This window comes from Dipodomys merriami, unplaced genomic scaffold, assembly GCF_024711535.1.
Source record: "Dipodomys merriami isolate MVZ:Mamm:240054 unplaced genomic scaffold, mDipMer1.0.p SCAF_99, whole genome shotgun sequence".
NCBI classification, from domain to species: domain Eukaryota; kingdom Metazoa; phylum Chordata; class Mammalia; order Rodentia; family Heteromyidae; genus Dipodomys; species Dipodomys merriami.
In genome coordinates, this window is record NW_027206612.1 from 1,538,437 (window position 1) to 1,682,615 (window position 144,179).

General features: G+C 44.4%; 1 long non-coding RNA gene across 4 annotated transcripts; it reads right to left on the reverse strand.

Annotated features, from left to right (window-relative positions):
• Nucleotides 1-12,899: 12,899 nt before the first annotated feature.
• LOC138822104 (uncharacterized) lies at nt 12,900-113,674 on the reverse strand. Of its 4 annotated transcripts, none has more exons than XR_011370350.1 (6): nt 113,244-113,674; nt 102,782-102,863; nt 47,168-47,264; nt 20,705-20,781; nt 14,261-14,415; nt 12,900-13,447 (listed from the first exon to the last, which is right to left on the reverse strand). It is a non-coding gene; the product is annotated as an uncharacterized lncRNA (long non-coding RNA). The 4 variants fall into 4 exon arrangements; XR_011370351.1 differs by lacking the exon at nt 113,244-113,674 and adding an exon at nt 110,973-111,055 and having other exon boundaries at nt 14,273-14,415; XR_011370349.1 differs by lacking the exon at nt 113,244-113,674 and adding an exon at nt 110,973-111,055.
• Between the last annotated feature and the right edge of the window lie 30,505 nt (nt 113,675-144,179).

A 144,179-nucleotide genomic window follows, 5' to 3' on the forward strand; every position in this document is an offset into this window, starting at 1 on the left:
TCTTCCAAATCTATTGTTCTTTTGTGGCCTTTCCTAAGTTGTTTTACTGGACAGTTCTTTTGCCTATATTATGTTATCTTTTTGTATATGTTCATCTTGATGTTTTACTTGATGCTATATATGAACTTTTAGTTGGATCATATCCACCCCTTCTGTTATTCCTTTTCTGTTCCCCTTCCCCTCCTTTCTTTCCGACTTCTCTCCATGATCCCTAATAATTCCCAATTTATTGCCATGTCTTTCCATCCCCTGTCCTGAGAAAAAACATAATTTCACCATCTCTAACATCATACATTTTCTACAAACAATATAATTTCATTATCCCTCAAGATTGAGTAAAACTATATTGTGTATGAATACCATATTTTTTAAGCTGTTTGTCCATGGACAGGCTCCTGGGTTGATTTAGTAATTTGACTATTGTAAATCATGTGGCAGTAAACATGAATGTATAGATCAAATGAAAGTTCTTATTTGAATTTTTAAACATGGGATGTCTTTGCTTATTCTGATATTTTCTACAATTTCTTTCTTCAATGTTTTATGATTCTCATTTGGTCATCTTCATCTTTTGTTAAGTGTATGCATAGGTATGTTATTTAGTCATTTTCAATTTCAATTAAGTTATTTGAGGCTATTGAGAATTGAATGGTTTATTGAATTTCTTTTTCAAAATATTCATTCTAGTGCATAAAATTTTTGGCATGTTAATATTGTGGAAAGTGCTGATGACAGCTAAGAGTCTTCTGGTAGACTCTTTGAGGTCTACAGAGACTATTTGATTCTTTCCTTTTCTATCAGTATCTTATTTATTTATTTGCTTTATTGTTATGGCCCAAATTATAATGCATTGAATATGAAAGAACAGTGGAACTGAACAGTTTTTTCTAGTTACTAATTTTTTAAGTCCTTTCAAATTTTCTCTATTCAATCTAACTTTCATTATAGATCATTTGTAGCCTTATGTGGAGTTATAGTCCTTCTGGACTTACTGTCTTAACAGCTTTATAATACAGTATCACTGAATTTTGTCAAACATTTTTCATTATCTATTAAGACAATTAATTATTTGTCTGTTGTTCTTGATTTTGTTTTGTGTCATATCGTATTTATTCGTTTGTGTTGTTAAATCTTTCTTGCATTCCTGGAATAAATCCAACTTGATGATGGTGTGTGATCTTTTCAATGGACTATTGAATTAATTTTCAAGTATTTTATCAAGGATTTTCACATCTATGTTCATGAAAGACATTATCCTATGTTCTTTCTCTCTCCTTTCTTCCTTTCTTTTTTCTTTCTTCCCTTCCCTCCCTCCCTTCTTTCCTTCCTTCCTTCCTTCTTTCCTTCCTTCCTTCCTTCTTTCCTTCCTTCCTTCTGCTCTCTCTCTTTCTCTCTCTCGCTCTCTCTCGTTCTCTCTCGCTCTCTCTCTCCTTCGTTATTCCTTTGTATTGTGTCTTTATTTGATACTGGTAGCAGAGTAATACTGATTTCATCAAATGAATTGGAAAGTAACCTTTCCTTCGTGTTTTGTAAAACAGTGTGTGGAACATCGACACTCGCTCTTCTTTAAAGTTTTGGCAGAATTTAACACTAAATTCATCCAGCCTTTGAGAAGTGGTTTTTTTCTTATTACTATTTTAATCTCAATGCTCATTATTGGTGAGTTTAGGTTTTGTATAATTTCTTCACTCAGTTATGGTAGGTCATATGTATCTAGATTTTCTTCTAGATTTTCTAACTTACTGGAATATAGTTTTCCAAATTATTCAATGATAATCCTCAAGATTTCAGTAATATCTTTGGTAGCATCACTTTTTCCTCCAGTTTTACTAATTTCAGTCTTGTCTTTCCTTTGGTAATTTGGGTAAGGGTTGGTAAATCTTGTTTATTAAAGAGCAAACTTTTTAGGTCATTGATCTTTTGCATTTTAAAAAATTTAGTTTCCATTTTATCAATTTAAGCTGATCATTATTACTTCTATTTTGTGCTTAAATTGTCTTTCTTTAAGACTAGAGGTGAATTATTAGGTTATTTGAGATCTCTCTGAATCATAATGGAGGCATTTTGTAGTGATAAACTTCCTTTTAGAAGGACCACTTTTTTTATTGGTTCAGATTTTCTTTCTTGTTATATTGGAAAGATGATGTGCAGAGGGATTGAAATTATGTAAGTCAGGTAATGAGTACATTTCTTTCTGAACAGTGTTGCTTTTATCCCAAATGTTTTCATAAGTTGTGTTCTAATCTTATTCTAGGAATCTTTTGAAATTTACCCTTTGATTTTTTTTTGCCATTTTTTAATTGTGAAAATACTGTACAGAGGGGTTACAATGACATGGGCCAGATAATGAGTACATTTCTTATCAAGCATTGTAGCCTCCTCCTTTGTTTCCCCTTCCCATCCCTCCTTCCCCCCAACCCTCCTCCCCCCCACCAAAGTTGCAAAGTTCGTTTTCCACATAATGACGTACGTCTCCTTTTGATTTTTTTGGGGGGGGGAACCCACTGAATTTTCAAATATGTGTGCTTAAGTATTTGATGTAGTTACCATTGTTTTTTATTTCTAGTTTTGCTCCACTGTGATCTGCTGAAATCAAACAAGTCATTTCAATTTTCTTGCATTTGTTATGGATTGCTTTATCTCCAATTATATGGCCTGTTTGGGAGAAAATTTCATCAGCTACTGAGAGTAATGAATATCCTGTGACTATTAGGTTTCTTGGTTGAACTTTTGTTTGGATATCCCATTTATTAGTGATAATAAGATTTTGAAATTACCAAATGTTGTTGTGTTAGGGACTATCTGCACCTTTATGCACAGTTGTGTTTGTTGCATAAAGTCTGATGTGCTGATAATTGGTGTGCATCTGGTCCAATGTGTTATATCTTTTTGATGTAATGCTCTCTATATTGTTACTAAGTGACCTTCTTCGTCTCTTCTCACTAATTTTGTCTTAAAATATGCTTTATGGGCTGTAAGTATAGCTCTTCCTGCTTGCTTTAGGTCTCCTTTGCTTAGAATATGATTTTCTTTTGTTTTAATTGAATTTAATTTTACACGAAGGTGATATACAGAGGGGTTACAGTTACTCAAGTAAGGTAATGAATACATTTCTTGTCAAACAGTTTATGATTTTCTATCTTTTCACGTTCACACTGTATCTTTCCTAGTATGGGGGGTGTCTTGTAGACAACAACCAGTTGCCTTCATTGGAAAATTTAGACCATTCACATGCAGAATCATTATTGAAATGTACAAATTAATTCCTGTCATTTTGCTATTTTTAAGGTATTTGGTTCTTTTCTATTCTGAATCTACTTATAGTGAGATTTATTCTTTATTCTGATAGTTTTATTTATCATGATTTTTCAGTGTGAAGGACTTGCTTTAGTAGTTTTTGCAATGGTAATGTAGTAGTCATGGGTTTCTTTAGTTTGTGTTTATCCTAGCAGGTTATATTTTTCCTCTTATTATGAAGGATAACTTTACTACATACATAAACTAGGTTGACTTTTTTTTCATGGCTTGATATACATCATTTCATCTACCCTTGGCTTTTAGAGTTTCTGATAGTGAATCTGCTATTCTAATGAATTTTTCTTCATATGTGATTTGATGCTTCTTTTAGCTCTCAGTATTTTTTGTATGTTTTATAAAATTGATATATTAGCTATAATGTGATGTGTGGAGTTTCCTTTCTGGTATTGTCTATTTTGAATCATAAAAATCTTGTATACTTGGATGTCCATTTCTTTTTCAAAATTTAGAAAATGTTTTGTAATCTTTTATTGACTATATTTTTTAAAAATGACTTGTACCTCTTTTTCTTCTATGCTCCTAACTCATAACATTCATATTTCCTGATGTCTTGGGTGTCTTTTCTGTTACATTCTTATATTTTCATATTTTTTTATTATCTCCTGAAAGATAATGCCACCTTACTTGTTTTCACTTCTATTCTTTCTTTTGATCCAATCTATTGATAATGCTTTCAATGGGTTATTTTTTTCCATTGAGCTTTTCATTTCCATAATTTTCATTTTATTGTTTTTCAGAATTTCCATTGTTTTATGAAATGCCTTTCATGTCCAAATGTCCAATATTGTTTTCCTTATTTTAGTTGTATGGTTTGTTATCATTTTCCTTGAATTCTTTCTATTTTTTCATATTCACTTCTATTTGTCCAGCATTCACTTTCTTCTGAATCATGTTGCCTTGTTTTCTTATATTTCTTGGGTTTATACATTGTGATTTGTGTATCTGGAGCCAAGTCTTTGGCGATGTTTTGATCTCCTGTATTCTTTAGCTGAATATTTATGGGATTAGCTTCTGTAAGAATTGAGGTATATTTCTCACCACTGGACTGGGGGTGTAGTACAATCACCAAGTACTCATCCATTATCTTCTAGCAGGCCTGATCTGTAGTGATAATCAGAGAGAAAGCTCATGCAATACTGACCCCAACTAATACAATAGTATTAGGAAATACAATAGGAAATACAATAGTAGTCATCTAAATACAATTAAATTCACAACTCTAATAGCAAAGACATGATCTAAGAAGATATTAGTTAGTATAGTTAGGAATGGAAAAATTAAGAAAAATCTCCCTAGAGAATTATGTCAGAAAAAAAGAAAACTGAGAAGGTAAACAGATAAAAGTAGTATAATAAGAAAGAAATGAAGGATAGAAAAGATTCAAGTAATGGTAAAATAAGGATGGGAAAAACAAACAAATAGCCAAAACAATTAAAAACAAAGAATTATGAAAGGAGGAATATGAGAACGAAGATTAAATAAAAATGAGATAACCCAGTAATACAAAATAAAGAGAATTAAAAAGGGGGAAAGTAAAAAAGAAGAGAGAGAAGACATTATTAAAAGTTATTATTGTTATTATTATTTTGATGACAGTACTAGAGCTTAAATTCTCACTTTGCTTTTTCACTCAGGGCTGATACTCTACCACTTGAGCCATATCTCTACTTCCAACTTTTGCTGGCCAATTAGAGGTAAGGGTCTCATGGAATTTTCTACCTGGACTAGTGTCAAACCACGATCCTCAGATGGCAGCCTTCTCACTAGCTAGGGCTGCAGGCATGGGCTGCCAGCATCTGGACTAAAAGTTAAATACTAAAACCTAGGTGTAGTGGCTCACATCTAAAAATCCACATTCTCTGAATGATGAAGCAGGCAGAACACCACCACCCTGAGACAACACTGTATTTACTGGTGTGCTTGGTCTTTCCTCCTTTTTCTTCAGACCCTGTCTTCTGCAGCTGCATAATCTATTGCTGCACAGTATATAGCTGAATACTCTGAACACATTCTCTGTGCTCAGCATTCCACATTTCTTGACTAGTAAGAAGTTTTATCATCTTGTTCCATGTTTATCTGTATGTTTATCTGCTGCCAATCTTTTCTCCTCTGTAACATTCCCATTAGTATCTGCCCATTGTTCTGGGAGTTTTATGCTTTTCCTACTTGTTTTCAGGATTCTATAAAAAATTTTAATTACTGTTTCTCAGTTACAAGTAGAAATATCTTCTACTTTTAAACTTATGTTTTTATTTCTGGAGAACAGATTACTAGAAAGGTGTCATAAGCAATCAGTATACTGTGTTCTATGTCGTTGTTGCTTTTCTCTTCTTTCTTTCTTTCTTTCTTTCTTTCTTTCTTACTTACTTACTTTCTTTTTCTTCCTTCCTTCCTTCATTTCTTTCTTTCTCTTTCTCCTTCCTTCCTTCCTTCCTTTATTTCTTTTTCTCTTTCTTTGTGCTAATCCTGGGACTTGAACTCAGTGCCTGAGAATTGTTCCTGAGCTTTTGTGCTCAAGGCTAGCACTCTACCATTTGTGAGAGAGCTCCACTACTGGCTTTTTGGGGGTAACTAATTGGAGATAAGAATATTATGGACTTTTCTTCCCATATTGGCTTTGAACCTCAATCCTCAAATCTCAGCCTCCTGAGTAGCTAGGATTACAGGCATGAGCAAATAATACCAGCTTGAATTTTTTCATTTGTTTGTTTAACTTAATTTTTATTAGGGTAGACTTGCAAAGACATAGTAAAAATAAATAAATAAATAGGTAACAGTAAAAGAAGAAAACCCAGCCTTTAAGCACAAAATGTAGGGAAAGTCAAAGAAAATAATGACTTGCCCTAATTACAACAGCTAATTATAGGGGCACAAAACCAATAGGATCACTATCTTTCTCTTTCTCCTCCCACCCCCCTTCTCTGTATGTGTATATGTGTGATTTACTATAAGGATTTGGCTCACAGGATTATGAAATCTGAGGAGATCATTGTGCACAGGCAGGAGGTCCCACACAGCCAGTGAGCCATTCCAAGGCCAAAGGGCTGGAGGGCTGGTGGGATCAGACATGATTGGATGCTCCAGTCCTAAAGATATCAAGGGTAGACAGATCCCTCCAATCCAGCTGTCAGGGAGACAACCAGAAAAATCTCCTCTCTTCCAACTTAGGGTTCTATTTACACCCTCAACAAATTGGGTTGTGGGTAGTTTAGTGATCCACTTCATTCTGTGACTACAATGGAATAGTGCTTTCTTCTAGAAACACCTCATGGTTGCACCCAGAGGTACAGCTACCCGAGGTCCCAGTGCCCCATGACCTAGTCAAGTTAGCACATTAACTTAACTCTCATAGTCAATGGTGTTATATCATTACTTTTAAACATAAGTACTATGTTGGTACTGGTTCCAACTATAGCTAGCTTTAAGTTGAACAGAACAATACCACCTTAGCTAAGAGACTATAGTGGGTACATGGGAGATACCAAGGTTCAGGAAGATTCTGAATCAGGACTTTCCCCTGCCAGAAGACAACTAAATCTACAAAAGGCTTTGATCAGTGGACATCACCCAGCCTCCATCATCTTCTGCCTAACACTTGTACTTGGGCACAGGCCCACAGCAGCTGTGTATTGGCGGGGTTTTCTGTGGCTGGGTAAGGGATCAACAACACAGCTGTGGCACAGACCAGGGGAAGACAGAAGGAAGCACATTCCTCACATGTAGTGGGGGCCTCCCTGGTGCTCAGGGTAGAGGACCTCACACAGAGAGACAAGCAGCTGTGCTACCTTGGTGCTTCCTGAAGCCACCAAAGCCATCCCAGGTCCCTGCTCTCTGGACCTCGTCTAGCCTTCCCTATTGCCCTGCAACCCCTGCTGGCATCCAGTGTTCACTCAGCACATGCACTTTGTGGGGAGACACCTTCCAACCCTAGAATCACCTTTTTCTTCTGCCTTTATAGACTCCCTGACACACACTCACTCCCAACTCTATTTGAAGGTGATTTCTCTTCTAATGAGAATAATACACTTAATGAAGCTGAATCTTCTACTGATGTCAGTAGGCATGTTCATGCTTAGGCAGGAGGAGATGGAAGCATGGCCAGCAATCTCATTCCTGAGCCAGGCCTTGCTGTGGAGGGTACTCAGCAAATGCTGCTGCTGCAGGAGGGATGCATAACAGACAAGGAAGCTCAGGGTTTTTATTTTGGTTTCATGTTTCATTTGACTTCCCCAGCTGGTCTGAACACATTTTGAATGTGAACTTCACCTGGAAGGAAACAGAGTTTAGCACAGAGCAATTCTCATTCACCTCAGCCCTCCCCATGGCTGTTCCCCAAGCTGTGATCCCTCTGTGGGCAATTTCAGTTCGTGTTGATACATATGCAGCAGGGAAGTGCAGCGCAGGGGAAGGGAGCACAGAGCCCCTCCCCTAAGGAAGCAGGCTCCATGGTGGGCTCAGAAACAGCCTACTGTTTATGATTTTCTATTGCTATTTGAGGAAAGCACACCTATGTATTTCAGTTCCTTTAGATTATTTCTTTGAAATTTTTTGTGTTCTAGCTCTGCCTTTTCCTCTCTTAAGTCATTTACTTTTATTATTTTATCCCCGTTTTATACATTGGAGATCAGATTGTAGCAATAATAAGGAAATCTATTTATTTGGAGCTGGAGGCAAAATTCTGAATATATATTCTTCTCTAGTAGACCCTAACCATACAGGCTTTTCCTAGAACTGGTTTTATTAGATTTCTTGGAAGCAAGCAAAAAAGATTTGCTAAATTACATCTCTAACTCACGATCAGACAGAGAACAGCCACATGCTTTCAGATGATGTGTGCAGGCAAAGACCACATTCACAATATCCTCCCTGAGCCTGATATGCGCATTCCGTGTGCTTTTAACCGGTATCTGAAATGATGAGTCTCTTTCTCAAGCAGAGACCCTTTGAATAGCTTGACATTTTTTTTAATCTGTAAAAGAACAACACATATCAATCTAATATATGAAGACACAGATTTCACTCCAGTGTATAAACACACCCATCTTTTGGTACAAAGTCTGTCAGTAGCGCCTCACTACATTATTTTCCTTGATTTACAAATGTTCAGCAGTGTTCCTGACTTTGTCCAAATTATGGCCACGGATAAGTGCATGAATGGAATCAGGGTCAATAGTTCTTTTTGTTCCATGGTCTAAAAATTAGCTATACGGGGAATCAGAGAAAAAATATCTAGCTTTAATAAAGAGAGAGGAAGGAGGAAGTGCAGGGGAGGGCAAAAGGGAGGAGAAAAAAGAAGGGAACAAGGAAAAGAGGGGGAGGGAGGAGAAAGGGAGGAGGAGGGAAGAGGGGAGAGGGAGAATTCTGCTGTGACTTATCAACTATGTATGGATGTCTTTTAAGTCTTGATTGAACTGTGGTTTGTTTAAAATGTACTGTTACAAATGTGATGGCCCTACCTAGATTTTCAGATGTGTTTTCTCCAATATCAAGGAGCTAAAAATTTTACCTTTATCTAGTGGGGTTGGTAACCACACCCAGCTTTTTTTCTATTGGCTGACCTTTTTCCAGGAGATACACAATAACTTTGGAGAAATGTGAGGAGATAGAGGACCCAGCGCTCCACAGTACAGAGGACCCAGAGGCCCAGGCTCCTGTGAGCTGTCAGGAGCGGGGCGGGATCTTCTTCCTTCCTTTTCCTTTCCTGTCTTAAGAGGCAATCGTCTAGAAAGGGCAGCAGCAAGTGTAATGGCACTTAAGAAGCCCTAGGGAAGTGAGTGCATTTCTATGCACTGGTTCATCCATATGCTTCCCTTGGAATAATCTGTGCCTTTCCCCTGGGTGCCTCTCCCCTGAGATGCCGAGGGGTGTGTGCAGCATCCCTAGAAATCACAAGTAGAGGTTTACTCAGGGATGCTGACAGGGCCTTGGGCTCTGGGGAGGGAATGGGACAAGGCAGCACACACAGCCAGCACTTACCTGTCACCTACAACAAAGTAAAGGGAGGGAGGCCTTCCTGTCCTACCACCATCCTTTACTGCATTGTTGCTTTCCATTTCTGTCCTCCCAAGCAGCCACATTCAAATTTCTATGCCAGGTGACCCAAGGAATTAGTCCAAGTCTATGTACAGTAAGTGTTCAATTAAAGAGCTTAAGTAAGCACTGTATACATGTTGAATTGATACATAATTAGGAACAAAGATTTACATAATACAGTTGCATACTTGGAAGGTATTGGAGAATACAGACAAAAAAAAAACAAGACCTATGATTCAGTCTGATGGAAGATCCAAGCACTGAACAAAGGAAAAAAAGATGAAGAAATGTGAAGCTCAATAGGTGAACATTAATAATGGCACCACTACTCACAATAAATCAAGGTACAAATAACCTTGTGTCCATCCACAAATAAATGGTTACCAAAGCCATGTTGTATTTTGAACAACCAAATATTATTCAACTTTTTAAAGGATGGGAACACATCCGCAACAATGTGTGTGAATCTGAATCATGTGACTGCAAGTGGACACACACTGACTATGTGATTCTGTAGATATGTCCATTTGTATGCTCATTGTAATCAAAACAAGTTATATAACAAGTTATATAACTCTCATATAAATAAATAAATATAAATTCATAAGTTAGATGAGTGGGGGAAGAAATTGAGACTTGGTTTCATTTTTTGATTTTTTTGTTTTTTTTTTCAGGACAAACATACAACTAGACATTGGTGGCTCATACCTATAATCCTAGCTACTTGGGAGGCTAAGATCAGGAACATTCTAAGATAGTCTGGGCAGAAAAGCCTATAAATTTTTGTATCTGACGAGAAAAGCCACGTGTGGCAGTAGGGAGGGCCTGTGATCCTAGTAACAATAGGAAAGTTTAAAATAGGCAGATCACAGCTCAGACATGTGCCTCAGGAAACTGAGATCTGAGGATCTTGAGTCAAAGACAACTCAGGTAGAAAAGACTGTGAGATTCTTATCTCCAATTAACCAGCAAAATGCTGGAAGTGAAAGTGTGGCAGAGCACCAACCTTGGGTGAAAAAGCCAAGGAAGTGAGCCTAGGCCTTGATTTCAAGCCCCAGTCCTGGCACAAACAAATAAAACACGCTGAGCAGATTGATCAGTTGGGGCAAGATGCAAAACCAAAGCATTTATTCCAGTAGACAGCCTGAGCACTGGTGTCACGGGTAATCAAACCAGGAGACTATTAGAACCCAGGGATTACTTACACTTTCCTCTTGGGTTGAAAATCAGGATTTTTGTGGGCTCCAGTTCCTCCTTGTAAGTCAGAAACATTACTGAAAGCCTGCTGTGTGGGGACACTCTATTAGCTGCTGCAAATTGGCTCATTTACATATTTACCAGAAAGTGAGAGTGCTGTGCCTTTTTCTATTAGCAAGACAAATTATTTAATTCACAGCCGCATAAAGCCTCTACTTGAAGCTCCTGCATGCGACGTCAGTTTGTGCTTATGAAGTAAATACTTGGTATTGGTACAGAGTGAGAAAGAAGAAGAAAAGTGTTCTGTCCAAACGAGCCATTTGGTGAATTTCCACAAAACATCTGGAGGAAATTCAGTGCAGTAGAGTCAGGCCACTGAACGGCGGGACCAGAGTGTGACCTGCAGCACAGAGACCACAGGAATTGCTTCAGCCAGGCAGAGGCCCTCTAGGTGGGGAATGGTGCTGGGTGTTGTGCATGAGCAAATTAAATATTTCTCCTAATAATACAAATATCTACTGAGATGGATGCATCACTTGATGGGAAGCAAGCTGGAGTCGTGGAGATTGGAACAGATCTCCTGTTGTTACTGAGGCAGAATCGGAGTGAGGATGTACCCTTGGATCTGCAGCAGCCTCCTGGTGTCGGTGGGTGCATTGTCCAAGGGGACTACCACCAAGGAAGGCCCATCCCTGCTCTGTGTTGCTCACTTTTGCCACCACCCCACCCCACCACTGCTGGAGATATGTTGCCTTTCAACAAATCCGAAAATAACACTTTATCTCTTCAGCTGAGCCTCTACCTTGCTCCTGGGGCATATTTTCACAAAACTAAGGTCAGGGAAACACTGGGCAAACCCCACACTGTGTCTACAAGGGGGTGGGGGCATGCAAGGGGAAAGTCTGCGGGCCTCTGCACGTCAGCAGAGCCACACCAGGCATGCAGGAGGATTTATTTGTTCTTGAGATGTCTTTTGCTTTTTATTTTTCCTGACAGTACTTGGTCCAGACAGTGTGAAACGAATCCATTGCTTTTCAGTTTGCTGACTAAATAGCAGTTGGAATGAATGAACACTGGGACCACTTATTTGAGTGTGCATGGCGAAAAAAAGTAAGTAGACAAAAGTTAATGAGGACATAAGATGTAGCACTGTGAGGAGAGGTATGGATGACCTGGGAAAAACGGTGTCTGTCCACAAAGGATCTGTCCATCCAGAGCGACAAACCCCAGTGCTTTTCCTAGGCAATAAGAAACTGGAAGTGCTTAGCCCAGGGAAATAGCAGCCTGACCTTGTGAAGGCCTCAGCCGGAGCTGAGTCAGCACCCGGGAGTGACGGGTGATGGGTTGCCTGTCCGCATGGTGGAGGGGAAATAAAGCCGCTGCAGCCATCAGCTTAAGTGGTCGCTGCCTGCGTCACAGGGGCCTAATGGGGAAAGATCACCACAGTCACCGGTTTATGGTTTCCTGATACTGTAATAGGAGTTTCGAGTTCCTTTTCCTGAAAGGGGGGGATTAATATCTGATGGAAAAGATGACACGGACCTCTGACTCCCTATTCACAGTCTCCCAGCATGGGAGTGCTCGTGGCTCAGCGGGCAGCAGCCAGCCTCTTACCCCAGCTGTCCCGGGGAGGCCCGGGGCTGGGCACCAGGTATGCGTCTCCAGTGCGTCTCCAGTGCATCTCAGAGCACGTGCCAGGGGATGGACACCAGTGCTTTTCCTGTGATTCTCCAGTGTGTCTCCAGTGCGTCTCGGAACACGTGCCTGGGGCTGGGCACCAGTGCGTCTCCAAGCACGCCGTCTCCATTGGCCAGATGGAGCTTCAAGCTGTCGGCTGGCGCACGCTGGCTTCAGCTTCCACGGTGAGACGCTGAGTGGCTGCCAGATGAGGGTAGGTGGGCGGGTGGACAGGTGGCCCTTCGGCCTGGCCTCGGGGCCCAGCAGACCACTCTGGGGCCAAGGTTGTGGCTCCGCTCCGTCCTCCAGGGGAAGGAAACTTCCAGCAAACGGCTGGCTCGCGAAGACCCTGCTGCCCCCATCCCCTCATGTCGGGCCTCCCTCACTTTCCTCAGCACCACTGTGAGTGGGTGGCAGGGCGGATTCCACGGAGGAGGCCGGGGGGGCGCTGGCACGGGCGCGTGGGCCACAGGAGCGGCTGGGGCGGCTGGTGGCTGGAGCACAGCAGCAGGCGCCAGGGCAGGGAGGGCGGGAAGAGGCCCGCTGCCTCTGGGGGCAGAAGGAGAGGCGGGTGGGCGCCTCCAGGGAGGGTCTGCCCAGAGCGGAAGCCCCCCTGCTCTGCCCCCCACCCCAGCCTCCACCCGCTCCTGTGCGCGTCCCCGGCCCGTTGAAGCACCAGGCCCCCTGGAGCAATAGTTTGCACATCCTGGTGTGGAGTCGCCCCGTGTTCCTGCTGCATGGGGGTGAACCCCAAGTTTCAGCTTTCTGTAGCCCTGGGCTGTACCTGAAACTCCCCGGATTTTTTTTCTGTACAAATAACCTTTCGTCCCCTCACTCTGCCTTGGTGTCGTTGGTCACGGGGCTCGTCCTCCGCTGGGACGAGTGGCCCCGGTTCATCCGCTCCTCCCTCTACAGCCACACAGCCTCACCCTGGCCTCGAACCCCTCGCCCTGCCAACTCTGGGCCCCGCGCAGTATCCACGTTCTCCTGTTCTCCCAGTTGCCTGCAGGATCATGTCTTGTTTAGTGGCCTGCAAAGTTCACTCACTTTACGAATGATCGTGGAAACGTGGCTTCCTCGGGGAAGTCGCCCTGAACTCCACAGGGAGGGAGAGTTCCCTTCATCTGTAACCCCGGAATGGCCTAATCACACGCTGCTGCTGCTGCTGAGCCGGGTATCTCCTGAAGTCCTTACGGTCAGGGCTATGGTGTGTGTCCAACTCCTGGCAAAACAGAATGGAAAATAGCCTTTCTCCTCCCTCTCCCTCTCCCCATCTCTCTCCCTCCATAAAGCCAAGGACTGACTGAAGTTTTGATGGCCTGAAAGGTCTGCCTCCATTTCCCCACCTCAGCACTTCCTGGCACAATATCTGCCTTGCTGGTCTGAAACTCTACAGGAAATTCCAATAATGTCTCCAATAGTCACTTCCCTTAGTCCAATATTCACAGTATTCCACTAGTCACTTCTTTGGCATAAGGTTTCAAAAATGGCCCCTGAGCCATTTTTAGTTGTTGTTAATTTTAATGCAGCTTTCATTTTTGAGAGCTATTTATGTTGTGATAAGGCGCTAATGGATTGAATAGCACATGTGTGTTTAGCTGGAGACTAAATGCCTTTACCCAGAACAGAACTCATGTGGGACATTTCAGAGGAAAGAAAGAAGAAAATTCAAGAAATACAGTGCATTCAGCCTCTGATTTAATTCAGGAGTATATTATATCTATGTTCTATTCGCTCAAATTTTGTTAATGATTAAGATCTACAATGAAGTGAAATTAAAAGGGGGGGAATAGCAGAAGTGCTCTGTACCCTACTGGGCTGTGAGCTCCTGGCTCAGGACTGTCCGTTCCTCCTCCCCACAGACAGCACAGCAGGCCGCAGCTTGCCTTCAACATTGTACCACCTGGAAGACCCTGGAAAAGCACTGGCATGACATGGGTGTGGCAAGAGGATGGGTCAGCTGGTGAGCCAGGCCTCCTTCGATGTCCACCCCAGTGTGGCCCAGGTCTGCTGCTGGTCTAAGCAGCATGCTCACCGGACAGCGTACATTTTCTGAGGTCATGTTCATGGAAACAGTTCTTTGCTTGGGACCGCCTCCTCCACAGATCCTGTAGCCACTGCAGTCTCATTTTGCTTCTGTTTTTTTTTTTTTTTTTCTGTAGGTTTGTTGTTTCCTGTAGGCTGAGGACCCTGTTTCTCATACCATATGAGAGAAGGAAAAGAATGGAATGTGCTCATGACTATTTAAATACAATCATACTCAGTGTACATGTATGAAACAGAACACAGGGACTTGAGGGGTTGGGTGGAAGAATGGTGGAACAGGTGACACTGTCCAAGGTGCATTGTATTCATGAGTTGACTTGGGGAATCGAAACCCCTTTGTACAGCTATTTAAAGATGACAAGATATAAATTTAATTTTTAAAAGTGCACAAGCTATTAGAATGTTTAAATAGTCTCTGTCAGGTACAGAAACAAAAGGGAGGTATGAACCGTGTTACGCACAACTAAGAGGCCACACAGGTATCTTGTTTACCTTCTTTTTCAAAAAAATAGAGAAGTTTGAACAATGATCCTTAACTCAGTGTGACTTCCAGGTGCTGGCTGTCTCATCTGGGGACAAAGTGCAGCCTTCAAGCATGTTTTGATGATTAAAAAGTCTGTTATCTCTTGCTGGTTTATTAGAGCTGGAGTGAGCTGAACACCAGCTCCCCTAATCCCATCAAACATTCTGCAGAAGGGTCAGAGGTCAGCAACCGCTTCTAAAAAAAAATGCTCTGCCATTGAATTCCAGCCAGCCATCATCTAGTGAGCAGCTGTTCACGGACGACCTGGGTCTTGTCCTCCTGAGACCCTGAGACCCTGAGGCCCTAAGGGGTGTTTTCCTGGGGAGCCCGCCTTCTGACAGAAACCCCCTCATCTACCCAGCTCATCGCAGAACTGGGAGCAGGAATCAACCCTTTACTCAGAAACAAAAGGGCAAAGAAATATTTTCAAAGAGATTTTAAATTAGTTGGAGGTGAAGGGAAATTTCATTTGATTTAAAGGCAAATTGAATTTGCAACTGACATAAATGAATTGTGGTTTGTGAGAAAATAATGCATGAAGATTTTAACTGTATAAAAAATTAGTGAAATGAACTCCAAGAAATGGAAATAAGAGGATATTTGATTTTTGATTGTACTGTTTTCAGTTCTCTCTCTTCCTTTGGTTTATTCTCTTCTGTTGTTTTTTATTTCTGTATCCTTTGTCTTGTATATAAGGTGTATGGCTTGGGGAAGGGCAGGGGGAATCACAGAAACGGTGGGACAAGGGTTGACCCAATGCAACTGCGCTGCTAATCAGGTACTACATTGGAAATGAACTTTACAGCTTGGGGAAGGGAAGTCAGGAGGGAAAGTGAGAGCAAATGATGGAGGGAGGGAAAAGAAATGTACCCATTGCCTGACTTACATCACTGTACCCCTCTATACATCACCTTTACAAGACAAAAATCAAGAAAAAACAATTGTATGGCAATAGCAAAGCACACATGGAATGAAAGGTAGGACCAGATACTTGCTGTGACCAACATGGGAGGGGAAGCTGGGCGAGGCTACATAGAACTCTGACCGTCCCCGTCACGTACCAGTGACAATGACAGAGAACTTGTGTCACAGGTTTTATATCCATCTGTGATGCCCTCTGAAGACTGCTGTGTTCGTGTCCCATTTGGGGAAAGTTAGACTTTCAAATAGGAAGTTGCAGGAAAAGCACCAGCCCTGAAAACACAGGCATTGCGCGTGTGCACACAGTTGTGCCAGGCCATCCCCGGCTGACAGGGCAGGAGAGGAACAGGAGCTCCCAGACCTCCATTTCCCATGGCCAGAGGAGCGAGAGAGGGTTTATAACAGCAAGAGCAAGAGGATTCCATCTTGGAAAATAATATTCATAAGAATAAAAGTGGCCAAAACAACTTAAATTTTATTTATTTTGAGACAAGATCTCAATATGTAGCACAGGCTGGTGTCAACCACAAAATGCTAGAAGCCCAGGCGTGAATTACCAGCTCTGCTGCTCACAGTTTAGTTTATTTTTTTTAAATAAATTTCCTTGTTTTCTTCACATGATCTTCTTTCTGTGTATCTAGCTTAATCCTCTTCCAGTTCCTTTGTTCTCTCTCTCACTCCAAGTTTCTCTCCCTTTTCCATTTCCCTCTCTACTATGATAGAGGATTCCTGAACACCAAGGAATGAAGCCTACACCAAAGAAGCTCCTAGAGATAGATACATTCATTCCTACAAATATTTTATCATGAATGGCATATCCCATTGTTTATTCTATTCATATCATATTTTTCTTGCAAAATATTTATTAAATTGGCATTATTGATTTCATTCTAGGTTATAAATGAAAATAAAGTTTTTCTTGGGGGTGTGTCAAGATTTATGTCATGAATAGAAGAATATTCCCCACTCAGACCCAGACTCTCAGTGGGGGTACTTCTTTCTCCAAATTTTTAATAATAAAACAAATCAAAGCTTAATACCATCTTGCAACATTAAACTAGTAACTTCTCTAAGCCTTTGTTAGTAAAATAAATGTGAATGCCCCCTAGAAAACGAAATGCCATGTGCGATCATGAGATTTGCCAGGAAAACACTAGAAATAAAGAATGCTGTTGGGACCATTGACAAAATTTGATTACAGGCTGTGAATTAGATGGTAGTTTGCATCGATGCTAAATTTCCTGCTTTCAGTAATTGTAGAGTGATGATGTAACAGACTGTTGTTGGTTTAAGAAAGAGATAAAGAGGCCTGTTATCTTCAGTATGACCATGCTGTTCAGGAGGAAAATATACTACAAATGCACACCTACAAGGAGAAAGTTGACAACGCAAATGAGAAAATTAAACCACTGATGGTCCAGTGTGAACCTTTGTGAGAAACATGTCCTTTTCGCATAATTCTTCTCTAAAACTGAAATTATTTCCAAATAAAAGTCTTATTTTTTAAAGAAAGGAAATACTAAGACGAAGTCTTCCAGTAGATGTAAAGATATGTGATAACAAGAGAGGGGGGGAATTAAAAAAAAGAAGTCTTTGGTGATATTAACTTTTATTATCCCACCATTGGTTTTATACTTTCTTTTCCAATCATATGTATAATTTGAATAAAATATGTGATTCAAGCAGGGCCCTGATGGCTCAGGCCTGTAATCCTAGCTACTCAGGAGGCTGAGATCTGAGGACTGCAGTTCAAAGACTGACTGCACAGGAAAATCTCTGACAGTCTTATCTCCAATGAACCACCGGAAAACTAGAAGTGGTGCTGTGGCTCAAAGTGGTACAGTGCTAGAGTTAAACAGAAAAGCTCAAGGACAGCACCCAGACTCTGAGTTCAAGCCCCATAATTGACCCCCCCAAAAAATGTGATTAAAACTCTGTGAAGATGTTTTCATGTTTATAAAAGAAATAACATTGGCCTTTACAAATAGATTTGCTCTGTGAGATTTTCAATAACAAATTCAGCTAGTAAGTAGAAAGAAAATCACATCATATTGAATGTACTCATTACCTTATTCATGTAACTGTAACCCCTTTGTACAGTATTTTTACAATAAAAAAATATAAATCATATCACCTCCAGTTCAATAATATGGTGTGATTTGGGCCTTTGGGGCTTAGCCAGTATCCCTCATCTCGCTTGAGGATACCAGAAGTTGGACTGATGAAGACAGCCTGCCACTCTTGTGATTTGCAGGTATTTCTCTGACTTAAGTTCCCCCCATCCTACTCAAGGCCAACACAAACCCTCAGCAATGGGAAGAAGAAATATCTTCATTTCTATTATTATAACCTTTAATAAAATTATATATTTCTGATTTAAAATGTGTTTGTTAAGCAGAAAAATCTCTCAGTGAAGCACTTTGTCAATGGGAAGAAAAGCTGTGTCTAGGAAAGAAATGGCTGTGATCTCTCCCTAGAAGCCCATCCCCCAGCCCCAGGCTTGTGGGGTCTATACACAGATACTTGCTTCTTCTCCCACAAGCTATGTTGTATTATTTAGGATAAGAAAACCATGAGCCAACACGTTTGTAAGACCAGACATGCAAGAATACCTACTTTTTCTGGCCAGCTGATCTCTTCCTTTGTGGACTTGTTGCTTAGACTTCCTGCCTGCAAGCCTGTCCTGACAGTGTACACGGGGTTAGCACTGAATGCACAGGCTGGACACTGGATTTTCTTCTCTCTCTCTCTCTCTCTTTTTTTGTCTCTTCCTGTACAGAACCCCCCCATCCCCTCCCCCAAATCCACCTTCCCTGCTCAAATTTCAAATCATTTCAAAAATCAGAGACAGCTTCTTCTCCTGTAGAATACCCTTATTATTTCAAAATGAGGCCATCCTAACTGAAGGAGAAAGTTTATTCAGGTGGCCTGAATCAGACAAGGGCTCAAGGATGCAAACTGCAGGAGAAACAGCAGCCCCACGGTGCTGAGCCCCTCCCTTGAAGAAGCCTAATAAACCCCAGGAAAACAGGCTTCCAGTGATCATTCTGCCTTAGCCTTCTAGAAGCAGGGGTGACAGAAAGGGGCTCTCTCATTCTGGTCCCGGTCTCAAGGTTAGAATGAGACCCTCAGGGTAAGGAGCTGTCAATTAGAGATAACTCCAGCCAGCCCAGTCTGCTGAGGGGGCTTATCTCCTAGCAACTCTCCTCATTCAGGCCACAGCCCTTGGCTCTGCGGACAGCTCAAGAGCCATCTTGGAGGCCATGAAATAACCTTTTCAATTGGAACAGATGCATAAAGAATTCTGCTTCCCCAGTCCTCGGTGGAGCTTGGATGACATTTGACTAGGAATGGGCTGAAATCTGGAAAGAATTACGATCTTTCGCTTCCCAGCTGCAGATGTTTCCATTGGAGGATTTAATAGAAGGATCTGGCCAAACAATCAGAAAATCTAAATTCAATCTGATGCTGGATACACCCTCCTTGCTGAGAGGAGGCTGTCATGTTTATGTATAAGCTGACATCTTCTCCCTTAGTGTTGCCCGCTGTATGCTTAGGAGGAATTTGCCAGGAGTTGGGAGTGGAGTGGTTCTGGTTGCCAGGGAACTCTGCCTCTCGCTTTATCTACAATGGCAGGGTATACAGGAAGCGGACAAGCATAAATCCTATTAAGAAAAGCGGAGGGTCGTGCACCATTGGTGTAAGGAACATACAGCATTTACTACTGGACTATGTACTTGATGCAAAAAATAAAATCACATCCCTTAGGGATGTATATTCATTAGCTTAGAAATCATGCTATGGATTTTTCTAATCTCAAGCAGAATGAGGTTGGCAAAACACCGAGGGGCTACTAGGGTGTGAGGAAGAATCAAGACGTTGATTATCCTAAGGCCACAAACGGCGACTTAGAAATGTAGTAAAAAAAAAAAATATATGTAATGCGAAATATTTAGGGTGTTGCAGGGTGTAAATGAGGCTTGGCTCTTGGAATTCAAGGTTTGGATCTGCGGAGTTCTTTGGCAGGAGGACAGCCTTCTGCCCGTACTGGCCAGCTCAACAGGGGCCAGGCCATTCTTCCAGCTATCTCTTTGCAGTGGCCCTGCCCCATTGCTTCCCACAGCAGCAAGATCCTGCTGCCAACACGCTGTGGCACCATTTTTGACACCAGCCACACCGAGTTTTATGTCCACACCTACGCGTATTTGCTCCTCCCTTTATCAATGAAGTAATTATTATTTTTGTTCATTTGCTTTTGCATTTATAGATCCTTACCATGTACTCGGGAACAGCAAGGAGTCAAGAAATAAACATAATTTATGTCTGGCTAGCAAACTGATTTGTGTTGGGTCAGAGCACAGAACTGAGCTCTGAAGAAGGCACATCTTAATGCCCAGAAATGCTAAGAGCTATCATGCTGGCGGCTGTGCGTTTCTGGGCCAGGAGAGCCGGTCTGATTGTGCAGTGTGTTTAATGAGGACTTCCCTTCTCTAACCTGAGCAGCTTTGTAATGCTTGCACCTTCCCTAGGTCTCAGTGTGCAGGTGGACTGCTCACCAGCTTTACACGTGACCATCCACACAGGACAGTGATTTTGCAAGAGAAGAAAGCTTGAGCAACTTTGAATGAATCTTTTTGAGGGGGGGTGCACCCAGATGGGACACATATACAATTCTGTTTGAGCTTATTTTTTTTAATCAAGATTTCCTTGAAGGAAGAATCATAATATTTGATAGGCATATCTGAACATGGAAGCAGGTAACTTGAGGGGAAAATGGGGGTAGAATGATGAAAGGGAATGATATTAATCAAGAGTCATTGAACTCAAAAGCTGACTTATGCTGAAACCCTGGTAGACCTTCTTAAAGATCATTTTTAAAGTTAATAAAGATAATCAAGAATTCAATGTATGGATTTTTAAAACCCCTCACAAATATACCCCCAATACATTTAAATCAAGTTATGTGCAATTTTCAGAAATGAAACTTACCTCATTAATGAAGAAGAAAGTGGACATAGCATTATAAACTGATTTCAGAAGGCAGACACATCTTAGGTGTTTTTCACCTAAAGAAATAAATCAAAACCACAGCCTTATATAGCAAGGTGTATGTTATACTGTTAGAACATTTTTAAACAAATATTCTTATTAATAGTAATAAGTTCTTTGTAGTGTGGGAGTCCATTCTGCATAGTAAGGTACTGATTGACATTAAATTTGAATGGACTAGCAAAGAAATATTCAGAGCAATTTGAGTCTACTTTATTAAACAGCAGATAGGTAATGTCCCCAGGATTCTTCTGAGGACTATCACACTGCTGGTTGCCTAGGAGATCAGAGGACTTAACTGCTTCACTGCCATAAGAGCTAAATAAATTCAGAGAGCATCATTTGGAAGCTCCCAGGTCAGCCCCCGGCTCTGATCTGCAGCCAAAAGCCTAGGGTTCAAAGGGCTTTTGAGTTGTAAAAAGGGTCAAAGATCAGTCTATGTCTTGATGCAAATTCGGGTACCTTGTTTTACTAATTTTTATTATTTTGTTTTGCATATATCACAGGTGTCTTTGCCTCCTGATAGACAGCTTTTGGTGGTTCTTTGATACCAAGGCTTGGGAACAGAAGTCTCTTTATTTCTTCCCGAACTGGATCTGAGACACGCAGTATGTAATATTGGTATATTATTGTTTTCAAAATGATGCCTTGACATAATCTGAATTGCTAATCACACATGCCTCCTTTGGCTTTTTTATACCATTATTCATGAGAATATTTTTCAAGCACTCAATCTACACTTCTACAATAACTATGTGTCCATGTTTGGACACAGCTGTTGGTGTAGAGATACCAAGTTCCTGTCTAACTGCATTTACTACGTGGCCTTGAATAAGTGATGTATTGTATGAGCGCTGGTTTGTTCAGTGGTAAGAGAGAGTTCAGCTTAGTTGAAGTGGTTGGAAGGATTGCCATTTGTAAACTCTTACGCAAAAATATCCATCATTATTTTTACCTTTTCATGTCACTTTTGTAAGATGTTAAAATATTGTATCCGGATAGTATGTATTCAGCCAAAGGTGCAACCTTCAAGAAGCGCAACATTGACTATTTGTTTTTTCATGTTGTTTATTTTTATATCTAGCTAAATTTCCTTTCTCCAATGAATCATACTTTATTGACTGCACTTAGATAAACTAGTTTTTTAATTTTGCAAACATATTCTATACTCCCTAGAGTTTTCTTATACAAGAAAGGTGTCTAAGATAAAGAACGTTATCTCATGTTTTTAAAATAAGCTACTCTGTATATGTTGCTCATTTGTACCCAGACCCTGGGCTTCTTCCACTTTTTCTCATCCTGTTTGGACATGGTTATTCACAACTATGTTAGCAACTTTTTCTTAATCATGATAGGCTGTTCCAAATGTGAAAAGTTATTTTCACAACCAGAAGCAGGAGTTGGGGTTGAAAAATCTCTAACAAACCAGGAAAATATGACAAAAGGAAATGTTCTCCAAAGAATATGTCTAAGATAAGAAACTAACGCTTCCACACAGCTTTCATCTTGAGTGCATCTGAAGTAAATGATTCTATTTTATAATTTTTTGCGGGGGGAAGAATTCTACTCTGGAAAACATTCCCACTATTCAAAGTGATGGGACAATGCATGCGAAGAATCAGACTGGGTAAAATGACTCTCTCGGCTTGGAAATGTATAAATACTGAGTTATCAAGATAAACCTATATAAAAAGGTATTTTAACAACACAGGCACCGTATTTTAATTTTCCTTTTCACCACGACTCCCAACAATCAGCACTGGCTAAGCATGATCCAAGCTAGTGCTGATGTGAGCAATAAGCATTCTCCACCGGAGGATAGGAAAAGACACCGGAAAATGGCAGCTGGGTGAATCCGCCGTTACTTATCCAGTAGCTCATCTGACAAGTACAATCCTCTGAAGGAAGCCCGCGCTGGACATAGATCACCCGTGCATGAGGTAGTCACAGGTTTATTTATGAAGATCAATCCTGGTGGAGGAGTGGGTGTGGGTGTGGGGCTGCTGACTCAGCGGGCCCAGGAAGCTGTGGTCTGGCTGTTAAACAACAGCCCTGCCCCAGCGGTGGCCACTCCACAGGCAGGATGAATGGATTCATCTACAGACCAGCTATTTGATATGCAGATCGGACCGGGGCCTCTTTAACCAGGCCACACTTCCCCAGGCAGCAGGTGCAGCCAGGGGTGAGTGACTTCTCCCCCGCCTAGAAGCTGCCTTGCCTCCTCTCTTCTCCTGGTCTTTCATCATTCCTCAGGCTCTATTATCTTTATTTTTGATGTGTTGATGGTCTTTTCACAGGATGGGTGTGCGGCAGGGGGAGGGGGAGGCAGCCCCTCCAGTTGCTCTTCTATCTGTGCCCATAAATGCAGACACAAAGCTACATGAGACACCCAGGAAAACTATCTTCCAGGCTCCAATGAATTGATCATTCAGCCAAGCAAAAGTTTCTGGAGGTCACGATACAGAGCAGTTCCGGGCATCCTACCACCCCACACTCCCAATAGCAATGCCTCCTTGAAGATGATTATTGATGCTTGGAGCAGAAATGGAGTCGCTCTTCCATTTGTATTAGAAGTAGCAACCTAAGCTGAAGATGAGACAAAAATAGCCACTAGCTCTTTATGGTTAGGCTATCATTCCCCAGAGGAGGTGGGTGTCCTGGAGCTTGAATGTGGCTCATTGGGCCACAGAATGAAGGTGTTTTTTCAGCCTCCAAGTAAAAAATAAATAAACAGCTCATCCCATGACCCATCCACTCCCTGGACTCCACCCCAGTGGAGAGATTCTTCCTGTGGGCCCCCAGGCTGTAAAGTGTACTGCGGTGTAATTTATACCGTCTGTGGTTGCAGGTTATGTCCTGAAAGTCATAAAGCATTACAGTTTTATGGCTCTGCTGCAGCTATTAACTAAATGAAAGAGTTATTCATTCGAAATCTGAAATCTGTACAATGCCTGAGTTTAAATTCATCAAGATCGACTCACATAAAATGGGAGAAAATATTAAGGGTATGAGATGCTACACAGTGAGGATGGGGGTGTGGGAAGAAACCTGCAGGGAAAGGGGTGAGTCTGCCACACAGTGTGGTCAGTGCCCTGTGACATTCCCACCCCACACTTGGGAACTGAAGGCCTGGAGTTGCTTGGGGTTGTTTTCTATGTGTGTTGTGAACCATGGAAAGGGCGTGTTTGTAGGTTTATTTTGATACATCCCTGCAAATTGTCTACACATGCAAAGAGACAGGCAGACAGAGGAAAGGAGAGAAGGGGACAGCAGAATAATATTCAGTTTTAGCATGAAGCTTTGCATTGCTTTGCCAAAGGAAGCATTTCCTTTTCATGTATTTTTGCGTTGATCTGTTTTCAGGGCATATGATTTTTGCCCTTTTAGCATTAAATAGAAACCTGTCCACAAAATATGCCCACTGTGTGAGTCACACTTCCAGTGTGGAGAAAATAAACGCATTCTACTCAACACTGACACGAGAGAGACTTTCAAATCTGCATTAGCTCTGGAGAAACTTTTGCCACTGATCAAACAGATAACTGCCACACACACAAACAAAATGTGTGACACTTGGGGTGGTGAGTGAAGACAGATCCTGTGGGTAGTGCTGTAATAGCCATCAACCCAAGAGGTAAAGAAATCACCTGGACACCCTACTGAATTTACAAGCACGTGAAGCATTTCCAGGTGACAATTATTTCTCTGCTATACATCAAGTATGCAATATCTATATTTCACCATTCCGGTGTCCAAGCCCTAATAATCTCCAGGGTGGCTATATTTAGAGATGGAGCCTCCAAGGAAGAAATTAATATATCATGAGGATGTGGTGCTGACCACAAGAATCACTTTCCTTTAGCAAGAGACAAGACCTCATCCCCTCCCAGCCCCCACCTCTCCTTCCACCAAGCCACGCCCTGAGAGGCTCAGGGATCAGATGGTCTACAAGCCAGAAGAGGAGCCCTTAACAGAAACGATTCAGTGAACACTTGCTGGGTTCTGGCCTCCAGCACTGGAGAAATAAGTAGTTCATATTTCAGTCATCGTGTTTTGGTATTGCATCATGGCAGCCCAAATGAACTAACAGATTCTCCTCTGTGGGAATGTTTTGCCCATAATATATGAGAAACAAAATCTTAATGTTTACACCTGGTGTACAGCATGCTGGCATTTTGGGGCAGTTGGAAAACCAACAAATGACCTAAATTAAACTTGTGTTTTGTAGGTTTTCTTTTTTAAAGGTAATGAAAAACATACTGAAATGTGTGTCATGGGTACACATTTAAGTGTAACAAATCCACTTGAAAGCATCACTAGAGCCAGGTGTGATCAACCTAAGTACTTGGGAGGTGGAAACAGAGTAACGCTTGAACCCAGGAACTGAGACCAGCCTGGGCAACATAATAGAATTCTCCAGAATGGAAGGATTCACAATTGTGATTATCTGTAATATATATATATATGTATATATATATACATATATATATACATATATATACACACACACATATATACATACATATATACATATATATACACATATATACACACACATATATACATATATATACATATATACACATATATATACACATATTTATGTACATATGGAGAGAGAGAGAGAGAGAGAGAGAGAGAGAGAGAGAGAGAGTTACCTTTCCTTTTAAGTAAACTCTTGAGAATCTTTTTAAGGTATGTACAGAGTTTTTGAGATCTAGGGGTTGACCATTGAGTTGAGTGTTATAAAACAAAAATAACTAAGTATGAGAGAGAAGGAAACAAAGCTAGAGTAGACCAGGAATTTCCTTGGTATTTTATTTAACCTAACATTATAATAACTGTCAGACATGAGCCTTAATCTTTCCCATTGTACAGATGAATATACTTGAGGACTTATTCACCCATGTAAAAAGTACTAAATAAAAATCCATCACTTTCTTGCTTTACCATTCTGCAGAGCACCTGTTGGCTACTTCAGTTACCAAGAAGTTGAACAGATGTTTTCTGATGACACTGCCCAGGACTTGAGACAGATGGCCAGGCATTAAGGCGCTCTATGACAGACGAAATGAACAAAGCTCCTGACTGGGAGAAGCAGGGAGGGTCCTGATTGGTTGGGGACTAGTTGATCCTGGTTCTTATTGCTCTTGTTTCTTCCAGGTGCTAGATCACCAAAAGCAGACAGAGAGCACGTATCCACAAACGGTGAAGAATTCAAGGACTCAAGTCATGAAGCTTGCACTCCAAAGGTTGGTGGGTTTTTAGAAACTTCTGGAAGTAAAGCAAGCTGGTAGGACCATATTGGAATTGCATACTGGCAAAATTTATATTTCTAAAGGAGACATACTCTGTGATTGTTTTCTATCGTTTCCCAAGAAAATCCCAGGTGAGAGGACATGTTGGCCATGGTAGAATATTTTTCCCTCGTTCATTTTACCTCTAATGAGGTCTTACAGTCCCTGTCGGAAGTCCACTTACAGCACACATATTTGCTTCCTCTGTATCCTTAATGCCACCTTGAACACCCTGGACCAGGTAAGGAATATAGTCCAAGAACAAGGTAACAGCTCATCAGGGCCGAGGTCTGCACTCCTCTGTGGACCCTGCATGTGAGCCCTGGTGCCTGGCATTTCTTATGGTGGGTTCTCAGGACAGATCTGATGGGGAAGGTCTGGTCCTGGAGCCGCCACAGGGGCAGATGCGTTCTTACTGTAGAAAAAGATTCCAAACATGTAAATCTCCAGTGTGGATGTGATGAAGAAAATTAGAGCTAGATGGGTATAGATGGGAGGTAGATGTGGGGTAGGAGAGTATAGAGAGGGTTTGCATATGTTTTCTTTCCCTAGGGAAGGAAAACAAAATTGACCTCATTAAGCCAAAAATTGCATTCACCATAGACAGCATGGGGCAAAGGATGGTTGAAAATGTGTTCCAATTGGAATGGCTATACATATTTAACATAAAAAGAAGTCGCAATGTATGGGACTTATTTAAAATAGTTCCATGAGCCCCAAATAAAAATATTCTAGTGAATTATTTTTATTTGAACAATATCTTTCATTGTCCTGGTTAAAACCAATAAAAGGAAAGTGTATTCTTCCATTCAGCATGTTGAACCAAAAAGACAATGGATCAGACCCCAAATGACATCCCCAGAATCCATATTGTAGGAACATTTTGAAGTCCTTTTTTTTTTTCTTCAGAATCCAACATTACAAGCTTTTCCTCCACACTTATGTGATATTTGCTCCCATTTACTTGTCCATTGGTGAAGTTCAAATTGGAATAAAGTAAAAAGTATGTACCAGTGACAGACACATAAGACCGTTGTGATCTATCAAGAGTCTCCTGAGCAAAGGGGCCTCATTTTAGAGTGAAATCAGTGGCTCCTCTGAAGTCCCTGTGTGTTCCTGGTGAGTTGTGAGTATCTGCAGAAACATTCTCTTCCTTCAGCCCAGAGGGGACAAGGACTCTTTCTCCACTTTTCCTAAACCCAGATCTTTTACACAAGGGTTTGCAAATTAGGCACAATCCCAAGCATATTTTTTCTTTCATTTTTATTTTTTGCCAACGATCTCTTTTTTTTTTTTTCTGTAAGCCCATGTGTACTTAAAGCAAATTCTCATCCATACACCCTTGTATTCTGGTTTCCTAATCTCTCTATGATACCTTTTGGTGTAGGAACATATTAAAGTTTGCAGGGGTATTGAGGGGGAGTTTCATATTAAGGTTTGTGCATGTGTTTATTTCTTTTTTTATAGAAAGAATCCCTAAGCCAGGGTTTGTGGTACATACTGTAATCAAGGCCAGCCTGAGCCACATAGCAAGACTTTCTCCAAAAATAAAAAAGGAAAAGGAGAAAAATAGGAGAAGAAAAGAAAAGAAAGTCCTTTTGGGGGTCTCATAAAACCTCCCACATAAATAATCTGAAAAGAATGTTGGTCAGCAGTACATAGCATGAGATTAACAAAGCAATCATGAAAAGTATGGGTCAGAGGTGACCTGTGGGCTAGAAAGTGTGCTGAGGTCTCAGATCGGCGTGCTAAGAATTCCTCCAGCACTAGTGAGAGGACACAGCACCCCGTGTGGAGGGGAACACGAAGAGGACAGAGTGGAGGGGCCCCTGGGCCCAGGGGGAAGCCAGCCTGATGCAGCTTCCTTCTATCTGGTTGCTATGACTCCTGCAGCTTCAGGAATGAGAACTGGAGTCAGGAACAGAGCATTTATGTCATAGCTAAGTATCATAGAAATTCATGAATTGCCGAAGCCACTGCTTCCACTGAATATTCCAATTACACATGTGAGGTATTTCAAACATGAAAATGATTTGTGTAGGTTGGTTTACACAGGAGTGACATTCAATAAAGGAAATATATTCCTTGATCTTTGATTTGCTTAACAAGCAGCTTTCAACTTTGAGTCTTATTAATTGCTCCGAAAACCTACAATTTAAGTAAAAAACTAATTACATTTGATTTTACTCAGTTGGTTAGCTCTCTTTTAATATAAATGGGACTGAAAGCAGTCACTCTTATCTATATCCGCCATATATGACATGACAGTGAAGATGCCAGAAGATATCTATCCACTCCTTCAAAATTAGAACTCACTTGATTTCTAATGAAGGGTTTGCTCTTGCAAGAAATTGCCTTGACAAGGCTTTTCTTTCAGGAATCAATATTTTTTTCCCTTCATTCTTTTTAAAAACGAATTTCTTAACCTCCTGTCGCCTTTTATATCTTCTACAATAAGAAATGACCCACGTTAATTATGCTATGGATATGGACTTTGTAATTCACACTTTGATCATTCGGGTATTTGTTCCCCCATGGGGTGACAAGGTTTGGCAGAGAATGAATTACTTTGGAGCCAGTGGTCTGCCTTTAAAATAAGGAGTCATTTTAGGGTTAGTTCAATGCTTTGACTGAGATTTGGGGGACAATGATAGACACAGTACTCAGCACCCATCCCAACTGCTCTTGGAAGAAAAAAATCAGGAACAGGAATTTAAGAGTTCAGACAACTCCTTAGATAGAAAGAAGCCAGACGTCACATGTAAAATCAGAGCTCAGGTGCAGGCCAGCTCTCTGCATGCTGAGCCGGTCAGCCTTTGTTGGCCTGGATACATCACAGCTACTCCAGCCCTGGGATCTCTGAAAGGCCCACATGTGGCCAATGAGTCTCCCTGGCCACTGATCAATGCCTCTGAATACTCATGAAAGGACCGGGCAATTCCTGACATAAATGTAAGACAGCCCCCATGCGAAAGCTGTCTGAGAGTAAAACTGAACTGATTCATAAGGGGGAGGAAGGGGATGCCCAAATTGTGAGAACCCAGCCTCACTGAAGACCACCAGTGGCCTCCAGGCATAGGCTGTCAGTGTCATGGTTCCTTCCTGCTCCTTTCTAGGTGGTGCCCTAATCATGGGTTAGTAGGGTAATCTTCCCATTGGTTGTTAGGATATTCATCTGTCCTTTATTTAAGTAGTGGAGAACACGTCCCCTACAAGGCTTAAAGAGAATAGAAGTAGAGTATGACATAATCGAAGGGCGGGGCACACAGCAGCGACATAAACACCCATGCTTCCTGTTCCTTTTTCTTTTGTTGAACTCTATTCTGAAAGGAAGTTTGAACCCTGGAGACCCTGGGAAGGTTATTTCCTCAATGCCTACCTTCTCCCAGGAGTGGAAAACTTGCTCACACAGTATCTAATTTGTTGTAAGCTCTGCCTTCACTGTTTCCAGCTTTTGAAGCCCCAGCAAACCACAGGGAAGACTGGAAGTGAACTGTGAACTGCAACACAGAAGGGAACTTTCCCTCCCTCACCCTGGCTGTTGGAGAGTCAGAGAGGAGCCCTCCATAGGGTCAAGGCTGAAATCCAATTGCACAAGACCAGGTGACTTAACCTTGTGTCTAATCCTTTCTCTACAGAGAAAAACTGGGTTTTCATTCTCAGAGAGGACTGTGTTCATTCTTTCCTTTCTTCCCTCCTTTTCTCTTTCAAGTCACAAGGTGAACCCCTGTGTGGCCCTGAGCTCCTGTCCCAGTGTACGTCAGTGCCTACATGGACTGGCTTGCATGGGTAGTGAGGTCAGATGAGATGGCTTGTCACCTTTGATTACTGAAACAAGATGTGTAGAACACGCTCTCACGTATGTGTGGTTGAGAGGGAAGATGGCGGCTCTTGCAGTCCTTCCCGGCTAGAAATCTGGGCCTGGCTGCCACCTCATCCGCAGTGGAGTGCCTCCTTCCGTGTGAGGCCTGCATGAGATGCTTGAGCATTTTGGAGTCCACAGGAAAATCGCCTTCCCTTACTGGCAGACAGATCATGGCCAGAACAACCTTCATAACGCCTTCCTCTGGCAATATCTGGTAGTTGAGCTTCGGGCAGCAGGAAACCTGCTGAAGACTTGGCTAATGTGGCCCTGGGACATCAAGTATATCATTCTTCAATGAAGAAGTTGGGTAAGATTGGAACTCAGAGCTCACGCAGCTCGAATATCCCATACGTGAGATCTACACAAAGACCTGGAGCTGAACAAGGCACAGTTCCACATGTATCTCAGCCCCGCCACTTGATGGCAAGTTATCAGTTATTCTTCTCAGTTTATAAGCAAAGTATGAATAAGAAATGGGCCTAATACATAGGACTGTCTGGGTGATTAAATTGCAAAGTTTAATCATAGTAGTTCACTCAGAGGTTGGTCTTTACAAAGAACTTAACAAAACATGATTCTACTGATGACTGCAAGTAGGATCTGTTTAGTCACCGATCACTGCTACGAAAATGAAAGGTTGGTGGTTGAATGAAGACACTGAACTTGTTGAAAAAGATCTGAAGAATTTCATTTCCACAAGCATCTTTGCAACGCTGTGAGAGAATGTATTGGGGGAAAAAAGTCAACAATATAATTAAAACAAATAAGCAAGGAGTGTACAGAGGCCCTGCAGGCTCGGGAACGGTGGGCCCTGCGTCTCCAGGGAGTTCCTCCTTGCTATACCAGTCCCTCCATCATTGTCATCTCCCACACGTCGGCACGAACCACGGAAAGGACCCCCCAAGACCCATTTACAGTCAACCTGCATAGAAAAGCCAAAGCAGAGAGTCAATGCAATTAACCCAGAGTGAAATCCTGCTTCTACAAAATTCTCCCTCTCTATTCTTGGATTTATAGTACAAGGTTTTCACTGTAATGGCTCTTGTAAATTAATTGCAGACACAATTGTCTACGGGCACTCTCAGAATAAGTGGCAACTAGTTAATTGCACCCCAAATTAGCCAATTCTGCCCATAATTAACCATTTGAAGACAATTAATTGCATGCATAATATTTGCACCTGCAGCTAATTGGAGACCCTTATATTGTTCCTGGAAGAAATAAATAAATAAAGAGTAACAATAACAACAACAACAAAAGAACCAGGGGCTACTCTGAAAATGGAGTCTTTTATCATCTAAGAATCTAGAGACCTAGGAAAGCAAGAAAGCTTTACAATGAATCAGCTGAGTTGCAGTCAGCCATGTGAAAAGGTGATTTTTACATTGAAAAAAATAAAAGTAGTGTATACTTTTGGTAGACAACATGTTTCCTTGATATCTATGAGTACGACATTAAGGCATGGCTAAATTAAGCTAATTATAATATGAATTACCTCATGTTCTTGCCACATTTATGTGCTTGGACAGGCAATTTTAAGTCATCAAGGCCAGCAAGGTTTGCAGAATATTATTCTTTTGATTGTTTTCTATTTTCCCCTTTCTTGTTTACTAATGTAAACTACCTCTATTTAAATCTAATTTCTTCAACTAATAAAAAAGTTAATATATCCAAGTTTTAGAAGTAATAATACCATCATGAATACTGAAATAGAATTGCTCTTTCTAAAAAAAGCTAAATACTCTTATATTTGCTCATAGGAGACTAAATAGACTTGACATATTTTTAAAAAAAGCTTTCTATACTTATGTAGCATTAGAATAATCACCTACATAGCACTCTTTCAGCAGGTATAGCACTATAGATTAGTACAAAATCTTTCACTTTTAAGAAATCTAATAACAATGATAGTATCAACAAAAATAGTAACTACTCATCATATAGCAACATATATAATATCACTTAGATTCACATGGTAGTTCAAAGGCATTTGTGCCCATTTTATAGATGAGGAAATTACTCAATTTAGACAACAAATAGCATTGTGGATAGCTTAATCTGTATTATATGCTTAGCAGTTCCCGGTACATAGTGAGTCCCCTGAAAAACCAACCAAACTATTTGTGTCTTTGCCAGCTTCTCTGGGATAGCTACTGTGCTGATGAAGAGCCATCCTGGCAATTAAGATGTAGGAAGTGTATTGCTTGTTGTTCTCCTAAATTTCTCACATGAATTAAATCTTTCAACCCCTACCATGGACATGAGAAAGGAAGCATTAGTAGTAGCTTCACTTTGCAGAAGATACAGCTAAAATGAGGAGATGTAAGTGGGTTTACTAAAGAATGTTTAAATGATGAGGCCAAAATGAAGTATCTAAATGTTGACATTACAGAAAGCCTAGAAGTATACCTCTGCATACGTGATAATATACCTCTGAAAAGAGTAACAAGAATATAGAATAGGGAAAGGATCAAGTTTTCCATGTTGGGAAAAGAAGGTATCTATGAACAAAAAAAGATAGCACACACATACGATTAAATACAAACACACCACACATACACACATATCATCATCATCATCATGAACTCAAAGATGATTAATAACCAAAGGTAAGAACTGAGATGGTAAAACTCCCTGAAGAAACCACAGGGAGATAGATTTCTGTTGTCACATCCAAGAGGTTATATATGAATTTACTGAATAAAACTTTCTGTGGACAGTGTAGATAGTATAATTGACTAGAAAGATTAAGTCAAAGCCCAACTAAAATAAGTACCAAGAAATGTATACTTGCAAAAGTACCTGGGGGGAGAGTGTAGAAGGCAAGGGGAGAGAGGTAGAAGAATGAAGGGAGAAAGGAGCAGAATGCAGGTGAGAACACACTGTACATACCATGGAATTGAGAAAATAAGGGAAGGGGTGGGTGAAAGGGAGGAGGGGGAAGGTGTTCAAGGGATGACACAAACCAAGGTGCCTTGTATCCAGACACTACTTTGCTAAACGCAAACATTCAGCTCATAACCTAAACGTGACGGAGGGCTAGGATGGAAGGGGTGAGGGGAAGGTTGAAAGGGGTGACACTGATCAAGAGGCACTGTATTCATAGTCTGCTCTGTTGAGTGGCAACTCCTTGGTACAACTACTTAAAGAAAATAAAAATATTCACAAAAGAAAAAAAGACAAGAAAGAAAAAAGAAAGAAAGAAAAAAGACAGACAAGAAAGAAAGAAAGAAAGAAAGAAAGAAAGAAAGAAAGAAAGAAAGAAAGAAAGAAAGAAAGAAAGAAAGAAAGAAAGAAAGAAAGAAGAAGCCACCCTGGGGAGAAGCCCCATCATGGCTTTGGTCTTGGTGAAGATTGTTTGAATAGGACACCAAAGCAGGTGGCGCTCTCATGCAAGCCTCTCACCGGAGCCCTTTGCCCTGTTGCACATTATGAAGGGAGAAGCCAGCCACTGAGATCTAGGGGGGCAGAGGGCCCGTTCAGCTCCTGCACAGGACCTGGTGTAGCTTCCCGGGAAGGCCACACCTTGAAGCCACAGAACTGAAGTCAAACTGTCTGGCAGTCAGGGAAAAACAAAGAAATCAAACGAATAAAAACATGTGTGGAAGAAGGGAAATACAGGCATTGCTAAGCGTTAAAAACACCAAACAACGTACAGATGTTTCTCTTCCTAGAAATAACCCTAAAAGATGGCACAGGTGACTACGTCACTGATGCATTTTGCTGGAAGAACTCTCTGGGCTGGGTGGGGCAGGCCGCCTGTCCACAGCTGTGCAGTGAGGCACAGGTCCACGGTGAGGCCAGGCTGGCCTTCACAGACAAACCACGCTTTCTGCACTGAGCTGGGTGCCCCCCAGCTCAGGCCTTGCTGAAGCAAGTGACAGCCATACATGTGATACTGCCTGTGTCTCCATGAGGTGGAGGCAGGGCGGGGCGGGGGGGGCGGGGAGGTCATGGCGTTAGCTTGGAGAGAGCTCCTAGCAAAACTGCTTCCAGTAACAATCCTTCCATCTTTCTAAGTTGTCTGCTTCCTTAACCACAGTGTAGTTGTTTTGTTTTGTCAAATACCCAAGTCTCAGCTTTACCTTTCTTTCTCTCTGAAACATAAGGAGTGCAGCTAGCATTGTACTATCTGATATTTGCTTGGAAACTAATAAAAGGAGGCATTGTAAGTGGTCTTTGCATCCTAAAATGGGGTGTGGAGGGGGTTTTGTGGGTAACACTTCCTGTCCTGTGCTCTCATCTGTGAACATCTAGAGCTTGCCTGGTAGAAAAGACTTCTCACTGGCTCCTAGTGCTGACCTTCTCCTACCCTCCTTACAGAAGATATGTGTGTATGTATATATATATCTTTATGCATACATACATCTGTATGTACACACACACATACACACCTGTACACACATACACACATACATCTGTAGATGTGCCTGTAACAGGAAAAATAGGCTTTGGAGGGAGTGAAATCCCTCTCATTTCTTTCCTTTAGCATCACCTCTCTTTGCAGCTCCTTCAACATGATGGAATGATGTGGCAGAGCCCTAGTTCTCCAGCAAGAACACTTGAAAGAACTAGTATCTTTAGGTCCCCGGTGGAACTTTTGGAAAGTTTCCAGCACTTTCATTCCACTGGCAAAGATGAAGTTTGAGGAGGGGCACCCCACCTGGTCCTGGGGCATTTGCTGTCCAAGGTCTTCCGTAGCTTGAGGGTATCTGGAAAATCACAGGGGCGTACACGCTCGGTGTTGGGCGTGGAAAAGCTACCCTTCATTTTCCAAGGCTTGTCTCAGTAAAGCCAGCAAATGTTTCCTGTGGACGGCCAGGTGAAATGAAACAGGTTTGCAGCTTTCTGCTGGCTTTACAAGCAGAAGAGGTGCTGGTCCTCGAAAGGCAAAGAGGTAGAAATCACACGTTGGATTTCACAATCCCTCGCCCCAACACCACCCCCAACACACACACACACACACACACACACACACACACACACACACATTGTGCCCTGAGAAATCACACGCTGGATTTCACAATCCCTTCCCCCCAACACACACACACACACACACACACACACACACACACACACACACACACACACACACACACATTGTGCCCTGAGAAATCACACACTGGATTTCACAATCCCTTCCCCCCAACACACACACACACACACACACACACACACACACACACATTGTGCCCTGAGAAATCACACGCTGGATTTCACAATCCCTCCCCCCAACACACACACACGCATATTGTGCCCTGAGCAGGATTTTAGTACACTACAGTCACCAAATCAAATGTTCTCAGCCCAAACTACTGCCCAAACTACTTGCTTGACAATGACTTTAACCCATGCTGTAGGCATTTTATAGATACAATATTGCCAAAGACACATGAGCTTATAAAATATGGAGATATTTTCCAAGCCATATATGGAACAAAATCATCATAAGCTATTTTTATGAGAAAGTTGAAAAAAATGTGTATTTTCTCAGGGCATAATTTATTTTAAAATTAGAAATGTCTGTATCTTTCCTTTAACTAGTGATCACTTATTCTCTACACTTGGCCTGTGAGACCATTCACATCATTAGATTCACTGGTATTTGCCCATAAAAAGCATTTAACCTAGCTTAATGAACCTATGTGATTCTGCGCTAGTTACAATTTATCTGAGGCCAGGCTGAAGATGTCTACTGACTCTGTCTTTATCTTTTGCGGAATGTTATTTCCCTTTATTATTTTACAATTCAAATGGAGGACTCCAGACACCTATACGAACAGCAGTTTGTCCCCCATCCTTCACAGAGAAGATGAGAAACAAAATACTAAACCCACTCAGTAGTGGGTTTATCTTCCTTTATATCTCCTCCCTTTTCCATTAATATTTCATCTCTAAAGCCTGGCGGACAGGAACCTTGGTCAAGGAAGAGTATAATTTTGATTAAATATGTCTTCAGTGTTTGACTCACTTCAAAGCCCAGCCTTAATGTGGAAAGTGGCAGAGGTAATGTGATGGACTCAGATGCTGAAAAATAATAATAATTTTAGACTAACCTGAGATGAGAAAGGCCTCTGGTTATGAGATTCATTTGTCATTGACTAATGGGCCTTTGAATTTTTGTGCCCTTCCATTCAAAAAGTTTAAAAAAAACCTGCCTTGTTTTGTTTTGTTTTCAAATATGAGCATGATGGGGCTAAGGTACCTGCTAACTAAATGAGAAAGGAGACTTGAATTCCTCCCTGACCCCTTCCCTTCCCCACCACCTCACTTCTACCTGCTCTTCTCTGGCTGTGCTTGGATGGGAGGCACGTGAGGATCACACCATCTTCGACATAATAGGACAGCATTTTCCACCCGGCCTCTGCGTGGCAGGTGGCAATGAGGTCACGTTTGCAGAGTGGGCGAGGTGAGCAACGGGCAGATAATGTGAGAACTCGACTGACTTGTACTCTGCAGAGATGTGCAGCTTGAGGGGCAGGCAGGCGGCTGAGAGATGTCAACGTTAGCAGAGTACATGTCGCACGATTCCACCAGGGCCACAGCCTTCGGAGGTGTGCCCTCCTATTCCAGGACTCCTCTCATTGTTCTGGCAGGACTTGGAAAAGAGTGGCATCACTCCAAGGAATGCATGCCTGTATAAATTATGCATCTGTGAGTTCCTGCTCACGTGGTGTGCAAGCAGCAACATGTGTCTTTGTGGGGGAGGAGGAAAAAGAAAGGGGGAGTAGCCCAGGGAGGGCTGGGATGCAGTGGTCTCTGGCACCAATGAGCCCATGTGAGGATGCTGCTGGAGCTCTTCCAAACAGCAAGACTCTCCCAAGATTAAGAGCAGAGCAGATTCATGTTCTCATACCTTCCTGTCTCCACTCTGCTCCCATCCTGCCTGCTTGCTCTTGTTTTGTGCCCAGCCCATCACAATGCGTCTCCCTGTGGCCGATGGGTGAGAGAGAGCCCAAGTGCATTTATCACAGCTCACACCCATCTTATTACAGAGGGTGTAAATCCGGGTTGTGATGGATGATGTGGAAATGTTGCCAGCAAAACAAGGGTTCCAGTGAGCTATCATCTGCCCTTCAAGGTCCCCTGTCCACTGGAGACAAAACAGGGGCTTAATCCAGGGAGGAAGGAGGCTCTACTGGACATAGGAGAACAGTTGTGTGAGTCTAAAATAAACCACTGTGCAGGAGGCAGCTGAGGATAGAGTTAAGTCCACAGCTCGGTCACCCACACACTTTTCTAACTGGTACCATTTCCAAAATGGGTACAATCAATAGGGAACTGCAGCCACTTCTAAACTTGTATTGGAATAACCAGAAGAAGGGCCAAATTCTCTCCCTCCCTCCCTCCCCCCCTCTCTGTCTCCTCTCTTTCTTTCTCTCTCTCTCCTCTCTCTCTTTGCCCCCCTCTCTCTCCTCTCTCTCTCTCCCCTCTCTCTCTCTCTTTCTCTCTCTCTTCCCCCCAACCCCACCATATATATATATATATATATATATATATATATATATATATGTAAATTCCAGGCTCATTTTACACTTGAAAGAAAAACTACCTGACAGAAAAGAAGAAACCAGCTGACTAATGCTACCAGGCAGATACTTATTGGCTTCAACTAAAAATCACCTTTGTTTTCCCAATGTGATGCTGACAATAAACGAATCAGGGACTTTAGAGGCAAACCCACATTAGCATACCTTCACAATGTGAGTTGAACATTTTACAAAGGAAAGCTAGCTGGGGAGGCCTCCAGACATTCCTGTAGGACATCTTTATGACCAAAGCTGAGCATTTGCAGAAATGTTCTTGTCCTTTTTACTTTTCAGATATGTCCCCCCAGAATGTGTCTGCCAGCCGTCTTCCCTTCTTGAACTCTATCTTAAACTGAGCATGTGCAGGAATATTCACCTTAATTGAACATGTGAAGGAATGTGCATGCCCCTACATGCTTTCCTCTTGGCGTATGGATAGGGTCTCTGAATAACATCTCTGTACCCCTCCTCCCCACTGCAGATGAAGGGGGACCCAAGAGCTCTCTCCAGTGGATTTCGAACCCTGTTGCAGAATACAGCCATTTCTGGCGGTTGGTCCCTCTGTGAGCCTTCAGCCTCACCTGTTGCTGTGCACTGTCAGGCCGAGGTTTCCAATCTCCGCCCCATGAGTCACTGCTGGCATGCATCGTGTCTCTTCCAATAAAAGCATCCTTCTTTTCACAGTAAAGTCTTTCACCAATGTCCTTTCTTTTGCCTGTTTATTCTCCTTTGTTGTTGTTGTCCTGCCACCCGAATGGGGCTATAATTTTATACATTATACCCAAAGAACCAGCCCTTGCAGTGCCCTGTGCCCGCAGACCATGATAACATGTCTTTCTCCTCCCTTTCATCCATCTCTTCACCAAGAAGGGAATCCCCTGATTCTGTCAGGAGCTTTGGATCCTTGGAGATTTTTTAGCAGGCCCATGTCCAGTCAATCTCACAAGCTGTCATTTTATTGTCACTGTGTTTTGTTTGTTTGCTTTTCCTGGGGGTGACTGAGGCAGGTGTAGGGAACCCTGTGCAAACGAGGCTGAGGACCTGTGTGATTGAGGCTGCTGGGAAGGCCAGCTGTGCCACATTGACAAAAACTTATCTGATCTAACATAGGAGCCCAAGAACTGGAAGAGATGGAGGAGCGCTCTGTGGAGATGAACTCTCTGGAGGAAGGCACGGAGGAAATCCAGGGCTTCTCTTGATCTTCCAGATCATGAGTGCACATGTGCAGCACACCAGAGGCGGGTCAGTGTGGTCTGGCAGCTTGTGCAGCTTCAGGCGTGCAGTCCTGCCTGCTGGGCACATACGGACTGCCTTCCCCAAACACTATCGAGTTGAAGGCTGTAACCAAGACCTTGGAACTTGCAAAAGCAAAAATGTTTAGACTCCCTCTTATAGAACATACTTGTAAAACCTGTTTATAGGCAGTGTTCATCATCACATAGCAAGGAACAAATTGGGACAGAGAGAAACAGTGAAATTTCAAGATCACTCAAGTTCTTTCATGTCAATGCATTGGTGATCTCTGGCTTATTTGAAGAAGGTATGAACTCCCTGAGCATAGTAGCATACACTTATAGACTCAACACTTGGCAGGCTGAAGCAGGAGAATCTAGAGGTCCAGGCAGCCTGGGCTGCTTGAGCCTGTCTAAATAAATAAGTGATAAAGGTGATGGAGGGAAGAAATTGTTTAGTTAATTAACATTTAACCACATAGTAGGTAATCATTGAAGCTTTTTTTGGTCTATGTGGTGACTTCTTTATAATTATTTGCCACTTTTTATTCTTTAAAGAATTGTGCCCCAAGGAAGATGAAACTAAAATGTGTCTACTGAGGTACGTTTATACTGGGGGTAATTCTTGTGCCAAGGTGGCCAGCAGCAGGTCCCACATACCTACTAAGAGCCAAGATTTTGTGTTTCCTGAGCAGGGCCTTTCTGCATCTATCCAAAATAATGAGCAAGTGAGAGTTCCTGCAACTTGACAGTAAGCCAGATACTATCTATCTCACTTCATGAGTCAGTATGCTTGCTGAATGCCCAAGCAATGTGACTAGGTTATACAGAGGGCCAGAGTGATTGCTTAAACAGCAAGTTTGTTCATGCACAAGAGAGTTCAAAGACAAGCTTTAAAGATAGTTCCTTCTTTGAGAAAAAGAACTGGAACTGGGGCTCAAGTGATGAGCAAAGAAAACTGAAAGAGAGCCTGAGGCCCTCAGTTCAAGCCTTAGTTTTGATGAGGAAGAAGAAGAAGAAGAAGAAGAAGAAGAAGAAGAAGAAGAAGAAGAAGAAGAAGAAGAAGAAGAAGAAGGAGGAGGAGGAGGAGGAGGAGGAGGAGGAGGAGGAGGAGGAGGAGGAGGAGGAGGAGGAGGAGGAGGAGGAGGAGGAGGAGGAGGAGGAGGAGGAGGAAGAGGAAGAAAGAAGAAGGGAGGAGGAAGAGGAGGAGGATGAAGAGGGGGAGGAGGAGGGCCTGGGAAGATAAAACTGAGAAACTACTTATCTCCAACTCAACAGCAAAAAATAACAATGACAAAAAACAGAAGTGGAGATGTGACCAAAGTGGTAAAGCACCAGCCTTGAGCAAAAAAGCTGAGACAGCACCAAGGCCTTGAGTTCTAGCCCCAACACACTCTCTCTCTCTCTCTCTCTCTCTCTCTCTCTCTCTCTCTCTCTCTCTCTCTCTCTCTCTCTCTCTCTCTCTCTCTCTCTCTCTCTTTCTCTCTCTTACACACACACACACACACACACACACACACACACACACGTTAAAATGGTCTCATTAGATTGTGTATTACGTATTACTAACAAATGTCTGAATAATGTCTTTGCCCTTGTGTCTGGAGAGGTGTTCTGATTCAAGTCTAAGGACTCCATTGCTGTAAACCCATGAAGGGCAAAGAACTGACTCACTTGTACCCAATCTCTGCTTCCAGCATGCAGCCTTATTTTGGTTTTAACTTTGCTTAGCTTCTCCCAGGTAAGCTATCTATCAACCACAGCAGAAGGTAGACATTGTAGTGGGTGAGCTAGAACTCAGTGTTTTAGGAGGAGGGCTTCCCTTGTATAGATTCTAGAGCAATATTCTGGATTCAGCTCAATTCCATACACAGTCATCACAGGAATTCAGTGCTTTGTCTCCACTTCCAGTTGTAAACAACACTGCTTCTCAATAAATGTCTCCATTTCACCAGTTCCATTGTGACTTATTCATTTGCTTTGCAACTTCCATGACTGTCTCTTCTCTGCTGTCATCTGCTGCTTTCTTCTTTGCATTTATACAGAGTAAGTAACAACAGGTCTTACTCTTATTTTAGCATGGCATTAAAGGAGTAGAACCAATACATCTACTACCATGCACAGGATCAAGTGAATACCTGATTTCTTGCTTTGATTTTGTGGATGTATCCTGGATCCTGTCACCATGGAAACTTGCTTTCCTTCTGATCTCCTGTCTCCTGCCAGTCTGTTCACCACCATCTCTAATTCACCAGCCTGTGTCTCTCAAGACATGTAACTGGCCCACAGAGAGGATGGAAATGATGAGTTGCAGGAACAGCCATTACCTGAAACCATGCCCACAATGCTAGCAGGGGAGGACTGAAGTGTTCTCTTTCAAAGTAATGAATGAATTCAAAGGTGAGAAAAGATTAAAGAAGAAAAACAAGTCTTTATAGATGTTAAGCCTAGATTAAAATGCAAACTTTGGCAAATGCTCAGTATGTTTCTTCCTTAGAATCTGAAACTTCCATATTTTCACTGATGAAATGAGGATCTCACAATGATCATTTTAATTTGCACATGTGTATTACTTTGTCTATCAGGTAGGTGTTTCTCAAAGATATTAGGATTTCGTTACATTCTCCCTTCCCCAGCTTCCCCCAAAGGAAATAATTTAAACAATTACAATTGATGAATTTCACTATAAATACACTTCAAATCATTGTATCTGCTCTCCACATATCCCCTCTTTCAAATCTTATTTTCATTTCATGATGGAGTTTGAACTCATGGCTTCATGTTTTTAGGTGGAGTTCTCTACTATCTGATCTACACTGATTTCTTTTTGTGTTAGTTATATTAGAGGCAAGGTCTTTCTTTCTGCCTGTGTCAGCTTGACCTGCAGTCCCCCTGCTCGTGCATCTCTTTGTGGCTGGGATGGCAGGTACCACCTGTGGTGTCCAGCCATTGTGCTTCTTCTGCAGCTGGGATAACAGACAGCATTCACCACACCTGGCCATTGGCTGAGATGAAATCTCATTATCTTTGATGGTGGGGCTGGTATTGAACAGTGATCCTAAGATTTTCACCTTCCAAGGAACTAGGATTTATGAGCATAAGCTACTTTCGCCAGTGTTGAAATCATTGCTGTTGTTGCTGCTGCTTTATTTTTACTTACTGTACTGACCAAAACTTTACAAATTTAAGATATGACCAGATGCTTAATGGGATAATAGAGATATGCATTGACTTAGAGGACACCATTGCAGAGAGTTTACACCTGATTTTTTTCCCCCTTCAAAATGAAAATAAAAAAATTCTCCAAACTTGGTCCTGAATCTAAGGTTCCTGCCTGGCATGGTGAAGGTATCCTTGGTATTAGAGTTGTGGGAAAACAAATGGGTTTAGTGCTTTAGAAGCATCTTCATTTTGTGGCTTGTCTTGGTTGAGTACAGCAGTTGCCTCCTAGGCTTGGAACATGTTTCCATATCGAAGAGCAGGTCTTTCAAATAAAGATATGGATGCTTAGCAGAGAACTAGGTGCTAGCCTGTAGGAGGTCTCACTGGAAAAAAATCCAGAAAGATTTCTGGGAGAACTTGAGAATACAAACAATTAAACACTAATAATGATAAATCTGTAAATTCATGCCAGTAATAAATAACTAGCAGAGCGAGTGGAAGGTTCTTGCTCAAAGTAGAGTTTGGGCAAACCAGAGCAAAGTGATGGATGGAAAATTCATGGCTTCAGGAAAGAACCATGAACAGATTGCATTTGAAGAGGTTATAGATTCATTTATTGTTGCTAGGCAAGTTTGTATGTGTGTATATGTGTGTGCACACACACGTGCATACATGTGTGTGTATGTGCCTGTACTGGGACTTGAACTAGGGCCTGGTCCTTAGCTTTTTGCCCTTAGCTTTTTCACTCAGGCTGGCACTACACCACTTGAGCTACCCTTCCACTTCTGGACTTTTAGTGTTAATTGGAGACCAAAATCTCATGTATTTTTCCTTCCCAGGCTAGCTTCAAACCCCAGATTCTCAGATCTCAGACTGCTGAGTAGCTATGAGTACAATAGTAAGCCACTGGTGCCCAGCTTGCAAAACAAAATTATGAACTATGCTCCTGGAGGAATCAAATACCCCATTGATTTAATAAAGGTGCTTCTAGATTTCACATCTTGGCAAAGATCACCATTGTCATATTACCACTTGAGCCCTACATTAACCCTTATTGCTTTTGTGATTGTTTCAAATAGGGCCATGTCTTTCTATCCGGGCTGGCTTGAATAGTGATCTTCCTATTTATGATTCTTGAAATGTAGGTAGAATAAAAGATGTGGATCATGATAGCTAGCTTTTCCTTAGTTGAAATGTACTCTCATGAACTTTTTGCCCAGACTGGTCTCGAACTTCAGTCTTCCCAGTCTCTACCTTCAAAGTAACTGGAATTATAGGCATGAGCCACCACAGCCACTAAAAACCACAGTTTTTAATCCTTCATCCAACCTGCTCCAAATAAATATTGTTTTATCCTCTCGGCAGTAATAAAGATTTAGAACCAGCCTGATAACTAACAGACTGATTATAATGATTATAGGCATCTAGTAACATATGTCAGAAGAGAGCCCACTCCAGAATTACATTAAAATATTCACACCTCATAAAAAAACATTAAAAGTAAACTAAATGTAGCACACACAAAAAATTTTACCATGAGTTGCATTCAGGAAAACAAAAAGAGTTTTCATTCATTTTTCATTCAAATCTGTTGAGCATCTGCCACTCTGCTTGTTTGATGCTGGGTGCTGAGGACTTGGCTGGACAAATCCAGTCTCTGCCTTCAATTCATTCAGAATCAAAGCAAAAAAGAAACAAGAAATTGAAATGTCCCTTTGCTATAAATAGCTTCCTTTCCAAATTAACTTTCTTCACCATTCACTGCTCCCACAGACATCTACCCAGCAAGCCTCTTGTTTACAGAGCCATAATTGCCTGTGCGTCCATTCTGAATAATTTGGAGTAATCTTGTAATCCAGCCTTGTCCTTCAGAGATGCATGCAAGGAACTCCTCTAGGCTCCTTTGAGGCGCAGGATAATGTGTGTTTTGAGAGTCTCAGTCTGCATGTGCTTTGCTGGGATACTCCCTCCCAGGCCGCTCTGTCCCGTGCAGGGGGCCGAGGAGGCTGAGTGCAGACCAAGCCTTTGCTTTGGGCTGCCTGTCAGGCTCTGTTCACAGTTTTAAAGAATAGAGAGAGTAGACCTAATTAAATACTGTATTTCTCAGATAACTGGACTGAGTAAATCTGACAAAGATGGGAGCAGTGGGTCTCCACAAATCTACAAGTCCTCCCACAAAGCCTGCCGGGGTGGTGAGCATGGAAATCTTTGCATGGGACTCTTGGTCTTCTCTGGAATCTGTGGGGAGAGTGAAGGTGGGGAGCTTGGTGTCTGGGGGACTCATGTGAACTCACACAGAGCGATTCTCAAAGGGTTGGTTTGTCTATGTTGCTCTGAAGTCCTACTCAGGGCAGAAGGAGCGTGTTTCGCTTGTTATATACTGCAACACGCAAGACCCTGGGTAGGCACGTGTTCAAGCTGAAATGTCTCCAGTGTCTCCTCCTGCGCAGGTCCAGAGCCCAGTGTGCTGCAGGGTTTGCCTTCCTGGCTGCCGAACCCCTGCAGCTCCCTGGTTCTGTCTTGGAGGTCAGGAAATGGAAGGCTCCAGATGCTCAGAGAGGCGGAGACCTCAGAGGAGACGGTGGCAGCTCCCTGCTCTGCCACGCAGCTGTGTGCCCAGCACCCCGTCCAGACCCCGTGCTGATGAACATGGGGTCCTCGGGTGAAACACATCCCAAGCAGGGGGAAAGTTGGTGGACAATGAGACAAATCGCCAACATCAGGGTGGGTGGTGGCTGAGCTCTTAGCATTTCCCAAGTCTGAGGCGGGGAAGGGACACGCACAGACCACTGCAAGGAGAGTGGGCAAGTGGGGAACCAGAAGCTCCAGGAACTTGCCTCAGAGAAATGGCCGCCCTGAGGGCCTCAGGGACACACAGCCAAAGCTTGCCACTCGGTCCAGCCACAGGCCCAGCTGCCCAAGAGCTGGGCTCAGCCGCTGTGTTCAGGTCTGCCCTGCAGCTGAATGTCAGTGTCCCTGCCATCTGGAGGTGGTGGTGCTGCTCCCCTCCACTCACAGGGGCCTCCTGCACTCTCAAACCTGCCCGGTGACTTTCAGCTGCTCCAGGCTCTGCCTCCTCCCCACAGACTCCTCTTCTTTTTATTTTTCATGATTACTAGTCCAGGTGATGGCGGGCAGGAGGCTGATCACATTCACTTATTTATGCCCCCTCCTCCGTATTATTTCTTCATTTACTCGTTGATCTGTTAGCGTGCTGAGCAGGTATTAATTGTCTGCGCAGGGATGACAGAGACGGCACCATCTGTCTGAAAAGCATTTGGATGCTGCCTGGGAGAGCTCAAAGTCTCACAAATAATCCTAACTCACTTTAGAGAGGAACAAACCCCAGGAAGAGGGGAGCGCAGACAAAAAGGTATTCACTGGACAAGTTGAGGTTATTTTAAGCCCTTGCAGCAGAAGCTCAAGATAGTCTCTCTCTCTTCCTCTCTGTTGGTGTCTGTCTCTGTCTGTTTCTCTGTTTCTTTCTCTGTCTCTGTCTCCACCTCACAGCTCTGCTTTCAGCTTTTAGGTGGTTAATTGCAGATAAGTGTCTCACAAACCTACCTTCCCTAGGGCTGGTTTCAAATTCTGATCCTCGGATCTTAACCTCTTAGTAGCAGGGATTGCAGGCATGAGCAACCAGCACCTGCCTGGTTTTCTCTCTCTTGGGAAACTGTCTAGAATAACCTTTCTAGAAACTTGTAATAACTGTAATCAAGACATGGCCTGTCCAGCCTGAAGACCCTGACCAGAGCTGTCCCAAGTAGATACTGGGTTCATGCATGCTGGAACTTGTGGGTACACTTTCAAGTCTGTACTCCTCAATAAATTAGTCAACCACCCACTGGCTCTGTGTGCTCAGGCTGCGGCCGAGCCCCCGGGCCTCTGTTGGGGATAGTTCTACCTACTGAGGAGTAAGGAATACCTCATTCACAAGGTGAGTGATGTGCCTGTATGGACACAGAGCCGAAGCTAAAAAAAGGTCTCTCAGTCTCTGGAGTACATTCCATCACACCATCCTGGCACAAAGTAGATAAGATGAGGCTGGGTAGAGAGAAGCCCATCTTCCCTTTTATTAAGTTGGATAAGTTCATAATGAAAATTGATGCTGGGTAGCTTGCAGGCACATGCTCTCTCCAAACCTCCAACAAGAAGCCCCTGGCTTGTGATCAGTGCATCTCAGCATGTCTGTGGTCCTCCTGCCTTCTGAGCCCTGGGGACTGGAATCTGCTCTTGTTTTTCTTTGTGTGTCCTGTATAACGCCAGTGCTTGACATGCGAGAGCCATCATTCAGGGCTGACAGAAGATGGCTGGACCTTTCTCTTTCTCCACAGTGTGACATACCTGAAGTGAGCAGACCTGCGGTAAATACTTGGAGGCTGTATTGATTTTTACCTAACTTCCTGGAAAACCTCAGATCTGATCCTTAGGAAACTTCCAGGAGACCTTATATCCACTCTCACTTTATAGTCAAGGGACAAGGTAGTCTCAACTTCCTGTCCTGAGTCTGTCCTAGGCACTATCCCAAGTGCCTTCTCTATATCGTCTTGCCTTTAATTCTCATGATACATCTACAAGATGGGGGAGGGTCACATGGTGAGCCCGGCACACAGAGTTGTTAGGTAAACCTTTAAGTTATAACACTATAACATGTCATTCTTTTTGATAATGACAAATCCCGAGAAGGTCTCCATCTCCCAATGTCTGCTTTCTTTGACGTCCCTGATAGAGCTCTGACTTTCCCTTCTGTCACTTTATAAGTTGTTTCATGCATCTTTTGGAGAAAACAGAAATGTATACATCATTATTCCAATTCTCCAATTGTCATTTCCTGGATTGAATTCTTTTCTTCTTGACCCTTTTCTTTCTTTTCTCTTTTCTTCCTTCTTTCTTTTTGATTTCTTTCTTTTTCTTTCCTGTCCTTTTTTCTTCTTCTTTAGTTTTCTTTCCTCTCCTTTCTCTTCCTTTCCTCTGTTCTCCTTTCTTACCTGTTCCTATTCTACTTTGTGGTATTGGGCATGGAATCCAGTGTTCTACCATCAAGCTACATTCCCAATCTAGTTTTCAGCCATTTTAAATTCAGCAGTAAACTAAGTCTACCATTCATTTAGCCTTGTGCTCAAGACACATTCTCAAGGATTGAATTCAGCATCATGCTAAAAAGACCTTAAGTTTTCTTTTGCCACTTAAAGTCTGTGTAACCGCTAGTGACTCACATCAGTTTTTTACCTTGTTCTGAAGATGCTGAAGAACAGAGTAAGCAGGCTTCAGAAGTGGCTGTGGGAACTAAGTTCTGACACACTAGAAACCAAACTCACCTGTGAGGACTCACACCAAACTCACTGCTTCAGAAGGTTGTCCAGGTAGCAGGTAAAGCCTTGGTGGGCCTGGCTGGTCATTGGTCCAGTGACAGACCTGGGTAAAAGTGATGTAAGATGAAGGTCACATGATCTGGAAAGAAAGACAGGATCTTGGAAAAGCTGTTTAATATGGTAAAGTATCTCCTTGGATATCTACACTTACACGATAAAGGTTATCAATAGAAGATAATAAGGGTTGTCAATAGAAGATCTATCTAGCTCAGGCCATAGTTGAAGAAATATGTATTCTTTCTTCCTTTGTATAGATATGGTTTTGTGAATTGAGAACTCACAGTAACTTTTAAGATTTCAAGTTCAATCTAGTGATATTAGCAAATAAACTTGTTGGAAGTTTCTTCTTCCTTTGCCAATGCTTCGATCATGTTATTGATTTTAGACTCCATTTATGAAGAAGAAGGCCCCTGGAGAAACACCCTGACAAGAATTCTTAGGTTCTCAGAAAGTAGAGACAATGGCTCCTTGATTAAAGAGAGAGTATTCTTGCTAGCTTCTTGGTAGATGCTGGATTGTGTCCCTGATTATAAGGAGTAGCAATATAATTGTAGATTTCTTTTCATAGAAAAAGTAGTTTTCATGTAAAATAGGGTTAGAATAGTTTGGGGGAACAGGAAGCTCTGGATTACTTCTTTTGATGATTTATATTTATGATACAATATGAAAACCGTTACATGTCTATGAGTTTCAGTCTTTGAATCTACAAAATGAGGATTAAGTGAGTCACAACATCTAAGAGCTTATAGACCATAAGACTATAATACCTCATACATAGTAAGAGGTTTATTAAAATCATTTGTGCTTATTTGAATTTAGCAGAGCTATGTATATCCCATAATAATTATAGACACACCTTGCATAAAATTACCCTTGTGTCATGCTAAATGCTTAGGGAATTAAACTGAATTTAGAAAATATAGATAATACAAAAGTTTAAGAATAAATTATTTTATGTTATAAGTAGATAAGCTTAGTTACTAATATAGATGTATTTTAAATGTATGAACTATAGCTGTAACAAAATCTACAGTGCTCAAACTCTTTTTGGTTACTGGTTTTTTTTCCCACAGATCTTAAATGAGGCTACAAATATGCATGGAGACGGTATGTAATTTAGGTTGAGAGTTTAACTAAAATGTATTGTATTTCATTGACCCCGAAACACCAAGGATCACAAGTTTTGTACATGCAGCGGACATGAGGATGATTCCTTGCATCGAGGATGACTGGCAGGCATGGGCTGTGACAGGAGCTCACAGGTGTTTAGATGGGATGGGTAGGAGCCAGTGGCATACATGACTGAATATAACTTGCAGTGTTTCCACCAGAAAAAGTAAGTCTGACAACAAAACCTAAGAGGATATTGGAAGAATCACACATGGAACCATCTGAATGTCCTTTGGGAATTCTAAAACATTCTGGAAATATTATTTGTAAACAAATATTTCATCTGATAACAAAGTAGGTTTGGAGGGACAAAATAATCTTCTGCCCATCTACTCTTTTTATACTAAATGTTGATTCTTGATTATTTTCCTCTGCTGAATATTCTGTTTACTTAATGTCATAGCTAGAAAATAATATGTTTTATGTTTAGTTCACTGTAAATATAACAACTTCTGATAATAATAAAACACTTGAATTTTTTTACTTTATTGTAGAAATGGGTTTTTTAAAAGGTTTTTATTGCTTTAACTTTGAATAGTTTGGCAATTATTAGATTACAAAAATAGTAGCTTAATCATCAGTCAAGGAAAAATTATATCCCATTTAGAGCTTAAATAAGTGACAACAGATTTCAACAAAATTGAGAACAAGTGAGAAAACAAAAAACACAAAGGAAAATAAATCAAGAAAATTATCCAAGCCAGACACTGATGGCCCATGTCTGTAATCCCAAGAGGTGGAGACATGAAGATCACAGTTTGAAGCCAACTTAGAAAAGTCCTTGAGACTCTTACCTCCAACTATCTAACACAAAGCTCATTAATTGAACACAGGATCCTGTGTTCAAGCTCTAGTTCCAGCACACAATGGAGCAATGACAACACAAACCCAAACAAACAGAGAAAATTCTCCAGGCCAAGGAGAGAAAGAACTGGGCACTATTGTGTTGGCAGAGCATTCTCAGACGTTCTTAGTGTGAGTCTTGGATGTCTGAGATGAATGATCTGGATTTTTCAGTAAATACCTTTGGCCCATATTTGGGGGGCCAAAGAGAGACATGTGCTCTCCAAATCTCGTTACTTGGGCATCAGTTACTCTAGAGTGAAGGGTCACAGGTCACATAAATGAAGCAGCTCAATAGTGGATGTTTGTTGCCTTGTAGTCTTTTGCCAGGCATTGCCTCTGAGACAGCAAGCACCTGTGTCTGATTTTGCGACTTCATTCCTGCACTTCTGGGAAAGCCATTAACCGCTGGCTAAACTTGATGGTGTGCTGAAAATGGTCAGACAGCTAACAGAATTTAAGCCTGTTCCAAGCTACAAAGACATGCAACACTGTGTTTTTGTTTTGTTTTTTTGTTGGTCGTGGGGCTTGAACTCTGGGCCTGGGCACTGTCCCTTAGCTCTTCAGCGCTCTACCACTTGAGCCACAGCGTCACTTCCAGTTTTCTGGTGGTTTATTGGAGATAAGAGTTTCACAGCTTTTCCTGCCCAGGCTGGCTTTGAGCTGCAATCCTCAGATCTACATTGTGGATTTTTTATGATGAAGGCATTGACAATGGCTTTGTGAAATCTTAAGATGATTTTTCTTTTTTTTATTTTTATTTTTTATTTTTTTATTTTTTTAAATTTAATTTTATTTGTGAACATACTGTACAGAGGGGTTACAATTACATGGGCAGGATAATGCGTACATTTCTTACCAAGCATTGCATCCTCCTCCTTTGGTTTACCCTTCACATCCCTTCCCAGCCACCCCCCTCCCCCCCAATCCCAATCCTTCTCCTTCCCCCCTCACCACCACCCCCCCCCCCGCACCGATGTTGTAAAGCTGGTTTTGGACATGACAACTTGTACTTCTCATTGTTGCAACAGGTCCACCTGTATCCTTAAACAACTGGTTTTTCCCCATCTCCTCCACAAGTTATACTGACATCAAATATAGTGAAAGCAGGGGTTATACTGTGGGGGAGGGACATACAAAGCAACAAAGAGATAATCTTATAAATGCATTAGAAACACATGCATGAAAGAAAAAAACATTAAAATACATATCTAAGGGTTCATTTTCCTGATATCACATTATCTGACCTTTTCCGTTTGACTCATACATATACTAGATATTGCAAATAAGGGAAACCATGGGACCTATGTTTCTTTGGGCCTGGCTTACTTCACTTAATATAATTTTTTCCAAGTTTTTCCATTTCCTAACAAATGGGGCAAGGTCATTCTTTCTGATGGAGGCATAGAATTCCATTGTGCATATATACCACATTTTCTTGATCCATTCATCTACTGAGGGGCATCTGGATTGGTTCCATATCTTAGCTATGGTAAATAATGCTGCAATAAACATTGTTGTGCTGGTAGCTTTAGTGTGGTCTTGTTTGTAAACATTTGGGTAAATGCCCAAAAGTGGGATTGCTGGGTCATAGGGGAGCTCTATGTGAAGTCTTTTGAGGAACCTCCATACTGCTTTCCAAAGTGGTTGAACAAGTTTACATTCCCACCAACAATGAAGTAAGGTTCCTTTCTGTCCACATCCCCTCCAGCATCTGTTGTTGTTAGATTCTTGATTTTTGCCATTCTAACTGGGGTGAGGTGATATCTCAATGTTGTTTTGATTTGCATTTTTTTATGGCTAGGCATGTTGAACATTTCTTCATGTGTCTATTGGCCATCCTTCTTTCTTCTTCAGAGAAGTTTCTCTTTAAGTCTTTCGCCCACTTATTTATGCCCACTCTCTCCACTTCTCTTCAATCTAGTATTAGAATGCCTAGCTACAGCAATAAGACAAGATGCAGACATAAAGGGGATCCAAATAGGGAAAGAAGAAATAAAACTCTCCCTCTTTGCAGATGACATGATCTTGTATTTAAAGAATCCCATAGACTCCACTCCCAAATTACTCAAGCTGACTCAAAACTTTGGCAAAGTAGCAGGTTATAAAATTAACCCCCCCAAATCAATGGTTTTTCTGTATGCCAACAATGAGAAAAGTGAGGCTGAAATTAGGAAAACAACTCCATTTGTAATAGCCCCACAAAAATAAAATACCTAGGAATTAACTTAACTAAAGAAGTGAAGGACCTCTATGATGAAAACTTTAAAATCTTAAAAAAGGAAATCAACACAGAACTGAAAAAATGGCAAAACATCCCATGCTCCTGGACTGGAAAGATTAACATCGTGAAAATGGCAATACTTCCCAAGGCTATCTACAAATTCAACGCAATACCTATCAAAATTCCAACCTCATTCTTCAAGGAAATAGAAGAGGCAATCCAAAAATTCATATGGAACAATAAAAGACCCCGAATAGCAAAAACGCTCCTCAAGGGAAAGAACACTGCTGGAGGAATATCAATACCAAATTTCAAACTCTACAATAAAGCCATAGTAATCAAAACAGCTTGGTATTGGCATAAGAACAGACCTCAGGACCAATGGAATAGAATTGAAAACCCAGAAATGAACCTACAGACCTATAGCCATCTAATCTTCGATAAGGGAGCTAAAACAATAGAATGGAAGAAAGACAGCCTCTTCAGTAAATGGTGCTGGCAAAATTGGTTAACTACATGTAGAAAACTAGAGCTAGATCCTTATATATCACCCTGCACCAGAATCAACTCCAAATGGATCAAAGACCTTGAACTCAAAGCAGACACTCTGAAAACATTACAGGATGGAATAGGAGAAACCCTAGGTCTCCTTGGCTCAGGCCGAAATTTTTTGAATAGAGACCCGGAAACACAACAAATCAAAGAAAGGTTGGACAAATGGGATTGCATAAAGTTGCAGAGCTTCTGCAGGGCAAATGACATAGCTAGCAAGATCAATAGAAAGCCCACGGATTGGGAGAAGATCTTTACTAGCCATACAACGGACAAGGGTCTCATATCTAAAATATACTTGGAACTCAAAAAATTAAACCCCCCAACAAGATGATTTTTCTTTAATTTAGAAATCAGCAATCTGCTCTTCACGTTCTATCCTGGGCCCTGGGAGCATTTATCTCCTAGATAGCTTAGATAACTTATATACCATATTCAGACTAGCCCTTGCCAATTTCAAAGTTTGTTTAGGGAATTTCAGTCATTTACATTACCTTCTTCCCAACCTCTACCCTGTTACGGCCCTAAACACACCTCAAATTTTAACTCCATTTCTCCTCATTCCATAAAAATATTCTCAGCTCTGTACAGTCTCTCCCACTAAGCATCTGACTTAAAGCATCCTTGATACATTCTTAGTAGTTCTTATTCTAGTCACCCAGGGATTTACAGATGTCTGCCTCACTTATGGGTTTGAAATTCTATGTTTTATTCATAGCTCTAATCCCAGAGCTTATGCACAGAGTTATTCAATATTTGTTGGTTAATTTTGATTTTGAATAATACATAAAAATCATCTTTGTAAATGGGATGGAAAAAGAGGCAGTAAAATGTCACAAGAAAATAGTTAGGACACAGTGTCCACCTGCTTACCCAAGTGCAGCCCCATTAAGAACAACCTCACTCCTTCCTTCCCATTATAGGAGATCCAAGCCCAGTGCAGAGAACATTCTAAGAGATGGGCCACTATCGGCCCTCCTGGCATTGCCACTGATGGACTGCGTGTGTCCTGCAGGATGTTTGGTCAGTATCACCAACCCTACCTACCAGATACAGCAATCGCCACATCATGGTAACCTAAAACGTCTCCAGACATTGCCATATCTCCTGGTTTCAGAAAGACTAAGCTAAGTTTCTTCAGCTCAGATAAGTTTCTTCAGCTCAGATAACTGAAAGCTACAGTAACAGAGAGGGCAAAGTGCTGAGACCACCGGGAGCAGCCGTGACGTAAAGATCAGCCCAGAGCATTTAAGGTTGTCTCCAAATCAGGTGGACAGATGGAGTATGCTTCTCCAATATGACTATGACCCTGTCACTCTCACGTTAATGCCCCAGTAATGCCCCAGTACTCACCAGAGATGGCTGTAAGTCCTCCAGCAGGCCTTTGAATAGCCTGTCCTCCTCTCTCTCTCTCTCTTTCTCCCTTTCTCCCTTTCTCCCTCCCCTCTCTCCCTCTCTCTCTCTCTCTCTCTCTCTCTCTCTCTCTCTCTCTCTCTCTCTCTCTCTCTCTCTCTCTCTCTCTCTCTCTCTCTCTCTCTCTCTCTCTCTCTCCAGCTGCCTAGCTGCATGGAGCTACCTCCACTTGGGATGTTCCTGGAAAACACCGCTGCTTTGAATATCATGTTCACGTTTCTCTGCCTGTTTACCTACTTTCCAGCACATGGATCTTAGCTGGGCAAGAAAACGTTTGGTCTCTCTCACCAGTTTTTCCTGCACAGCCTACTCAATACAGCGGGGAGATACGTGGACAGTAGTCTTAACACGCTGGCTGCCTTGAATCCTCTTCTCGTCATTTTACTCATTCTTAGAACTTAGGTCTGCCTCCGTCAAAGATATAAGTGCTTCTCTTCTCTGATTGCATGGTCGTGTGTGTTCATCACACCAGGTTGAATCTCATTTCCGTGAGACCCTTGCACTCTACACAGTCGACTTCTGACAGCAAAGACCAAATGGTATCACACGTATAACCTTTGCATTCAGTGCTAGGACTGGGCTCTAGCAAATGTTTCATGAATATACAGATATCTCGCCAATTACTCTTTCCTCATCTTTTGGAGCAAGGCATACATACTGTCTTACACTTTTGCACATGTTCCCTAGTGCACATCAGAATATCTGGCAAAGCGGGTACAACCCACCCACGCACCATATCTGTGGGACTTTGTCTACTGGGAGACTGGCACACTGCAATCTTTGCATTGTCAGGAAGGGCCAACCTTGCTTGTTTATGGGTTTGGCTATGACTGACCACTGACAGTAGTGGCCAGCACTCTGCACTCAGCCTTGTAGATTTTCTTTACAGCTTTTTTAGTGTCTGGTGAAACGCCCCGGGAGCTTCTGCTTGTGAAGACATGGGCCCGCACTCTTTGTAGACCATTGAGGATTGCCTCAGCTCCATAGGTCACTTTGGCTGCTTACAGACAGCTATAAAGTCTTGCCCCTTCCCTCTGGATGCCTGCCCCCCCCAAAAAAAAGGGTTTGGGGGGCGGGGCATGCAGAAGCTAGAAGGCCTGAGTCAGGTCTAAACATTGTGAGCTCGGCAAATCTCTGGGCCAGCTGAAACAATCCTCTAGATCTTAGCCTAGAATTACAACCTCCATTTGCTTCTTCCCTTTTCCTGTCATGTTTTCCAAACTCCTCATCCGTTTCCCCCGGGGATGCTCCCTTAACAAGTTGCTGGCTCACACGCTGTTGCTTGTGGGAAGTACCTCAGAGTCACCTTTTCCTCTCTTCTGTGAGCTGGCACAAAGGAAGGACTCACAAAAAGGTGTCTTGGGAGGATACCGCTGGCTGCCTTAGTCCCTTTCGGCTGCTACCACAACCATTTAATGGCCACAAAGTGGCCATTATTTGCTTACAAGTAATAGAAACATATCATACAGCTCTGAAGGCTGCAAAGTTAGAGATCAAGGAGCCAGCCAGTTGTACAGGTTCGGGCACCTGGTCACTGGGAGTACACACCAGGATCGGGTGATGGACTCTCCTCATGACCGAGTGGATTCCCGGAGGCCTCACTCTCTAACAGTATTGTGGAGACTAAAACTTGGCAAAGACTCAAGCATTCAGAGCACGAAGTGGAAGCTGAGTAATTGTAAGTCAGAATATGGGTATAGTGTTAAGAAATTAAAAGGAATTTCAGGATTAGCAGCCAATGTAGTGGCGTACCTTAGAACCTTATCAGCTGGAGAGATAGAGATCTGGAGGATTGTGATTGGAATGGGAGGCTTGTCGAGTCAAAAGTTAATGAGGCCTCCGTCTTAACCGGAGAACCACAGTTGGTAGCAGGCATCTTCAAAGTCAACCCTATGCCAAAAAGCACAAGACAGTATTGAAAAATGAAGATACAGATAACAAGGCTGGGGGCTTGGCTGACATGGTAGAGCAAGCATAAGGTTCAGAGTTCACCCCCAGTACTGCAAAAGAGAGGCAGGGGAGAGAGAGGTGGGGAAGAAAGGAAGGAAGGGAGGAAGGGAGGAAGGAAGGAAGGAAGGAAGGAAGGAAGGAAGGAAGGAAGGAAGGAAGGGAGGGAGGGAGGGAGGGAGGGAGGGAGGGAGGGAGGGAAGGAAAGAAAGAAAGAAAGAAAGAAGGAAAGAAGGATAGAAAGAAAAAGAAAAAGAAAGAGAAAGAAGAAAGAAGAAAGAAAGAAAGAAAGAAAGAAAGAAAGAAAGAAAGAAAGAAAGAAAGAAAGAGGAAGGAAGGAAGGAAGGAAGGAAGGAAGGAAGGGAGGGAGGGAGGGAGGGAGGGAGGGAGGGGAAGGGAGAAGGAGGGAGGGGGGGAAGGGGAAGGGAGGGAAGGGAAGGGAAGGGAAAGGAAGGAAAGGAAAGGAAAGGACTTTCAGGATTAAATAGTGGAACTTGAAGCACACGTGAGTCTGCTTCAGGTCCACAGCCCTGCCGCCACTCCGCCTGAGCCTCCCTCAAATCCCCTTGTCCAGCCCCCGCTGCCAACAACCACCCAAAAACTCGCTCATCACGCAGATGCACAGCATTTGGATGAACGTGTTCTTTTCCTCCAAGTAGCTTTTATTTAAAGTATTATCACCATAAAAATAGCTGCAGAAATGGAAGGCATATGGGGAAGATTTTAAAAGTCAATAGCTTCCGTAAAATTATCTATAGCACACAGAAGGGAGTTTTGTAATTCATTGCTCCTGGCAAGGTTCTGGATACACAGTAGTCACTCAATAAATGTTCACCGATTAATTATAACTGAAAGTACTCCTATTTTGATTGGTTTCCTTTGCACTTGGCCCTGTAAGGAACTCCTACATAGCGCTGAATCATACAAATGTTAAAAAAAAAAAAAAAAAAGGAGAAAGGAGGGAGGGAAGGAAAGGCGTTGTGCCCTAGTGGCTCAGGTACAAAATCCTAGCTACTCAGGAGGCTGAGATGCTAGGATTGCCACTCCAATCCAGCTTGGGCAGACAAACCTTTGAGACTCTTTTCTCCAATTAACCAACAAAAAGCAAAAGTGGCTGAATGGCTTAAGTAGTGGTCCTTGAAAGAAAGAATGTGAAAACCTGAGTTCAAGTTCCACTACTGGCATAAACAGTAAAGCAAGTACCAGGGCCTCGAGGCCGGTCTCCTGTCTATGGCATGATTTAATATAGGTTAACAGAATTGCTTTGCCCATGGCATCCCAGGAGCAAGAAAATGTGATTTTAGTTAATTGTGCAAAATTTACTCTTTGAGTAGAGTGGTCGGAGGAACACTAGATCTTATGTGAAGACAAACCTGCATAAGTTTTTCATATCCATAGACTTACAATTACAAGTCTACACAAAATTACAGTGTGAGATAACACATACTTGGTCTGACTGGAGACCAGGGCGCAGAGAGACGGATGGCTCTCATTTGGAAAGGGAAAGGTCTACAGATGAAGATAAACCCCTGTGAAGCACCAATCTACTTTCTCAGTGGAAAAAGCAGGGCATTCACCCTCAGGTCATTTGGAGCTATTTGTCTATGAAAGTAACCCGGTCCCTGCACTCCCTTTGGGGGGTAAGTGTCAGCTCTGCATGAGGAAGTAAGGCAGTGGAGAGGATGGTGGATGAGGATGGCGTGATGGCAAGAGGAGTGAATGCGATGATGGCAGGGAGGACAGACATGAGACAAAGTGTTCTCGGAATTGGTCTGACTTGGCTGTGGGCAGTAAGCTATTCAGGAAGAAAGGATATGAGAATGCTCTGGAGATGACACCCCGGAAGGGAAGCATATCAATTTTTGCTGTCAGAATGTGAGGCCCATTCTTTGTCTCACAAAACCCCTTAGAGATTCTTGGACTTCTTCCAAACAGAGCATGTGACAAGTGAAGGGAGAGGTTGCTCCCAGAAGGCACAGCCAATACATGCAGAGCCGCCCAGGGTTTGGAATCAGTCCCTCTGATGCCAGTGAGAATACCAGTCAGGAGGTGGATTCTGCCCATGGTTTCCAGACCAGGGACAAGGCTGAGTCCATGAGCCCAGGTGAGAGCCATGCCACCTGGAGATGGAGAAGCTGCATGAGAGGGGCGGAGAGAGATGATGCAACACAAATCACCCCCACTTACAGCTCAAAAAGTCATGCTCTGACTAGGGTCAAGAGCCGACTGGAAGAGGGGGGAGAAGATGGGAGGGTGACATTGATCAAGACGCATTGTGCTGATAATCTGCCTTACAGAAAGAACTGTAACCTCGTTGCATACCCCATGATAATAATAACAACATGTGCATGCACACACGCATGCACATACGCACACACACACAATCAGGAATTGGTGCTGCATGTCTCATGAGATTCCAACAGTATAAGCAACTGTAATACTGAATTCAGTGGCTGGGGGCTGAAAACCTCAGTCACAGTCATACAAGCCCCTTCATAGGACAGAAATCATCTTGAAAATCAAGAGAGGGGGGGATGAGAGAGAGAGGGAGAGAAATAGGAAAAAGAATAAAAAGAGGAGGAGAAGGAGGTGGTGAGAGGAGGAAGAGGGACAGAGACAAATAGACAGACAGAGACAGAGAGGTACAGAAAATAAGCAACAAACCTTACTGAGGTTCTCATGACCTGCTCTCCACATGTCTTCTCTTGTTTGTTAGAAGCAAGTCCATCCCACACCAGGGAGAAGGCATTGAACTCCCCATTTGAAAGGGAGGATGAGAAATGTTAGACCAGTTGGATGCAGTTGGCAAAGGCAGGCAGAGGAGGGGGTCAACCCCCCTCCACACATGTCACCGGGACCATCGTGGGATTCCTGACTTCTGGCCAGCAGGATAAGGCAGGCATCGCCATGCCAGCATGGCTGTGATAAGAATGTCAGCCAAGAACCAGCTGCTTCCTCTGCAAGCTTAAGAGGTATGTCAGTGGCCTGGACTTCCATTCTCCCTCTTCCAAATTGTCCCAGAACCAATCAGATAAGAACCATTGGATAAAAAATAAGAAAATAGTTCTGGGGTTGCTTTTTCAAATCTCTTTAAATGGACAGTCAGTAACATGGGCATTTGTGGGAGACCTGGAGCTCTCAGGACCTGTCAGGTCCATGAAGACCATTGTCCCTCCTTGTGCACCTGAGCTAGTCTACCCTGCCCTTGGGGGACGGCTCTGTCTGCATCTGTGGAAGCATGTGGTCTTGGCTTCTCTGGGCCAAGGTGATCTCACCATAACCTACTTAAACATCTTCCCTTTGGAGACTGAGCCAAGAAAGCAGGGTCTTAGTCTTCCTCCCTCTCCAGCTACATAAAGGTTCCTAAGTTAGTCATGATTGCAAAGCATTTGTAGCAATCTCATCAGACACTCTGGTCTCTAGGGTTAAGGATTGGAGAAGTGAGAACACAAGGTGACATAGTAGAGAAAGCCCTAGATCCATTTCCAATGCGAGAACTGTTTGGGGAGTCACCTAAAAACAAACTCGAAGCCATTGATCCTTAGAGAAGATAGCTCCTTACTGATTTCCCACTTGTGGGCTTTGATTCATGCTCACCAATTCCGTGGCTCCCTCCCTGTGTGAGCCACTGCCAGGGCCGTGGCATCCACTGCTTTCTGCTTATCTCAGGGTGTGGAGAGACGTTTCCCCACCCAAACCTGCAGGGACAAGTGAGAGGCTTCTTGGTTTGGGTCTCTCTATATTAATATGACTCTGCATCTTCATTCTCTTCTGCCAAGCTTCCCAGGACTAGAAGACGAGCATTTGCGTTTGAATCAGATGTGGACGCAGCTACTTTTGTGTCTCCAGAAGATGCCTTAGCACCTTCTCTCAGCCCCTCCCTACTCCCCTGTTTCTAACCAACATGTTGCCTGCAGAGTTGTCTACAGCTAAGTGGGTGCCCACAAACAGGGTGCGCAGAATTCTGTTCCAATATCCTGGTCACTGCTGGCTTGTGCTGTCCCCCGCCCCCTGGCACCCTTCCGCTGGTGTCCCTGACAGGGGCGAGGAGAGATCCCAGAAGACTGTATTTGGCTACTCTCTATTCCACAATACAAATGTTAAAAAAAATAACCACAATGCTCAGTGTCCAAGTTGCCTCCTACATCCTGACAAATTTCGCTCTGCTGCCAGAGGTTTCTTCGAGTGTAGAAAAACGTGTTTCAGCAAAGGGAGGCCAATTTTCAAAACCACTCATTTGGCAAATACATGATCTCGCGAGCTGGAAAGACCTGCTTCTGTTTCCTCACAGCTACATAATCCAAAAACAGTGATAATGGTGGGGTTTTTAAATGATCATCCGTGCCAATAGCCTTGGGCCTTCCTTGCTGCCTCCGTGCCGCCACACACAGGGAGAAATCCGATAAAAGGTCGCTAATGAAATGCAGATGCATTGCCAAATGGCTAGGGCTGCCTGAAGAGCTCCTGGTACAAAATTTACAGCACCCTGCATTTCATCACTGCACGGCTGGCGCTATCATTACTTCTATGGAATCAACCACTTTATTCCTTGAGAATCATCTGTCCGCTCAAATGAGAATTCCCTAGCAAATTATTCTCTCTTGATTCTTTTAAGAGATGCAATATTTGATTAAACAGACCATAACCAACAGATTCCACTTTACTAACACCAGGTCAACCTATATGGTAAGTTACTCATTGGTGTCAGGACCAGATTCTCCAAAGAAGGAACTTAGAAACACATTAGCTAAAAACAGGCTATAAGATGACAGGAATCATTACAAGTCTCCATTGCAGCAATGCAGAATGATCCATGCACAGCTTACTCCTTGAAGTCGAATTGCATGTGCTTACTGGAGCAGAATCTGTGAGGAATAAACATGCTACAAAGATACCTCACTCCAGAGCCATTCTCTTCTAAACCAGCCATTTGCAAGAGACTGACTAATTAAATCATGCCGTGGGTCGCTCTTCTTCAGCAGGAAAACGCAGTTTGCTCATCTGAGCTCATCTACTAATACTGCAACAAGGCATTTTTGCGCTGAAAGTATCCCACAAAATAGTCTTACCTGTTTGCATTGAGCAAGTAAGCATTCAAAGAGCAGTGAAGCACTTCCTTTTTCTAACCTCATGTAAAACAGTGTTCAGCCTAAGATAGCCCCTTCGGATAATGGGTGTCGGTCTAGCCTCTGTGGATATGGCTGTGGAGCAGGGTGACTTGTGCGTTTTCTAGAATAACCATAACAAAAGACCGTCCACCGGGTGACAGTGCATTTCCTCACAGCTCCAGAGGCTGGAAGGACGGTGTGAACGTGGTGTGAGCATGGCTGAGCTTCCTCTGAATTTGGTCAGGGAGAATCTCATGCTGCCTCTTACATACCCGGGCTGCCATGGCAGACGTCAGTCTCTCCAATCTCTGCCCTCCTTGTATCTGTATGCCTTGGTGATGGCCCCTGTATCTCTCTACTCTTCTTCTAATGACCCCAGTTATTCAGGATGATCCTCTGTGTCTCTCTATTCTTCTTCTAATGACCCCAGTCATTCAGGATGCTCCTCTGTGTCTCTCTATTCTTCTTCTAATGACCCCAGTCATTCAGGATGCTCCTCTGTGTCTCTTTTCTCTTTTTCTAGTGACCCAGTCATGCAGGATTAAGGAGCAGCCTCTCCACTATGACATCATCTCAACTAATTACATCTTCAGTGACCTCTATTTCTACATGAGGTCACCTGAGATGGGGGTCAAGACTTGCACACCTTTTGGGAGTCACAATGTTGCACAGATTACGTACTCTCTGTGCCAGCTGTTTTGGGGCTCCTGTCTGATTGCTAGAGCCCAGATGTGTACATTGGTCAAAGGGATATTCTCAGAACAAGGAAGAACAAGGAACAGAAATGTCTGTGTCTGGCCAAGTAAGGACTGACAGGTCACAAGAGCAAAGCGTGATGCCGGGCCTGTCCCCTCAGCCAGATGTGCATGGGACACACCTGGAGCCCCACACGCCTGAGGCACACGCAGGATGCTCCCAGAGCGGCTGCATGGGTGGATTGGGCACACACCCCGCTGACCACACCATGGCTGACCACACCTGGTCACCTTGGTGAGCCCATATCACTCGGGACCCAGCACCTTTGTTTCATCTTTAAACCCAGAATTGATGTGCTCCTGGCAGATTAAATGTTGCTGACTCAATTCTTAATGGTTGAACCATAATGTCAGTATGCTAATTTTTAATGGGAAATCTGTGTCAGACAGACTGGAATGTTCATTTTAGTTTAAATGTGAATCTGTGTCTGTCGACTGAGCTATGTAGGAAGAAAAAAATACCAGAAAGTGCTGCAATGAGAAAAAAAACTGAGCAAGAGGAGTTAGGGATTCAAATATTCTATTATCTGGGTCTGAGCTGCCATGTTAGTCTTGCTACATGTTAAAAATGCATAATAAAATAATGATTATAGCTGACATTCATTGCAAAGTTCCTTTGTGCTCGGCATTATCCTAAGTATTTTTGTATATGAGCTTTTATCTTCTCCACAATGCTGTGAAGTAGGTGGTATTATTATTCTCATTTCATAGATTAGGACACAGACAGACTGAGTACTCTGCCAATATCGTGCAGTTAATGAATAGCAGACACACAATGAAACATCTCATTGGCTGGGTTCCAAAAACCAAGCTCTTCATCAGTGTTTTTCTGTCCACAGGAATCCTTGCCCTGCCAGTGGAGGCCGTGCGGCTTGCTGTGCCCCTCTGTCAACCTGCTCCGTTTCCACCATGTCGGCAGAGCCCTCCTTGACAAATGCCGTTGGTTAAGCCTCCACAATGGGCCAGAGAAGGCCTGCTATTCTTCTTTCTGGCTTGAAAGGCATTTTGTATTGAATGTTGATAGATTGCCTAAAATAGACTGCTTTGCTCAGTAACTGGTTTTAATAAAGCTTAGCAGAAAAAGTGAAATGCATCAGAGGTCACACTGGGGAGGGGATGGTATCTGAACAAACCCTAGAAAAGTGAGGGAGACCTACAGGAACTGCAGGGGTAAAGGCATCCTCTGGCACCAAGAACAGGAGCACATGTGACGGGAGGCCGGGCTGAGGGAGGCTGGGGCAGGATCTGCACCTGGAACCCTGGTAAGGACTCCCACTCATCCTACCTGGGATGGGAATGGAAGGGGGGGGCTTACAAAAAGACTGGGCCTCTGACTTAGGTGAAAAAGCAGCAGTTTATCAGTAAAGAGGATCGTATGCCACGGCTGGAGGCAGCGAGAAGGGGAAAAAGCTCTTTGCTAACCAAGGCTTTCTGAGTCTCCCAATGCCTTAGGACGCACACTGCCCCTGGGCCAGGCCCTGACCAGAAGCCCTGCCCCTCTTCCCCTGAGCACAGTCCAGCTCAGGTTCTTGAGGACCCACTGCCTTTCCATCCCGAGAGCAAACACACTCCCCCTTCTGCCAGCAACAGACTCAACTCAGTCTGACATCTTCCATGGAACCATTCCTGTCCTTGAGAGACTGCCCTGGAGGCAGTGGCCAACTGATAGCTAGGTAAGTAAGCTTGGTGTGTTGAATGTGTATTCTATTCTGCCCACAGACATCGGCACAAAGGGAAGTGCACCACAGGCCCTCACCTTCACACACCCTCAGTCTTTTGAGGACAGACATTCTGGTTATCTCTAAGGATGACCCTGGACTGTGACAGCTTCAAATCCTTCTTCCAGCTTTGAACAATCTCAGTGTTTACCTTAGCGTCAATTGCATGTGTAATGCAGATGTCCAAGTACTTTACAGGCCCTGGAGATACGAGCATTGTTCACCTAACTCATTGTTCATCTAACTTACTTTTCTAACAAGAAAATAGTTACTATTTATTGGGTACCTACTCTGTGCCAGATACTCTTTTAGTTGCTTCATGTATATTAGCTAAATTAATGCTCACATCAAAAGTGTGGGGTTGGTCTAATGGTGCCCACAGATTTTTAGGAAGAAAGAACTGAGTTGTATAAAGACTCTACGCTTGACATGATACAGCCATTCTATTTCCTCATCTGCTCTTCCATCAAGACACCTGGATTTTGGGGCTTAGAGGCACAAAATACCCAGGTTTTAGTGATAACAATGAGGGTAGCACTCAAAGCAAGTTTTGCACTTGGGTATCTGTTATCAAATTCTATAGCATTACATCCATGATGATATGGGAAGAACCAGACAGGATAGGAGAGAGGAGAGTGAAGCAAATCACATTCTGAAGGTATAAACACAAGGCTCAGCCCCTGCAAAGATGCTGCCTGCACATGTGCCTCCAAGAAGTGGGCTGCTGATCAGCCATGCTCTTTGTAGTCTGCTATTGGGTTACACCTGCTGGTCATCATCTTGACCAAATCCACTAATCTACTGGGTAGGTATTTATCTCGTAAGTGATGGACTCCAGGCAGCACTGCTGTCACTGATTTCCTCTGGTCTGAACTCCATCCTGCTCCCTGTTTGGCCTTCTTCATTTCACATTTTGCTTTCCATCTCAACTACAATGGACTAACTTACCCTTGGGCTGTGTTCTTTGAATCTGGACACTACCTTTCCAAGAAGGTCAATGTGGTGACAAGTGCAGTCATTAAAACCTAAAGAACACTGCAGGTTCCAGTGCAGGAGCTTCCTGAGTCTCTGTAGTTGGCAATGGTGGCTGGAGGACTTTGTACCCACAAGTGCCTAATTCTCCCACTGCTGCTCGGCACAACTCAGAGTGATACCTGCTCAGATGCTCTTCTCTCCCTCTTTATCAAATGTGAAGATAGCATGTTCTCCTTCCAATAGTCCTTGAAATAAAGTTGTAAAAGCAGCAACCCAGGAGATAGCCATATAATATCAAAATGCTAGAGAGAAAGAGCTACAAGATACAGGAGAAAACAAGTTCTCCCATTGTCTCAGTGACATTCAACAATACCCCCACTCTTCACTGAGGCTCTGCAGTGTTGGCAATACATTTCATTAGGCAACAAGAGAGTCAAAATGGTGACAAAAACTTCCTGCTGTGTGCAACCTTTCCAATGAACTCTAATATTAATATGACAGTAGCAAAGAAAGTAGACAAGGTAAGAGAATGAAGAGAAAAATAAGAGTATTTATTTCCACAAAGATTTCTCTAAGTTCAGCAGATAAGAAATTTGTCACATGACTGTCTGGAAGAAATAGACTAGATACAGAACTGTAGATATACAAGTCTAGACTGAGATACTGGTGACAGGACAGAGAAAAGATTTGGTGTGGCAGCCTTGGAAAAGGGGGAGAAAGGTAGAAATGGTGTAAAGGAACCAAGTGCTCTGCAAAGCCCTATAAATCAGGATAAGGTATTTGTATATTGTTCTTACTACATAGCAAATCTAGACATGGCATTAATCGGGTTGCTCTGGGTATTGTATGAGAAGAGTTGTAGGGTGATGACATGTAGCAGTAAGCAATCCTGCAAGTGGAGACATCTGCTAGATTCATGCAAGGAAAGAACATCTGTAAGGTTCATTCCTGGGTAAGCAAGAGTTATGCAAATAGGTTTATGCTTATAACTCTCCCTTATTTGATTGAAAAGAAACTGCCTAAAGAAGTAACTATACGTAAAATTGTGTTCAGGGGCCAGGTTCTGATGGTTCATGTCTATAATCCTAGCGACTCAAGAGACTAAGATCTGAGAATCATGATTTGAAGCTATCCTGGGCAGAAAAATCTGCAAGACTTTTATCTCTAAACACCCAAAAAGCCAGAAGTAGAGCTGTGGCTCAAGTGGTAGAGCACTAGTCTTGAGTACAAAGCTCAAGGACAGTGCCCAGGCCCAGAATTCAAACCCCAAGACCCCCCCCATACACACACACACATACACACACACACATTGGGCTTATAGCTTATAGATGTATGATATACATGATAGCAATAACTCATAGAAAAGTATGGAAATGGAGCTTTTTAGGGATATTTTCCTTACCGGGGGATTGAATTCAGGCCCTGGGTACTGTCGCTGAGCCTTTTTGTGCTCAAGGCTAGTACTCTACCACTTGAGCCACAGCACCACTTCTGGCTTTTTCTGTGTATTTGGTACTGAGGAATCAAACCCAGAGCTTCATGCACACTAGGCAAGCTCTCTATCACTAAGCCACATTCCCAGCCCCAGTATGTTGTTTTAATAGTTCTGTTTTGTTATCTTTTAATCACTTACACTGGTAATTTTTTATTGTAGCTTTGTGTATAGAAAAATAAGTCATAGTATAGAGGTCTTGATGAGTACCCATTATTTTTTAGACATTTACTGGGAGTTTGGGGAGATACTTCCTGTCAGTATATATACCCATCTATATTTGTGTGCAGTGGACATAGTATGTATGTTTTATACTGAAATACTTGAAAAAGCTAAAGAAAAATGATTTTTAAAAATACAGCAATTATCATCACTAGAAAAGGGGGAATAAGAGAGGTGATACTATTTTTAAATAAAATAGACTTTAAGACATAAGTTAGTAAAGACAAAGGAAGAATTTTTATAAAAATAAAATAATCCAACCACATAAAACATGCAATTATAAGCATAATTGCACTTTATAATGACACCCCAAATACAAGAGCCAAGGCAAGACAGAAATGAAAAGAATAAATAGATAAATGAAATAAATACAAAAACAAATAAGTAAAAATATTTGTAATTGTACTACCCTCATTTTAATAATGGCTAGGATTAGGGAATAGACAGAAAAAAGGAAGTAGGTAACATCACTATACAGCATCTAGACATGTCAGTGTCTTTAGGGCCCTTACACTAGCATAAGTAGAATGCACAGACTATTTTCCATGATAAATAAGAAATTTAACAAATCATTGTTAGCAGATGATTGAGATCACACAAATTATTATTCTTTGCCTACATTGAAATAAAATTGGAACATAGTAAGAAAAAGAAATTTGGGTAAAATGTGCAAATCTATGGAAACTGACACATTCCTCAGTGAAAGACAGGGGAACAAAAAAAACCAAAAAAACAAAAATAAGGGCAATCCTTCACAAACTATTACAAAACATAACAAGTAGGAGCGATTTTCCCTCTCATCTCTTGAGATCAGTGAATCACTCTGATAAAAAGAATACAAACACATCACAATAAGAAAAACCCTACAAACCAATTTTCTGTAGGTATAGGTTCAATAATTTTCCATAAAGTACCTTTGATCCCGTATTAAAAAATACATGAAAGAACATAGGACAGGCATTCAACACAGGAATGCAGGGTTGGCTCAGATTCATCAATGCAATATACAGCATTGACAGAACAGAGACAATGCCACACAGTGACCCTAACAAATACATACAAAAAGAGCAGCCTTCCATTCTTTTCACCATAGCACTTACTCCACAGGTACCCATGGCACCTTTCTAGCATGGTAAAAACACCTATCAAACCACATGCAAATACTAACATCCTACTTGATGGGGAAAAGAATGAGCTTTTTCCTTCAATCAGGAATGAGATAGGAATGTTTATTCTCACTGCTTTCATCAGGGACTGCAATGAAACTTCCAGCCAGTTCAACCAATAGAGAGAAATAAATAAAATCATCTCTATTGGGAAAGGAAAAGTACAGTCTCTTTTTCACAGATGGTATGATCTTCTATGTAGAACATTCTTTTTTTTTTTTTTTGGTTGGTCATGAGGCTTGAACTCTGGGCTTGGGTGCTGTCCCTCAGCTCTTCAGTTCAAGTGCTCTACCGCTTGAGCCACAGTGCCACTTCTGATTTTCTACAGAATATTAATATACCTTAAGTTAGTAGAAGGTACAAGATAATATGTCCCTTAAATCCCTTAAGTAGGATACTAAAAATTCAGCTTACTAAATCAGAAATAAAGTTCATTCTATCAAAAGTTAAAGCTCTTCTGCTTCAAAATACATCTTCAAAGATTGAAGTCAATCAACTGAATGGGAAAAAATAAATTTAAGTTGTATATTCAATGATTTTTTTTCCTGAACTTACACATACCTATCACACATATATATATATATTATATATATATATTATATATATATATATATCTTATATACAACAGTAAAACACAAAATACCCCTTTTAAAATAAAAGAACAGCTTGAGTAGGCAAGTGCTCCATGAAAACTGGTAACAGTAAATGTAAGGAATGTGGGAAGTTTGAAACTCTTCTATACTTCTAGTATAGAAGTTAGTAGGTAGTCAGCAGCATTACAAACATGTTTACATTATCATCTACACACAAAAATGTTCATCCCAGCATAATTTTTAATAGCTACAAATGGAAAACAAGCCAAACATCCATCAACTAAGGAACAGATAAAATATTTTCCATGCATGCAATGGACAGTTTATCAGCCATGGACAGGGAGTGTAACACATCCTACAGAATAGGTAACTGGCAGGTAGAAAAGGCAGACAGAATGTGGTCATATATCTCCTAATTCCATTTCTCTGAAATGTTGGGATAGCAAATCCATTATAACACAAGCACTTTAATGTTTCCCAATGGGGTTTGTCATGGGCATGAATTTCATTGGGGGGTGGGGTCTTGAAGATGTCCTAATATTAGACAACTCTCTGAATGTAATATAATAATTAAAAATACAGAAATTTTGTGGTTGAACACAACTGTTATGGTGCATAATTTTTATTTTAATATCTTTTTTTTAATTTTTGCATACTGATTAGTCTGTAAATCCATCCAAACTCTGGCTAGGCTCTCTGCTTGGAGTCTCTTTAGACCAAAGTGCTGGCGGAGTGTGTTCCCCGCTGGTGCTTAGCATCCACTTACAACCACCCTCCCACCCTTGGAATAAGGTTGTTCTTGCAGAAGAATAGGGCTGTCAACCCCAATCCTTGGTTTGCAGGCAATGTGGGCTACTTTCAGGTCTAGAATGTTCCTGTCCTCCTTGCTAACTGAGCCCTCCAATGGAGGCTATATGTAAAATCTTCTGCATGGATGGAACTCTCCCAACTCAGGATAAGCCTGGGCTCCAGACAGGGCTCAGATGACCAGGCTAGTGCTATGCTGCAGAGTCTGAATTTCCTAATGCCAAGGAGCTGTGTAACCCAAGTGCATCATGACAATGTGTGCACAGTGGAGCAAGTGTTATCTCTATCTTATCTTTGGCCTAACGCAGTCTACTGACTTTAACCCCATCAAATGTTCCTCTTCAGGAGTGTTCTGAAGACATGTTCTTGATTTATTTGTTTTGATTGCTTTGGCTTTTTAAAGACAGAGTGTTGCATTGTTGCAGGGCTGGCCTGGAACTTAGCATCCTCCAGCCTCAGCCTCCTACATAGGTTTTTTGCATGCTGGGATTACAGGCAAGATCCGAAGAGGATCTTGAGTACCCTCTTACAACATAGCCAAAAACAGAAAATTGATGACTGTTCCAAAACCCAAGGTGAGTGACCCATCCTGCTCAGTCTCACCCAGGACATGGGCTATCAGCGCACCAGGCATTCTTTTGCACACCTGCTCTAAAGCATGGTACACAGATCAGTGGGTTTCAGAAATCTGAGTCTGTTTTCTCATATCTGGGGATGTGAGATGAAGAAGATGCTGCATTTGTGGTATGGAATAAAGCCTGCATGTGGGTGAGGATGAAAGAGGCAGAGATGACTGACAGTAACTTTGCTTGCAGCTATTCCTCTCAAAAGTGGGCTGTAACATGAAAATCAATAGGACGTAATAAAAGTCATCACTGGAGTGAAGAGACTGAGCTTTGAGCTGTGCCTCCTAGATGCTAGGAGGCTCTCTCCTACTTTCTCCCATCTTCTCAGACAGGCTGGATTTATCTACAGTATGCCCAGATTCTGCAAGCCCATGGGGAGGGGGCTTAATTGCAGCCACATGAAGCCTTGGAAGGCTTGGTTTATTGACATGGCCTCCCTGCGAGGAGTGGAGGCCCCAGTGGAATGATGGTAATTGGCCCCGACAGCACCACAGAGCATGTTCGCTCTACAAAGTGACGGTGCTCACCCGCCCTGACTCAAGATACAAAGTTCAACTGTCCTGACTCAAGATACGAAGCTCACCCGCCCTGACTCAACACAAAGTTCAACTCTATGATATTTTTGTGGGAAAATGATCTTACCTATTTGTCAAGAAAATAAATTTGGCTCAGTCTCCCTACTCATAATATAGAGAGATGAAAACTCACCCCAGTTTTTATGAGTTAAATGTAAGAGACACCTATTGTTGAAAACAAATAGGTACTTATGTATGAATCTCACTTAATAATGAGCAAGTGATGCTTTTACGGATTTTAAATGATATCACCATTTTATTTAAGACATTTTATGTGAGTCCTGGAGCTCTTTGATACACATGTTGATACACATTTCAGCACATGCTTTTCCAGATCAAAGGCTGGAGCTGTCACTACATTTAGACACTGGGAGATGAATGAACTAGGAGCCTTCAACTGGCATGGTCTGATCCTTTGCTTTCCTTGGCACTGGAGTTCTCTTTGGTCAAGAACAACCTTTTACCAAGCAGCACTTTTGAGAAATTGACTTGTCTTTCCCATAAACTGCAGTCACACAATGTTCTGTTTTCTCAGAGAAACTCAAAAATTATATTAGTCTAAAAAATTGTATTATATTGCATTGTTTTCGAGATCATTAGGTAAGACATAGTGCCAACTGTGCAGTGTGTGTTCTACTAGCAGAATTAGCCACCTGCGTGGCTTGTACCAGTAACTATATATTTTCTTTCTAAAGTAACGCCTCAAAATGTCTTCAGGTCCCTCTTCTCTTGTCACTGAGGACCCAGGCGACAAGTGTCTCATTTCCTAAACAGGACTACGTCCACCTTCTGCAGGAATTTGAAGGAGTCGAAAGTTGGGTTGAGATATTTGGCCTGCCACCCATCCCCCTCTGACCCTTAACTAGGAAGAGGCTAGAAACTGATCAGAGCTGGATGAGGAAGGGGAAGTAGACTGTCTCCCGGTTTCTCAGCATAGTGAGCGGAGCATCCTCACAACCTCATGGACGAAGTGGGAAGAAACTGAGACCTCCCCGTTTCCCAGGGCAGTTTAGAAATCAGTTAATGCATTAAGAGACCATATGGAAGCACCTCTTCCTCTTCTGCTTCCTGCAGAGCTCTCCAGAGGTCCTGCCACTGTCCCCTGGGGCCGGGGCCTAGGTAACCCCTGCAGTAGAGGAAAGGCGACCCTACCTCTCTTAGAGGGAGTCACCCTTGCCTTGGGAAGTCTACATTTGGTTTCATGGGCTCCTCTAATTCTAGGTCTGGACCCACAAAAGGGCCTATGGGAAAGAGAAGACTCTCAGGGTTAGAGTACGGATTGGGGGAGGGGCACCAGAAATGAATGCATTGTCCAACTTGAGGGAAGAGATGAAGAGAACAGTCAGTAATGCCTTTCGCAAATCCACAGCATGCACACCAAGGTGTGATGGAGGCATCCTTTGGAATCCACACACAGAGGTCCCTAATCCCACTGGACTCACCCTTCCTTCTCTAGAGACACAGCTAATATCTAGAAAAATGAAGCATGAGATGAAAAAGAATTATTACACCCAGCCTTCGCCTGGAAGGCTCAGAGCCAAGACAGACCTGAGCTGGGGGGTGGGAAGGGAGCATTATCTAACAGACGCCCAGGATAAAAGGTTGGACTTAGACCAGATTGAGTTATTTTGTAAACGAAAATGAGCTCGTTCTAATGGCTAACTATGAATTGTTTAATCTACAAAAACTGCTCATTCTAGAATTGAAAAATAAAACAACAAAAATTAAACAACAAATGAGTTCAAAGAAAGGGAAACGGTTCCCTATCCTGCCTGTCAAAAGCAGCCTGGGTCACTTACAGTCGCGCAGGCGTGGGCGTGAACCCACACTGAGAGCATGCTCACACACTGCCACGGAGGAGCGCAGTCCTCCAAAGGGTGGGCTTTGTCTGAAAAGCTCTCATCATTCATACCCACAACCCCTGGTAGTGACTCTTCTCCTCGCCTTCCCACCCCGTCTTCTCTGCCTTTCCCCTTTCACTAGTCCAAAATATTATTGACCTGTGCGATGGCGTCCATATTGCCCTATGGAAGCCACATGGACACAAAGACATCAGCCCACGGCAATCTAGTGAGACAGTGGCTTGAGACAGAGATGGCTTAATCAAAACAAATGACTTTCTAATCACAGTAAATTCTTCAAAGTCTTTGATGACAAGGTGAGGAATACAAAACTTCAAAGCTTCGAAATAGTCCATAGAATCATTTTATTGATGAGATATTTTGATTGGGTGGCCAATGGGTATCAAAAACCAACCATCTGAGAAACAGGAAAATAAAAGCAAAAGTATATAACGCAGTCAATAGTGACATTAACGCCAGTGATTCCCTACTTTACCAGGCAAACAACAATATTCAAATAGTACATTATGACAGGGCATATATTCTGAGAATTAAAGGCCCTGAATTTTATCTTGGTAGTGAATTAACTACCTATTTGATCTTGAGTAATTATTTTAACACCTCTGAATTCACTTTCTCATCTGTCACCATTAGCTTCAAATCTAAATGTACATCCTAGATTTTTCAAAGTCAAGAAAGCAATGCAATTTCCTGCTTTGCAATCTACATAGTTTAGTTCTTAATGTTGGGTCTTTTCCATAACAATTCCAGAAAGTAAGCAAATTCACTCCTATCAAGATTCCTACTACATCTTTTCCAAAAGATAAAGTGAATTTTAGGGTAACAGATGTTTGCTTATTATAAGAAGACAATGCTGTGAAATTCTAGCAGCTTGATGCATTTGTTTCCAAGCACAGGAGTTTAAGACATTTAGAATATTTGTAAGGCGTTGGTGGTTCTGTCTGGACAAAATGTGTTCTGTGCCCATGGTTCTTGGCATGGGATTGCTGTGACAATGGCAGTCTAGGGAAGGTAAATTCAATAAAGGCTATCTGACAGATACCTACCACTGTCAAGAAATACGGCCATTGTTAATGAGGTGTGATCTTATCATTTGAGTTGCATTCTATCAGCAGGGTAACTTTTTTCAGATTGCTGTGTGTTCATGCTGCAGGTTAGCTAGCTAAGCTCAGATGTGATTGGCATGCACAGCCCCTTAAAACTGTCAGGCCACCTTGCAATTAGGCATAGTGCCACTGTAGCAGATGGTATCGTTGATGGAGGCGCCAAGGAACATAGCAGCACTGAGCATTCAGAGAGCATTTCTCTTTTCAGAATGTCAGATTGTAGGTCTGTGCATTGCTAGCCATGAAGCTTTTCATATCGCCATGAATGGCAGAAGGAATAATGCTATTTTTGCATATGGCTAGATATGGAACCAGGAAATCAGAAACTTACAGATTCTGAGTGAAGAGGCATTTTACACATGAAATTAAGTACCCTGGGTACTGCTTCATTCATTCGCTCAACTCTTGCTAAGCATCCACATGTTCTAAGTGTGGCTTTTCTGTCCTGCTGGTCGGCCACACCTTCACCCACTCATTTTGATCACATTTGCTTACAGAACCGTCACTGTTGTCACACTCAATGTCCTTGCTACTCTCCACTGAACAACCGTAATCTTGACCATACCCTCTTAACCCACTGCATCTCAGCCCAGGTACACTGCTGCGCATGTAATTGTTTCTAGACAGAATTCACTCAACATAATGGCTCCAAGTAGAAGTACATAATGGGTTAACCATTTTTCAATAAGACTGACTCATTATGGGAGTTGTCAACTCTGAATCCACTTAATTTTTATAAAATGCAATAGACTGTGCAGCTCTACAAGGATGACAAAGTCCGTGTCCGTGGTCCCTCGAGTGACCGTGTGTACAGATGTGCTGTGTGGACAGCTGGTTTGTCTCAGAGGAGGTGTAGGCCATGGAGCTTCCGTTGACAAGTTTGGTGTCTTGAGTTTTTTGGCTTTCCTAAGACTCCATGGCCTTGACCACAAAGTGGAAATACGACTGTAACACATAAAACATCTAATTCTTTATTTGCAAACATATCATGTAACTGTTATGTCAAGGCACCATGCCAGGACACTGTGTTAATTATGGATTTTGGAATCTGTGTTATGACAGGTGAATTATATGTATTGTTATCAAGCACTGTTAAATCATCTCAGTTGTCCTGTGTAATATACAGAATGGAGGAATATCTTAAAGCCTTGGGCCTGGGAGTAACCCTATGATGAAATATAGATTAGTCTGGAAGCTAGTGGAAGTTTAAATAAAAGGAACACTGAAAGAAAACTCACTGAATAGAAGCAAAGACGGGGCTGTATATTGAGATCCTGTGGGCATCAGCACCATTTGGGTTACCACAGATTAACAATTCATAATCAACAGAAATGTACTGCTCACTGCAAAGAGCAATGTGTGGCAACCTCTATGCCTGGTCCATGGTGACGGTGCCTTCTGTGCCTCGTGTGGAGAGGGGCGGAACGGGTTCCCTGGCCCTCTATCCCAGCACTAATCCCATTCATGACCAAGGAGCTCTTCTGATCTCATCATCACAAGACAACAACTATCCACAGGGAAGTTGCACTGAGCGTGCTGACTGGTGTTTGCCTTCGTCCTCTGTAATGCTTTGTGTCCTTTCTCCAGAGTGCATTGGACTTTTAGCTGGGAAGAAAAGTACCCACAGTCTCTGGGAGATTTTGATGACCTCAGCACCACCAGGCCTTTTCCTCAGCTGACCACTCTCTCCATGGGAGGAAGGGAGGAGAGCCACTGAACAATCCCCTGAGGAGCCCCCCAATCCAGACCCCAAGGACCATGGTGGAACCCACAGAAGATGAATTGTAGAATGAACTCGGTGCAAGACCCTCCCTTCGGCCTCATGGAAAGATTGGATACTGAGACTGAGCACTGTGCTGACAGTTTGGCACATGGTAATACCTCCTTGGGAGAAAAAGCCAGCTCTGGTTGCTCTGTCACGGATGTGGGTGGACACCATCCATTGTGATGGGACTGTAGTGAGGGCTGACTGGCTGCTGGTGGTACCTCGCTTGTCATTGTGAACATGTACACTGTCATGTGCATCGATGTCGTGGGTTGAACATCTATTGTTGGTGTCCTGATTCCCTTGTATGTGAGTTTATTTGGAAATAGGGTCATTGTAGATAAGATCTGTTAGAATAAAGGCAGGCTTGGTCACAGTAGACTCCAAATCTAATCTTTATACATAGGGAGATTTGGAAACAGACACACACAGGAAGATGAAAACAGAGATCTGGGAGCCAAGGAATGCCAAAGATGGCAGCAAAGCACCCAAAGCCAGGGAGAGGTCTGGAACAGATTCTCCCCTGGGACCAGGAGGTGCCACCTGTGCTGACATGCTCATCACAGACATCTTATTTCCAGAACTGTTGGGCAGGACTCTGTGACCTAAGCTGCCAGTTTGGGGCCCCTTGTGACACAGCCTAAGTGGATAATATGGACGGGAAGAGGCACTCATCTAATGGCAGGTGCTCCAAAGAGATTGCTTCACTGGGTGTCATGGCTCTTTTGATGGGATGGAAAAGAGGTGATAGGGACATTTGAAGCACAGTAGCATCCCCTATGTTAACATGGGTGGGAGCCAAAGAGCCACATGATTCCCATTGCATCATGGTATGTCTGAGCCTCAATCAATCACAAATATGTTCCTCTACTCTTCAGTCTTGAGGTGTTTTTCCTTCGTCCTTCCTGCCTCTATGTCTAAATCTTCTGCCAGTTTCCAGAGCTCATGGAATCGGTCACTTTAACAGTTACTTTATCTTGTCCTTCCCTTTCACTTTCAAACATTCTTGTATTTTAAAGAAAGTTTCCACTTCTTTTTACCTTGAATAAATTGTGATCAAGCTGTTCTCTCTAAAGTCGTTTCGCTTTCCTGCAACCTGCTCTTCCAAATATACTTACTACAAAGCATTTCAAGTTTTTTTAAGTACTGAGAAAAAACAAAACAGGACTGGAGGCCTGGTTCAAATGAGAGGTCTAGCAAGTGGGGTCCTATGTGCAAACACTGGCAGTGTGTGTGTGTGTGTGTGTGTGTGTGTGTGTGTGTGAACATATAAAATTACCAGGCTTTGTAGTCTAAAACAGTCAGCTCAAACAAGCTTTCTGAATGAATAGATGAATGAATAATGAATCTGGTAAAAAAAAAAATACTGGTAAGCACTGTACCACAATGAAGTGACAGTGTTGGGCGTAATCACAGCAACCACATGAACTCGTGCTTGTGGCCTTGCTGGTGAGGCAGGATGGAAAACCCAGCAGGGAACACATTCCTCATTCTCCTGCCCACGGTCTCCTTCTCATATGGAGCCAGTTACTAAATTACCCTAACCATTTCTGAGGGTATAAGCAACATACACCAAGTTGTGAGTTAATGTTTCTTTGGGATTTTTTTTTACATTTTTTAACTTGTGAAAATACCGTAAAGAGGGGTTACAATTACATGAGCAAGGTAATGAGTGCATTTCTTATCATGCATTGTTGCCTCCTCCTTTGTTTCTCCTTCCCATCCCTTCCCATCTTCCCTCCACCCCCCATTCCCATCCTCTACCCCCCACTCCCGCACCAAAGTTGTACAGTTTGTTTTTCGACATAACGTCTTGTACATCTCATTGTTGCAATGGGTCCACCTGTATCCCTATTTAAATAATTTGTCTTTTCCCTTCCCCTCCACAAATTATACCAACATCAAATACAGTGAAAACAGGGTTATACCGTGGGGGAGGGACATACAAAGCAACAAAGAAATATCTTATAAACATGTTAGAAACAATCTCAAGAAAGAAAAAACATTTGAGTCCTTATCTTGGGGTTCATTTCACCTAACATCAATGTATCTGACCATTTCTGCTTGTCTCAGACATATACTAGTTATTGCAAAAAGGGAAACCATGGGACTTAATGTTTCTTTGGGTCTGGCTTACTTAATTTAATTTTTTCCAAGTCTTTCCATTTCCTAACAAATGAGGCAATGTCATTCTTTCTGATGGAGGCATAGAATTCCATTTTGTATATATACCACATTTTCTTGATCCATTCATCTACTGAGGGGCATCTGGGTTGGTTCCATATCTTAGCTATGGTAAATAATGTTGCAATAAACATAGTTGTGCTGTGACCATTCGGGTAAATGCCCAAAAGTGGGATTGCTAGGGGAGCTCTATGTGGAGTCTTTTGAGGAACCTCCATACTACTTTCCAAAGGGGTTGAACCAGTTTATACTCCCACCAACAATGCAGTAGGGTTCCCTTCTGTCCACATCCCCTCCAGCATCTGTTGCTATTAGAATTCTTTTTTTTGGGGGGGGGGTCCGGTCGTGGGGCCTGAACTCTGGGCCTGGGCACTGTCCCTCAGCTCTTCAGCTCAAGGCTAGCACTCTACCACTTGAGCCACAGTGCCACTTTTGGCTTTTTTTCTTTTTGCTTATGTAGTGCTGGGGAATCAAACCCAGGGCCTTGTGCATGAAAGGCAAGCGCTCTACCACTGAGCCACCTTCCCAGCCCCTAGAGTTCTTGATTACAGCCATTCTAACTAGGGTGAAGTGGTATCTCAATGTTGTTTTGATTTGCATTTCTTTTATGGCTAGAGAGGTTGAACATTTCTTCATGTGTCTATTGGCCATCCTTCTTTCCTCTTCAGAGAAGTTTCTCTTTAAGTCTTTAGCCCACTTATTTATTGGGCAGTTGTTTTTTTGAGGATTTGTTATTGGGGGATTTAATTTTTTGAGTTCCAGGTATATTTTAGATATGAGACCCTTGTCCGTTGTATGGCTAGTGAAATTCTTTTCCCAATCTGTGGGCTTTCTATTGATCTTGCTAGCTATGTCCTTTGCCATGCAGAAGCTCTGCAATTTCATGCAACCATTTGTCCAACCTTTCTTTGATTTGTTGTGTTTCTGGGTCTCTATTAAGAAAATTTTGGCCTGTGCTAAGGAGACCTAGGGTTTCTCCTATTCCATCCTGTAATGTTTTCAGAGTGTCTGCTTTGACTCTGAGGTCTTTGATCCATTTGGAATTGATTCTGGTGCAGGGTGTTATATAAGGATCTAGCTTTAGTTTCTACGAGTGATTAACCAATTTTGCCAGCACCATTTACTGAAGAGGCTGTAAGTCAATGTTGAAGCTTGCACTTCTGTCCCTATGTCTGGAGAGTGTAGTGTACCCATCTCAAAAGACCATGAAAAGAAAATAGACTGTGCTATATGTATAAATACATAAACATTTAAAAAGCAAGTGGACAAAGGTAAGGATGAACCTTTAGATTGCAACAGGTGAAGTAGAGGGCACTAAACTTTTGCAATTTATTTAATCTACCATAGTTACTTAAAACTTAGGCCAGGTGCCCATGGCTCATACCTATAATCCTAGCTACTTAGGAAGCTGAGATCTGAGGATTGATCATGGCACAAAGCCAGCCCAGCCAGGAAAGTCTGTGAGACTCTTATCTCCAATTAACCACCAGAAAACCAGAAGTGGCACTGAGACTCAAGTGGTAGAGCACTCGCCTTGAGCTAAAGAGCTGAGGGACAGAGCCCAGGCCCAGAGTTCAAGCCCCAGGCCCAACATAAAAAAAAAAAAACTTGACCCTCAAATGTTCATTATGTATGCAACTTCTTTCTATGTTTTAAGTGAATTCAGAATGAGGCCCAGGGCAGGCATCAATTCTAAGAACAATATCTTAGGTCTAGGACATTTATTCACTCAGATTAATGGCCTGTGCAAAGGCTATTTAAAAAGGCATACCTCAGCAATTTCATGAGACATTAGGTAATTTTCTGAGTATTAAAAATACAAGTGAAATTCAATCCAAAAAATGAATGAAAGAAGCCATGCATAATCTATGTTGACTTCCCATATGCTGATTGTTGCTAAAAATAAATTAAAAGAGATGCCACCTACAGAGTGCTCTGTGCAATGCTGGGCACACACTGGTCTTAGGAAGTGCTAGTCTGTTTCCTTACAGTGAAGGGCTTGACTATCCTCTCTTGCTGCTCCCTCTTCTCTCCTTCTCTCACATTATGGGAAGAGACTTGCACTTTAGTTCCACCGAAGTAAGAACATAAGGCTGAAGTCAAGGGCAAATAGCCAATTCTGGCAAAACATCCACACACTAGATTCCAGAGATACAGTTTAAAAAATCAGATAGTATGGCCTGCAGTTCATCTGTATTGAACATGGTAAGTTCTCCTTTGAACATAGGGACTGCTTACCTGCTGATGGATAAAGAAACTTTGCCTGTAAGACCCCCTTTCAATGTCACAGTCAAATCACTCTGTGTGGGTCTGTGTGTCTGTGAGTATACATACATATGTGTATACATGTACACATAGTCTTTGGCTGGAAGGCTCAAAACCTTAAGCCTCAGACTTCATCTATGGAAATTGTAATAGTAAGGATGCATTTTCATTCACAGTTGCAAAGCCAATAGAACTAAAGAGACAATATTTTATGTCCTGGGCAGAGCCTGCCTGAAAGCTGAATGAATCTTCCTTCCCATTCCACTGTCTCTGCAGTAAGAGACCTCAAATCTACACCCTGTAAAGCAGGTCAGCTGTACGTCTCCCTAATTTCCCAGGCATTGTCCCAACAGCTTGTCTCTGGAATGGTTACCCAATTATGCTCTTCTCTTTATGTCATCAATGGTAGTTTCAACTTCAGAGGAAATAAAATAAATAGGTAAGGGATAATGGTGTCCAGAGAAGTACTGGGCAAATAAGAAGAAGTGACAAAGATGTAGAAAAGCTTTAAAGTGCAGGACATTTACACACACACACACACACACACACACACACACACACACACACACACAGCCTGGAAGGAGGATCATAGCTTTTATTGTGTAATAAGACAATTTTATCTTGGATAGAAAGAAAAGAATTGAGAGCCAAACAAGGTTTCACCAGGAGAAAACATCATAATGAAAGCTTGCTAATCCCACTGCTGAGGAGGAGGAAGGAGGATCGTGGTCTGAGGCTGACCTTGGCAAAATTGTAAGACCCTCTCTGAGAAAAAACAGAACTTAAAATTAAGGATGGGGGTGGGGTACAGTTTTAGCTCAAGTGCTAGAGTATTTGTCTTGCAAGCTTGAGATCTTGAAGTCAATCCTCAGGATTTCCATAAGTAAATAAGTAGATATATGTATGCATGCATGCATACATACATACATACATACATACATACATACATACATACATACATATATACATACATACATTCAACCTTCTTTGGTGTTCCAATAAGGGGAAACAATCATCATTCATCCACTTGACAGAGATTCACAGGCTATTTTGGTAGGGGTAATGTGTTAGCCTGTGAAAACAATTGAATGAGCAATACAAAACTACCAAACTGTGAAGGAGTTTAAATTCTGGATGAACATGGAAGAGTGAACAGTCACCAATAAAGAGTGTATTTCTGGCTACAGGGTCCCTTAACAAGGTGGGATGTTATGACTGAATGCTCATGGTGATCCCTGTCTTCTACAGATGAGATTGGGTGGTTAGCAGGGAGTCCTTGAGAAGTGACTTTGTAGAATGTGGCCATGAGGGTGTGACCCTCACAAATGGAACCAATGCTCTGCAAGAAGAGACTAAGGACCATCTTTCTCTCTGCACAGGGAAGTGACCTCCTGTAGGACCAGAGGAAGGACCTACCTAGACGCCAACCAAGCTCACTTGACTTTGGATTTCCAGCTTCCAGACTATGCAGAGGAAAAAATCAGCTGTTTAGAGCCCGTCCATTATAGTAACTTCCTTCAGCAGCCCAAACAGACTGAAAGAGGAAGGAAAGAGTGGGGAAGAAGGTACGGGTTACCAGTCTTACAGCTGGCCTAGTAAGTGCTCAGTCGAAATCTTTACACATGTGTTTCACAACCTCTAGTGTCCTCTCTCCTCAACAAAATAGTAGAAGACAAAAATACCCAAATATAATGTTCACATTATATCTATCATCACTACACTTTTCCCACTTTTCTAAACATCTATTTTAAAAGACCTAAGGAAAATTAGGAATGAGACAGCTTTCTAAATCTTTCTTCACACTTGCTTCCAGTGCCTCTCCTTCATCACCTCCCATTTCTTTCTTGACATAGTCTGTATTTTTCCCATCAAAATGCATACACAGTCTGCAAACCATGAGTAGAAAAAAATACTGTAGAAAGCAATATGTTGACATCTGTCACTCACCCCATGTATGATCTTGGGAAGTCCACAAATTACCTTTGACCTTCACACATCTTATTCATAATAAGAACTCAAATTGTTTATCTCCATGAAATACCTAAGGTTGACCAGATGACCATAAGAAAGTATCTAATAAATCGTGCCCTCTTAGGTCAAAATGGTTTGTAAAGCTGCAGGAGAGGTAAAGTGGCTTAATTGTGCACCAGGCTTGAAAGTAGCACCATTGTGTGTTCTTTGCACTCAGAATAAAACACATAACCCTAAACATGAAACCATATTGGGGCTATTATAGAACTGTACTGGAATTTCCAATTTCATAGGGACACAGTGCTCTTCCACCTGCTGAGGTAGCATTCATCTCCTAATCACCAATTTCAAAAGGTGATCATTAACACACAGCTTGCAACAAGCTTGGAAAGCAACAAAGAAGCAATCAATTATCCCACATAGTGGCCCAGGTGGAGAAAACAGAAACCAGACTATGTAGGTTGTGTGAACCTCTTTGTGCTCCGTCAGAATCAGGTTCATTGTTATCGATGACAAGGAAGCCCATCGTGAGGTAGCAAATTTCACACATTAGCAAGTAAAAAAAACACAATCAAAAGAAGTAGGTACACTAAATCATGATATGTGTAGTGTTCATTTGTTTTGACAAGTATAATTTAATTTTGCTTATTTAGGGTAATATTTCACGGTATACTAATACATGTATTCTTAACTGTTTTATAAAGGTCATGAAGTATTAGTAACATGAGATCTCACTGCTACTCCTGTTTATTCTATTGCTTCTGGTAGGTAAAATAGGGCCACCATCGAGTTCACATGGCAATGACTGGGCTAGAGGACCATTCAGTGCAAACCCACCCCAGATCAGGCTCCAGGTGCCATCTTGTTTTTATTGACCATGGATACATGAAAATTTAAAGATACACAGAGTACGAGGTTCATGGTAGTCCACAACCTAAAGATATTTCTTCATTGAGAAACCAGAATCACCATTTTTTTTAAAGAGCATGTTTATATGCCAAGGAGCCATATAATCTCAAGATGATAATTCTACTTCCCTCAGTGAATTTCTCTTCCTAAAGACAAGAAAACTGAAAAACTTGTATTTTACCCTTTTCTCTATGTCTATTCCATGTATTCACTGACAATTCCTAGAATGTTTTTGTTTTTTAAGACTGCATTAACACACACAAATAAAGTAGGATTAGGAACACAGAGATGTTTGGACTTCTAGCATCGCAACAGTCTTCATAAATACCAAGATACAGAGTTGACATGTGTGTCCATCAGCCAGTCAATGAATGACAAGACACAGACACAGACACAGGTACACACAAAGAGGAACCCAACTCATCTTTACCAAGGAAAAATCCCTGACATTTGTGACAATAGGAATAATCACTCATTCTCTTTAGCCTCCAACCTAGGCATCCAGCTTTGCCTTTCTGTGTCTCTCTTTAATTTTGAACTCATTTTTTTCAGTTAATATTTTCAAAACACTCTTGTGAACAGGCCAGCACCCAGCTCAGCAACCTCTACTGGTTCTACAGTGCCACAGACAGTAGCACCCAATGCAGTCTATATTATCAGATTGAAATTCAAGTCCACCAACAAAACCCTCCCTGCCCACTCCCTTATAAATCTGTTTTTTAGTAGGTAGGCAATCATGTTCCTCTGGTCTTAAGTTTTTTACCTACAAACTGAGCTGGATGAATTAACTCTGGACTCCTATTTGTCCTCCATTTTAGACTACTACATGACTATGTGAGTCCTCAGGGTTGCTGAAGCTCCTCTCATTCACTTTAATGCCCTTTCCCCAGGGGCCCCTCCTGTGTCAGATCTGGGAACATGCCTTTGCCTGACTCTCTCAGGTCTCTCTAGTCACCCAGCCCGCCTTCCTGGTTTTCTCTTTCTTGTCTTGTATGCATCAGATTCCTCTCCAGAGTTGTGTGGTACTTTGTGTTTCCCTTCTTTCTCCTCACCGTAGAGATACCTGGTGTTTAACCATCCTTAAAGCTTCTGAGTTCCTTCTTCTAAGCTCCAAGTACTAATGAATGGGCCACATTTTCCCCTTTATTGTGTGTCTCACTGAGATGAGCATACATGGAGACCCTGTCAGCATGAAGCAGGGCCTGTTTCTATGTACCCTGATGTAGTGAGTAGTATCATACACCCCTCCTCCCTTTTCTTCCACACCTGGCTCTGAGCATGCAATTCTTCAGCAACCTCAGAATCTGCTTTCACAGTTTGGGCTTGGCTTGTGAGAGTTTCTTTTCTTTCCCTTTGACAAAATAACTCTTCCTCTGGGTCTGATCCCACTTTTCTTTCCCATGGATGCAGGCAAGTTCCTTTTTATATTTCCCAGATGGGATCTGTCCAGCAGTTCATGGAATCCTGCAGTAAAACCCCAAGCTTTGCTGTAGAATGCAGAGCCATTTGTTATATTTTCCCTTCTAGTTATCTTTCAGTGGTCCTCACAGAATTTTTTTTTTATTTTTTAATTTTTTTTGGGGTCCAGTCGTGGGGCCTGAACTCTGGGCCTGGGCGCTGTCCCTCAGCTCTTCAGCTCAAGGCTAGTGCTCTACCACCTGAGCCACAGCGCCACTTCCGGCTTTTTTCTTTTTGCTTATGTGGTGCTGAGGAATCGAACCCAGGGCCTCATGCATGCAACGCAAGAGCTCTACCACTGAGCCACCTTCCCAGCCCCAGAATTTATTTTTTATTTTTGTTTTTAAAATATCTTTTCTTATTGTAAAAATACTGTACAGAGGGGTTATAATTACATGGGCAAGATAATGAGTACATCTTTTATCAAGCATTGTAGCCTCCTCCTTTATTTCCCCTTCCCATCCTCCCCCCTCCCCCCCCAACAAATCCTCCTCCCCTCCTCCCCCCGCCTCACCAAAGTTGTGAAGTTCATTTTTCAACATTAAGACTTGTACATCTCATTGTTGCAATGGGTCCACCTGTATCCCTATTTAAACTATTTGTTTTTTCCCTTCCAAGCCACATTTCTGAGCTTGCCCTTCATCCCGGGTACTGCCCCTTCCTTTTGGAGCCCCAGGGACATACAGAGGTCCTTCAGTCCTCATCTTCTTGTTTTTCTTCTCTACTACATTTTGCACTCTTTTTTTGGGGGGGGTCTGGTTGTGGGGCCTGAACTCTGGGCCTGAGCGCTGTCCCTCAGCTCTTCAGCTCAAGGCTAGTGCTCTACCACTTGAGCCACAGCACCACTTCCAGCTTTTTTTCTTTTTGCTTATGTGGTGCTGAGGAATCGAACCCAGGGCTTCATGCATGAAAAGCAAGCGCTCTACCACTGAGCCATCTTCCCAGCCCGATTTTGCACTCTTGAGAGTGCAAAATATCATCTTAGGTATCTGTGTAGCCTTGGTGTTCTCTAGGTGTTAGCTCATCTAGACACTCAGTGCAAATTAACAAATAGATTTATAGCATTTTGTCCTCCTGCTGTGGGATAGCAAGCTAAAAATGTTGCTGCCCTTCTCCAGGTATAATGTGGTTCCTCATGCTTGGATCACTTACCAGGTTCTGTTTTGAATCTACTAACATCTTCAGCAAAGCAGGACCTGGCAAGACAGAGCACAGATAATGCAACAGAAGGACCAAAGGCAGAAATCGAGCCAGTGGCTGAGTGCTCTCTGTGTACCCTCCCTCTCCAATTCACTGTCCCAGCGTTTAACACTTGAACTTTCAGCTGCTGCGATTTGGAAGGAGGGAGCTTAATTAGTCAACAAGACATGACAACATTCTGTTACAGTGAGATTACATACACCTATGGGGTGTTAGGAGACACACAGAAAAACCCAGCAACTTCAGAGACCTGAAAAGAGTGTTATCTTCAAACAGCACATGGGAGAGTGCTCCCAGAGATAAAACACACAAGACAAATGGTGTCTCTAATTGAAATGCAAGAGAAGCATAGAGCCCACAGAATTCCAAATACTTTTTTGGTTTCAATCATCCCTATGTGGGAATGGTGAACTGGACTGACAAAGAACTGTAATTTTAGATGGACAAAAGAACGGACATTTCTAGAGTTGCTTAATCCAAGGGCCAGAGACGTCTGCACAGACGTCTCATTACTGAAGAATAATTCCTATTTCATTTACAGTCTGCTGTTTCTTCCTCAGTGTGGATGCGAGATGCACATGTCTTGCTTTGCTAAAGGAGGGTGGGGTGTAAGCACCACGGAGGATTCCCTTCCACACAATCATACTTCTAATTATGATCATGTGTGTCCCATAACAGGAAATCCAAGCTCCGTGGACTGAGGATCAGGTTCCTACGGCCCCGTGAGCTCAAAGCTGAGCCCCACCCACCCCCGCTGGCCTGGGTTTGTTCTCTGCCTTCCCACTCTTGGTCACCTTCACCTCACTGCCTTCTTTCTGAGCAGTCAGCGGGGACCACCTTCCTTCTGGAAAGCTGTGCTGATTTGACGGCCCCGGGATTTCCTCATGCAGGCATACAAAGCTCGTGAAATGCCTCCTCTCGGCCTTCCTCTTTCTCACGGACTGGATGAATTGTGTGGTCTGCTGTGTCCAGGCTCTGGGGAGATGACATCCACCCTGACTACAACCACATCACCATGGGACCATGGCTTAAGGACGCAGAAAGCTTGACAAAGTAGGGGGCAGAAGTGAAGGAAGGGACTAGGTCATGTCAGATGACCAGGGAAGATGACATTGAAGACAAACCTGAGAAAAGGGTTAACACCCGGATACCAGGGCTTCTGCGTCTCCCCATCTCAGCTCATCCACCACCATGCTGCACGCTGCATCCCCCACAGCCCCGCTGGGCCAGGATGAGTGTGCAGTCCTAACCTAGAAGGTTTGGTCACTTGGCCACTCGCTCTATGTAAGGAACAAAGCAGGCTTCTCAGATTGGCTCTGGCTTTGAAACGAAGAGTCCATTTGTCTCCCATGCTGAGGGTCGCAGAGGGTCAAGCCACTGAGAATATAAACAACTTCTGCTCTCTGCAAACAAGCAGGGGCTCGTTTGCTGGCCATTTGGGATGTTCGTTAAGATGGACGGAAACTCAGGCAGACCAACTCTCTGGTGTATGTGAAGTCTGTGTCTGTGTCTTTGGTAGCAGGGCACATTCACTGAGATACAGTCTTGTGTGGATTTATTAGGATTCATTCTTCTTACTTTAGTACTTTGCTGAAGTCTCAGTCTTTCATAAATCATGGAAAAAAAACCCTATTGTTTGTGTAAATATTCTCTCTCTTCCATTAAAAAAACATTATTCGTCTTTGATTCTTTTATGAGAAGTAGATCGTCTCTCATGGGTAACCTATGAGGCCATATCTCTTTAGGTTTTTTTAGCAAAAGGAAAATTTTATATGTGTGTGTGTGTGTGTGTGTGTGTGTGTGCGTGTGTGTGTGTGTATGTGGGTGTGTGTGTGTGCATGTATGTGTGTGTGAGTGTGTGTGTGTGTGAGTGTATGTCTTTCATCTAGCAATTTTCATTAATACCATAAGAGTTACATTTTCTCTTTTCTCTCTCTCTCTTTTTACTTTCCCTTTGCTAGTCTCTAAACTCTGTCAGGTATTTTCAGCTGTGGTCTTTGTGATCCATCGAACTTCTTTTTCATTGTCCGTGAACACTCTTCATACACTCCTAACACCTGAGCTCTGAACTGGGATTGTATTGGGAACTTCAACGGACATAAGTTTTCTGAAGTGGCTTTGTGTTGTTGACCAGAGTGCCACATCATCTCTGTCTAGGTTCTCTCCACTCGTCATCTCTGTCTAGATTCTTTCCACTCAGTGCCAACCACTCATGAGTCACGGTCACAGTTACAACCGTTTGGCAAATATATGCCAAGAAAACACAGCCTGCGTCCTTGTCCACAACCTGAACTGGCAGGCGAACCTCAGATGGATTTCTCAGTACCAGCGTAGCCTTGCTCTAGTCCCAGGTCCTGAAGTTGAGGAGAGGGTAGCATGTTCCAAGTTGGGGTTTAAGAGGATTTCTGGGCTCAATTCTGTCTCCTGTGGTCTTCGAGTCCAAAGCTCCTTGACAGGCAAAGAAGAGGCAGCCCTCTGACTCACTGTGCTCAGACAGCCTGTGTGTGCTCACACCTTGTTCTCACCTTGCCTTGGTTCTTAGGCTCACACTTCATTTCAGCTCATACTACTCTGCTATTTCTGCCTTTCTTCAGAACTCAGACACTTAGCATTCATCATTGTGTGTGCAGAATTTCTAAGGTAGTATGTATGTACATACATGCATATATATGCACGCGTGCATGTTTGTATGCATGTATTCAATGGTGGTAATAGTGTTTGAACCCAAACTTCAGGCCTTCTCAGTTTGTTTGCCTAATTGGTGATTTACCAGCTAAGCAATACTCCCAGCCCTGTTTGTGGCTGGTTGGTTATTTCAGAGAGAGAATTAGGCAAGTTTTTCTGTCCAGATTGGCTTTGAACATTCATCTAGGATTTTAGTTATGAGCTGCATTGCCTGCCTTTCAGGCTTCAGAGAAAGTTTTGGGGCCTTCTGTGGAAGTCACAATAAAAAGAAACTGCTGCAATTGTTTTCTCTAAGGATTCTTGGGAAATTTCTATTGATAGATATGCATTATGTGTGTTTCAAACTAAATGAAACAACTAATATCCCAATGGTTTATATTTTCATTTATGTATCATTCTCCCTTTTTAAAAATTGACCGTGTCATAAGCAAAAAAGCAATGTTTTACTTACATAAACACCAACAACGGGGCGGGGGCAGGGAGGAGGGGGAGGGCTTCACTTGATGATTTGATCAAGTGATTGGATTAATTTATCCTGGAAATAGCCTTTGAAGTAGATTTTTGCATGCTTGTTATGTATTATAGAGTCAAAATAAACCTGAGCAATTCTTCCAAAGTTATGAAGCTCAAGTGTCAGTAGTAATCTCAGAACCCAAGTATGTCTAAACCTAGAGGCAATGCTACCTAGCCAGCAACATGAAAGGGAGCGTCCTGCATTCCCCATAGACCCTCCTGCCTTGCAGGTACGCCCACCCCCCACCCTGCCCCGCCACACACCCACCTCCTTCATCACAAGCTCTTGGAGAGAAGCCAACTACATATGCCAACAAGCTTCCAAGACAAGCTGACCCTTGCCCACTAAAGTCAGATTAAATTTGTGTGACAGCACAGTGCATTATTCTCCATGACCTAAGTCAGCTCTCTGATGAAGGGTTATATGAATGTGACCAACTCATGGAGATGGCATCACTTGTAGCCATCCTATATCATTGGGAGAAGATGACGCCGGCTGATTGGGCAGCCCACACTTTTTTTGTGGGCTCTCACAGTGAGCTGGTCTCAACTGTAAGCATAAAGGTGGGAGGCCACAGTGAGGCCTGGGGAGCGAGTTTCCCTGTCAGGGCCATCACCACCGCCACCAAAACATCGCCCCCAGGATTGCCACCTTCTTAGATGTCTGGAGCTTTACACTCTCTGGGACTTAGAACTTCAAGGAGGTACCAAGTGACGGTGGCCAGAGGCGGGGGGTAAGTGTGAAGCCTGGAGAACCAGACCCGTGTGAGGCGTCCTTGTGAAATAAGAACCGGAGGATGAGGAGAGCCATGGGGAAAGGGGGTAGGGCCCAAGCTTCCACCAGTTGGGTACAGTCAGAAGTAGCTGACAAGTTACCTGCTCTCTCTGAGTCTCATTCTATGTGCACTGTAATGAGCATAAATACCAATGCCCTTAGTAAGAAAATGGATGCGAAGTGTGTTGAAAAGAACAGAAGAGCAGCAAGAAATATATCATAGTTGTTACCTCATAGCCTTATAATCGTGGTGGCAAATGTACCATCTCCCCCATCAGGATGAGCTCAGCCAGATGAGAGGGGACAGGGGTTACTGTCACAGGCCAGGACACATCAGTCACACGATTGTCCCAGTGCTCAGGATCTACCTGTCTTCCTCACTCTACTGTGAACCTACATTCAGCTGATGTGAGGAAATGCGGGTGTCCTTGGTGGAAGGCATCTGGCCTTTCAATGCCCTGGGCTGGACTCCTGAGGTTTGATTGTTAGAGCATGGCAGCCAGTGCTTTCAGACGTGGGGAAAGGGTGTTTTGCCAAACGAAGGAGAGATTGTCGAGAACCCTGTACAGCTTCTTGGTTGGTGACGAGGCAGGTGCTGAAGAGGGGGTGGTCTGGCCAGGAGGTGGTGACCATGGTGAGGTGACCGCCTATGGAAAGAACCTTGGAATATTATGTTGAGGAATGTGTCCTCTACGTGCTGTAAATATGTGCCCTGTAATGAAAAACGAATCTGTAAGAGAGGAGAAAGCAGGCTGTAGAGTCAGGTGTGACCTCGGTATGGAAGAGGCGCTGGGTACTTCTGAAATCACAAAGGCGAGAACTGAGGAGGACTCAAGCGGGCTATGACGGTGGGCATGAGAGAAGAGTGGGGAATCCAGACCCATGTCAGCAGCAGAAGTGAGGTTTCCCCAAGCAAGTTAAAGGTGTGTGTGCATGTTAGTGTATGCATGTGTATGGGTGTACATGTGTGTGCGCACATGTGAGTGTGTGCATTGTGTGTGCGCATGCGTTTGCAGGAAGGGATTCAATTCCTATTTGGGATCATTATGCAAGGGTCACTGATTCAAGATGGACAAGATGGAGAAGAAGCAGGTTGTGGTGGCCAGCTCAGTACCTCAGGCACTCAGACGGCTGCAGGTCAGGTGTCTTCCCATAAGACAGAGAAGGACAGAGCTGGGAACAGGCATGAGAGTTATCTGAGATTAAACCGAGGTGGGTGTATGGGTCTTTATAATCATCAGTCTATAACTAGAAATCAAGGTAAGATGAATATGTGTCAATTTCACTGTACTAATGGTGGTTCAGGCATAATGCCTAGACAGCAAGGGTGTTTCCAGAACAGACAGTGATTGGCTGAATTGGTAGACTGAGGAACAGATGTCTTTCTCCAAATGGATGGACTTCATCCATGGAAGGGTGAACAGAATGGAAGGGTGGAAGGCAGGTAAGCGTTCCTGCCCTGCTTCCCCAGGGCTAGCCCTCTGCTCCTGCCCTGCATACCAGTGCCCTGACTGTCAGGGCATGGCATCCATTCTCCATCTATTTTTCTCTAGCCTGCAGATGGCAGGTCAGCCTCTATGACGGAGCCTGTCACTCGTGTTAAACTTCACCCTATATGCATCTACGTATCCTCTTGGTTCGGCATCCGTGGAGAAATAGAGCCCACGTTGTCAATGAGTCTTGAGGAGGAAGACAGGTGAGGTTAGGTAAGGAAAGCAAGGGGAGGAGTTCTGAAACATGACACATCTGAGGAAGTGAAGAATAAGCACAAGTGAAAAGTGACAAAAGAAGCAGCCCCAGGGCTGAACTGGGGGAAGTTGGGTGAGTTCAAGCGCAGGCTCCAAGTTGGTTGTGGCCCTTTCAGTACTTATTCTGGAACCTGCAACAGGGAATGGACGAGGCTAGGGAGGGCATCCAGTTCCTTCATGATTCCCAGATCAGCTCAGCGCAAGAACCAACCTGGGGCAAAAGTGAAAGAGCCATGAGCTGGCGAGATGTCGCCCTTTCTCTGTTGCAGGTATTCTGCTCAGACTACATTTACCATGTAAATTGTTAGTGCATGTACCCGTGTGTGTGTGTGTGTGTGTGTGTGTGTGTGTGTGTGTGTGTGTGTGTGTGTGTGTGTACACTCACTTGAGTGCATTCATCTCTGTATGGTTTGTAGACCTGAATCCCTGATTTCAAACTTGATCCATCACAAATTCACAGAATGGCGCAGACTTCTTCTTGGTCATAAGCAGGCTTGTCTGAATGCTACATCGATTTATCCACATGTCTTCAAGTTCATGAGATGGGCTGTGACACTTGAAAACTCAGATCCTTCTAGGTAAACCTGGTTTTCTGGACTTCTTGCTTGTTTCTCTTGCCCTACACCTAATTAGATTTCACTGTGAAAGGTGGTGGACACTCTGTATTGTACAGAATGAGTGCAGATGAACATCAGCTCACACTCTCCAAAGTGTGTCACAGGAGACAACCACTGCCCACAATCTACTGGGCACGCTAGAAGGTAGCAGCAGGCTTTGTCACGCTGTAGTGTTGTGGGTTTTCATTTCTGAATTATAATTGTGTTAAGTGTGGCTTTCTCAAAGTAGAACCTGTTTAAGCCTCCCTTTATTTCTTTAGGCAGTTTTGATAACTCTAGGCTTTGGATCCTTTTATCTGAATAATTAAGAGCATATAATAAAAATGCTTTCTCAGCTCCATAGATCCAGTGAGCTCGAGGCTGATAATGGAGAAATCAAATGATTAGAGATCAGGATGTCCTGGGAGTCCCGGGCAGCTGCACAGTGAAAGGCGACGTCAAGGGCAAAGGCAGGACGTGTATGTGTGTGTGTGTGTGTGTGTGTGTGTGTGTGTGTGTGTGTGTGGCTGTGGCTGTGACTGTGGCTGTGTCTTCGTGTGTGTGTCTGTGTGTGTGCATCTGTATGTGTGTGTCTGTGTGTGTCTGTGTGTGTGTGTGTGTGTGTAGATAGAGTGTGCGCTGGGGGCTGGGCAGCAGGAGGATGGGGAAAGGTTGCAGATTCAGATGGGGAGGGGAGGAGGAGCAGGAGAACTCAGCAGGAGAAGCTGCCTGGTGTGGGGAACACTGCTCCCTTTATAGCTTGCAGCTCTTCAGTCATTTCACAGGAGAACAGCACAGACAGGATCTGAGACCTGCATTTCTCCATATTTCTGCAAACATTGGCCATGCCCTTAGAATGTGCGTGCGTATCCAGAACTCAGCACCAGGTGACAAAGGCTGAGCCCCCTGAGAGGCTCTGCTGTTTGGCTGGTTTGTGTTGCAACCAGTAGAACGGAGCCTGGGCCAGGCTGGGCTCTCAAGCTGCCTGCAGTCCTGGAGGAGCTGCATATGTGCAAAAGGAAAACACACATAATGCCTCTCCCTGAAGATACAGCAACATTCACAGGCCAGGAGGACAAGCACACTGGCTGGCAGGAGATTCCCAGGAAGGCAGACAGACAGGACACGGTAGCCCACAAACGGTGGACCCGAGGCCCAGAACGGAGCAGCCAAATCGCCCACAAGAACCATCAGGCCCCGCTGGGTTTTATGACACAGTGGAGGCTCTTCCCTGGTGCACACCGCTATCTGGAGCACACGGTGGCAGAACAAGAAATCCTTCCCCGAGAGGAAAAGCACCATCCCGTCTTTCAGTTTGGGGGATGAAGTGGAAATCGGGCCAATTAAGGAGCCACGGCCTTCATGTGTGCTCCGGGGCTGGCTGTGTGCCCCAGCATTCTTGAAACAGACATTATTTATGACCTTATCCTTTGATGGAGAGAATTGCTTCACTCACACCTTTTAATGTGATTTTTATAGAATCTTCCAGAGCAAGGGAGAAAGAGAAAGAGCCAGTGAGCCTGTGACTGCCTCTGTTGAAAAATCACTGTGAGCCCCAGTGAATCTCTGAAAGCAGCAGTGTGAAGTCGTCCTGGGGCTGGCGGTGGGGGTGGCAGACGGGAGGCAGGTGTGCTTCTGTGGGATGGGCTGAGGAAGGGGGACTTAATTAAAGAACATGCTCCCAGCGTCCAAAAGAACTTGAATTGTCACCATGTGGGCTGCTTGTCCCCTGCCCCTGAATTGTCACCATGTGGGCTGCTTGTCCCCTGCCCCTGAATCTTTTTAACTCTTTTCACGGTGGGTCATTGTCCGCCGTGCAGCCCGAAGCAATGAGGCTGGGCTGTTATTTCCCTTGTGGACAAATGGCTCAGCCAGCTCACGTCTGGGCCAATAGACTCTCTGATTATAATGGCTCTCAGGCCAGCAGCCTCAGCTGCTGCCTGCCCCGCATGTCTCCAATTGTCCCTGGGCCCGGCCTTCTGGTCAGCTCCGTCCTGCCGTCTGTACAGTCTGCTCTCTCTTCCTGCTCCCCAAATGGCTTCCTTTCATTCCTCACTGGATCATGCCTCTGTGGCCCTTCCAAATGGCGAAACTCATCCTTTCCCTTGCTTGGAGCCTTCCGGGGCATCTGACCCCCTGTGCCCCTCTCGAAGGCTCCCCGCCCTTGTCTCCTGCCTGCTGGAGTGTGGTTGCCAGATTTCTCTGCTTGAGAACGCGGCAGTGTGGGGCTAGAAGGAGCTGAGGCCCCGGGGGCTGCCCCCTGGCTGTTGGGAGGAGAAGTGGCTCTGTGGAATGAATGTAGGACAGGCGGGTTATTCACCCAAGGAACGCTGGGTTCCGAGTGTGGTATGGAAGGGGCGTAGGCAGCGTCCATGAGAGGACCCTGGCACAGAGGAGCGTGGGCCCCCACTGCCTGCCTGCTCTCCGTGCTCCCACCCAGGTGAGTGGAGAGCTGGGCAACCGCCCACGGGAGGGGGAGGAGCACCTGTGGACATCTGAAGGCAGAGCAGACCTGCCTACAGGAGAGCCTGGCCCCAGTCAGCCTGCATCCGGGAAGAGGACAAACCTCCCTGGCTGGCCTCCAAAGCAGGCGGAAGAGGCAAAGGAGAGGAGGGGGGAGGGGAGGCTCCAACTCATGCTCCCCACCAGCCACGAAACATAACCGAGCCGCCTACCAAATGTCGCTGTCATATTTCACTGATGACTTTAGGATTATTTATGATACAACTCTCCAGCTATGGCCAGGGCCCAGGGCAGTGACACAGTTTGTCTGAGGCTGCATCTTAGCAGAGCCAAGACCTTGTGATGTCATCTCCTTGTTTTAAATCAAAGGCAAGCTTTGTGAACACTTCGGATCAGCACATGTCTAGCATCTGATGACCCTATTCTGCTTTATCTGGGATACTGCATTTGTTTAAGTGACTATTAAGGGATGGATACACACCTGCTTAGTCTTCCTTCTGCTTGTGCAGTGGTTCCAGGACGCTGACACACACCAAAACCCACAAACGTTTAAGTCCTCTGCATAAGATGGCATTGTATTTTCATCTTCTCATGTATTCTTTAACTAAATCATCTCTGGATTGCTTACAATACCTAATGTGATGTAAATGCTATGCAGAGCATCGTTATGCTCTATTTTGTAAGGGGATGACAGGGAAAGGTCTGTGAGTGTTTGGAACAGATAATTTTTTTCCTATTTTCAATCCGCCATTGCTTGAATGGCTGGATGGAAAATGAGGGGTGGGGGTGGGGAGGGCCTATAGAAGCATGAGATGAGGTGCACACAAACGGCAGAAAGCCAATCTCATGGGCGGATGGGGCTCCTATTGGGGCCATCTTTCTTCTCCAAAGCAGCTTTTGTGCTAGAGCTAAGCAAGGAAGCTATCTGTCCATTGTGCAGAAAAGATCTCCCTTTCCTTCTCTCTGTTTCTGTCTCTCTCTCTCTATCTCTCTCTCTCTTTCTCTCAGGCTGGAGCAGCAGAGGAGCTGAGAGAGATGGTATCCGCCACAAACTGCCATCTATGGAGTACCCCAACATGCCTGGCTCCCAAGCCCCTGTATCAAAGAGCTCGTCAAGTGTGGAGATTTATCTACGAACAAAAGAGAAACCCCACAGACTTGATCCAGGAGATTTTTCCCTTCTGGCTCTAAGCAGCAATGAGAGAAAAGTGTGCAAAGCAGGAGGCATGTACAGACAAAACTGGTGGAGATGGGGGAGACCCTCCCACGCTGAGCCAGCCCTTCTTCCAGCACAGAACTCTGCCCTGCCACCCCTGTCCCACCTCCACCCACGTGTTTTCAATTGAGACTTCCTGGGGAAGCATACTCAGCCAGCCAGCCGTGTGGCCACAGGAGTTAGCGTCACACACGGAGGAGTTACACACGGGGCTGAGAGTTCAACCATCCATTGGCCTTGACATCGCAGACAGGTTAAAGAGTGGACCACAGAGTAATCTCATTTACTGAGAGGAAAAGCCCATTGTCTGCTCATACTTACTTCCTGCCTTTCTTCATCATTCTTATTTTCATTATGTTGTTATTTATTAGCATTTCCTGTTTATTCCCACATAAGCAGAATTAATGGAACCTCTCTCATACCTAAAACTATTATCTGAAATGTCCTGTGTTCATTTCCGAGAGCATTTTGATTCCTCACCACTCCTGCAGATATAGAAGGCAAGGCAGACTCCTTGTAGTCCCAAACAGGGGGACAGTGCATGATACCTGGGCATACACACATGAGATATCCTGTAGAACATGCTATCAAAAACCACCATGTCCCTGAGAATAAATATCTGTATTCCCCTTTGGGGATAGGAGAGAGGGTAGACAAGGCTTTTGTACTGAAGAAAATTCTCATCTGCTGTTTGTGAACGTCAGTGACAAGGCTGAGCATTCTCCCTTCTTTGTCTCATCTTTCTCAGGTGCTCTCCATAGTGTGCACCCTACAGCCCTGCCCTAGTGGTTCACGCCACCCCGCTGATCCCAGGTGGGTGCTGAAATCCTCCTTCGACCTGGGAGAACGTGGAAAGATTCCAGTCTGCAGGTTTCCTTCAATCCAGCATCCTTGGTGAGGAACAGGGTGGAAGTGAGTGGCTCCCGTCCCAAGAAGCTTCCCACCCGCCATCCAGCTCCATCCTGGACGGACACATGCCCACCAGGCAGCTGGCTGTGGGCAGGAAGGCTTGCACAGCAAACACCGGGGTCCTGACCATCTACCTTCGGGGGCTTTGGGGCTGGAAAAGGAGAGGCCTGAATTCCACAACTGCTTGGGGCACTACAGGAACTGTTCTTTGCCAGATCTGAGAAGACTCCAATGCTTGAAAAATTGTGGAGAATTTAAAACTCATGTTTGTCCCAGGGGTGGGAGTGGGAGAGGAGGGAAAAAAAGAGAAAGTACTGAGTGGGGGCGGGGCAGGGAGGGAGGCGGTACTCACAATAAAATGAGTTTCCTCCACGATGTTGCACCCTGAGAGGATCCCGCATGTCCCTCTTCCAGCAGACGTAGTGGCTAAAAGCCCCTCCTTCCCACGAAACAAAAAAACTCACTGTTAGCAAATGTCAAGACAGAAAAGAAAATCAGCTGAATCAGGGACTCACTGACTGGACAGGCGTCTGCAGGGGAAACTCGGGAGCAACTGGCAGCCCTGGGCCTCTGGCATGGGCAGCCTTCCACTCTGTTTAGAAAACCCAGCCATTTCTTGGAGCGTCCAATCAGTCAGAGGCCACCTTTTGTGAAGGCGATGGTATCATTGTGGCTGTAATGATGCAAAGAAATTCTGCGGTCCGGGCTGATTAAATTATCGTATACAATGCGGGGACCCTCAGGGTCTCTCACTTTTATCTCCATTAGGATCTGGGCTGGGAAAATTGGGTGCATATGGCCTTCGATCTAAGAAATAGAACATTTCCACATGTGTCCGCCTGGTTTTGAAGTGCACAGGGCAACTCCACTGTGTGCAGAGCCAAGTGAGCCTCGGAAGCAAAAGTAATGTGGCTCCAAAAAACAACAACAACAAAACAACAAGTAGTGAGAAAGGGCTTTTCCTGTGACCCGCAGGACCCAAGCGGCACAGCCCACTTGGTTTAAAATCAAAGCATCGGGACTTAGCTGCCCCCAGACAGCACTCCAGCCCCGACCTCGCTGAGGCACATCTTGCCTGTGGCTAAAACAAAATGCAGGCCCCTCTCCACTTCCATGGGACCATCATCTGAGCCTAGTCTCTGGGTGTCCATAAAGTAGAGGGGAAAAGCAAACCCCGGAGGCTCCACGTACACTCCCCGCTTTGCTTCCATTCTCTGTGCCCTGTCCTCACTGCTAGGTGATGCATTATTCACCAGCCTCCTTCAGCTGAGTCAAGAGGAGCTGGGAGAAGCCCCTGACACTGGAGGAAAGCACCAGGATAACAAAGCCTGCTCTGCTCAGAGCCCTGGGGCAGCAGGGAGAGGAGTCCTGTTTAAAGCTTTGCGTTGCATTGTGGGGTTCGAGCAATCCTGGTAATGTCTCCACTGTCCACATGCAGGGGATCGTTCCCCAAGCTCAATCTCTCTCTCCCTGTTTCTGTGTGTGTTGCTCATCTCTCTTCTGTCTCCTCTCTCCGTGTTTATTTTTGTGTCCCTCTCCCTCCTTCTCTGCCTGTTTGTCACTTTGTTTTTCTGATCTCTCTGTCTTGAGTTCTGTCTCTCTGTGTGTTCCTCTCCCTCTCCTTCTCTCTCTCTTTTCCTCTCTCCCTCTCCTTCCCTGATCTCCCCTGCCCCACTACTCCACATAAATATATGGTGTTCACCCATCCAGAGAACACAGAGCTCTGCTGGCGGCTGACAGGTGTCCTCCTGCCACTGTGATGTGGGTCCTGTGTGGGCTTTCCTCTCCACCCCTCCCCCAGTCAGCTGCCGCTGCACAATGAAGACAGCCTCCTCCAGCCCCTGGCCGAGGGGAGACCTAGAAGTAGGGAAGAAGGCTGACCAAGGGTGCAGGCCCTCCCAGGCAAAGGAATAGGCCAAGATTGATTCCCCAGCCCAGCGTGACCCCCGGTGCCTCTGGCTGAGCCTGCCATCTATCAGAGCCGGTCAGAGCAGGGCATGAAGTGTTAGTGTGCATGCACACATACATGTGTCTGAAGCAAAGTAATTCACCCTGACAGCTAGAGACTGCTCCTGCCCTAGCTAGGGCAAAACCTGGAATAACGAAAATGCTCCCACAGCTGGTTTTCCCTCCCCTTCCTTCCTCTCACTAACACACATGCTCATGAACATAAATACACACACATTCACAAACATGCACATACCCAGGTACACAAACCAACTTCTGAAGGAAAGCAGACCTTAACACACTTGATTTCCAATTCAAACTGACATCAAACTAGGGGCCTGCGTGTCCATGGAGACAGCCCATCCCTAATGCACAGGTGCACACTGCTCATGTGAGCATGAAGTGGAGTCAGTGTCCCCAAAACCGCAGCTCAGGAAGTGGTGGTGGGCCCTGAGAGGCTGAATCAACCGTGTGTGTGTACACGCAGGTCTAGGTGTATGTGTGCATGTGTGTATATGTATATGTATGTGAATGTGTGTGCATGTGTGTGCCCACTGAGTTTCCTCCACACGACACCCTATCCCCTATCCACTGCACAGAGAGCTGAGACATGCTGCAATACTCACTTCCTCTATCAGAATAGTCCATTGGCCAGCATTTGAGCTTGGAAGAAAGATCTAAGATGCCTGATTAAATAGGACTACAGAGGCCAGGCAGGGCTCATGGGAAGATGCAGACCACTGCCTGGAAGTGAGGTCCACCTGTTCCTCACTGCCTGGAGGTGAGGTCCACCTGTTCCTCACTGCCTGGAGGTGAGGTCCACCTGTTCCTCACTGCCTGGAGGTGAGGTCCACCTGTTCCTCACTGCCTGGAGGTGAGGTCCACCTGTTCCTCACTGCCTGGAGGTGAGGTCCACCTGTTCCTCACTGCCTGGAGGTGAGGTCCACCTGTTCCTCACTGCCTGGAGGTGAGGTCCACCTGTTCCTCACTGCCTGGAGGTGAGGTCCACCTCAAGCTTCTCCCCCACCTCCCAAGGAGGGTGCCAGCAGTGCTCCCTCTCCTTTCTCTCCTGGGTCAGGCTTGTCAGAGGGAAAAGGAATGCATTGCTCTATGTAAGAGCAAAGATACTGATGCCATTATGTAAATGAAAAATAAAATTAGCCAGACACAATGGCCCAAGCCTCCAATCCAGCTGCTTCAGAGACTGAAGCCAGAGGATCATGCTTCAAGACCAACCTCAGTAATAAAACATTTGAGACCCAGACTTAAAGAACAAGTTAGACAGGATGCTCTATTCCTGTAATCCCTGCTACACCGGAGCAGTAGGCATGAGGATTATGGACTAAGGTCAACCCAGGCTTCTTCGGAAAATAAACAAAAAAAAAACCCAAAGCAAAAAGGGCCAAGATATGGACCCAATGGTAGTGTACCTGCCTAGCAAATGTGAGGTACTGAGTTTAAACCTCGGTAGTGCCAAAAATTAAAATAATTCATTTTTTTTGGTTGGTCGTGGGGCTTGAACTCTGGGCCTGGGCACTGTCCCTCAGCTCTCTAGCTCAAGGCTAGCGCTCTACCACTTGAGCCACTCTACCACTTCGTTTTTCTGAGTGGTTTATTGGAGATAAGAGTCTCACAGACTTTCCTGCCCAGGCTGGCTTTGAACCTCAATCCTCAGATCTCAGCCTCCTGAATAGCTAGGATTAGAAGCATGAGCCACTGGTGCCTGGCTTAAAATAATTCTTTTGTCTGAAATCCAAGCACAGTGGAAAGCCATTTACAACAGGCCCCACCCCTGTCCCTTTGCGGGTCCCTGGCACACCTGCCTTAATCATGGAAGAAGGCAGTTGTGATGGTGAGCCTGGGCTGCCCCAGGGCCTCCCTGATGAGACTTGGCACCCAGAGGTAGGCTTGGGCCTGCTGTCTGTCATCTCCTGGGCTTTGCAGCCAGAGGGGGAGACTCTCCTCTGATGAACATTTTAGCTTCTCGGCTTCTTGCCTCACATTCCCCCACGTTCAGATTCATAGTCAGAAATCCTCTTTCTGACTAAGCGTGTGTAAAATTCCCAATCCATTTTCCTCCTGAACATCCACAAAAATACCCCATTCTCCATGACTGATGAGTTGGCAGCGTGCCCAGTCAACAGACCACCCAGCGCCTGCCGGGCATCATCGGCCAGAAGCTGCCTGTCGCTGTCCACAGACCCCCCTCTGTATCTCCCCGTCTGACCACTCTTGCCTCTTGCCACAGGAAACGCACGTCGCTTTTGCTGTCTCCGCTGGCAGGATTCCTATCAGTAAGTCCAGACTTTGAAAAACTTTGAATTATTTTCTGCTTTCCTGGACACTTTTGCTGAGAGTCTCATGGCATAAAAACCCTTAGCTATCACCAAGCATAAGATACACTCTCGAGCACCAAGTGTGGGGAAAGACATCACAATCCACCAAGAAGCACTGTGTTAGCAGCACTAGTGCAGGATTTAGTCAGTAGGACGGCAAATGAATGGCAATGGTAAATGGATGGTAAAGGAATGGCAAACAGATCTCTCCTTTCCTTCTGTCTGATTTCCAAAGGAAGTGAAGATGTTGAGGACCATAACAGCACATGAAAGCAATGGTCAACAACAGCAGGTAGAGCCCTGCAGCCTGCGTCTCCCCTCTGGTCTTGGACATTAGGATTCTGATGAAAGAAATCCTTCCCGGAGTAGCCCAGGTTGCCACTGGAGAGCTTCTCACTTCCGCCCTCCACCCCTGCCCCCCAACCACATCTTCCCTTTAGGAGAACTCAGGCTCTCTAGTAGCCAGAAAGCAACAAAGCTTGGGACCATGAGATCAGCAATTAACTTAAGTTCTTGTCATCACAGTATTATAGTTCAAACTTTTCCTTTAGAAGTGCGTTCCTCTTCTGAGCACTGAACTGCTGACTTTGACTTCCTATGGGTCCAGCCCCCCTCAGGTGCACTGAAGCATTATGTTATGACAAGAACTACATAGCATGCTATAAATTGGGGTATCCTGGTAATCAGAGACATGGAGAGAGGCCCAGAAACCACTGCAAGCCAACACTAGAGCATCTATGTGAAATCTAGAAAACCACATCAAGATAGTAATGCTGTATCAGAGCTGTCTTCATCCCTTGCAGCCCATAGGTCTGTTCATGTGCCAGGCACACCCTGGCCATTCACTGCATTTAATTGCTACCTACTGTAAGCTCTGTGGATTATTACCATGTAATCATCTTTCAAAGACCCTTGTTAGCACTGGACCGAGGAGCACAGAAAATAGCTTAGAAGAGCATTGCAGAGAGGGGCTCACGATACAGAAAAATGAGGACAGGATGCTGTTTCTACCAGCACTGTACCAAAATCACAGCTCACATTAGACGCTGTCCACGGTAGCATGGAAGGCATGGGATTCCAGCCTCTCCATCCTGCCTGCTTTCCTCCACTCATATCAATCCCCACAGAGCCCACATCTACCATTCCTGGCAACACCCACAGGTACTCAGTAGGGCACTTGCTTCCTCCATCCATCTGATGGTGGCAATGTGTGTTGCATGCCTGTCCAGCGCCAAGCTCTGTGTCAGGCAATGATGTCCAAGGTCACCGGCAGTCCCAGGACACTGCACAACGGGAGATCCCGGAGCCTCCTCACCTGCTTTTTTCCTGTGGCTCTACTTCCTGTTTTGTTATATCTTTGATGAATTCTGATCTTTGGGATTTGGGCTCGATTGCCGTCTTTTTCCGTACAGCGTGTGTTTTGAGATCAACTTTCATTGATTTGGGCGGCTCCTCAGAACTCACACTGTGTCCAGTCTGGTGGCGCTATGGCAAAATTGCCACAGAGGCTCTGGCTGAACCCCCGTTCCCTGGAGGCCCTAGAATGTTCTGAAGGGTTCAGCTTCTCTTCTACAGCAGTGGCCTGGGCAGAAGACTTCAGGCTGCAAGTAGTTCCGGTGTTTATCACACAAAATCCCAGCTCAGAATGTCCACAAGTGGTGTGCGCTGAAGTCCCCACACAAGACACGTGCTGATGCCACCACGGTCTCCACACCCAGCCTGGGCTCAGAGCTGTGAGCCAAGATGAAGTGTGGCTGGTTTATCTTCAGCTCCCTCCCAGTTCCTGGCTTGAGACGTTTCTCTGTCCTGATACTCATAGGATGAAGCTTCTGCAAACCCACCAATCCCCCCACGCAGAGCTTAGGCTGTCACAGCCCCTGATCTCAGAATCTCCTACATTTTTTGTTTCCAATGTTCTCTGTAACCCTCTCCCTCTCCTCTGGCACATGGATATGTCAGGTTCTCTATTTTTTCAACTACACCTCTGGCATTGTTAATAATGTGCTCTATCTTACCCACTATTGTTTTGTGTGGCTAGCAATCTGGAGGTGTCAGAGAGTGGACTGCGCATCGTTCCCATCTGTGTCCTTCATCTCAAGCTGCTTCCACCTATACCCTCAAGAAGGGGGCCTGCCAGGCACTCAAGGGCAAATTTGAGCTGACTGGACTGGACTTGGCCCCTTCCACCAGGAGCAGGGGACCTCAGCCACCTGTGAAGCAAGAGGTGAAGCAAGAACACTACCCGTGGAGTCTGAGACCATGAGCCCCAGTGTTGTCGCTCCGATGCTGGTGACTGTGGGCCCTCGGCTCTATTCCCCTGAGTTTCTGGCTCTTGAAAGCCGTGGGGAGTGGTGGGGGAAGGAGCCACAGACCCGGATGCCCAGGCTGTACAGCTGGCACACAATGTCTGCCACTTGCTGGGGTGCAGAAGGATTCATGTAGCTCCCCGCTATTGGGAACAAAGATGGAGTGGTTCTCAGTGGGGAACCGAGCCATGGGCCCAGGACATGTGCTTTGCTTCTGCGAGCACGGGTGAAGGAGTGCTCCCCCCACAGTGCCCACGCTGGTGACCACAGTGCCCACGCTGGTGCCCATGCTGGGGACCACAGTGCCCACGCTGGTGCCCACGCTGGTGACCACACTGGGAACCACAGTGCCCACGCTGGTGACCAGTGCCCACGCTGGTGACCACAGTGCCCACGCTGGGGACCACAGTGCCCACGCTGGGGACCACAGTGCCCACGCTGGGGGGGACCACAGTGCCCACGCTGATGACCACAGTGCCCACGCTGGTGACCACAGTGCCCACGCTGGTGACCACAGTGCCCACGCTGGGGGTGACCACAGTGCCCACGCTGGTGACCACAGTGCCCACGCTGGGGGTGACCACAGTGCCCACACTGGGAACCACAGTGCCCACACTGGGAACCACAGTGCCCACTCTGGGGACCACAGTGCCCACGCTGGTGACCACAGTGCCCACGCTGGGGGGACCACAGTGCCCACGCTGGGGGGACCACAGTGCCCACGCTGGGAACCACAGTGCCCACGCTGGGGGGACCACAGTGCCCACGCTGGTGACCACAGTGCCCATGCTGGTGACCACAGTGCCCACGCTGGGAACCACAGTGCCCACGCTGGGGGGACCACAGTGCCCACGCTGGTGACCACAGTGCCCATGCTGGTGACCACAGTGCCCACGCTGGTGCCCATGCTGGGGGTGACCACAGCGCCCACACTGGGAACCACAGTGCCCACGCTGGTGACCACAGTGCCCACGCTGGTGACCACAGTGCCCATGCTGGTGACCACAGTGCCCACGCTGGGGGGACCACAGTGCCCACGCTGGGGGGACCACAGTGCCCACACTGGTGACCACAGCCTTGTCCCCTCCATCATGCAGCCCAGGGCCCCAAAGCTTGATAAAAACCACGAAGGCAGAAGCAGGTGCTCTGTCATGACCCACCAGTCCACCGGTCCTCCTGTCCTCCAGGTGCACTGCTCTTGTGGCTTTGGTGATGGCTGGCCTTCTAGATCTTTCTGCCACCCTAGGGATGGGAGGACAGTGGTCAAGCTGGGCTCCAGAGGAAGACTGTGGAACCCACACACAGACTACAGTGTCTAGTGGGGAAGAGAGGACAAAGTATTGAGCCCAAACTAATTAAAACCTAGTCACTACCAGGAGTTATAGGAAAGAAGTACACAAAAGTAGATAAAGATGGATGCAGACCATAAAATGGAATGTTCAGGATAGAAGGGAAAATGTGTGCACACGTCTGGGTGGGCTCATTGCCAGCTGGTTACTGCAGCCTCTCACCTGAGAACAGGGCTGCTTCCTCTCACTCACCTCCTCTTCTGGGCCTTGGAAGGCAAAGGAACCAGAACAAGAAAGGAGGAGGAGTCTGGAGGACCAGGAACCGACAGGGCAGTACTGATGAGAGGAGAAAGGAGGTGGGTTCCCTGGGAAGACTATGAGCAACTGCCAAGGCCCTGGGCCCAAAAATGTGTGCTGTATGAAAAACCAGAAGCTTCAAATTCTTTCAGAGAGAAGTCAAGTGTGTCAGTGATACTAAGTTATACTAAGGTATGCATGTCTGACCTCACAGGGGGCTGATGTCTTTGTTGTCTGTGTTTCTAATACTACAGCGCTGGGAGAGAGGCAGTTTTGTGCATGAGAGGAACAGAGGGTGCAGGAGGAATGGGGGTGGGAGGTAGCGGCAGGCTTCCCTGACGGCCCACAGACGACGGTGATCACAGGGTTCCTGGCCTCGGCACGGGGATCTGGGCAGGCAGGGAGGCGCAGGGGGACGAGGCATCACGGTGTGGGGCTCTGGGGCTGTGCCCAGCTATCCACCTGTCCTTGGGCACTGCAGAGGAGGCTGCAGCCACTACCAGGCCCACCTGGCCTCCCCGCTCTGTGAGACAGACCCCAGGGAGGTACTCACCCTGAGAAGGTGTGGGCATGAGGTGACCGAGAGAAGGTGGGGCGTGGGCATGGGTGGATGGAGGGACGGTGGATTCTGGGAATGGGGGTGATGGCTCCCAACTCCACTGTTTTGTAGTGTCTGGAGAAGAGAGGCTTCAGGACAGAAAACCCCATATTCCAGGAGGTTGGGAACCCACAGTTACAGCAGTGAAGCTTTGATTCCCAGAGACAGGATCTCCCCGGCGTAGCCTGCATGTGACTTGGGCGCATGTTTGAAAGCACTGGGGAGGAGCTCTTTGGCCTGTGTTTCCCTGGACCTACTCACAGGTGCTACTTCAGAAATAAAGCCAAAGCCGGACCCAAATATGTCATGTGTGTGTAGGGGAACAGAATAATAAAGTCCACAAAAATTGTTTTATGAAGGGGAGGGGTTATTCACGCACAGTGGAGGACTTGCAAATGACCAGTGTGCATTCTTCACGTGTGCGGAAGCTGCTCTGGTGAATGAACACACACCAACACAAGTGCACTTGAAAGAACAAAATCCATGGTGAGTTGAGTGGCACAGAGACCCTATGGGTGGCACTGTGCTGTCCCCAAGTCCAGTTCAACCACAGGATGATGAACCAGAAGTCACAACATGCAGTGAGCACCACAACACTTTCCGTGACAAGAGTTGGGAGATAATCTGCAGACAGCTTCTGGAGCTGCAAGGCCTCCTCATGCCAGGCTCAGGAGCGCAGCCTCTGCTCAGTCCTTTGCTAAGGTCTTGAAGGGGCCAGCTCTTCCATTAAGATGGTCAGGAAAAACTCCAGTAGAGAATTCCAGGAGATGGTATCTCCGATAGATGAACCGGCACACGATGAGCCGATCCTCACCATCATTTCATTTAATACTATACTCAGCTCTAACCCCAGGGACACAAAGTCTACTCAGTGTGCAAACAGGGAAACAGAGGCCTAAGGAAGTCAAACCATTTCCTCATAACACAGCCACTCCATTACCGCCTTATCTTTCACCCTACTTGAGTTCTCCTATTGTATTCTTAAAAAGAACCCCCTACATTTAGTACCTGAGGGAAATATCCCATTGAATACCCTCAAGTGTTAGCTACAGGTTATGCTTTTCAGTGTTACAATTTTATGATCATCTAATTAAGCACATGGATTGGAGGGTACCAATTCAATTCCCGCCTGTCACATTTCCAAGATGGTTTCAACTGAGTGCTGTGTGTAACCAAAGGAGGTCCCTGGGTGCTGAGGTTTGTCTGAATCCCAGTCCACTGCCGTCTAATTAGGGAGCACAGTGCAGGGCAGCCCGCAATTGGGGGAGGAGGGGCCGGATAGTGGGGGAGGGGCAGTAGTTTAACAGGTTCCTATTCCCAACCCCCCTCTCCACTCCCCCCAACCCTAGGGACAGGCACTAGGGACAAAGAAGAACCAAGCTGGCAAGCTATGCAGGGGCAAACTGTCCCCATTCAGCATTCAATCTGAAACTTGAAATGGAACAAGCACCTTTCCAGCAAATTCTGTGGATTTAAAAGATGCAACTTTCCCTCCCCCTCCCCCCTCCCAAGAAGGAATTGTAGAGCTTAGTTTATCCCAGGGTGTGAGCTAGAAACCCCTTCAGGACCTAGGGTTTAGGTTTTGTTTTGTGAGCAGTCACTGGGACAAAAAGGGGACCCACCCACACCCCAGTATTCAATTAACCCTGTGTGCCTCTGAGGAAGGCCAGGCGTAGGTTGGCTGAGACCGGCATTCATAAGGTGCAGGGGGCTGTTTTGAAGGAGTTTTCTTAACAAAGGTTGCCCAACTAAGTAGCTTTTCTGCTGCTGCTGTGTTCTGGCCTATTGTTGCTCCCAAAGTGACCTTTCCCACTGAATTGGGGCTTTAGAATTCCAGGGCTGTATTTGTACATAGGAAACCCTTGCTAAGGGACTCTGCAAGTCTAAGCACATAAGCATTTCTGCCTGTGTTGACTCCAGAGCTGTTTCACTTGTCCCCAGATACAAAAATAGTCATAAAAAATGAGATCCAGAGTAACTCGCATTGCCCTCTGCGGAGATCTCACCATGGGTCAGGCACAGTCAGAGAGGCTCTAGGTTTCCTTCCTGTGATGATGAATCCCTGCGTGATAGGCTAGTGTTTGAGGAGTCAAATTCCCCACATCCACTCAACTTTCCCCAAAAGGATTTGTAACACTTTAGTTCTGTGTAGTTTAGCTCTCCAACTGGACTGGAAATTCCAATCCTCAACATTAAGCTAGTTTTTAAAAATATGTATTGTAGAGCTGGGCACCTGAGATTCCCATCTGCAATCCTAGCTACTCACCAGACTGAGATCCAGAGGTTTACAGCTCCAGGTTAGCCTGGGAAGAACCATCTGTGAGACTTCAACTCCAAAGCAACCAGCAAAAAGCTGGTCTGGAGGGTATGGCTCAAGTAGTACAGCATTAGCTATAGCCATGAGCAAACAGACTGGGAGTTTTAAGCCCTGAGTTCAAACTTTGGTACTAGCACACACACACACACACACACACACACACACACACACACACACAATTTAATGTGCAAATGCACAGAAGGAACATGTAGGAAACATAAATGTGTGAATTGAGCTTAGAGGGAGATAAAGGTGTGATAAAACTAGGGATTACACTTTTTTTTTGGCTGTGGGGCTTGACTCAGGACCTGGGTGCTGTCCCTGAGCCTCTTTGTGGTCAAGGCTAGCACTCTACCACTTGAACCACAGCACCACTTCCAGTTTTTGAGTGGATAATTAGAGCTAAGAGTCTCAGGGCGACTTTTCTGCCCAGGCTGGCTTCGAACTGTGGCCTTCCTATCTCAGCCTCCTGAGTAGATAACGTTACAGGCATGAGCCACCAGCGCCCAGCTTACACACTTGATTTTATTATTTTGCACTTATTTCTTCTTCTCTAAATTAATCTGAGAAAACGGCTCTGTATCTGAGTTGGAGGGCTGGGCCACCCAGGAGGAAGCTGCTGGTCCTCCGTTGGTGGGACCTGACAGGAGTCGAACGTGTGCGCAGTGCTGTGTTTGGAAGATAGGAGAGATCATGTCTAATATGGGGCCCCTGGCTTCCCATGAGACTCTAGGAAATGTGACATCCTGGCCACCCATGTCAGACAGCCAGCTGGATGTGGCTGGACGTGCGCATTTGTGTGGCTGCGGGCGCTGCATCGCTGCCGTGGTGGCTGGTGTGGGGTTCTGGAAACCACTGTGAGAAGTGGAGGAGGAGAGAGAACGGAGAAGGAAGCGGGGAGCTCGGGACTGCGGGTGAATGGATGGAGTCCACTGAGCAGAACTGCTGAAGCCCTGAGCTCAGTGCTGGAGGACCCGGTGATGCTCGAGCAAGGCCAGGCCTGGGCCTTGTCCAGAGTGGAGAGAGAGGCACGCATGCGCCCAGCGTGGGAAGTACAGGAGAGGTGAACGCATGCGCCTGGCGTAGGACATAAAGGAGAGAGGGGCACGCATGTGCACACCGTGAGATGTACAGAAGAGAGGGGAATGCATGCGCCTGGCGTGGGAAGTAGGAGAAACTGGCATGCATGCGCCCAGCGTGGGAAGTACAGGAGAGAGGGGCACGCATGTGCCCGGCGTGGGACATAATGGAGAGAGGTGTACATGTGCACTCACCGTGGGACATACAGGAGAAACAGGCATGCATGCGTCCGGCATGGGACATACAGGAGAGAGGAGCACGCATGCGCCTGGCGTGGGACTACAGGAAAGAGGGACACGCATGCGCACACCATGGGAGGTGCAGGAGAAACAGGCACGCATGCGCACGCCATGGGAAGTTCAAGAGAGAGGTGAATGCAGGCACCTGGCTTGGGAAGTACAGGAGAGGGGCACGCATGCACACACCGTGGGAAGTACAGGAGGAAACAGGCACGCATGTGCACACCGTGGGAAGTTCAGAAGAGAGGGACACGCATGCGCCTGGCGTGGGAAGGACAGGAGAGGCCCGCATGAACGTGGACTGTGCAGGGCGATTCCAGGTGGTGCCCTGGAGCGGCAGCATTTATCCACGGCGGACGGGGGTGTGCGGGGTGCTGGAGGCTGGAGGCTGGGATGTTCTGGCGGAAGAGCCTGCCTGAAGCAAGAGCCAGAGAGTGGACGGGGTGGATTGTGGCAGTGGAAATGGACCGTTGGAATGCAGGGTAGCTTTGGTTGGTAACATCCCTCCCGTCCGGAGCCGAGAAGGGGCAGCGCTCTGGAGGGGACGCGTCCCTAGGGCCCGCAGGTCGTTCTGCAGGTGGCGCTGGGTGTGTTGGGAACCCAAAGTCACAAGGCTCTGCGTGCCTTCCCCTGCCTCTGAGCTCGTGGGTGTCAGGACCCCCGGCCGGCTGCTTCACACCTGAAGTGGGGCTGGAGCGAGAGGCTCGCCCTGGCCAAGGACGGGGATGAGGGGAGCCACGGCCAACTGCAGTTCCTTCATCTGGTCTTCTTTACCTAAGAGTTCAGCAGACCCCCAATGGGGCCTCCTTAGGCCTCGGCAGCCCCTCCTCCAAACTGTGGGGTGCGGTGCCAGCCCTGAGAAACTGAGGAATGCCTTTGCTCTAGGCCGCGGTATTTCAGCCTGACTTTTCACTAGTCATAAACACAAGGGGAGAGTCCTGAGTTCTCAGTTGTCACCTATCTCCTTCCCCTGGTACATGTACCTGCTTGTTTGCAGGTCATTCACTGTCCCTGCCCTGCATTAGCAGCAGTGGGGAAAAGTAAGTCTGGGGTGGGACTGGGGAGAGAAATCAGAAAGAGGGCAGAGGATCTTGGCAGAGAACAAACAAACAACACTGAGTCTGCACTGGAGAGATAGACATGGACAGACAGGACGCCTCTAATTATCTGCAGTGGAAGTTCCACTCTCGGCAGCCCTTCACAGCCAGGGAGAGTGGGCTGTGCGAGTTCTCCAGGGCCTTCTCCCCTGATGAACAGAGCATCAGGAGAAACGAAGCCTGGCACTGGAGCTGCCCATCTTCTCAGGAGCCGGAGGACAAAATCCCATCCTCCAGCTCACAGTGATGGTGACTCATGAACTTTGATGAAACCAGACACTATGAATGACAGGTGGATCATTTTGCCCTTCCCTCTGTTTTTCCTTCTGAATAACCTAGAACACTAAGGTAAACCACACAGGGTGCTAAAACTATAAGGATCATCTGTAGTTCTCCTCCAGCCCTCTTAAATAGCACCAGTCTCCAAGCCTTTCCTCAGCCCTGCCCACCCACTGCCTAAGCAGGTCTATGGCCTTCTCCCCAGGGTGTCACATTTTCCTAGTCCCAGGGACTGTCACTCAAGGCCCAGGTGTTGGCATTAACCTCACCCTTCTCCCTGCTGCCATTCCCTCGAACCTGGAGACTGTGCCATCTTCCAAAACCAGAGTTGCAGCTTGTCACTTTCAGCTGTAAAATACCCAAGGCTCCCAGCACACTGTTAACCAACCACCAGCCCCTCTCCAGCCTTTTCCTGGCATTGTCCTGGATTGCTACCTTCCCTAGCACTTGTTCTAGAACTTGCTGGCTTTCCTTCTCCAGCTAGCCACACACAAAAGACTTTATACCAATTCTGCTTGCCGGCCCCGCCCCCTGGGCGTTTTCTCACTTTTCTCAAAGCACAGTCTCACATTCACCTCCTAAGTGCCATTCCCAGCAATCCTCCAGAGCAAACAGGCGGTCCTCATCAGAGCTGCCCATGGAACCAGAGATCAGCTCCCTCTTAGTTTCTTGTGTGACTTCTACCCTGCCCCTGAGAACGCTGCCCCATATCTTCTCATCCTCAGGACTGAGGATGGCACCCTATGTCTGGTGGGGAAGCAATAAACATTTGCTTAATGAAGGCCACACTTCCTCCACTCCCACAGCCCCACAGAGAACCCCTCTACTTTAGGATACAAGAATAAAGCTCTGCCCCCCTCCAGTGGCCTCTTAAGAGCCCTGCCAAGCAGCAGGCCAGGCCGTCCCCCACGAGTGCCCCCTCATTCAGAAAAGACACATCTTTTTCCACCAGTTCTTGAAGCCAGTACAAGAAAATGTAAATCAAACCTCTTCTGCATCACCAAAGAACGTACCAAGATACACAACGTAGATGAACAACACCACCTATGTAAAGAGAAGGTGTGGACCAGAATGGGGCCCCTGAGAGGCTGTGTGAGTTCAGCTGTTCATCTTGAAGAACCCTTCACCTCCTCGTGGCCAGCAAGAAAGGAAGGAACTGGAAGGAAATTCTCAAGACATTTAGCTACCTTTACACGAACACCATATAATACTATGGCAAATCTTTTAGCCTTTCCTAAAAAAACATTCATTCTAAAGAATATTTGGCCCAAAACAAACTTTACAACTTGGTGGGGGGGAGGATTGGGTGAGGGGTAGGGAGGATGGGAAGGGATGGGAAGGGTAAACAAAGGAGGAGGCTACAATGCTTGATAAGAAATGTACTCATTACCTTGCCCATGTAATTGTAACCCTTCTGTACAGTATTTTCACAATAAAAAAATAAAAATTAAAAAAAAGAATATTTGGGAACAAAGTAAAGGGAACATCCAGGCTCCAAATTATCAACAAGACATTAAAATCATCCAGGAAAAAAAAAAGGGTGTTCAAATCACTGAGGGATTAGATGTGAATTTCAGTCTCATCCGCATTGCTAAGCTGTGATCCACAAGTCTGCAGTGTCTTTGGGCAGCTAACCTCTCCCCCCCACCCCCAGCGTCTAAGTCCCCTCTGTCCCTGCCAGCCTCCATTGTACAACAGTGGCCTGGCCCTCTGCATGCTCCCCTTCCTCAAACATGGCTGCATTAGGAATGGCTTGGGAGTCAGTGAGTCCATGCATGGACACTGAACCTACCTGTGAATCCTGGGGAAGCCATCCTTGCTTATGGTTGGGGTTGCTATTTAGACTATGGGAGGTGACATCTTTGCAGGCTTGTGGAGAATGTCTGCTTGTGTGAAAGTCACTCAGAAACAAAGTAGAGAGAGAGAAAGAGAGAGAGAACAGGAAAAGAGGACAGGGGAAGGACAGGAGAAAAGAGAAGAGAATGAGGAGAGAAGGAGAGAGGAGAGGGTAGGGAAGAGAAGAGAAAGAGGAGAGGGAGAGAGAAGGAGAAGGTAGGGAAGGGAAGAAAAAGAAAAGGAGGGGAGGGAAAGGAGAGGAGAGGAGGAGAGTAAGGAAAGGAAGGAGAAGGGAAGGAAGGAAAACTGACAAACATACCTGTCCTTCAGCAATTTGTGTTGACTTCCTGTACCCCAACCCAAAAGGGACAGAAGCAAAGCTACACTGAATCTTCCTGTCACTGGACACACTGTATGTTCTGGGGAACTGTGGCAGCAAAGAATGACAAATGTTTGAAAGTCGCCAGGGTGATAAGCTTTCGCATTTCTGTTTGTCACCACCCCGCACCCCCCCTTCCAGGCACAGCTTGTGTCACAAGCCTGTCCTCGCGCCCGGGTACAGCTTGTTAACCATCTGAGCCTGAGGCGATGACTCATGTGGCCTGTGGTCCCCACTCAAGTCACACACACTAAGGGAACAGTGCCGTGGCACCACCTCACCTGGGATGGCCCCTCACTGCCCCACCAAGGACCTCAGATTTTGAATCTGGAACAAAACGAGAGCCTTAAAACCTTTTGTCCAGTTGCAAGCAGAGTGCCGATGCATCCTCCCATTGCAGCGCAGGCTGGCACCCGTGTTCCCAGGGTGAAGCAGGTTTTCCTTGATTCTGGCAGTGACCTCCATCCCACAATTCAGTCCCAGCTAGAGTGGGGCTCTGCTCAGCCCCCTTCCTGCTCCTTCCAGTGCACCCAGAGCCTCGGGGCGTGGGCCTTCCACCTGGAGCCTCCGTATCGCGCTCAGCATGACCATCAGCCTTCCTGGGACGCCCAGGACCAGTGTGGGCAGGTGGGGGAGGTGCTGCCACCCTCAGACTGTTGAAAACCTGGGATCTCTCCAAAGCCATCAGCCCCTCTCTGGAACTTGGAAGCAGTTGGAGAAGCTTCTCCCTGTGTGTGCCAGGCTGAGGGCTAGATGCAGCCGCACCAGGATGGAAGCCTCGGACCCTGCCCTTCAGGGGTGCCAACCAATCTTTCTATGTCTGCAAGCAGATCCTTACAATGCAGCATTTGCAACAAAGCATGCTGGCTGTCTCCAGGGGAAGAGATGCTGCATAGATAGAGAAGGGTTGGGGAAAGAACCAAGCTTTGTAGTGAAAGCTTAGTGGTAAGCAGTGAGTCCAGCTCACCCCAGTGCTGGAGGGGGTTCTAGCCTAAACAGAGGGGAGAGGATGAGGAGCTCCAGAAGAACAGGAAAGCAGCAGCCTGGCATTTTTCCAAAGCATGAAATATGCATCTCTGGAACGGGAGCCTGCGCTCCGATCCAGCAAGAACAGCCCAGCAGCTTGTAGGCTGAAGCTTGGCCCTGGCCCTAGAGGCAGACAGAGAGGCTGGAGGAACTCAGTCTGGAAGCGTGGGGTCCTGTGAAGCCAGCCAGTGCCTGTCACGTGGCCAGCCAGGTAGAAAACGAGACCGTAGGCATGTGAGTTCAGCACTGCTGAGAGGCCTCCTGGCATCAGACCCTGCAAGTGGACACATCCCACAGGATGGCAGAAGTGGGCTCAGCCACGACACTCATCTGATGGTGACAGGACGTCCCCAACTCCATTTCTCCTGTCTGACCTCCCCTCGGACCTGCCCTGAGTCTCATGCAGCTCCCTGCTGAGGCTCCAAGGGGAAGGCACCTGCGGAAATGCCACCTGAGCCCCAGTTGCTCACACAACGCCATTGTCACCACCCACCCAATGATACCGCCTGCTCTCCCTTCCACAAGAGCTCTGAGCGGCTGACCGACTTAGACAAGACCGTGACATTTTCACGCTCATCCCCTGCCACTCCTGTTCCCAGGCACCGTGAGTGAGCCATCCGGGAGTGTCCAGCTGTAGGCTCAAGAACTGGGAAACAAAGGCATTTTGGTCCTAGCTTTACCCCCAGGAGCCTGAGCCCATCACATCAAACATGCAACCGTCTTTGGAAATGAAGAACCTTGATGCTCACAGGCTCTGTGAATTTTCTGACAGGACTCAGCCTCCTGTACCCTTGCACAGACTCTGGATTGGAATTCAGCTCTCTCTAACCCCTTTGCCCTTCCTCCTCCCACCCCCTGCTTCCGTTCCCCTGTCTCCATTCCGGCCCTGATCCCGAGGCTCCCAGACAAACCCTCCACCCCCACCCTGGGAGCATGCTGACCAGCCCTGGCTGCAGGAGCACACTGGCCAGCCTGGGCTCCCAGTCCACTGAGACTATCCCCTGACCTGAAGGAGGCTGCGTGACCCCAGTGGGCAATCAGCCCAGGTCCTGCTTTCTGACGAGAGGTGTAGGGAATGCAGGCGACACTCGGCAATCAATCTATCTGATGGCAGCACGCAGCCTCGTCTGGGTACATGCGGCATCCGACAGCCAGCGTCTGCCTCCGTCCCCCAGCCGCACCTACCTGAGCCCAGCTCCCTTTGTCACAGCTTCCTGGGGGCTCCCAGCCGTTGAGGGTTCCGCTTGCCATCCTGACTTGTCTGGGAGGCACCCAGGCAGCGAGCTGTTTCCTGCAGCAAAGCTGTCCCCAGAGCATCAGCGGGCTGCAGCTGGGAGTGGGGGATGCCCCACACAGGCTGCCCGGGCTGCCTGGCACCGGCTGGCACGACCTGCCACTTCTGAGCTTCCCTCCAGACTGCTGACCTGACTCCGGCGCTGTGCGATGTGACTCGCCCGCACCAGGAAGCTTTAACTGTCTCTTCTCCAAGCTCTTCACCCTCTCCAACATGCATCTTCCTGGGAAGCCTCGGTTCCCACACCCGGGCGGCGCCCTGCGCCAGGCCTCCGGCCACGCAGGGGTTCACAGCCCCACCCCGCAAAGCGTGCCAGCCAGGAGCTCATCACTTTCAGCCGAGGGATTGCGAGTCCCAGTAGTTCTGTTTACGTCCCTCCTGCCCTGGCTAAGCCAATTAAAACACACATTTTGTGTGAAGATATTTATAAAGATCCTCGTGCTTCCCCTCAACACCTGTCAATCAGAGTTATTTTATTCTTGGAAAAGAAAAAAAATGTTCCAACAGCCATCCCTTTATGCTTGTGTTCCGTGTTGTTCTCATTTCACTTACATGACTTTACAACTCCCTGTGGAAGGGACACAGTGCACTGAGGAGATACGGATATTTAAAACCTGCAACCACACTGAATTTTGCCTCCAATGTGCATATTCTAATCTGTGTATTAATGCTCATCCATGCTAGGAACACAGGAAGTCTAACTCAAAGTCCTCCAACACAGGATCTACACAGGCTAAGGGAGATTACAAAGACTGGAGAAATAAGAGGAGCCTCTTCAGAGGTCACTCTCTTCGGTCACTCTTTGCAGGTGAGGTCACAATCGCCATGGTTTTATTGGTATGTGAACTTCTGGAAAATTTTTTAAGTATGGGCTTACAAAACACATATTGATATATCAGTTATATAACCCCACAGTGAGTCCTAGCAACAATGGTAACAGTAACAGCAGAAAACTGGAAGCCAGACAAAAATTGTCTCTCAGCCACCATCCCCTCTAAGGATCGCTCCACCAATATCTAATTACAAAGCCAACCTTTCTTCCAGGAAGTAAAGGAAAAACCTTGACAGGGTCCATCTCCAGTATTACAAGAAGGAAAAAAGGGAGGATGGAGAGGTAGGAGGCAGTAGGCTGCTGCCTGCCATCTCTACACAGGAAAACGCCTTTGAAGCAGGGAAAAGGTGGATGGATTGCCTCACTTCTTCAGGGAGGTCACAGTCACTACCACTTTGTTTTAAGATTAAAAAATAAATTAGTGGCAGGTGCTGGTGGCTCACACTTGTGATCCTAGCTACTCAGGAGTCTGAGGTCTGAGGATCACTGTTGGAAGTCAGCCCAGTCAGAAAAGTCAATGAGACTCATCCCCAAAGAACCACCAGAAAACTGGAGGTGGTGCTGTGGCTCAAAGTGGTAGAACACCTGCCTTGAGCAAAAGAGCTAAGGGACAGAGCCCAGTCCCTGAGTTCAAGCTGATTGCCCCAAAATTAAATAATAATTAATTAAAATCCTAATTCTATCAATGAATATACCTGTTGTTCATAACAGAAAATGCTTATATTGACATGGTTGGTGCTCAGGTTGCAGCATTGAAGGCTTTGTTTGTTTAAGGTCTCCCCAGCCAGCCAACACTGGCTTTGAACTTATAATCTTCCTGCTTCCACCTATTCCCGAGTCTCAAGAATATAAGTATGTATCACACCACACTGGACTACTGAACACCCTTTGTAGATATTGAAATATGACTTTGTGTCCTTTTGGTGTTCATTCCAATTAAAATGGTTTCAGTGCTCTTCTGATCAGCTCCTGCTAGCGCAGAGCTTATAAATACATTCACTTCAGGCCACTTTTAATATAACTTGGTATACTGTCTTCCATATTGTGATAAGGCTAGGGCAGTTACTGACATCCTACACTGTTCTATCTTGATTTGCTCAATCTGTTGCTACAATGAAAGCACCCTACCATCATCATTCATGTACTAAGTTAACTTCCTTGTGAGTCCCTTAGGGAGACAGGTCCTGTCTCAGTCACCTTTGCTCTCCTGTGTTGTAGACCAGTGTTTCTCATGCCCTGTGTATTAACATTTGTGAGTAGATGATTCCTTCCCATGGGGAATGGATCTGTACGTTACAGCATCCGTGGCTTCTACCCACTCAGTGCCAGCCACAGTTTCTCCATCGAGACAATGGGATGCATCTCAGACCTCACAAGTGTCTCCCGAGGGGGAACTCACCTTCATCCATGAGGATCTATGCTAGTCTAGCATACTTGCAGCAGACTTTAAAACAAAGCTGTCACTTGGCAAATTTCAAATGATGGCAGAATTCACTGAATGTAAGTTGAAGTCGGTGCCAATTAACACCTCTCAATTAATTTCTCCACAAAAGAACAAACTACGAATTAGTTCACATAGTCCTTCAGTTAGTAAATTCAACAGATATATGGATCACTGGATCTCTTTTAAGTACTCCCCCAGCCTCCAAATGTAAAATTATTAGAAAAATAACTTTCTATCCTATTTAAGTGTAGCTGTACTATAAGAATGTGTGAAGGTGTTCCCAGAGGTGATTATGTCCAATCATCGATCTAGACATCACTGCCTTCATCTCGCAAGTCACTGTGGTCTTTGGCTCTGGGTTGCACACACTCAGGCCTGGGTCTCAAGCTGCCAGGCTGTGTAAGACTCAGTGCCTGTCCTCAGGCCAAAGCTGGTGAAGAAAATGCAGTAAACAAGTGAATGTAATGAAAGATTCATCATGCACATGAATAAATATTTCGTCAGAACATTATTGGCTGACAGTACAACTTTGAGCAAAATTTATACCATCTCACACAGTTGACCTGCGACAGAATGCAAGACACTGGGTAAGAAATAAGGAGATGTTTGGTGTAAACAAGGAAGACCCTGAGGGATGGAGTGAAGCTCATGTCTTAGATGGAGGAGTGTGTAGTGCTCTTAACAAGCCCTTGGTTTCTGTGGCATCCTTCCTAGGAAAGGCAGAGTCTCAACCCCTGCCTCCTCAAGGACACATCTAACAGGGACAGAGAGAAGTGGTACCCTGAGGCTCAAGAGGCTAGACATGAAAGACAGCACAGCTCTGCCTGGCTTTCCAGCTAGGGACCCCAGGTGGGAGGCCAATCATCAGGCTGTAAGGAAGTTCAGATCCATGGCTAAGCCACGTGAGGATGTCCCGCTGTCAGTGCCAACTGAGGCCCACGTGTGTGTGGAGGTTGGTTGGAGATACGAGTCTCCCGGACCTTCCTGCCCAGGCTGGCTTGGAACCATAATCCTCAGATCTCAGCCTCCTGAGTAGCTGGAGTTACAGATGTGAGCCACTAGCCCTGAGCTTTTCAATTCTCTTTCAATCTTCTTTAAGTAATTTTACAAAGAGGTTTCAATTCGGCGTGGCTGTTTATTAGCACGATGCCTCTTAAGCTGACCTCTCTGTCATTCTCTCCCAATCATCTGTCCTGATCCCACTCGAGCTACCTGGTTCCATTTCTAGCAAAATGATGGTTTTCTAAGTGACGTGTTCTGAAGGTGGCCTGTGTCATAAATAGGGAGCACATTACCAGCTTACGCCTGCAATCCATACTGGTTTGAAGCCAGATAGATAGAAGAGTCTGAGAGTCCTGTTTCCAATGAAGAGCTGAGAACCCCCTTACAAGTCAGAGCCAAGAGCCCTCTCATCAATGAAGAGCTGCGTACCTCGTCACCCAGCCACCAGCAAGCGTAGCATAGGGGGTTACGCCAAGGTTTATGCCAGAGTAGGAGGCAAGAACTCAAAATCAGGGCTGAAAACATGATTCTTTGGTAAGAATATCTGTTTAGGAAGTATGAAGAAGCCCTGAGTTCAAATCCCAGTACTGCCAGCAAACCAAGAAACACACACACACACACACACACACACACACACACACACACACACACACACACACACACACACGTATCAAGAAAAGTTAAGTACCAGCTTCCCTATACCTTAATTTCATGGCCTACATAACCTCCTGTATAAACCTGTTTCCTCACCTGTGAAAAGAAAAAGAACAACACAGACCCCATGATGTGGTCTGAATTCACATGCTAAAAAGCTCTACCCTGTGCGGAGGGTTTTCAAGGTGAGGTGTGTGGAGCTCATTAGGTGAGGGAGGCTCAGTGCTCCTAAATGTGATTAGTGCCACACAGAAACGGCTCTCAAGGGAGTCTGTCTGCCCTCGTAGCGGGCAGGCATTCTCAGTGGACACCACCCCGGCCTGCTCCTTAATTTGGCCTTCTCAGCGTCTAGAACTTCAAGAATTACACTTTTGTTGCATTGGGTAATGATCGAACCCCTAAGCGCCTGAGTTATTTCAGCATCACAAACAGTCCAGACACACACAGCACACAGTGTGTTAAAGGTATTACATTAGAAATTCTTCTCCAATGCTGGGCACAAAGTCAGTGCACTGGAAGATCATGGTGCTGCGCCTCAAAGTTCTTTCTCCAGAAGACAAAATAGGCTCTGATATGAAGGTGGGACACAGCCCCTTGCAGAGCAGCTGTGAGGTGTAAAACCAGCCCACTGATGTCCAGCAGGAAGACTGGAGGGGAGCAGGTTGAAATATCACCGCCCTGCCCTATCTTCCTCTCCCCACCGCAGTTGTTTGGTGAATCTACTTGCATTGGCAGGAACAAAGCCCAAGAAACCACCCATGATGCTGTTTCTGGTTACTGTGATCCATAGAAGGAAGTATCCTGGGCCCTGATGAAGTGGTCTCTGTGAAGACAGGAGCTGCCCACAGGTGGCCTTCTAGGTGCTGGGTGTGGCTGTGTTCTCTCTCCATGACAACCCAGAGAATGGCTGCACACAGGTCTCAGGGGCTGGGGCTCCCTGTGCAGAATGCTGCTTTCAGTGACATGAAAGCAAGCGGTGTTCTGTGGGGAGAGGGAGGAGGCGAATGCAGGTGTGCGGGAGAGGAGGGAGTGGAGGCCTAGATGCTGCCTGCCTGCCCTCCATTTTCATCCCAGATCTTCTGTGACCCCCACCGGGACTCACAAATGTCTACCGGCTCAGTAGCCTTCTGAGGGGTGCCTCTAGGATGTGGTTTTCCTCGAGGTCCAAGTGGAACAGAGCCTATGAATATTTAATGAAGATTCCACATGGCAAAGCAAGCAGGTCTTAGAGTGTGTGTTTGGGGGACGAGAAGGGGGATGAGGGGGCAGGGAGGCATCAATCAGCTGATATTAATTTTTATTTTCTGGGGAGTTATTTTCCTTATTGGTAATCCTCTGGACAGATGCAGATTTAAAAAAAATCCTAGCTGGGCTGGGAAGGTGGCTCAGTGGTAGAGTGCTTGCCTTGCACGCATGAGGCCCTGGGTTTGGTGCCTCAGCACCACATAAGCAGAAAAATCTGGAAGTGGTGCTGTAGCTCAAGTGGTAGAGCCCTAGAATTGAGCTGAAGAGCTGAGGGATAGCACCCAGGTCCAGAGTTTAAGTCCTACGACCGATCAAACAAAGATAATAATAATCCTAACACAGACCATACAGGAAGACGCTGTCGCAGTCTACGAAGTAGTAGTTCACGAAAACCAGGGAGCCATTCCTGACAGATGAAAGACCAGATGTCACATGACCTAAATGAATGTCCCCAGCGACCCTGGCTCTGCTGTGAGGCCTCACCCGCGCTGGAGGGCCCAGAGTTTACAGACACCACGGACACCCTGTACTCTTGCCATCACCTACTTTAAATAAGATTGCTTTTAGCCTGCCTCTTAATTAGCTCATAACCACTAACCTAATGTGCTTTCTCACTCCCCGCTCTGAATTAGAAATGAAAAGAAATTGAAGCAAAGTCTTGTCATTTGTCTTCACCGTTCTGCCTTGTTCCCTGAAAATTCAATTACCACCATCATTTCATTTTCTAACTGTACAGACCGAGATCAACATGACCTGGATGGGCTTCAGCCTGATGCATTGTACCATCACTCCTAAGTTACTGCCATCTGCTGCCACTCTAGAGTGGCTTTCAAGGTGGTATCCTGTGTACTCGAGGAGCACAGAAATTCTCCCTGTGAAAAGAAGATTGTTCTGTGTTTTTGTTTGCTTTGGTTTTGGGGGCTTCTTTTCCCCCTAGTGCTGGGTTTAAACTCAAGGCCTCCTGCTTGCGAGATGAGAACTCTGCTCCTTAAATAATCCCCCCAGGCCCTTTGGCTTTAGTCTGTTCTTTTTTCAAAGAACATCTAGTAATTTTGTCCAGACCAACCTTGAGCCACCATCTTTTTCCTCCTCTGCTAAGGAGGAGAGGGGACCACAGGCATGGGCCACCATACCCAACTTGTGTTTAAGATAGGGTCTCTCAGGCTGGCCTTCCTGTATCTGGGTCCTTCTCTGTCTGCCTCATGTGGCTGGGATTATAGGCAGGGGCCACTATCACTATGCCTGGCCCTAATAACTTTGAGACACATCTGTCTCTGTAGTTAAGGGGAATCTCCTGCCTTGGCCTCCAATATGCTGAGATTATAGAAGCGAACCACAGTAGGGCTTGAAGGGAAGGTATAAATCTGCCTGTGTGCTCGATGAGCTGTTTTGTTTTTTTCTTTCAGCCACAGTGTGGCATGGCCCGTGCATGGGCCTTTGCCCAGCTCTCCTTGCTGCTCAAGCCAGACAGAATGACCCTGATGTCATCCCTTCAATTTAGTCAAAGACCATAGCTCCTGGTCTCACTTCTCAGGCATCTGTTTGTTCATTCATTCGGTCGGTCAGTCAGTCCTGGAGTTGTGCTGTGCTGGCCTGGGCATGTTTGCCTCTCAAAGCTCCCTACCTGCAGTGGGCAACAGAGACACAGCCCCTGGTGGCTGCCTAGCCTGGCTGGCATCCGTTCCGATCCTGTGTGCATCACCTTGACACACCCTTGGTTAAGCTCTAAAGAAAACCAAGGGTCTCATCATGGTTTGTGTCCAGTTCAAGTTGGACTGTTTCAGTCTGGGCAAAGGAAAGGCCCTGAGACCTGCCCTCATTTCTTTGCCATCAGTTTTGAAAACACTCATAGGTGATTGTTGAATGCATCACGAGGAGATTCCGCCCCCCCATTACTATCTGTGCCCTGCCTCCTCTCCCTCCTCCTGTCCTCTCTTCCTTCCTCTTCACTCTCTTCCTGCTTGCTAGAGCTGCCCCAAGCCTGGTCCCTGCCCAGGCCTATATGGTTCAGTCCCTCCCCACCAAGAAGCTGCCCCCTCTCCTTGGGGCTGACCTCAAGATGCACCCCTATGCTCTGGAGGTCAAATGCAGACAGCTAGCCCTGCACCAGACCCTGCTCAGCCTCTCTCCACCCACAGCACTGTCTGAAAGCTGATAACTCGCTCACTTTAAGGTCTAGGGTGGATTTTTTTTCATCTTTAATTATTTTGGTCACACTGCATGTGCTTCGACTCAAGTTACAAACAAAGCCTGGCTGCCCAGCGGGTCAGAGACATTTTCCATGCCTTAATTATCCTCCCAACTCCGGCAAGCCAAGCAGAGGGTTTAGAAGTCACGGCACCAGTGTGCATTTCAACTATAATTACGAGATGGCTTCAGTTTCAGCTGACAGTTTTGCAAATTATTGTGGTTCAGTTCAGTTTGTGGTTCATGGTTCCAGTCAGGTCAAGACCTCTGAAGCATTCCTAGATAAGGTGGACGATATTAATTTCTTTCAATAATAATGATGAGGACAGACATGAAAATAACCCTTTGTCTACAACCCTACGGTCTTTGCAAAAGTACAAATGATCTCTGAGGTTTTCTAAACTGAGCACCTGGTTGGAGCTTTTGTGGACATGAGCCATGCACAGGAGTACGCCCCTAAAACTACTTCACTGTCTGGTGATGATGCAGTTTCTTTTTAGAAAAATCTGTCATGCGATATTCATAGACTTTGTCTCAAAGGGATTTCTCAGTGGTGGAAATCCAGGTGGAAGAACTTGTGTGAAAAATCAACACTTATCATTGCAGTTTCTTTTAATTTAATTTAATTTTGTTGTAAAGGTGATGTACCGAGAGGTTACAGTTATATAAGTATGGTAATGATTACATTTCTCGTTGAAAACAGTTACCCCTCCCTCATTTTCTCCCACTTTCCCTCCCCACCGACTCCTACCCTCCCCCCCAGGTTGCAAAGTTCATTTCCAACATAGTGTCCTGTGAGTATCACTGTCACATTGTTCACCCTTTGTCCTTGCTTCACGATTTTGTTATTCTCTTCCTTTCCCCAAATCAGATAAATGTATATACAAGACACAGAGCACCAAAATAAAAAGCAGTGACTACTAGGGATAAACCAAAGGAGGAAAAAAAAGAAAAAGAGAACTTGATACTGTGCATTAAAAGCAACAACATCAACAATTAAAATAAAAAACGCCTCTTGTATATCTCATTGTTACAATGGGGGGGTGAGGGAGGAGTTGGGGAAGTGGGGAGGGAAGGATGGTAGGGGAAAAACAAAGGAGGGGATAATAATGCTCCATGCTTACAATGCTTACTCATGTAACTGTAACCCCTCTGTACAGTATCTTCACAATAAAAAAATATAAAAACTACAAAGTAAATAAAAATTTTTTAAAAATCTTCTTGTTTCCATACCTTGGAGTTCATTTCAATTAGAATCATTTTATATGGTCATATGAATATCCTAGACATATACTAATGATTACAAATGAGGGAAACCATGGAGCCTGTTTCTTGGGGTCTGGCTTACTTCACATAATATGATTTTTTTCCAAGTCTTTCCAGTTTTGTTAAGACATTTGGTGGACAATAGGATTTCTTCATGTTTATTGACTTTTTTTATTATTCTTCATGACAATGATTATATGCGGAAGATCGCCATGTTCACAGCCACTCTCAACCAGCAGGTCCGTGATGTTCAGCCTCAGAGTTGTACCATGTTCCAGAGCTATGCTTTATGTGTCTTAGCAGACACACAGACCCCAGTGATAACCCTTGAAGTCACCCCTTGCAGCACAGCCCTCTGTTCCTTGCTCCTCCCACACCTCCCTGCTCCCTCTAGTGTTTCTGCAAATGACCTGATGTCTGTTTTAAAGCCATTTCTCTCACATAGTTAGCACCTTGGGAGCTCCCCCTCTGCCCACACAGGGATGTGCTCCTTTCTCCCTCCTTCCTCTTCAACCCCATCACGCCATCACAACTTGCTTGTCTCCAACGGTCACCCCTCTTCTTCCCTCACCTCTCTCCCGCCATTTTCTAAATCTTCATCATACATGCTCATAATATAAAGCTGGACATTTAAAAAAGAATGTTAATCAAACCCTAGTGTCAAGAGAAAGGACACAAAGAGAGGACAAAAAGAGAAGTGTCTCCGATTCTTGATGCATTCACAGGGATAGGTTTTTGCTGGTGGAGTTGGCTCCAGCCCTGAATGTCATATTCACATTATAGTTGCTTGCTCAGTGCAACTGACAACACTGCTACACCATCTCCACTCCATCCGTCGGTGACACATAATTCCTTTCACCTCTAGACATGGCACCAGGGATACAGTAGATATCCAATACATTTAAAAGAAGAAGAGAAGGAAACATTTATTTCAGTAATGAGAGAAGAGGGAACAGGACCAACATTAAAGAGAAAGATGGTTCAGCGACAGCTGTAGGGGAGTGACTTGCATAGTTCATGCTCTGGGACTCATCCAGAGAAAGCAACCGAGACAAGGAGGCAGAGATATGTGGGTTCGTGGAAAGAACGTCGAAGAGGGGATTTTTAAACTCTGCACGTTTTATTTACCACTAAGAGATTTAAGTCACAGGAAAGAGAAAATGGAAGGCAGCCACAGTGAAGGGACCTCTTAGAAGCAATAGGGGTGAAACAGTCCATCAGAGGGGGAAGGGAAGAAACTCCACAAAGGCAGAACACAGGCCAGCTTCTACCATTCTATTCTAACTTACAAGAGACACTGTAGAGCGAAAAGATAGACCTTTGGGAAAAACAATTACATGGTTAATTATCATCCATCAATTAATAAGGTCTTTGCCTTCTAAAATAGTTCTGTTTGACCTCCCTAGAGCAAAAAATTTGACAAGTCTTTGTCCTATGAGTGACTATACAGGGTGAGCACTTGATAAATGCTTTCAGATGAAGTAACTTGCTGGCCAGCCTTGTGCAGGGAGCTGAATGGAGAAAGAGTTAGTGAAGAAGTAGTTAGAGAAGACCTTGTGACAGTAGAATTCTACACGCAGGTCTCAGGGACAGCCAGGAAAATCATGTTACATACACGTTATTTATATCCTACAGAGACCTAAACAATTTTGTAGGCAATAAAAAACCACTATTCCAAAGACAATAAAAAGAAAAAAATCAAATGCCTTTCTCAACTTTCCTGTGGAGTTTACTTTTAATTCTTATTTTAACCGAAACAACCAACCACATGCCTTTGGGTGGTCAGAATTCCAGTACTTTTCTCAAGACACTGGAATATGGGAGAACAGAGAAGATATCAGCTCAATTCATAAAAGGTCTGTCTGGAGGCTGAGACTCCACAGGAGGCTGTCTACCACCCTTCTTTCTATACATAAAAAAAGGGTCTGGCTGTGAGGACATGTATCAGCTAACTGCAAAGACCCTTGAATAGAAGTTCCACAGCTGCATGCATCCGCCAGGTATCCACAGACATGTCTGGTTTACTTTAAATTTCTACATAGGAGTTTCCAATACAGCGCTTGAAACCTAAAAGTTACAAGAGAGAAATGGAAGCCGTATACCCAATTCACAATGTGTCTGTAGCACTCCATGGAGACCAATGTGAAAGAATTAAAAGTTCATAAGTAAGCCGTGAGGAAGTCTGGGGCCCACTCAGGTTCTGTGCTTCTTTCCCAGATTAGTAGGCCAAGCCCACTGTCACCCAGAAGTGCTGGAGATGTCCTGAGCTTGGGCTGGAAAAGGGGTCCTTCAATGAACTGCCCAATCGCTCCATCCTATGTACATATAACCATACAAGATGATGTTAAGCGAAAGGTACTCTGAGATACGGAAACAAGAGGGTTTTCTTTGTTGTTGTTGTTTTTAAGGTACTGTGTGAAGTTATCCCTTTGTTTTTTTTGTTATTTTTTTTCTTTTGGTTTATCCTTTGTTGTCACTGTATTTAATTTTTATCCAGTGTCTTGTATATCCTTTTATCTGATTTAGGCAAAATGGTGAGGCACAGGACAAAGGGTAAACCAATGCAATAGCAATACTCACAAGGCACTATGTTGGAAATGAACTTTACAACTTGGAGGGGGTGGAGTTAGTGGGGAGGGAAAGTGGGAGAAAAACAAGGGATGGGGTAACAATTTTCCACAAGAAATATACTCACTACCTTACATATGTAACTGTAACCCCTCCATATATCACCTTGACAATAAAATTAAATTTAAAAATAAATAAATAAATAAATAGATAAATAAATAAACAAATACAATCTGTGGAGGAAAAGAGAGTTCTGCTTAGATAAGAGCAACTTGTTTTGAGTCCTTCCAGTCAAAATGAGTCAAAAGTCACAAATGGTAAATTAATGAGCCCTAGAACTTTCCTGGTAGACCTAAACAAATTAGAAGGGGAAGAAGAAGACCTTTTAGAAAACAAAGATATTGCATTTTCAGGCAGGAAAATGCTTCCTATAGGTCATACACTATCTGGTGTATGAAAGGCACCAGTGAGAAAACAGAAGACAACCACAGAGATGATGACTATCCTCAAAAGAGTTTACAGCATCAGCTCCATAAAAAAATAAATAAATAAAAAGCAATGTGAAATTTCACTACATGTGATATTTGTGGTTGGAGACTTGGGAAAACTTCCAGCATGTTCTAGAAACAAACTTCATAATCAGATGTAACTCCTGGTACAGGTAAACATCAGATATTTTGGGTATTCAGGGTTGGCTAGAGATATATTTATGCTACCTCTTTAAATTTAAATTATTGAGATTGAAATTATAATCCAGGTACCACAAACTTTTCACCTCTCTTTAAAGTGTAAAGTTCTCTGCTTCCTAGTAAATTCATACATTTGTGTGGCACTTCTTTATCCCAGAGTAGTGTTAATATCCCCCAAAGAAATCCTTGGGCTGTCAATTCTCATAGGTCTCTAACCATAAACCCTAACAGCTGCTCATCTACTTCTGCATCACTGATTTGCCTATCTGGGAAATTTCAGGTCAATGGAAGCACACAATACATGACAGGTTGTGCTTGCCTCAGGTCTTACATCCTATTGGATAGCATCCTATTGGATGCACACAATGCATGTTGTTTCTCCAGGCACATGTTGAGAGTCGTATGGGTCCTTTCTACCTTTCAGCTGTTATGAATACACATGTGTGTTTGTGTGGAGGTGTGTAATGAGTTCTTTCTGATATACATACTTCAGAATGGGATGGCTGAGGCTATGCAGTTATTGTATGTTTAACTCTCAGAAGTACTATCAAATCATTTTCTACAAAATCTGCATCATCTTACGCATTTTACACCTGTGATGTAGGTGGATTCCATCTACCCTCTATCTTGCCACATATATTGTATCCTTTAGTTTTAACTATGACCATACAATCTGTGAAATGGTATCAAATAGTGATTTTGATTTATTTTCCTAATGACTAATGGTGATCATCTCTGCGCATGCTTATTGGCCATATGTTTATCCATAGTTCACTATGTTTTAAAAATAAGGTTGCCCTGTATTATTGAATTATTAGACATTGTTGCATAATCTGGATATAAATCTCTTATCAGGAGTATTATACACAAATAATTCCACCTATTTTATGGAATGTAATTTTGCTATCTCAATGACTTGTTTTTTGCAAAGAGGTTTTTTAAAAAATGTTTTCTAATATCATATAATACTGTGCAGTTTGGTATTGATGTCATTGCTTGAGCAAAGACTTATAGTTTCAGTTTTTGCATTAAGGATTATAACCTAGTTTGTTTTTGTTTTGAAGTAGAGATTGGGATCTCATTTCCTTATTTTGCACAGGGATATCCGTTTTGTTTAGTTACCTTGGTACTGTTGGCTTCCTTTCTTTCTATCATTATTGCTATGAATAATTTGTTCCATTACCCTCTGAGTTCCATAGTTTAGGATCAGAAGTCAGATGTTGATCTTTTCTAGGCTTTCTCATGTGTGAGCACAGTCTCTTGTTGCTTTCAAGGTTGTTTCTGTCTTTGCTTTAACAGTTGGACCTACATACATAAGTAGCAATTTCTTGACTTGAATTCATCATACCTAGAAGTACAGATTAATAAATTTCAGTAATTTTGGAAAGTTTTCAGCCATGTGTCCTCAAGTGTTTTTTCTAACCCCTTCTTCTGGCATTGTCCTCATGTGTATGTGCATGTATGTACACTTTGGATGTATGTGTGTAGATACAATTTGTGTGTATATGTATATGTACACTTCATTTGTATGCTTCTGTGTATGTACATGTCATGTGTACAGGTATACACTTGTATGAACATTTTGTATGTGTTTGTATATAGACTTGTATGTATAGTCTGTGTGTTTGTATGTACACTTGCATATATACTTCATGTGTATTTGTAGGTATGCTTCTGTGTACACTCTGTGTGTGTGTTTGTAGGTACATTTGTGTATACACTTTGTGTTTGTGTGTATACTTGCATGTATACTCTATGTATGTATTTGTGTATATACTTTTGTGTATACTTATGTGTGTTTGTGTGTATATTATATATACATTCCATGTGTGTTTGTGTGTACACTTCTATGTATACTCCATGTATATATTTATGTGGAGACTTTTGTGTACATTCATGTGTGTTTGTACATTCATGTATGTTTGTGTGTATGCCTATATGTACACTTACATGTACACTCCATGTATGTTTGTGTGTACACTTGCATAAATACTCCATGTGTATCTGTGCATACACTTGTGTCTCACATATCTCTGAAACTCAGTTCACATTCTTTCATTCTTTTACCTTTGTGTCTCATATTTACAAATCATACCAGATTTGTCTTTGCTAAGCAACTTGATTTCTTATTTTTGTTTTTGGGGGGTGGGTTGTATGTTTTTTGCTTTTTTAATGAGTTTTCTAAACTAATTCAGTAAATTCCATAACTTTTTATTATGTGTGATCATGGAACACTCTACTCAGTTAACACATGGATTGCTAATAATTAGACAGAGATCTGATGCAAAGCCTTGAGCAGTGACCCTCACATCTTCATGAGATAGCTCCATATGTGTGTTGCTGTGGGCTTTCAGCAATTCAGAAGGCACTTAAAGCCCTACCTTAGCCTTCACCTGCTGCCTAGGAAGTTAATTAGAGATACAACAGCACAGGTTCTCACACAACAGGAGAATAGCCCAGCTCATGCCATAGTCTTCATGATTCCATGAACTCAGGAGGTTTATGCCTCCTTCATGGACTTATCTTTTAAATTTTGGGTCATCCTCTTATTGGGCCCAATTGGTATTGCATCAGCCAGAAAGCAATCACCACTATTTGGGACAGGCCTTTGGGATAGAACTATTTGCAAAAATGAGCTGTGAATCAGGTCAAATAGAGTCATGCTCACAAGTGGAACTTTTCAAATTGCTGTCAAACAGGTCAAATAGTTCTGCTTCTCTCAAGCAGGTTCCTGAGTGTTTCACATCCATTCTGCTGACTCTCTAGTGTTAGTCTTCTGTCTTTTACAAATGCCATACCTTAGAAGTTTGTATGTCTCTGGGTGATGAACACTGTGCTTTTGAGTCTCAACAGTAGGCTCCTGCTCAGTCCATCCCATTCATCCTCATGCCCTTCATTAACTTGCTCTTCTGGAAGCATTTCTTTCCTTGAAATATGCTTCTCATAGCTCCTGCTTTTTCACTTTTCAGGAGTGTTCAAACTCAGCAGGGGTTGCGATGAAACCCTCCAGCTGAGGAGACAGCCCCGACCCCCATTGCAGCTATCAGTGAAAGCAGAGTCTGGCCCTCCCTGGCATGGATGTCTTCCCTCTGGGTCACTGCACTCAGCAGATCCTGCTGGACATGAGGGTTCTGTAACTGATTCCATAAACTGAGGGGAGGGAGGTGGCTGAGCAGAGTTTTATGTCCAGAGCAGGTGGGGCAGAAAGGAGCAAATCCTAGTCAAGTTGGGATAGTTGATTATGACAGAACAGGAAAAGCAGACAGCAAGGAGGCTGAACCTCGCTTGTCACTGACCAATGGCTTTGCCATTTTACACAGTTCTCAAGACAGAAATGGTAAGGTCCAGGCCTGACCTTCAGACTTGTTCTAGTCACAGGGATAGGAGAGGCCTTTGGGCCACTTTCCAGAAGCTTCTCCCAAAGGACTTCAGTTGGCTCTCACAGACCTGTTGTCACTCCCCAGCTTCCAGACACAGCTGTTTGCAACCTCCCCAAGCCCTGTCCAGGCAGTGTGGAACACACTAACAATACTAAACACTCCTTGTCTCCCAGCCATGGCTCTCCATGACCCCTGACCACGAGGTAGGAACTGTGACTCATCCTCAGAGCTGCAGATTCCCCTACTGCAGACCCATCAGGAAACAACTGGGCACTCAGCATGAGGCCAGGCACCAAGGGATTTCTAACAACTGTGGCTGTGGGTACTATGCATGGCAAGGTGCTGCTTGGGGGCCCTCCAGGCTAAATTGGTCCTTTCTCTTTCAGCTTAGAGATCAAATCCTTTGGCTTCCATTTAGAATGTGTGCAATTGCTGGATGCCAGACTATCCCTGTGGTCTTGCCAGTGCCATGCAATGGAATAAATAGCCACAGCCCAGGCTTGTACTCCTCACCCTGGGAGACTCTGCACCCAGCATCACAATCAAGATGTGTGGGCTAGAATGAGTGCTTGTATCGATCCAGCACTTATTGCTTGACAAAGCACTCTCAAGCCTGTCAGCATGTGACCCTTGGACAGCCCAAACATGCACAGGGAGGCTGTTAGCCTTTCTCACTCTTTCCCCACAATTCTTTGTGCACATCTTCTCTCAAACCCTTATGATTTGGCTTCACAGTTATCTGTTTCATGGTGTAGCAGGGGATGGAGGATGGGCCTTGGAATCCAGCACAGTTACAGTCAGCATGGGTCTTGCTCCCCACCAAGCGCACCACATTAGATTGGGGCTCCTTTCCTTAATCTACCTTCTCACCTGTAAGAGTGAAGTGCATGTGTAGAAGATGTCAACTGTATAGATGGAAACACACACAGAGTCAAATGCATATATACACAGTTGTGTTAACTGAAATGTGGCACATGCAGCAAGGCTTTGTGTGGTATAGTCCTTTGAACAATTAACTTGTAGTCTAACAAAATGAATACCAGGAAACTGGATCTGGGGGTTGGGGTTGCAATCAAGAGGCTGGGGACTGGAGATGGGAGGGGCGGTTGGGAGAGATGGAGGAGAATGATAAAAGGGTGACATGGGTCAAGATGCAAGTGTAATGTTAAACTGACATGTTGAATTGAAACCTCTTTGTAATACTGCCTAAAGATGATTTTTTAAATTAAAATATAAGAATACATTAGATTAAAAGATCAGGGCTCTGGTACCTTGGGTGTTGGAAGGACTGAAGAACGGGATGGTGAGTAAGTACTGAACAGGCAGCACTCAAACAGTTCTGTGTCCTGTCTTCTGCACTGCTCATGTCAGTAAGCAGGCCAGCCTGCTTATTTATTTGGTAGATCTCAGAGCTTAGCACAGATTTTAGCAAACAGGAATTGTTTAAAAACGAGAGAGAACAAAAGTAAACAAGTTAACTTAAACCCAAAGTGGCTGAGTGCTCTTTCTAGGTAGAGCTCAGACTTCTGATACCTTATCTGATGTTATCTCAGCTTCTAAAGCTCTGTCTTCCCATTACTTTATTTAACTTCTCCAAACACAGTCCTTCACAGTTCAGGGACCTTACTGTCCTTGATTCTTGTCCCAGTGAACTTATTTTTTTATTAAGGACACTGAGGGAGGTCTTTCCTGTAGAATGGCCAGGAAACCCCAGTGGGGTCTAAACAAGGGCTGTGCAAGAAGGTCCAGTCATCAATATATAAAATAAGTACCCAGCTGAAGCCAGCCTGCTCAGGGGTATCACATACAAGATGAGTCAAGCACTGCTCCTGTCAGATTCAAATCCAACTTCATTCGCTATGGGCTTAACTCTCCAATGGCTTCCCATTCTCAGGGTCCAGAGCAGAATTTTTCCCAGGCCTGAGTCCTTCTGTGATCCAGTACTGCCTCTCACACTCCAGCCCTGGCCACTGCCAGAGCCTCTCCTGCAGAATTCTCCTAATTCCTGAGCCCCTGGCCACTCCCCCTGATCTTTTGTGCCAGCCTTGGGGTTTGAACCCAGGGCCTAGGCACTGTCCCTGACCTTGTTCTGGTCCAAGCTAGTGTTCTACCATTGAGCCACTTCTCCAGTTCTGACTTTGCAGTGATTCATAGGAGATAAGAGTCACAGATTTGCCTGTCTGAGCTGGCTTTGAACAGCACTCTTCAGATCTCAACCTCGTGAGCAGCTGGGATTACAGATGTGCTCCATCAGCACCTGGCTTGCACCAGCCTTCTTTCAACTTTGCATTGTCACACTGGGTCCCTGGGCACAGCTGTCTCATCCCTCCATAGTTTCTTGCTCTTCCTTTTTTGGTTAATGCTGCCCACACTGACTTTGCCTTACACATCACTTACACCAGGATGCCTTCCTGGCCAAATCTGTCTCCTTTGTCCTATTTCACATAGGCCATGTCCTTTTACTTCCAACCTCTCACATCATTTCTAAGCACACTTTTTGCAGTAGCTTCATAGTGAGTAATGTCTGCTCCCCTCTACACCCCATAAGAGCAAAGACTATGCTTGTTTTGCTCACATTGGCATCCTTGGTTTCTTGCATGTAGTGGGGACTCATTTGTTGAAAAGAAACATGCAAATACGAAGAATGGTGATATGACAGGTACACAGAGATGGATCTTCCTCACTCACCATCCAGGTGGCAGGTTGACGCATGCTCAGACACTCCAGAGGTATTGCCTTGAACTCATCATGACCCCTTGAACCCAGGAACTGAGAGGTGCCATGGTCTTAGAGCAGAGGGCTTTTTCCCAGGGACCCACCTCTAACCCTCTCTCCACCCAGACCTGCTGCGTACCTACCCGACTCCACTTCATAAAAGGTTTGCTAAGCATTGCGTGGGCTTGTTCCATGCAAGAGATCTACATTAATATGTCATAAGATTATATTACCCATAAAAGCCCATGTAAGAACTGTGTAAGACAGGTAAAGAGGAAAAGCTCCCAGAAGAAACCTGTCCACATTTTTGAACATGCCACTTGAAAGCTGAAAGTCGAGCAAAAGTGTGTGGGAGCGGCCATGCACATCAGCAGTGTTGCTGGTGTTCGGGTGTTCATTTTCTGTTCCTCTCCTTTGGGGAGCCAGCCCCCCTCATGCTGGTGCCATCTGCACCTCGTGTCCTCTGGCTGGCTTCAGATTCTGTCACGGTATGTCTCAGCACTCACACATCTGAACTGGTCTGAGCACCCATTTTGGGGGTCGACAGAGGCCAAATGAGAGGTTTCAGCATCTCTCTCACTGGCTCAAAATTCAGCACCTAGAAGATAAAATTCTTTTATTTAAGTGGCAAAGGGCTCTCTCTGTGCATTTCTATTACCTCAGCAGAGCTCCTGCTTCTCATTAATTTCCACATGTCCAGGACCTGGTATGAGGGTACTATTGAAGAATTGTATTGAATCATTGCTATTTCTGGATCTAATTTCTGCATTTAGACCCAGAAATAGGGTGAATCTGTGTCTCCAGGCCCCGAGATGCAGGAGACTCACCCCTCCTTGGACAGCATTCCTCGGGCCGCAAGCAGCCACCTCTATAACCACAATAGGAGGGTCGGAGTCTTCATCAGCACTGCTACTTCCAGACTGAGGGAAGTCTGGAAGGTTCTTGTCTCTTTTCCATATGCTCTTTTCTCTGTTGATTTTTTTTTTCTTATTCTTTGCTACAAAAGTCCCTTGATGGTGTCCCTTCATTGCAAATACACACTTGCCCAGGCATTGAGGGGCTTGCTGTCTGTTTAATACATACCCCATATGGGATAGATTAGCACAAAGAGCTCTAGCCTTGTACGACATTCAGAAGCTTTCATGTAAAGGCTGTGTGTTTGGGGGCGGGGGATGTGAACACTAAGTGGGAGCATGTACCAAGAACAGAAATCCATTGAGTTTCCCCAGACCAGACGTCTACATTCTGAAGGGTTCTCAACAGCCAATAAATTTGACTTGAACTTTTTTATTTCATACATTCTGCTGTTAAAGCAAACCCTTCTTTTTAAATGAAGTATAATTGCAAGATACTATTCTGAGTGCCAAAAACGTCGACTGTGAGATGCAAACATGGACACATTTAAACAGAACCACATGTTAGATTGAAAGGAGAAATTAGCAAAGAACCAATCCTCCTACCTTTTGCCTAAGATAAATTGCAATGAAGCAACAATATCAGAGAAGAATTATGAAGCCAGTGATCAGCATGCAATAATAGTATTACTAGTGGATTTTCACCAGGAAAAGAATATTATCAATGCTCTACAGGCATTAGCAACAAGACACAGCCTCACAAGTCCCAAGATATTGAAGAGAGGGGCACAATGGTAGCAGAGTGAATCTAATGTCTAATTAACTTCTACTTTCTGCACCAAGGCCATTGGACAAAAAAGAAAGGAAGAAAGAAAAGAAAGAAGGAAGGAAGGAAGGAAGGAAGGAAGGAAGGAAGGAAGGAATGAAGGAAGGAAGGAAGGAAGGAAGAAAGGAATAAGTAAAGGAAGGAAGGAAGGAAGGAAGGAAGGAAGGAAGGAAGGAAGAAAGGAAGAAAGGAAGGAAGGAAGACATGTGATGGATAATCCCCAGTAGCTTAAGAGTCAGTGATACTGTTGTTTCAGAAAGAAAACATATTTTTAACATAAGCCCGATTATTCAATAACTCATAGATAGAAATGCAGAAATTCTCTAACATGTAATAATCAAAACAGGATCAAGGGGACTGACATGAGCTTTAGAGGATTCCTAACTCTTTTTTGTGGTTAATAGTCATGTTGTTACTATGACCATCTCTCTCTATTGAGTAGAATTCACGTTTTCTATCTCGGTCCCCTTGCTAAAGCAGTCATCTAGTTATACACACAGCCCCATGCCACAAGGGCTCACCCTGGGCTTTGCAGGGTTCAGCGAAAGCTCATTCACAATCAGAACAGCACAAACCCCAGGCACTGTGTGGCTGGACCTGGACATCAGTGGGCTGTGTGTTCAGATGATTGGACTCCAAGCAACCTTTGAGGAGGCTGCCTAGAAAGGATGTGCATTTTTGGCTGAGGATTTGTTGATTCCCAGGCATGACGTTATTATGGAGAAATGGAAAGAGGGCTTTACAAATTCTTTACCTTCCTGGGATAAGGTAGCTTTTTAATCTTCTTTAAAATTCCCTTATAAATATAACTAACTGCGCCATTTAATGAAACCTGCCAGCTAATCTCAGTTCAGAGAATAAAAAGTAGGTACTTTAGAGCACTGAATTCTCCTAATAAAATTGAAAGATTCTAGGTAGGAAATGAATAGGTACAAAGAAGATCAGTATGTTTTCAGAAAAATAGTAGAACAACCACTTAGTATATTGTGCAAACATGCTTTCTCATTCCCAAAATATATTTAATTCACAGTCTCCACACTATAATTATCACCATTGCACAACCATCTCTGTCTGTCTGCCTACCTATCTATCTATGTATCTATCAACTAGAATCTCATACTATGATCCATCATCTATCATCTATTACAAATCTCTTACCTGCCATCTATCATCTACCCATTTATCCCCTATCATTATCTCTTACCTATCCTGTCTATTATCTATCTTCTATCACCTCTTACACTTCTCTTATCTATCATCTATCATCATCCATACTTCTCTGCCCTTCTATCTGTCTTCTGTCTAAACATACATATAAGAACAGTCACCCAATATGTGATAGACGATATAAAATAAAAATATTGTATCTTTCTTTCAAAAAGTTATTAAGAATTTCAGATAGTGACAGAACACTAACTTTTCTATAATAATCAAAACAGTAACACAAGGAGGTTAAAATTAGCTTTAGAGATTTCTAACCCCTTTCTAATGAGTGTGTGTGTGTGTATGCACACGCATAGGTTGCCTGACCAAAGAGCTGGATATGCACAGATATGTGTGTGTTTCATGATCCTGTTGTTTTTAAAAATGCCAGAAGTTCAAAGTACTTAATTTCATAATTTTGTCCATCTGCAAGAGTTTAAAAAAATCCTAGAGCTGGGCACCAGTGGCTCCCACCTGTAATCCTAGCTACTCAGGAGGCTGAGATCTGAGGATCACGGTTCAAAGCCAGCCCAGACAGGAGACTCCTCGAGACTCTTATCTCCAATTAAAAAAAAAAAAAAAACCTAGGAAACCGGAAATGGCGCTGTGACTCAATTGGTAGAGTACTCGCCTTGAGCTGAAGAGCACAGGGACAGCGCCCAGGCCCAGAGTTCAAGCCCCACAACAACAACAACAAAAAAAAAACCTGAGAAATATTTTCTTTTGTCACAATTACAGCAAGGGTAAGATTTTACATATAAAGACTGATCTGACAATGTTATTTTTCCATGGGACTATGCAAAATAATTCTGTTCTGCTGTTACTGCTGTTGTTTTTTTATTGTTGTTCTGGTCTACGGGTTTGAAGTCAAGGCCAGGACACGGTCCCTGAGTTTTTTGCTCAAGGCTAGTGCTCTACAACTTGAATCACAGATCCATTTTCAGTTTTTTTTCTCTTTTTTTTTTTTTTTTTTGGTAGTTAATTGGAGATCAAAGCTTACCCAGGCTAGCTTCCAAATGTGATCCTCAGTTCTCAGCCTCCAGAGTGGTTAAAATTACAAGCATGAGCCACCAGCCACCAGCTCCCAGCTCACTGAATGCTTTATAACATATAACAGTGAATTCAGTTTCTTACATTATTGGCCAAAGGGCCTGAACATTAGCTAGCCTGAGCTTTTGATTAGTCATTGGCTCCCTAGCTGTCATACACAATAGCTTGGGCCCTTTGACTCTCTTACACCTAATGGTCTAGGGGCATCAAGAAAGAGAGGCCAGCAGCCCTGCAGCAACCCTGGCCTGGGGGCCTGTGGATGTCTTAACTCATGCTGACATCAGCCCGCCAGGCCATAACGACCACTTAGCATCGGGCTGCTGCTTCGAAGGCCGCCTCACATCCCTCTCCACAGGAGATTGGCTTAGCCTCTCGTGAGTGCTTGTGTCTCACGTGGCTTTGCCCATAGGGCCACTGCCTGCCTAGTGGGAATTGTGCTGGACATTTCTCAGTTAAGTCTTTGTGCATTTCTCAACTTCTGAGTGAGGTTTTCTTCCAGATCATTAGGAAAGAAAGCTAAAATGAAGTCCACTCTGCTCACTGTCCCAGGTGCCATGAGGCACACCTACTGAGGAGAGTCGTTTCCACCATGGTTGTCCTGGGGTGACCTGCTCTGGCCTCATCCACACCTTGCACAGCATTAGGTGGAACTGGAGAGGACAGACTTGTGAGGCACTGGAAGGCAGGAATGTGTTTCTACCTTCTATGTCTTCTTATTTTGATTATATCAAGATTGAATACATATAAAGTAATATATGTAACCTGGTGGCAAGTATGGAATTATACAACAATAAGACAAGATGCCCCTAAACCTGATTACTCAGTTATGGACCTGAGTTCAGTAGAGTTGCTGGGATAAAGTATCACAAATAGGATGGCTAGACCAAACAAAATCTATTGTCTTGTAAGTTTGGTGGCTAGATGTCTAAAATCAAGGTGTCAGCAAGGTTGGTTCCATTTGAGAGCTGTGGGAGAGAATCTGTTCATTGTCATTTGCCTGTCTGATGATTTGCTGGCAAACATAGGCAGTATTTAGCTCGAAGGGACTTCACATATGCTAGCTTCATTTCCACATACCATTCTCTTCATTATACCTTCCAGTAGTCATTGGCATATAGAGACCTATGTATCATATATGAAACATAGAGTTGCTCACAGAAGTTATTGATACAATTCTTAACCTGTCTTTCAATGTTGTTGTTGTTAGCTGGGCTCCAGTGGGTCACAGCTGTAATCCTAGCTACTCAGGAGGCTGAGATCTGAGGATCTCGGTTCAAAGCCAGCCAGGGGAAGAAAGCCTATGAGACTCTTATCTCCAATAGACCACCAGAAAACTGGAAGTGGTGCTGTGGCTCAAGTGGTAGAGCGTTCACCTTGAGCTGAAGAGCTGAGGGACAGCACCCAGGTCTAGAGTTCAAGCCCTATGACTGACAAAATAAAATGTTGTTGTTTTAATAATTTCCTTTGCTTTTTATTATTCCTTAGCTGTACTGGACAATTTGGAGTTCTTATATACCAAAGTCATGTCGAACTTTTTCATACTGATCTGTGCTATACTTTTTCTAATAATATTATTATCTTTGAGTGATAAGTTCTCAATATTCCTCTGTTTCTAGTCAGCCTATTTCTCACGTACCATTTTCAGCCTATGAATCCTTGTATACTCTAAGGTATAATCTTTACTTAAATTTTTGCTTTTAAAGTTTTCCTAAACTTACTTTATGAACACTGACTAAGTTGCATTGCCCACTCCCCGGAGCCTTTGGAATTCAGAGGTACACCCCGCATACTCTGCCTTCATGGAATTCAAAATGTAGACAACTGACACAACCCTCCTCACTGGAGGGACAGTGCAGAAAGAGGAAGTAGTGAGCTCTCCCAGGCAGTGAGGATGCATCTACCCAGGAAGACCTCCCGGGGTAGGTAGGTACTGAGGGGAGATTTCCCAAGGCACGATAAATTCTTGAGGTTAGAAAAGTTGGATAAAAGTCAAGCTTCCAATCAGCAGATGGAGAGAGAGGAGCCCCAATACAATTATACCTTACCAAATCCATTGCTTTTTCCAAGATACTATTCTAATCCTTGAGGTGATGAGATTTCTAATTCTTATGCATGATCACCTTTCCTGCTTTCTCTAAGAGAGAGCTGCAGGAGAGCAGATGCTCTTGGTTATCAACAGGGCACCGTAGTCAGAAAGCAAAGGAGTATGATTTCCAAATGCAGATAGCAAATCCAGAGGGCATTTTCCACCTAAAGTTCACTTCCAAAGGAAGACAGTGCACAAGGCCTTTGGTGTGTTGTGATCCTGGCAGAGCACATTTATCAGTCTCTCCTCACTTACAAACTTGGAAGGCCAACAAAAGAGGTGTGCTGACACAAGCCACTTAGCCTAAGTTCTCTGAGGAAGATGGGATCTATTCTCCTAGCTTCCACCATGAGGCTTCACCTTTTACCTGGTACACTACTTTCAAGATGAAATTCATGAGCAGTGTTACCTAAAGGGAAAAAGCACTACTAACGCCAAGTAAGCACTTTGTTTTAGAAAGCCAGAATCAGCATCCACAGGCTTTTGCTATCAGAAATAGTATTCAGGGCACAGATGATCAATAAAGGCTATTGGTCTAATACGGTCTTCCCTTTTGGGGTCTGTGTGTGTGTGTGTGTGTGTGTGTGTGTGTGTGTGTGTGTGTGTGTGTGTGTGTGTGTGTGTGTGTGAAAATGGATTGTTGTAAAAACTATGACCAGACAAAAATGCAGGGGCAGTGATAGTGAACTCACTGTGCATAGATTTACCAGGCAACCGGACTACAAAGTGCTGCCTTTGGTCTATTGATTACATTCACATGAGAGCCACAGAGAGCTTTCCACTCAGTATGGGTGCAAGTGAGGGGCTCGGCAAACATTTGAAAGCTAATGAAAGCACTCATGCTGTCGGGAGGGCTAATTGGCTGGTATTTTTCAGTCCTGGCAGGGGTGGATTTTCTGAACCGAAGTGGAAATATTGCAATAATTCAACCGATAGCATTTTTACAAGGCCCTGGAAAGCACTCTCTAGTTCACTATTTCTTCTCTTCTATAATCGCTTAAAGGTTATCTTTTTTATCAATAGAACCCTCATACTTCATTTTCAAAGGTCTCCTGTGCCTGTAGAAAGCAGAAGTAATCTAATCTAAGACTGGAAAAATATGCCCCCAAAACAATGGTGACATTTCTTGGCCAACAACTGACAGTTTCTTACATTTGTTTGCTTCTGATGGTGGTTAGTTGACAGCATTCTTGATCCATCTTTGAGGAAGTTGTCAAGATAATGTAACTCTATTGCCTTTTAATTATTTTAATCATTAAAACGTTGCACCAATATGTGGTGCTTTTATTACGTGGGAGGGGAAGCTTATAAACTCAGAGAGGGAAACCAATTTGAAGCTAACAAAGGCAGAGCAGTAAACACGATCGTTAATTGAACCAACCCTCATTGGGCACCTACCATGTGCTGGGCGCCAGGCTTAAAACTGGGGAGATATAAAGAGGAATTAGCCATGGTTAGTGCTCTCCAGAGTCTGACAGACTCATATAACTAACTATAAACCACTTGATAAGTGATCTAATTGTGCTATCAGCAAAGCATTGGAGGAGGCGGGGGAGGAGGAGGAGGAAGAGAGAAAATTCCTTTTGCCTGGTAGCATTGGCAATCTTTATCAATAAAGATGGCTTCAGCACAGCCCACACTGGCTTCAAGAATGAAGAAAGGATTTTGCGGTAGGCTTGCTGACGCCCGGTGAGGCAGGGCTCGGCAACATTTGATCTCACCAGACTGGGCTCTCTTCTTCTCTGGACCGCATTCTCCAGGTGAGGTTTCCTTTAGTCTCAGATCATGTATTTGGGACAAATGGTAGCATCTGTTCTAATACTGTATTTCTTCCAAGCTCAAGGACAGCAGAAATACTGTCTCCTGGTCTCCAAAAAGACTCAACAATAGTCTTTTTGTACTTTGTTGGCTTGGAGCCAATTAAGGAAAATGTGTTTTTCTGATTAGACCAATTAGAGTCCACCACTGGGACTGAAGGAAAAGTCTACACTATCCAAGCCTCCTGGGCCAAAGCCTGAAAAAGTGACCTTTGACATATGCCAAAATAAAAAAATCCCAGTATTGTTTCAATGGAAGTTGGAGTAGAGGTGAGTAGGCAGAGCAAATAAAGGATATGTGTGTGGGATCTCTAAGAAAGGAGAGGGAAAGTGAAGCAGGTGAGCAAAGCAGGCAGGCAGACCACACACACAGATGCCGGAGATGGCAGGCCCAAGCCGTGAAGAACTGGTGCATGGGTGTGGTTACAGCTGTACATCAGTAAGCAGGCCTGAAAGAGTGAAGTCCCTTGTGGATACAGACACAAAAGTACTTCTGGGAAGGAGTGAAAGTTCTAAGTAAGGAGGACTGAACAGAGAGGCTGCAAGAAAGACCAACTGCTTCCGGTCTGCCTTCCTCACTGTAGCTCAGCTAACTGTCCATGGGGGGGGGGCTAACTGGAGGGCACCCATGTCCTCTCCTAGGGAAAAGGTGCACAGGGGTGTTTGGAACTTTTCCTAGTGAACCTTGGTTAGGAGAGCTGTAGAGGAAAACAGGAAATGGGAGGGGGAATAAGACAGCCCTAAGCCCTCTAGACACTTAAATGAATACATATGTACTTAATGTATGCTTAAATGAATATATGTATGGACATATTTCCCAAAATCACCCAGAAAACTACACTCCATGCAATTCTTTCTCCCCATCTGTTTATCTTAAGATGAAGCTACAGTGGTCACTTGGCACCTAAGATTCTATGCAGACAAGGTACCATTTTCTAGTGTCCGTGCAGTGCTTCTAATAATAGATAAATTCCACGCTTTCTAAATCATCAGAAAACACTGCCCACCTGATTCTCGGGCTGTGCATTCACAGATTCCGTGTCTCACAGATTATCAACTTACACGCAAACACACACATCTGTGCCTAGCACATACCAGCATTTCCTTGTCATCCTTCATTTTTTAAAAACGCAGTGTAACAACCATTTCACAGAACACATATTCAGCCTTAGCAGGAACTCAGAGATGACCTAAATTTTACAGGAGTGTAATATGCATTCTATGCAAGTTAAGAAGGCACTTTACATAAGGGACTGGGCGTCCAAGGAATCTGGCGTTCTCCACGATCCTGGCAGACGCCCACCATGGTTGCCGGGGACAACTGTTCTGATGAATTAGAAAGTGTGATAACCCTGAATGTCTAGAATTACTACACTGAAAGTGGGGAGTTGTGTCCAGCCCACTTCTAGACTTCCTGATTCAGAAATACTGAAGACTTACAGTGGTGTCAGCAGCCTCCAAAATCAGAGCTCATTGAATAAATTACCTTGCCTTACTTTGTAAGTGTAAGATCTAGTCTAATTGACCACAGTCATAACTATTATTCCTCCTTATTTGGAGCCAAGTTGGTACAGAGAATTTGGATACAAACCATGGTTAATGACAACATAGTATTATGAACAGAGAAAAAAATAAATAAAAGGGAGACACATGGACAGAGCCAGCCAGGTTTCTTATACCGCTGCTGTTTTCTCAGGGGGGATAAGTTATTTTCGCCTTCCTGGATTTGGCGTTCACACAGATAGAATGGTGTTGAAGTAGAAGGACTAGATTTGTCTCTGGCCTATAAAATCTCCTCTGAACACTGTTGAAAAATCAAAACATGCAACCTTCCTTCACACACACGCTGTTAGGACTTTCTTTGCCTTTCCTCTCCAAAGCTTCATGCTTTGGTTTTGTCTTGCTAATTCTCACCCACCCATGAAGAAGACATGTAGAACTGCTCCTTGGAAGGCCTCTGCCTCATCCATGCTGCCCTTGTGCCCCTCCTGCCAGCTTTCTACCCTTTCTCTTCATAAGCAGCACTTCCATTCTGGCTCCTGGCTCCTGAGCCAGACCAAGGCCAGTGCTTCCGCTTCTGTGAGGGCAAGAAGCACTCTGGCCTTACACTCTCAGTTTGTGGGAAGATATGCAATTCTAAATATATGCTACATGGAAAGCTGAGTGGATGCTTTGCTAAGTATGTAAGATGGTGCTTAATGGTTTAACTTCTAGCTTACTGTCATGGGAAAAGTTGATCTGTAGTCAGTTTAGCATTGATTCAGTGAACATTTTTGAGAGTCTACATGATCATCGAGGGTCATTATGTCTCCTCTTTCTGCCAGTCAATAGCTTAGTTAATTAGCACATAGAGAAAAGAGCACTAGACTTAGAAAATACAAGTTCCGACTCCAGTTCTACCAACCACGAGCTGTTTGAAATCCTAACTAATCTTGCTGAGCCTAGAGAATAGTAAAAATTGCACGCATGTATTTAATTTTGATTTAATATATGTATTTACTCATAATATAGCTAATAGTTATGTGTCTTAATATTTGTAAGACTGCTAGAGGTGTGGTGGAAGTTAAACAAAAATGAACACAAAGCCTGTAAATTGCTGTTTAAACATGAAGAGTTCACATGGTGCCTGACTATACTTTGCATAGTCCAGAAGTTCTATAGGACAGAGCCAAGTGAGTTTAGTTGAACCTTGGGAAGACTGATCTCCAGCCTCCTACTCTTCACTCCTTCCATTCCCCAGGACTACTGGATTCTAGTAAGCCAATTGAATTAGCTGTGGGCACTTTAGTCCTGTCAGGTAGATGTCAGGTGGACAGAGTGGCCTGTCTTGGGCAATGCCCACAAAAGAAGAAATACCCTTGTGGACACATAGGTTCCTCTTCTCAGATCTCGCTTTTGCATTTGTCAACTTGCACACAACTCCTGCATTTGTAATCTTCTGCGCTCACAAACCTGAACACAACTTAAAGGAAAATTCAAGGAATGTCTTCTGATTCATTCATTCACTACAATATTGTTTTGCAAAAGTAATTTCATACTCAGGAACCTCATAAATTCACCGAGTAGGTCTTGTAAAGGCCTTTGCTTTAGAAGCAGAAGAAATAAAGCTACATTCTGCCTCTCACTTGCAGCCCTGTATACACGTAAACAAACCCCTACAGATGTGAGATTGGTTTGACATTTAGATTTTAGCATTCATGCTGATTCTAAATGTAGTCAGAAGCACTTCTCTCTCTTTCAGTAAATGAATTTTCAATTACCAATAAGAAAATCACAGTATTGGACTGTGCTGAACCTGTCTTAACTTTGCGTTTGTTGTATAATTAATATTAATTGAATATGCATTGATTTTGTTCTTTGGACTAATGGAGTAATTTTAAGAGAAAAGCTTGTTTCAGTAATTAAGCAGATTAAAATAGATAACATATTTCTTGCTTAATCAGTCCAATAATTGCATTCCACTAGTTTAAATTTGCATCTAACTCTCTGTTTAATCAAAGTTAAATGCTATATATATATATATATATATATATATATATATATATCCTGAAATTAAATAATATGCAGACAGTGTATTTAACAAAGAGAATCACCATAAGTATAGACGAGCTATTCTTTGTCAGACATAGGCTTTCTTCTAGAAGTTTCTATAAGCTAAGGTAGTTTCTGAAGCTTCACTAATAAGACCAACATTTTGGCATCTCTGAGTGGGTACCACCACATGGGGTTGCTGCCTTAACCCATTGTAGGCCCTAGCATGTAAATAACGCAGCTGCAGAAGCTTACATAATGGCACAATTTCAGGCCACATGAGTGATGATAAACATAGCCCAACAGGCTGTTGTGCATTAGAACCATACCGCAGGGACAGCAGCCCGGTGAGTGCCAATTCCACTCAGAAGGATCCAACAGAGCTTTAAGTCACAGTGTCCAAAGGGATGTGGGCTTCCAGACGCAAAGTTCTTCAAGGTTCAGAGAAATCTACCATGAGTGCGGAGCGGCTGGAGCAGAAAGCTTGCCTGGCCTTCTGGAGAATTCTGGGTCTTCCGTTGGCCTCTTTTCATCTCACTTTCATGCCTGCTTCAGTAAGACAGTTGAAAAGCAGTGCGTCTTCTTCTAAAACTCCAGAAAAGGGATGTAGCTGGAGAGGGAGCTTGAAGATCGAACTTGCAGATGGTTTGATGCAAATCTCAAGGAAAAGACTGAACAGGAGGTGTGCTCCTGTTCCCTTTTCTTTTGGGAACACAGAACGTCCCAAGTATGGAGAAGAATGTATACAATAATCACAATAAATCACTAAGCAAACAGCTCTGAACGTGGGCTCAGAATTCTCACCAAAAGTTCATTAAAGACTCCAACCTGTTCTATAATTGTGACTACACCAGACAGCACACTTGTTTCTGCCTTTCTGCAGAGCCCTGATGAATGTGTACACTCACATGCATTCACACATGTTTCTGCCTCTCTGGAGAGCCCTGACGAATGTACACACACACACACACACACACACACACACACACACACACACACACACACACACACGGTTCTGTCTCTCTGCAGAGCCCTGATGAATGTGTACACCAAGCGTTTTGTTACCTGTGTGGCAGAGCGCCACCAGTCAAGACACTGAGAAGGATGAAGTCCAGAGTATGTGGATGCCCAAGGCAGCCTGTGTCCCTGATGTCTGTCCAACTCACCAGTGTTCTAACACTGCATGGCCAGACAGCAAGAGTCCAGGCTGACATGGATGGCCTTTGGCTGTGATCCACTTGGTCTTGGTTTGTTCCCCTTAGAGCCTGCCAGCCTGTTTAGAGCTAGCTCCCTCTATCTCCCTCTGTGAATCACTTAACTTTCATAATCCATCCATTCTTTGACCACATAGCTAAAATCAATAAGAAGGGTTTTCTTTCTTTTTTCAAAATAAGATGTGGGTCTAGTTGAAAACAGAGAGCCACACTCTCCTAGATCTGTATCTTGACCTCAGTCACAACTAAGTCCCATCCCAAAAT